At 53.7% G+C, this 135,637-nt stretch overlaps 1 protein-coding gene and 1 long non-coding RNA gene across 15 annotated transcripts; one reads left to right on the plus strand and one right to left on the minus strand.

Annotated features, from left to right (window-relative positions):
* The first annotated feature begins 33,751 nt into the window (after positions 1-33,751).
* Positions 33,752-118,238, plus strand: LOC105464059 (netrin G2). Of its 14 annotated transcripts, none has more exons than XM_024787431.2 (14): positions 34,092-34,598; positions 35,196-35,331; positions 38,353-38,441; positions 38,804-38,935; positions 39,171-39,864; positions 69,730-70,373; positions 100,622-100,794; positions 104,258-104,281; positions 105,272-105,418; positions 109,329-109,397; positions 111,089-111,190; positions 112,768-112,935; positions 114,542-114,676; positions 116,019-118,238. In XM_024787431.2, the coding sequence occupies exons 5-14, from the start codon at positions 39,652-39,654 to the stop codon at positions 116,252-116,254; spliced, it is 1,911 nt and encodes a 636-aa protein (XP_024643199.2). In that variant the 5' UTR covers positions 34,092-34,598; positions 35,196-35,331; positions 38,353-38,441; positions 38,804-38,935; positions 39,171-39,651; the 3' UTR covers positions 116,255-118,238. The 14 variants fall into 14 exon arrangements, with proteins under 14 accessions (XP_024643208.2, XP_024643199.2, XP_024643203.2 ...); XM_071078490.1 differs by lacking the exon at positions 34,092-34,598 and adding an exon at positions 34,957-35,118 and having other exon boundaries at positions 35,215-35,331; XM_024787435.2 differs by lacking the exon at positions 38,353-38,441.
* Positions 79,801-82,959, minus strand: LOC112423509 (uncharacterized). The gene is made up of 3 exons (XR_011612897.1): positions 82,021-82,959; positions 81,732-81,863; positions 79,801-81,327 (listed from the first exon to the last, which is right to left on the minus strand). It is a non-coding gene; the product is annotated as an uncharacterized lncRNA (long non-coding RNA).
* Positions 118,239-135,637: the final 17,399 nt, after the last annotated feature.

The following is a 135,637-nucleotide window of genomic DNA, read 5'->3' on the forward strand; positions in this document are numbered from 1 at the left end:
TGCTCAGGCCTGGATTTTAATCCTCCTAGAAGGATTAAATCCTCCACAGCTGGCCGCAGATGAGCTTCTTGTCCTCTCTGAGTCTCCGTTTCCTCGTCTGGAAAGTGGGGGAAATGCGGGGTTACTGTGGGGATCACACAAAAGATGAATGTGAGATGCAGTGCAGTGTCCGGCACATGCTTCAGTAAATGGCCATTCACTCTTCTCTCTCTTTTATCTGCCAGTATTTACTGAGCTCTTACGATGTGCACAGTCCCAGGCACTGGGATACAGCTGGGAAGAACACAGGCAAAAACCCCTCAGGAACATCCTAGGCGAGGGAGACAGACAATAAATACAGTAAGAGAACTGTAAGGTCTTTAGATGTTCAGTGCAATGGAAGTAAAGTTCAGCAGGCGGAGGGATGGGGAGCAGGGTGGAGGCTGGGTTTGGGCGGCTCCACTCCCTGACCCACAGAGCCATTTGGGGTTATGGTCCAGGATCGAAGGGTGCGTCCCTGCTTCCCTGAGCTGCTGAAGCAGCTGATTCGGTCAGGGATAAAGGCAGGACAAGATGAGTTGGCCGTCTCATGGTGGGCAGTGGTGGGGAGCAGTGGTGGGGGAAGGGCGGGGCTCTCCTCAGGCTCACAATAGCTTCTTTCTCCCCTGCAGACGGTGAGGTGACGGCTGAGGAAAGGAGGTCTCATTGGTGCACACCACATTCCTGTATTCTCTCCTTAGTGGTTGTTTTTGTTGGCAGTAGTAGAAACAGTAATAGGAGCAACAGCAGTGGTGGTAAATGTAAAATGAATGTTAAGGAGATTCCTCTAGGTGCCTTCTGGCTCCAAGTTCCTGAGCAGGGCTGGGCCACATGGAGCAACCAGAGCTGTCTTCCTGGACAGCTGACATCCCTTTTTTCTGTTTGCTCAGATGCCTGTTTAATTTCTGCATGGGAATATCAAATCCAGAGCTCCCGAGACCCTTCTAGAATGTTCTGTCCTGCACTTAGCAGATCTCCTTTCCCTTGACAAATGGACTCCATCTCCTCTCTTTAGACTGGATTTCGCTGATTTGTGTAAATTTGGCATTATAAAGTATTTATATGGCTCAGTGCTGGCAGTGGCCTCTCTCCAGCCTCCTGGCTCCATTCCTTCCTGGGAAGATGAGTGACTGGGCTGGACAGTGACTGGCCACGACTGTGGACACTGCCCCAAGTAGCTCCTGCCACCTCCACCCTTTTAGTCCAATTCCACGAGCGTTTACCGAACACTCCCTCTGTGCTCCGTGAGAAATTCTGACATGAACAAAAGGCAGTCCCGCCACGGAGGGGCTGGCACCTGGCAGGTGAGGCAGGGATGGAAACAGCTTCACCTGGGCTGGCGGCGGTAAGTCGTAAGAAAGGGACACGTAGAGCCCCTCAGAGTCCCAGCTTCAGGAGGGGCAGGGAGGGCTTTCTGGAGGCCGTGGCACGTGACCCCAGGTAGAATGGGGCCACGTGGAGGGGAGGGAGGGGGACGCGGAGTGAAGGGAACAGCACAGGGAACAGCAGGGGCAAGTGTGCAGGCAGCAGAATGGGCGCCACAGGGCTGTGTGCTTAAGCAAAGCCTCCGCCCGTGAGACAACGTGGAGGGGCAGATGAAGGCCCCAGGCTGCGGGGTTTTCTTTTGATTCTGAAGCCAACAGAGGGATGAGGGATGGGGATGGGTGAGCCCAGACTGGAAGTGACAAGAATCAGGGGGTGTTTCAAGTGGATCATTCCAGGAGCAAGAGATGGAAACCAGCTCCTACGAAGCGTCTATTCTGCGCCTCTGTATTCGTTTCCTGTTGCCACCGTAGTTTGCTATGGGGTAGCAAACTACACCACACACTTAGTGACTTAAAACAACACACATTGGTCAGGTGCGGTGTCTCATGCCTGTAATCCCAGCACTTTGGGAGGCTGGGGGGCAGGTGGATCACCTGAGGTCAGCAGTTCGAGACCAGCCTGGCCGACATGGTGAAACCCCATCTCTACTAAAAATACAAAACTTAGCCGAGTGTGGTGGGGCATGCTTGTAATCCCAGCTACTTGGGAAACTGAGGCACGAGAATCACTTGAACCCAGGAGGCGGAGGTTACAGTGAACCGTGATTGCACCACTGCACTTCAGCCTGGGTGATAGAGCAAGACTCCATCTCAAAACAAAATAAAACAAAACAAAAAAATCAACACACATTTATTATCTTACGGTTCTGAAGGTCACAAGTCCAAGATCAGTCTCTGTGAACTAAAATTAGGTGTCAGCGAAGCCAAATTCCTTCTGGAGGTGCCAGAGGAAAGTCAGGAGCCACCAAATCAGACTGAATCAGGTCTAAGCTCCAGGCCCTCAGTGATGGAGAATTAACAGAGCTGACAAAATAAGTGAGAAGATGAGGTTGAGGATAGAGGGAAGGCTAATGACTGCATTTGGGGCCAGATGGAAGGGCCCAGCTGGAAGCTTACACCAAGGGAGGGGTTGGGCTGGGAGCAGTTCTGAAGGTCAAGCATAGACTTGGAGGAGTCCCTGAGATGGGGTTAAGGGAGAAAAGGGTTGGGCATAGAACCAGAGCTGGGAACAGAGCCAGGATGCAGTGGAAAGGCTCCCAGGTGTCATAAGGAGGAGAGAGGGAAGGAGTGGCCAGTAAGGCTGGTAGTGTCTAGGAATGTAGTGTCAGACATCAAAGGGAGTGAACAGAAAGACGGTCAAATGCCAAGCAAAGCTCTTGGGTTCAGCAACTTGGGAGTGTCTGGCAGCAAAAATACAATGGTTGCCACCATCACCAGCTCTCAGGTGGTCTTGAGAAGGGCTGTGTTTGGTGCTATCCAGGCTAGGCTGGCTGTAAAGACTGCAAGACCTTTGTGAGATGCTTAAGCTCCTGAAAGATCCTTCTCAACCCAAAGCAAGAACCTCCTGGCTAGGCCCAGTTCGCCCCCACACTGTGAGAGATAGCAATAAGACTCTGATGCTATTTAAGGCACTAGGCCATGGGGCAGTTTGTTATGCAGCATTAATAGCATGGGTCAAGGATAACATTGGTAGTAGTTTCAGGTGGAAATTTGGCAGGAAAATCAGAGGTCTGTTGGCAGATATTTTAGTTCCAAATTGTCCACGGGTACTCTAATTGGAGATGGTATTGGGAAGAAGAGAGTTTTTATCTCCAGAGCTGCCTCTTCCTCCCACTAACACACCAGCCCCTCCTTTCCCAAAGCATTCTGCTCTTGTACCCTCATCATTCGAGTCCACTTTGGGGAAATCAGTGTGTTTTTCTTTCCAGGGCCATTGATGCCTTTAACCTGAGCTCTTCCTCTGAAAGGAAAGACTTGACTCCCCAGTTTCAGTGGTTAAGGGTTGGGTCGGCACTGTACTGAAGCTAGGTCACAGTTAAGGGTTGGGTTAGCACTGTACTGACGCTAGGTCACAGCTAAGATTTGGTTCAGCACTGTACTGATGCTAGGTCACAGCTAAGAGTTGGTTCAGCACTGTACTGATGCTAGGTCACAGCTAAGGGTTGGTTCAGCACTGTACTGATGCTAGGTCACAGCTAAGGGTTGGGTCGGCACTGTACTGAAGCTAGGTCACAGCTAAGGGTTGGGTCGGCACTGTACTGAGGCTAGGTCACAGCTAAGGGTTGGGTTGGCACTGTACTGAGGCCAGGTCATAGCGGCTTGAGAGAGCCAATTGTTACATTTTAAAGAATTTAGTGAGATGGTTATTGTGATGGTTAATTTTAAGTGTTTAGGTGTTTTGACTGGATTAAAGGATACCCAGAGAGCTGGTAAAGCACTGTTGCTGGGTATGCCTGTGAAGGTGTTTCCAGAAGAGACTGGCATTTGAAGCCATGGACTGAGTAAGGGAGACTCAGCTTCACCCAATGGGGGTGGGCACCGTCCAGTCGGCCGAAAGCCCAGGTAGAACAAAAAGGCAGAATAAAGCTGAATTCATTCTGTCTTCTGGAGCTGGGACACCCTTCTTCTCTTGTCCCTGGACATCAAACTCCAGGTTCTCTGGCCTTTGGACTCTGGGACTTGCATCAGCAACCCTGCTAGATTCTCAAGACTTTGTCCTTGAACTGAGAGTTACACCATTGGCTTCTCTGGTTCTGAGGCTTTCAGACTTGGACTGAGCCCAGCTTCCCTGGGTCTCCAGCTTGCAGACGGCGTATCATGGGACTTCTCAGCCTCCATAATCATGTGCACCAGTTCCCCTGAATAACCCCCTCTCAGATCTCTGTATATACCCTATTGGTTCTGTCTCTCTTGAGAACCTAGACTAATATAATCATTAAACACAACCATTATTAAAAATTAAATTATGGGCCGGGCGTGGTGGCTCAAGCCTGTAATCCCAGCACTTTGGGAGGCCGAGACGGGCGGATCACGAGGTCAGGAGATCGAGACCATCCTGGCTAACACAGTGAAACCCCGTCTCTACTAAAAATACAAAAAAAAAACTAGCCGGGCGAGGTGGCGGGCGCCTGTAGTCCCAGCTACTCCGGAGGCTGAGGCAGGAGAATGGCGTAAACCCGGGAGGCGGAGCTTGCAGTGAGCTGAGATCCGGCCACTGCACTCCAGCCTGGGCGACAGAGCGAGACTCCGTCTAAAAAAAAAAAAAAATTAAATTATGGCTGGGCATCATGGTCCATGCCTATAATCCCAGCACTTTAGGGGGCCGAGGTGGGGGCAGATTACTTAAGCCCAAGAGTTCAAGACCAGCCTGTGCAACATGGCAAAAACCTGTCTCTACAAAAAATTCGCTGGGTGTGGTGATACATACCTGTAATCCCAGCTACTTGAGAGGCTGAGGCACAAGAATTGCTTGAACCCGGGATGCAAAGGTTGCAGTGAGCTGAGATCATGCCCTTGCACTCCAGCCTGGGCGATGGAGCGAGACCCTGTCTCGGAAAACAAAAACAACAACAAAAAAACTTTTACCAACATGCCACTTCAACTTTGGGAGAGGTTTGAGAGAGCCAGAATGGCCACCTTAGCCAGATCCTTGTAGACTTTGGAACTTATGACGTTGTAGTGTTCTCACCAAGGCTTGCAGTATCTATTTGTCGCCAAAAAAGCTGATTTTTTTTTTTTTTTTTTTTTTTTTTTTTTAGACAGAGCCTGTCTTTGTCTGTTGCCCATGCTGGAGTCCAGTGGCACGATCTCAGCCCACTTACAATCTCCGCCTCCTGGATTCAAGAAATTCTCCTGCCTTAGCCTCCTGAGTAGCTGGGATTACAGGTATGCACCACCACACCGGGCTAATTTTTGTATTGTTAGTAGAGATGGGGTTTCACCACGTTGACCGGGGCTGGTCTCGAACTCCTGACCTCAGTGATCCGCCCGCCTCAGCCTCCCAAAGTGCTGGGATTACAGGCATGAGCCACTGCGTCTGGCCCCTTGGCCTTCTCATTTAAACCTTTAACTCTTCACTGCCCCACCCTGCCCTCAACAGTGCCGGGGTACCACGACAGCAACAAAGCCCACAGCTGCTCTTTCCAGAGGACTTTGAGAGCAGAAAATTTTATGCAATCACATGAATCTGGGTCCTGCCATTTCCAAGTGTGAAACCCTGGGCTCTTTTGTTGAACTCTTTGGGCCTCAGTCTGGTCCTCCATAAAATGGGAACGACAACGGAACGTATGCCTTAGGGTGGTAGGGAGCGTTCAGTGAGATCCTACGCAAGTTCTTCGTCCTGGGCTTGGTCCATGATGATCCCTTCACCATTGTGTTCAGACAACAGTGATGACAACTGGCCAAAACGTAGAGCTGGAAGGACTTGGAAGATGATCTTGTCCAATGGGGACACAGAGGCCTGGAGAAGGGGAGGTCATGCACCAGCTGCGGTACAGGCCTCAGTTGTGCCGCTTTCCCAGTGGCCTTGACTCTGAAGGGCCTCTGGCCAGGAAGAGCTGGTGGTGCCGGTAAGAGCACCTCCCTCCTCTGCTGGCTCCAGGAACCCTTTGAGGTGGGCGCGCCTCCCAGGCAACAGTCGCAGGAGAGGCAGCCTAGAACTGACGCCGCGAACCAGAGGCCACAGGCAGAACTGAAGAGCGGCCTTCTCCTTGCCTGGCCCTCCTGCTGGTCTCATCTCGACTGGACATTGACCCCCAAGGGCAACAACACGTACAGCATTTAGGAACCACCCTGGACTCCCTCGGCTCTGGAATCCAAGAGACAGAGTTTCACCCCAAGTAGGCGTGACCTTGGGTGGGAACCGGAACCTCTGAGTATCCATTTCCTCCTCTGCCAAATGAGCAGATAGGACCGGCTTCATGGTGCTTGCATGGCTCAGTCTTCCTCGCCTTCACGTTGACTCCCATGATTCCCACGAGACTGTGAGCACACCGCCCAGCCTCAGCACACACCCAGTTCATGCAGGTCTTCATCAACTCGTTGGAGATTTTTTTCTTTTTTTTTTTCCTGAGACCCTCTTGCTCTGTTGCCCAAGCTGGAATACAGTGGCATGATTTCGGCTGACTGCAGCCTCCACCTCCCAGGTTCAAGCAATTCCCCCACCTCAGCCTCCCGAGTAGCTGGGGTTACAGCCACCCCGCAACACATCCAGCTAGTTTTTGTATTTTTAGTACAGACTGGGTTTCACCATGTTGGCCAGGCTGGTCTTGAACTCCTGAGCTCAAGAGATCCGCCCGCCTTGGCCTCCCAAAGTGCTGGGATAACAGGTGTGAGCCACTGCACCCAGCCCATTGTAGGTTTTAAGATCACTGGTATCATCCATAGTAAAAAGAGAGAGGGATGGTCATGTTCGTAGACCTTAAAGTGGAAAGTCACCTACACCGGGAGGCAGAGACCTGGAACCTTCCAGCCATATGATCTCAGGAAAGTCCTTCCCCTTGTTACGTCTCAGTATCCCCAATTGTAAAGCAGGAAGGAGGACCCTGATGTCGAAGACCCCTCTGGTGCAGGACTGTGAAGTGCCTAGGATGGGCTCCCATGGACCGGCTGGCGTCCCCGGATCCCCAGGGCTCCACCAACCCTGCCTAAGAAGCCCACCCTGCGGGCTGCAACTCCCTCCCCTGCCCAAGGGAGTGCTTCTCAGGGAAGGGTCCAAATAGCTCTCCTGCCGCTCCTCCTGCCTTGACAGGCAGCAGGCTGTGTGGAGAGGCTTTTAAACCTGCCTGGCTGCTGTGAGTATTGATCAGCTTTGTTCCTTAATGGGATTCTTGTGTGCTCGCTGCCGGCCACCCCTCCTCCAGCCCCCATTATTCTGGGCCATCGCTGCTTCAGGCCTCCTTCCCTCAGCTGAACGACACCGAAGACTGGAAGAGCTGAGAGTGGCGCTCCTCTAAGGGGGGGAACGAGGGGACAAGCAAGCCACAGTGCTTGCTGGGGGCTGGGGGCTGAGCCACTGCCTGTCACAAAGGATGGCCGACCGCCGAGCACCTGTCCTAGGAGCTACAGGCTACTTGGTGGCTCCCACGCTGGGGTCAAGCCCTGGAGCCCTCTCCTGAGCCCAGCTGAGCCTGGGCCCTGCGGGGAGCCCTGCAGCCCTTCCTTCCTCTCTCATGGGTCCAAGCAAGTGTGGCCCTCGGGTGTGGGTGGCCGTACCCCAGCCTCCCTCTCCCTGTTGTTGCCAAAGAACCCCCAAAAATGTCACCTAGGAAAGTTCTGGATTTCCTCGACTTTGGGAAATGGCGGTTTTCAGGCTGGTCTGTTGCTATGGAATTCAAATTCATGGCAACTTTGTGCCATTGTGTTGGCCGCCTGCCTTAGTTCCTCTGACTTCCTTTACAATCAAGTCAATAAAAGTGTCACCTCGCCCTCATCTTTTTAGTATTTATATTTCAGATCAATGTGAGGCCTGAAGCCCGTCGATTACCCTCCGATGAGTTGCAAAAAAGTGCAGTATTAAAAAGGGCCGGTTCTGAGATGGAGCCAGGGAAGTTGCTGGTCATATGAGTCAAGTCTTTTTCACATACAGCGACATCTTTTATTTCTACGATTGCAATGGCTACCTCTGTTGTAGCTGTTCCTGCCTTTCCTGTGACATCGGGGGCTGCAGTTCCACGCCCCAACAAGTCGCCCGGTTGTCACAAGCCCTCCACAGTGGCTGGGAAACCAACCCTGAAGAGCAGGGATCCTGCGTCACACCTTCCGTGACAGCCCCAAGGGGCATCTTCAGAGAAGAGACACACTTGTGGCACTCAAAGGAAGCCGAATGCACCTGTTCCTGGCTGGTCTGGGAGGAGAACAGGCTTGTGCTGGGGGCATGGAACACAATTGATGGCCAATCGATACCCAAGTCACAGTATCTGCTGCCGTCGGTTTACGTTTTCCAATAGGCGCCTCCTCCGGTCGTCAATACAGTGGTAGAGACGTTATATTCAACTTCATACTGGCCCCAGGGCTGCTTCCAAGGCAGCCAGCACAGCCCCTTGCGGCCTGGAATGGAACACAACTGCTGGCGGGCTGGGTCTACGCAGCCACATAGAGGACATGGGAATAGGCCAGAAACATACACGGCAGAGACTGCGAGCCCCGTGACTGCCCCTACCCATTTCATCCCCAACTCACAGCTTGATGATGTAGCAATGAGGGTGAAAAAGAGGCTCATGCAGGCTTTTTTTGTCTTGTTTTGTTTTGTTTTGTTTTGTTTTGAGACAGAGTCGCACTCTGTCACCTAGGCTGGAGTGCAGTGGCGTGATCTTGGCTCACTGCAACCTCCGCCTTTGGGTGGAAGTGATTCTCCTGCCTAAGCCTCCCAAGTAGCTGGGGTTACAGGCAAGTGTCACCAAGCCTGACTAATTTTTGTGTTTTTTTTAGTGGAGATGGGGTTTCACCATGTTGGCCAGGCTGGTCTCAAAGTCTTGACCTCAAGTGATGCCCCCTGCCTTGGCCTCCAAAAGTGTTGGGATTACAGGCATGAGCCAGCATGCCTGGCCTCGTGCAGGCTTTTGAAGCAGAGGGAAAATGTCTCAAAGCACAGCAAGAGGGGACAGAGCTGGGTCAGGGAAGGAGTCTGTTGTTTTTAATAGTTCGTAATTTAGGAAGTAATAGAGTGGCATGAGGAGGGGCTTTGAATTTGCACACCCAGGTGCTCTGCTTCGTAGCTGTGTGATTTTTGGCAAATGACTTAACATATCTGAGCCACGATTCCTTATGCATAAATTGGGGGTGATAACAGTGCCTGACTGGTGGGGCGGCCCACTGGGAGCTTAAAAAGGGTAACGCAGGCAATGAGTCTGGTCCAGGCAACTGGCACAAAGAAAGCGCTCCCTCCTTCTTATTACTAACTTGTGTTATTGTTACTGTGCAAAATGCCTGACCCTCAATCAGACATTGCACCCTGTGGCACTCTGACCATCCCCAAGCAAGGCCTCTACACATGCTTGTGCATGCCTTCTCTGACAAGGAGGGGCTGTGTCTGCTCCGGCCACCCCTGTATCCTCAGAGCCCAGTACTGTTTCACTCATCATCAGGCTCCATTTTAAGTACTTTTCTGTGCCTAGCTCATTAGATCCTCAATAACATGATGGCTAGCCATTCATCACAACAGTTTCTAGAAAATTCCTTGCAGATGTGAGAATGTGGCTGGTGTCATTGTGGAGTTTGAAGGCGTTTCTCTTGGTGGGTGATGTTGGGAGTCTAATTAGAAATGGTGGGGCAGGCCAGTCGCGGCGGCTCACACCCGTAATCCCAGCACTTTGGGAGGCCGAGGCAAGCAGATTGCTTTGAGGCCAGGAATTTGAGACCAGCATGGGCAACATGGGTGAAACCGTATCTGCACACAAAAAAAGAATGAGCCAGGTGTGGTGGTATGCACCTGTAGTCCTAGCTACTTGGGAGGCTGAGGTGAGAGAATCACCTGAGCCCAAGGAGATAAAGGCTGCAGTGAGCCGTGATTGCACCATTGCCCTCCAGCCTGGGCGACAGAGTGAGATCCTGTATCAAAGAAGAAGGGAAGGGGAGGGGAGGGAAGAAGAGAAGGAAGAGAAGGGGAGGGGAGGAAAGAAGGAAAGGGCTGGGTGCAGTGGCTCACGCCTGTAATCACAGCACTTCGGGAGGCCGAGGCGGGCAGATCACCTGAGGTCGGGAGTTCAAGACCAGCCTGACCAACATGGAGAAACCCCGTCTCTACTAAAAATACAAAATTAGCCGGGCATAGTGGCACATGCCTGTAATCCCAGCTACTCAGGAGGCTGAGGCAGGAGAATCACTTGAACTCGGGAGGTGGAGGTTGCAGTGAGCCGAGATCACACCACTGCACTCCAGCCTGGGAAACAAGAGCAGAGCGAAACTCTGTCTTTAAAAAAAAAAAAAGGAAGGAAGGGGAGGGGAGGGGAGGGAAGCTGGGGAAGGGAAAAGCAAAGCTAGGGCAAGTGACCAGACCATGAGTGTCAAAGGACTCCTTGCTGGTGGTGCCTAAAGACCATGTGCAGCTCACGTCTTCTCGCCTGGCCTCTGGCTCACTCTTTTTTGTATTTTTTTTTCTTTAAGGTGAAATTTACATAGCATAGAATCAGCCACTTGACAGTGACCATGGCATTTAGTACATTCACGAAGTCGTGCCACCACAACCTCTAACTAGCTCCAAAATACCTTCATCACCTCAAGGTAAAACTCTATCCATTCATTAGCAGTTACTTCCTACTTCCCTTCTCCCTCCTGCAACCACCCATCTGCTTTTCTGTCTATGGATTTACCTATTCTGGATGTTTCATATAAATGGGATCATATAATACGTGACCTTTAGTGACTGGCTGCTTTTACTCAGCATAATGTTTTCAAGGTTCATCCTGGTTGCAGTATGGATCAATACTTCATCCCTCTTTAAGGCAGAATAATATTCCGTTGCCTGGATAGACCACATTTTGTCTATCACCTGTCAGAGGGCACTTGGGGGTGCTTCTACCTTTTGTCTCTTGAGAATAGAGCTGCTGAGGGCACAAGTGTGCAACTCAAATACTCTTGATTTGCATCACAGCTGGACTTGCAGCTCTCAAAACCATCCCCTCTCCGGGTTCTGCCCTGGTGCCCCCATCCCCGTGGTTGACTCCTACTCACTCCTTAGGGCTCAGCTTCATGCCACTTCCTCCAGGAAGCCACCTTGCTGTGCCTGAACAAGGCTGGTGCTCCTCTTCCTGAGGGGCTCCGTGACACTCCGGACATCCCCAAGCAAGCTCTCTGCACGTGCCAATCACTGCTTGTGAATGTCTTCCCTGATGAGGATGCAGCTGGGCCTGCGCCAGCCACAGCTGTATCCTCAGCGCTCAGCACAATCCTGGGTGCATAGGAGGCACTTTAAAATGCTTGTTGATTACCTAGATGGCCATCACCTCTGCAATTACCGGGACTTTGTGGCAGCTTCATAGGTTTTCTGACCCGGGAGCGATCATCATATTGCAGGTTGGAGTGAGCTTCCTTTAATAGACCGGAGAAGCCACCTCCAGTGATTATTGCCAGTGGTGAAAGGCCCTTGGGAGACTTACTGATAAAACAAAAATGCAGTATGAAAATGGGAGCAGGCCGGGGAGCGGTGGCTCACGCCTGTAATCCCAGCACTTTGGGAGGCCAAGGTGGGTGGATCACCTGAGGTCAGGAGTTTGAGACCAGCCTGATCAACATGGCGAAATCCCGTCTCTACTAAATCTACAAAAATTAGCCAGGTGTGGTGGTGCACGCCTGTAATCCCAGCTACTTGTTAGGCTGAGGCAGGAGAATCACTTGAACCCGAGAGGCGGAGGTTGCAGTGAGCAGAGATCGCACCATTGCACTCCAGCCTGGGTGACAAGAGCGAAACTCTGTCTCAAAAAAAAAGAAATAAATAAATAAATAAAATAAAATAAAATAAAATAAAATAAAAGAGAGCAAAGCTGCCATTAAAAATGATTAATTAGAGCCCTGCTCAATGGTCTATGAGGAACAACTCTGTTAATATTCATGACCCTTGAACATTCTCCATGCACAGCCACTTACTCTTTATTTCTGTACTTGCTACTGCATGGGGTCACCCCTTACTCTGAAGCTCTCCGAAGCTTGAATTCTTCCCCAGAATGATTCCCTCTGGAGGGCACTGGGCCAGAGTTTCTGCCACTCACTTGCCTAAGGACTGTTACCATTGTTTACCCGCTCCCCAGACACCTGCGCCAGGCAGCTGAGGAAGTGCTTCCCCTCCCACCCCAGCCAGGTAGCAGGCAGAATGAGCCTTTTTTACGGTTTTATTTTGTAGCCGAACGCCACGGTGGTTTCTGGGAAGAGGGGGACAATGCCTGACCCCACGGGAAAAGGTTTAGCTTTCCCTAATAAGATGGCAGCAGAGAGATGACACAGAGAGAATGAAGGGACGGCTTCAATAGGGCAGCTGAAAGGAAACCATTCACGAGGGAAGGCAGAGCGAGAAGCCCGCAGGGGCAGGCGCCCCAGGAGCCCGTCAGCTCCACGGCAGCTCCAGCTGGGGAACATGCCAACTGCAACCTGGGAAAGCGCCAATTAAAAATATTAACCCCTGTGCAGGGCTCCGGACGCGGGTGCTGGTCATGGCGGAGCTGCAGCTCTGTGCTTTGAGGAAAATGTGTAGGAGAAAGAAGTGCAGAGAACCCAGTCGGGCTCATTGTTTTGCCTGTCCTGGTGGGAGCAAAAATCACTCCCTCGCACTTTTTGCCTGTTTCTTGCCCCTGTGGCATCTTTGCTCTCCATCGGCCTCTTAGGAAGGGTCTCCTGTCTGCAGTGCCATTCACCCTTGTGAGGGCTCCGTGAGGAGAAAGACCGCGTCCACGTTGCTTGCTGGAGCCCAGCACACAGCAGGCGCTTAATAAATGCTCGATGAAGGGTAATTCGGTTATTTAGCCCTATTTAATTATAAACAACTCTCAATTGTCTTCAAAAATGATCAGGAGGGGAAGAGAACATTCAAACATGTCTATTTGTCTTGGGAGTGGGTTCTTGGACTGATATTTCGTAATGCATGTGATTACGTCAGGTGTTTTGCAGGAACCTTCTTCTCCAGGTCTGAGATGTGTTCAGTAACTTTTCCTCTTTAAAGGTAACTGGCATTCACTGGGTACTGCATATGCACTGGGCCGCGTCTGAGGGCTTCGTGCTCACATGCTCCGGATGGAAGCGCGATAGTAACTGCACTTCCCAGCACTAGGAGCATCAGATATGTCCCAAACAATAGCCAGCCACACACACCACACACACCAAACACACACACACTACACACATCACACACACCACACTCACCACACACACCACACTCACCACACACACATACACACACACCACGCACACACACCACATACACCACACACACACCACACACCCCACAAACACACACACACACACCACACACATCACACACACACCACACACACACACCACACACACCACACACACCACATACACACACACCACACACACACCACACACACCACACACACACCACACACCCCACACACACACCACACACTCCACACACACACACACACCCCCACAACACACCACACACACCACACACACACCACACACACATCATACACACACACCACACACACACCACACACCCCACAAACACCCCCCCACACACACACCACACACACCCCACACACACCACACACACATCATACACACACCACACACACACTACACACATCACACACACCACACTCACCACACACACACACACCACACACACCACACACACACCACACACACACCACACATACCACACACACCACACATACCACACACACCACACACACCCCGCACACACCACACACACCACACACATACACACCACACACACCACACACACACACACCACACACACGCCACACATGCCACACACACACCACACACACCACACACACCACGCACACACACATACACCACACACAACACACACAAGACACATACCACACACACCACACACACCACACCCACGCCACATGCGCCACACACACACCACACATGACACACACACCACACACCACACACACCATACACACAGACCACACACACACCACACACACACCACCACACACCACACACGCCACACGCACCACACACACACCACACACGACACACACACCACACACCACACACACCATACACACACACCACACACACACCACACACACCACACACACACCACACACACCACACACACACCACACACACACCACACATACCACACATACCACACACACCACACACCACACACACTACACACACCACACACACACCACACATACCACACACCACACACACACACACCACACACACCACATACACACCAACATACCACACACACCACACACACACACCACACATGCCACACACACACCAAACACACACCACACACTACACACACACACCACACACACACCCCCCACACCCCCCACATCCCCACACACACACACACCACACACACACCACACACATCACACACACCCACACCACACAGCACACACACGCCACACACACACCACACACGCACACCACACACGCACACCACACACGCACACCACACACACACCACACACACCACACACACACACCCCACACACCCCACACACACACCACACACACACACACCACACACACACCACACACCACACACACCACACACACCACACACACCACACACGCACACCACACACGCACACCACACACACACCACACACACACCACACATACACCACACACACCACATACACACCCCCCACACACCCCACACACCCCACACACACACCACACACACACACCACACACACACCACACACACACCACACACACTGCACACACACATCGCACACCACACACCACGCACACACCACACACACGCCACACACACACGCCACAACACATGCCACAAACACGCCACACACACACACCACACACACACCACACACCATGCACACCACGCACACCACACACACACATATCACACACACACACCACACAGCACACACTCACACACTACACACACCACACACACACACGCCACATACACACCACACACACACATCACACACACATCATATACCACACCACACACACACCACACACGCCACACACACGCACCACACACACACCAGACACACACACCACACACACCACACACATACACACACACACCAAATACACACCACACACACACCACACACACACACCATACACCACACAACACACACACACCACACACGCCACACACACACACCACACACACACACCACACACACCACACACACACCACACACACACCACACACACCACACACACACCACACACACCACACACACACACCACACACACCACACACACCACACGTACACCACACGCACACCACACGCACACACCACGCACACACCACGCACACACACACCACACACACATCACACACCACACACCACACACACACACCACCACACACACACCACACACACACCCCGCACACACAGACCACACACACACCCCGCACACACACACCACACACACACACACACACACAGAGCTTCATAGCCATATTTAGTGATTAGATAATATAAAAAAGTTTGCACAAAGCTGACTTTCCCCAGCAGGTACATTCCTTGCCTTGTGATCTTGATGGGGAAACTGAGGCTCAGAGAAGTGAAGCTACTTCCTAGGTTCACACAGCTAGAGACTGGCAGACTATAGGATGTGGTGTTTGTGTAAATGCAAATGTATTTGAAACCTTTTGATTCTGAGGCTAGAAGTTCATTCCATAGGATCCCACTATCTTCTGCTGCACATAAACACGATCTCCTGCTTTGCTCTTACGTGACTGTGACTGGCTTCGACCCCTGTTGTGGAAGCGAGCTGGTGCTCCCTGCACCGCCCTTGCCTGGGGCAGCTACAGCTCAGCCTGGCTCGGCACTCCCCATCTTGCCAGATTGCCCCAGTCCCTCTAGACAATCAGGCTGGTCTTCCCCAGCCTCCCAGCTCTGTCTTCAGTGCCCTTTAATTAAACAGCAACTCTCCACGGAAAGCAATTGAATTATCTAATTATGCCCTCCTAACCCGATTGCCGTCGTTAGCACCAGTGACTTGGCGAAGCAGGTGTCTCTGGAGCTCGATGGGAGCCAGTAGTGACCCCCAAGCCACTCCTCTCTCTCACCCCACCCAACCCCAGACCTTGTCCTAAATAATGAACAGCCCAGAACCTGATGGCTGTGCTGGCTGGGACCTCAGCTGCTGGCAGGAGCCTCAGCTGCGCTTAAATGCTCCTGAGTGGTTGCAAAGGACAGGGAGGGTAGCACGTTCATCCAAGAGACCGCCTCCTCCCCTGGCTGGGCCCCTGGACCGCTCTGTGGCACTCACAGCATCTGGTTCCATATCCACTGGTTTGTTTTGTGTAATCATCCTGCGGCTCCCGAGCGGGCATCTCCTGTGTGAGGGCACACTGCCAGGGGCTGGGCATCAGAGATGAGGTCTTACTGTCACCTGGCTATAGTCCTAGGACAGGACCTTCACCCTGACTGAAGCTGGGGCTGGCTGACTCACCCCTGCCTTTTCTGGGGCCCCCAGCTTAGAGCCCCTGTTGGAGAAGGGTTCAAGGCATATTTGAATAATAACTATTAAGATCAAATTCTAATATCGTGTGCATAGTATTGAATGTGCTTCCTATGTAGCTTGCACCAGGTTCTTTTAAATTAAATGTAATTCTTACTTTTTTTTTTTTGAGATAGAGTTTGGCCCTTGTTGCCCAGGCTGGAGTGCAATGACATGATCTTGGCACATTGCAACCTCTGCCCTCCGGGTTCCAGTGATTCTTCTGCCTCAGCCTCCTGAGTAGTTGGGATTACAGGCATATGCCACCATGCCAGGCTAATTTTGTATTATTAGTAGACATGGGGTTTCACCATGTTGGCCAGGCTGGTCTCTAACTCACGACCTCAGGTGATCTGCCCGCCTCAGCCTCCCAAAGTGCTGGGATTACCAGCATGAGCCACCAAGCCCAGCCTTACTTTTTAATTTGAAACAACTTCAAACCTATACTAGTATAGCAAAACTAATTCCTGTGTATCTTTCCCTCGAGTTCCAGTTTGTGAGCATCTTGCCACATTGCTATCTCTCTCCACACATAATCTATCCTGTCTTTGTTTTCGTTTTATTGACTCCTTCTAGAGTTAGTTGCAGACATCACGCCCCTTCACCATGAATTACTTGCAGCTTGTGTCATCTAAGCACGGGACACTCACAGCCTCAGGACAATGATCAGATTCAGGAAATGTAATACTGATAACATAATACTACCCTATATGGGAGATTGTCCCTGTGCACGTTTTGCTAATTTTCCCAATACTCCTCTTTTCAGTAATTTTATGTTTTCCCTTGATCCAGGGTCCAGTCCAAGACCCCACATTACATTGAGTTGTGCCTCTTCAGGCTCCTTTAGTCTAGACCAACTCCTCAGCCCATATATACACACACACACACACACACACACACACATATATATACGTATATGTGCATGTATATATGTAAGTACATGTATATATGTGTATATATGTATACATGTATATACATATATGTGTACCTTATATGTACATTTATGTGTGTATATATACCTTTTTAATTTTGGAAAAATTTTAGATTTACAGAAAATTTCCAAAGTTAGAACAGAGAGTTCTCCATAACCCTTCATCCAGTTCCCCCTAAAGTTATCATCTGACGTAAGCAGAGTACACCTGTCAAAACTGAGAAATGAGCATTGTTACTGCACTACAAACCGAACTCCAGACTTTGGATTTTATCCTTTTTTCCACGAATGTCCTTTTTCTGTTCCAGGATCTCACTTTGCACTCAGCAGCAGCTGTTGATCTTTCAAGAGACTGATGGACGTTAGGTTCTTTCCAAACTTGTGTCATTTTAATTTCCTCAACAACCCGGCAAAGATGGTGTGTTATCGAGGAGACTGAGATGAGAGGAGGTGAAATGACTCGCCCAAGGTCACACGGCTAGTAAGTGGAAAACGCAGACTCAGTCCCCTCAGCCTGGCTCCAAAGCTAGCTCTAACTTCATCTGCATCATGACTCTCTCTCTCTCTCTCTCTCTCTCTCTCTCTCTGTCTTTCTGTGTCTGTCTGTCTCTCCCTCTCATGCACACATCACACTCACACAGAGGTGCACACACAGAGCATTTTACCCATATTTAGCAATTGGCTAACATAAACAATTTTAACAATGCGTCAAATATTAAAAGAATCCCTCACTTTATCCAACAGGTACATTCCCAAAAAGTTGACTGTAGTTCTCTAGAAGGGCTCACTAGAAAGTAGCCATGTATCAGCCGGGCGAGGTGGCTCACGCCTATAATCCCAGCACTTTGGGAGGCCGAGGCAGGCGGATCACCTGAGGTCAGGAATTCAAGACCAGCCTGGCCAACATGTTGAAACTCCATCTCTACTAAAAATGCAAAAATTAGCCGGGCGTGGTGGCGCGTGCCTGTAATCCCAGCTACTCCAGAGGCTGAGGCAGGAGAATCGCTTGAACCCTGTAGGCAGAGGTTGCAGTGAGCCAAGATCACGCCACTGCACTCCAGCCTGGACAATAGAGGGAGACTCCATCAAAAAAAAAAAAAAAAAAAAAAGGAAAGAAAAGAAAAAAGAAACCATGTATCCTTTGCCTGCTATGGGCTCAATACTTTGCATATATTTCATTTGATCAGTGCACAACTGTTGATGGGACATGCTGTCACGCCCATTTTAGAGATATGAAAATGGAGTCACAGACATGAGAACTGACTCATTCTAGGTGGAATGGCCAGTTACTAGCTGAGCGGGGATTGGAACTCAGTTCCCTTTGTCCCCAGTGCCTCATCCTTAACCACCAGGTTCAACTCACTCCCAGATGACAGGGCTCCCACTGTCCTTATGCGTCCTAGTGCAGTGGCAGTGGAGAATGCTGGACAGAATGGCTGCAGAGGCTCTGGGGTGGGCCCGAGGCCGCTCATGATTCCCAGGGACTCCTGTGCCTCGAGCAGCCGGTGCCACCCTGTCACTCACAGGGACGAGGCTGATCCAAGGGCTCCACTTTAATAACGGGTCCAGCTGGTGCCAGCTTTTATTTTAGCGACGTGTGAATGCTGTTGCCATGGAATGCAGCCTTATACCCAGGGTGCAGGAATTACCGAGAGGAGAAGCTGCTCTGGGCTATGTTTTTCCCTCTATCCAAATTTCATTTCCCTCGGCTTGTTCCACCACTGATTATCTTTTTAGTGTTCGTGGAAAACTGGCACGCGGAGGACAATTTGAGTCAAGGCGCTCTGTGCTTTATAGTCCCCAGTCCCCATGTGTTTACAAGCCACCACTTCTGAGAAGGAGGGATATGAAATTGTTATTTTCCCACCGTGTGTGAAAATAGCATCGGAGTAGAGCGTGGGGCAGGATTGGTCCAACATGCCAAACAGCAGCTCTTCCTTCTCAGTAGGACAGCGGTCCCCAAACTGCTCCTCAGACACCCTTCGCTCCTGTTAAAACTTGACTTAAAACGTCTCCTTTTGAAAAGAGGGGCTTGGGATTCCCAGAAGTCTTTGGCTGGGCATGTACAAAAACCAGTGGCCCTCTCGGCCGTGCGGTGCGTGAGCCCTGGCTTATGTATCAGCAGAAATGGACTTAGCTTCCAACGAGCTGGGTGACCTTGGGCCAGTGACTTTGCCACCCTCCTCAATTGCCTCATTCATTTTTTGTTTTTTTCTTCAAGACGAAGTTTTGCTCTTGTCACCCAGGCTGGAGTGCGATGGCGTGATCTCAGCTCACTGCAGCCTCCGCCTCCTGGGTTCAAGTGATTCGCCTGCCTCAGCCTCCCAAGTAGCTGGGATTACAGGCACCCGCACCACATCCGGCTAATTTTTTGTATTTTTAGTAGAGACAGGATTTCACCATGTTGGCCAGGCTGGTCTTGAACTCCTGACCTCAGGTGATCCACCTGCCTCAGCCTCCCAAAGTGCTGGGATTACAGGCGTGAGCACTGTGCCCAGCCAATTTCCTCATTTGTAAACCAGGGAAACAACTGGTTACAGCTCAGAGCTGGGGGATAAAGAAAAAGGCTGTAAAGCTCAGTGCCCGGCACAAACTAACCACATAGGGATGGGAGTTGGCAGCAGTATCGCCTTTTCTTCCCATGACCACTCCCTACTTCCTTCCTTCCTTCCCCTCTTCCTCCTTCCTGGAAAAAGGGACAGGGCATGAGGTTGGGGAAGTGGTGAAGGAGTGGATAAAAGGCTAAATGGATGCTTTTAGCCTAGTAGAGGGCACAATACATATCTCCAAATAGCTGCAATGCCCGTGAGACTGTACTCATGGCCCGTGGTCACCGAGCGCAACCTCCGCCTCCCAAGTTCAAGACCAAGCACTTCTGGTACGTACGGTTTTAACTGCAACCTCCGCCTCCCAGATTCAAGACCAGGCGCCAGTACATGTGGTTTTAAGTGCACTCTGTGCATTTTTTTCTTTTCTTTTCTGTTTTTTGTTTGTTTGTTTGTTTTTTGAGGCAGAGTCTCACTCTATTACCCAGGCTGGAGTTAAATGGCACAATCACGGTTCACCGTGGCCTCTATCTCCCCAGACTCAGGTGATCCTTCCACCTCAGCCTCCTGACTAACTGGGACCACAGGTGTGCACCACCACGCCCCACTAACTTTTGTATTTTTTTATAGAGACGGGGTTTCACCATGTTGCCCAGGCTCGTCTCAAACTCCTGGGCTCAAGTGATTCTCCCACCTCGGCCTCCCAAAGTGTTGGAATTACAGGCGTGAGCCACAGCACCCGGCCTATGAGATCTCTTCTAATCCTCAAAACAATCCCATGGGGAAGGGGCTATTCTTATTCCCATTTTGCAAATGGGAAGACTGAGATTCAGAGAGATTCACTAATACATCAAAGTCACACGTCTGTGGGAGGGTGGGGGCTGGGGTTTCAAGCTGGTCGTCTGCAGAGCCCTAAGCTTTGTCACTACCACGCCCTTCCCACAAGAGCAGCCTAGGGCCTCGGGGTCGGGGGCTGGTATTAGCTCTTCCAGGTGGGAGAGCCAGAGGAGGGAGCAGCAGGGTCGCCCCTGAAGCCCTGTAGGATTTCCTGGAGACTTATGGCGAGAGCAGGCCTGGGTTGGGGGCCAGAATCCACCATTTTCAGTGCCTACTATTTTGTTCCCAAGGAAGAAACATCCAGGCCAGGGGCATTGCGGGTGTGTATGGGAAACAGCCTGGGGTGCCGGATTGCAGCGTGGAGGGCAGGAGGGAGCAACATGAAGGGGATGATGGGGGAAGCTGGGCTAGTGTCACTTTAGGGCCATTTGCAAACCTTATTCTCTAGGCAGTGAGAAACGGAGGGTGGTCAGTGGAACGAATGGGGGAGAAAGGGTGTGGGGCCCAGATGATGGCATTGAAGGTACAAGTCAGAAACTGAACTGTCTGCTGAGGGGCGTTCATGGTCATCCATTTACTCATCTGTTGTGTCCTTGAACTGTTACGTTCTTCCCAACTAACATACAAGCTCGTTGAGGTCAAGTGGAAGAGCGAATGTCGTGGGTGCTCAGGGGGCCGTGGGGAGTTTCAGCAATTAGGGGCGGCTCACTGCTGTCAGCACCATCTACCTTCTTCCCCCTGACCTGGCTCCTTGTCTCCAGTTGCCATGTTTTTTCTTCTTCTTCCTCCTCTAGGGCAGGTAAAACCCCAAGGAATGCCTGGAAGTGGGAGGAGTGGAAAGCGGGTGGTGAGGGGAGCACCCCGTGGGCTGTCCAGGCAGGCAGGGGGTTCTCGGTGCCCTCCATCTGCTGTGGGAATTCCAGGCAGCTGGGGAGAACTTGGACGGACTGTTTTCACTAGGAGTCATACCCACTAACCCACACCCACACACAGACCTCCACATTTCTCATCTGAACACGGAGAACATATTTCAGAGCTGTGATTGTTTCACTATGTGTGTGAGGGGGAAAAGCTGACAGGTAAGACAATCTTATTCAGGAGAGAGAAAGTGTATGAGACATAGAGAGAGAGAGAGAGGAGAGTGTGCAATAGCAAGAACTAGAAAGAAATGCACTTTTATTATTATTATTTTTTTAAGACAGAGTCTTGTCCTGTCACCCAGGCTGGAGTGCAGTGGTGCAATTATGGCTCATTGTAGCCTCGACCCCCTGGACTCAAGTGATCCTCCAACCTCAGCCTCTTGAGTAGCTGGAACCACAGGCGCATGCCACCATGCCCAGTTAATTTTTTTATTTTTATATTTTGTGGAGATGAGGTTTGGCTATATTGCCCAGACTGGTTGCAAACTCCTGGCCTCAAGCCATCCTCCCACCTCGGTCTCCCAAAGTGCTGGGATTACGGGTGCAAATCGCTTTGTCTGGCCAAATTTGATTTTAAACATGCAATTAGCATCTATGCTGATCTTATTAATCCACTAATTACTTAGCTTTACCTGAGCACACAGGAGTCATTTAATATAAACTGCACATACCCCTCTTCTTACTCATTGCTTGTCAGTTCATTCAGCTAGCACACATGTATTGAGTGTCTACTGTGGGCAAGGTACAGGAGGTCTTCACTGAGCCAGCCAGGCAAAGCCTTCCCACATGCAGCTTGCAGTCTGGTGGAGGTGTGAGGAGGGGGCCCCAGTAACCAGGAAAGTCACAGCATGGTGTGGGCAGGGCTCTGTATCAGGGGAAACATCGGATCAGGTAGGAGCTGCGGAGTCCTGGGCACCTCCAGCATAGGCTACATCTGACCCTCTGACTGTCTGCCTCCCGACCCCTCTGGGTTTCAGAAGGGTAGAACTATATCAGTCTTGCTCTCTGTCATTCTTCTGGATAAGGCACATGGAATGACCCTGGTAGGTACTTATTAGATGAATAGATATCACTTTTTAACACCTACTCAGGCACAGTCCTTGGCATGACCGGCCTGTTTCATGCTGCATAATTGTTGTCTCTATTTCCTTTATGTAGATAAGCGGACTTGGAGAGGTGAGATTGCTCGCATCGAGTTTTATGGTGAGAGAGTGGTAGAGTGGGGATTGGAACTACTTCTTTCCCAAGATCTCATTCCTCCCATTCCCCCTTCTCCCAAAGCCAGACCTGCTTCTATCAGCACCTGCCACCTTCTCAACAGCCTGCACCAGGTAGAGGTGAGGGAAGGAAGGGCAGGTGGGAAGGAGGGTGGAAGGAGAGGGCAGCCTGGAGTCAGGAATATCTGCGGCGCCCAGTCTCAGCGTCTTGTGATGCTGAAACTCAAGAGCCCCCTGACTCAGCAGGATATTAATAACCCTGGCTGGTCCTGGGAGGGCACTTCTGCCAGGGAGGAGAACAGCACGGCTGTGCACCCTCCCTGCCACCGTGGCAGCTCACACTCCACTGTGCTCACCTTGTCTGGCTCCACACACAGGGAGCTCCCTGGAAGCTCTTTGGAGCAGATGCTGGTCTGTATCTCCAGACCCTAACACAGAGCGTGGTGCACTGAAGGCACTCAATAAATAACTGTGAAGGCAATGAATGAATGGATGGATGGACGGATATATAAATGAACCTTCAAATTTCCCAGAAACATCCCTCCAAGTTCCTCTCTCTACTTTATCATCTAGTTGCACATAACATGTGCTCAATGAACACGGGTTGGCCGGGCACAGTGGCCCACACCTGTAATTCCAGCACTTTGGGAGGCTGAGGTGGGAGGATTGTTTGAGCCCAGGAGTTCGAGACCAGCCTGGACAATATAGTAAGACCCTTGTCTCTACAAAAAATTTAAAAAATTAGCCAGGCATGGGGGCACACACTTGTAGTCACAGCTACATGGAAGGCTGAGGTGGGAGAATTGCCTGAACCTGGGAGGTAGAGGCATGTCCTCACCACTGCAGCAGTCCTCGTGGATAGCAGCAAACCCACATGCAGATGCCTCATGCCAAGAGGTTCTTTCTGGAAACTGCCTGGTCATACCCGGTTAAGAGGTTCCAGCCTCACTCTGGCCTGGGCAACAGAGTGAGATCCTGTCTCAAATAGTAGCAGTAGTAGTAATAATAATAATAAATACACACATATTCATGTTTAACATTGCCCTCAACTGAATGCATTTTTCAAGCATTGTGTGTGTCTGATGTGGCCCTGGGCTGACTATAGGGTGGGCAGAGACTCATCCTCATCCTCTAGAACAGGGAGAACATGGAGTCCAATGCGCCTCTCCCCCATCCCAGACAGACATGACAAATCCATCGCCAGGCAGCCATGACTAGTCAATCACGGCACTCTGTCCTGATAACCTGGGGTCCAGCTCAACACAGTCCCCTCGTCAACAATAATACTTGGAATTATCCCCCTCTATGCCTGCTGCACTTCTCCATCTGAGTCTAAGAGACCACAGACAAGGGCAGCCGGAGAAGAGCCCCCTCTTCCATAGGCAGAAACTACTCTCCTCTCTGGTTATAAAATGCAGAGTCGTGGGTGGGCTTAGCTGGGGGAAGGTTTCTGGGGACAGTAAAGCATAGGCTCTATAGGACCAGAAGTTGCCTTCCTGCTCTGCTGTGGGGAGACCCCAAGGTGGCCCAACCCCAGTGACCTGGGCTCTGAGGGGGATGCTTGGGGGTCGGGTCTTCCTGAAAACACCCTAGGAAATCCCAATGGACAGCAGAGAACCACATCACCCCAAACTCTGGGGTGCAGGCATGTGCACATGTGTGTTTGAGGTCAGCAGTGATTATCAGGATACTGAACAACCAGCAGGCCATGGGTGCTGCTCAAGGGGACAGGCAGGTGCCAGGTGAGTGCAGGAGTGAGACCTAGAGGTCCTGCTGCTGTGCCAGGCACTAGTCCAGGTAGCTGCTGGGTTTGGGGTAGGTCCAGCTATCTAGAGGTTTCCAGGGAAAGGTGCTGAATGGCCTGGGAAGTGGCATGGGGAGACCCTCCAGGGGCCCAGAATCGTGGCTCTTTGCCAACAGTAAATGCATGAAGTATTTCAATGTTTCAACAAATGGCAGTGGTGGCCCTCGTGCATTTCAGCCGGATAGCAGCAGCCCCACGGGCGGATGCCTCATGCCAAGAGGTTCTTTCTGGAAACTGCCTGGTCATACCTGGTTAAGAGGTTCCAGCGTCACCCTTGGGCTCCCAAGGCCCTGCAGACACAGAGCAGTTGCTAGGTACATGTTTGGCCATTTAGCTAAAAAGGAGAGTTTTTCCCAGTGTACTGTAAGGCATTTCTGGAGCTCACATTGGCAAAAATTAAAAATCAAAGCGCAGACCGGAAGCTCAGGCCTGTCTACCGGGTCTGCCGCCTCCGTGTTCCCCAGTGGCCGCGCCGCTGGCTGCCCAGGGCATCACCTGAGCCGTGTGCGTGGCATGTTAATGTCAGGCTTCTAACAATCCTGTTCTTAACGTGTGTCTCTCCTCTCCTTAGGGAGTTGTCATTCTGTTGATCGTTCAAGGAAACATTTGTACTGGGTGAGCTGAGACTCCTGTGTCAGGAGAGGACCTAGGAGGTTAGCAGCTTATCTGAAAATGTTAGCACTGGAAGGACCCTCAGGGCCACCAGCTCAAACTCCTCCCCTGACGGATGAAGATCCTGAAGCCCAGAAATGGAGTCAGGGACTCAGCTACAGTCCCAAAGCTTTCAGGGGACAGAATTGGGGCAAGAAATTCTGAGAAGTGTGGGAGGGGAAGGGTCAAGGCACTGGCCGTGGGGTCACAGGCGTGTGTTTGGATGCTGGTGTAGGACTTGGATAAAGTTGTTTCACCTTTCAGAGCCTCAGTTTCCCTATCTGTAAGGTGGGGACAAGGAAGAGGCCCCTCCTTCCAGGTCTGGCACATGTTCTGTTTTGTGGGGTGCGAGTCGGGGTTTGGAAGAGAGAGGCGGTGCTTTTGGCTTCACGGTGGATGGGTGATGTAAGCTGACCTCAGAGAATGAGTTCATTTGAATAGCAGTTCAGGGATATGTCCCTCTATTTGACAGGAAAGTATATTTTCTTTGCCTTCCAATGTCACCCCACTTCACTGTCTTATGAATTCAAAGCCAAAGGTGGCCTTTCCCCCTTTGAGGCGGGATGAGCACTCCCTGTTTCTAGAGGCCCAAAGGCTATTCTAGGTAAGGAGAGGTCCTTCTGCTCAGGCTGGGGACACTTTCCAGGATCAAGGGTTCACCTGCTCCTGGCAGGGTGATCACCTGCAGGGCTCCTACACCCTTCTGAGCACTCTGCAGTCATGATTACATTGTTATCTTCTCACGACTACCCTGAGAAGTGGTGCTGTTGTGCCCATTGTACAGATGGAAAAATTGAGGTGAGAAGGCGTGTCCAAGGATATAAGTGGCAGCACAGGGACTCTCAACCTCGGCTGTCAGGTTCTGAGGCCAGGCTCATAAATGTCAGGCTTACCGCGAATGTAGCCAAAGACTATCAGATAGGCCACTGGAGGACCATCCTGGGACCATCTCAGCGTCCCCAGGTGACCACGCCACACATGCTTGGCTCAGGGCCCCATAGGCCTCAAGGTGATCTCCAAAAGCAGTAAAAGGAGCTGGGGTCATCAGAGCTACAGAGAGGGGTCCTGGAGGACCCTCTGGGCAGGGCCGGGAGTGGGCCAGATAACCACAGAACTGCATCGTGCAGCCAAGTTGGACTCCAGAACCAGCAGGACCAAGAAGAGAGGAAGTCGGGCCCAGAACTTTTCTTTTCCTGTATTCAAAAGAAAATCTCCTGGGAGTCCTTTTGAATGTGAAAAGCCATGTCCCTCCAACTCCCAGGTGACGCAAAAAGCAAAGCATGTGGCTAAGTGGCCCTGGCCACTTCTCCCTCCCAGCCTGCATGTCTGTGTTTACTCCACCAGTAAAAAAAAAAATGAACCCAGTGAAAAAGGAGTGAAGGGTAGGGATGGAAGGCAGAAGAGCCTGTGAGGAATCCCCAGGGGGGACAACTCACCAGGACCCCCAGAAAGAGGAGGAGTCCCACCCACAGAAATGGGGGCAGCTTGGGTTAAGTGTGGACATCCTAGAGGTCATGGGCAGCGGCCAGCCAAGTCCACGGAGCGAGAGACCAGTAGCAGCTGGAGCTGTCTCCATCCATTAGGTCGAGCGTCATGAAACGAGAAATCCATGCCAGTTCCCAAGATCAAGAGTTGACTATGTGAGCAATGGTACCTGCTACCTTCTAGGGAGCCCTGATCCCAAGGCCTTCCTTTGAATAGAAAAGATTGACCAAGAGTATGGTAGGAGGAGGAAGAGAGACGGACTCTGTCTCACCGTGTCTTACAGCCTGGACTGCCGGAAAGCACGGACGTGGGGATGTTTGGGGAAATATCACTGTTTCCTTTTGGCAGGATTCAGAGCAAGGGTCAGGGTCAAGGTCATAGGACTCAGAATTCAATGCTTTGATGGACCAAGAGTTTGTATGCCAATGGTGACAACTTAATGAGGAAATGGTTGCCCACAACACAGCGTGTGTGAATGTGCACGTGAGATCAGGACAGAAGCAGCCAGGGAATACCTTTCTGTAGATCAGTTTGTCTCGTCGTGGGTCGTCGTTCAGATTTTTCAGCTGCCTTTCGTTACAAAGATTGCTGCGCCCGGCTTGCCTACAGCTGTCGTTCATCTGTGCAGGACTTTGCATGGTTGCAAGTGGGTGCTTTTGGGGTGGGGCCTACATGGGCCTCTTTCTGAATGAAGACAATGATGAGGGGAGCGGGGGTGGGGGTGCGGTGCTCTGAAGGCCGCTGCCATGAGCTCCCCAGGGCAGTGGGAGGCAGAGGGCTGAGGCGCAGAGCAGGTGGTTCTATAACTGGGTCAATTACTTAGTGACCAGCACATATCTGAGAGGAAGGCCACATCTGCTTTGCTGTCCTGGAGGCCCAGATCACCTGCCCAGTAAGGAAGAAAGATGTTTTCCTCTAGGTGAGGAGTCACTGGTGGGAGGGGGAAGCAGCTTCCTCCCGCTGGTAATGCGTTTTCCCTTCTGATTGCAGCCTTTCCTCAGCTCCTGCTCTCCTTGCTGATGCAAACCTCTTCCCAATCACCTCCACACACCCCTGCTGCCCCGAACGGGAGCCTGTGAGAAGCTTGCACACCTGGCGAGAGGATCAGGTGGACCCAGGAGAAAGATTCCGTGGCTCAGCCAGCTGCGGCTCCTTCCACAACTTCTCCAGCTTCCCACATTGGGAGTTGGGAGAAACTGTCCCAAAAGCAGGAGGGGAATGGGCGGGGTGAGGATGGAAATTCAGATTCAGATCCAAGAGCCGATTCTGAATTGCTTATGTGTGAAAAGAGACACTGTGGCTGGGAGGAGAGCTGCGGCTGGTGTTCCCATTTATTTCCCAGGCTTGATGGCCAGGTGACACTGGATAGTCTAACCCCATTGCTCTTCTGACACGGAGTGGTGTTCCCCTGGACTCCCCATCACCGTGGAACAGAGAGCCTTGGCCAGAGGAGAGATTTGGCCAATGATGACTAATCAGAACCGACATTTCTTGAGCACCTACTTACTACCTGTAGCAATTCCTACACATTTTCTAGTGAATCCGTCCAACAATCCCAGGAGGTAGGTGCCATGACTATCCCCACTTGACAGATGAGGTAACTGAGGCCCAGAGAGGTGGGAGTGGAGGTCTGGGTTCCCACCAAGCCTGGGGATTGCTCTTGGCACTCCTAGTTTGAGCTTTCCTTGTCTCCTATCCTGAGAGGTAGGACTTGCCTCCACCATCGACTTTGTGTTGTCTAGTGTTTTTGGCAACACCGCCAGGCCAGCACGCTCACACTCTGCCTGCATGCATGTGTATGTGCATATGCATCCTTATACGCACTCACACTTCTTCAGACTGCACCGCCTCCCTGATTTGGCCCGTGTCTGGCACATAGTAGGTGCTTAGACAACCTAGGTGAGGTGCACAGGCAGCCTGGTCGATGTGATATGAATAATCCCACTAGACTTGCTGCACCCCAGAGGCAGGACCCAGTGGATCTCTCACCATGGGCATCCCCAGGGCTGGGGGATGCTGGCACACAGTAGGTACTCAGTGGGTAGCCCACAATTGCCCAGAAGATGCCCAGAAGTCCTGAGCTCGAAGCTGGCAGGACTGGGCAGTTACCCACTCTCACTGAGAAAGGGGTGCCAAGGCTCCTTTGCATCCTGTCTCCTGAGCCTGAGGAGTCCTCAGAGACTCCGGAATTCATGGCAGTGAGCAGCAGTGGGTCCTGCCTCTGGGGCTTCCAGATGACAGACCGGCTGCCTGCGATCCCTGGCTCTCTGCTGCTCCGTGGAGGGTGGAGGGGGCGGGCTTCCTTCTCACAGCAGAGACCCCTCCCCGGGGAGCTGAGCAGCTTTGCCTGGAGGAGCCTGGACTCTTCTGGGCTGAGCTTTGCTGCTTTCCTCTCCCTGTCATGCTGCTGGAACTCGGGAAAGAGACATTTCCATGGGAACTCACGGATTGGAGGGATCCCAGCCAGGCTCCCGGTGGAAGAAACTTTGCAGAGAAAGGCACGGTGGCTCAGTAGTATTTCCACCCAGTCCACAGGGGCTGTTCTCACTGCCCAGGGCTCACATGCCACGAGCCCTGGAGAAGGCACCAAGTCACTCCCAGCTCCCAGTCCCTGTATCTCTTTTTTTTTTTTTTTTTTTTGGCTCTGTCACCCAGGCTAGAGTGCAGTAGTGCAATTTGATCTCAGCTCACTGCAACCTCCACCTCCCAGGTTCAAGTGATTTTCATGCCTCAGCCTCCCAAGTAGCTGGGACTACAGGCACGCACCACCACGCCTGGCTAATTTTTGTATTTTTAGTAGAGATAGGGTTTCACCATGTTAGCCAGGCTGGTCTCAAGCTCCTGACATCAAGCGATCCGCCCACATCAGGCTCCCAAAGTGCTGGGATTACAGGTGTGAGCCACCGCGCCCAGCTAGTCCCTGTATCTTTTGCTGGCAAGTGGAGACTGCAATGCTGGTTCCCTCCCAGGTCTGTTGGGAAGAAACAATCTTGGAATGATAAGCTTGGGACCGAGACCATGTATCAGTGAGCCCAACCATGAGGCCTGGATTCAAATAGGAGCCCTGCCCTCCCAGGATAACCCAGGACACATCCTTCAACCTCGGGATTCTCGTCTGAAGAATGGCCAGGATAAGAGTCTCTTTCACAGAGTGGTGGTTAAAGCAGAAATTGGAGATCGTCAGTAAACTGCTGTGCTTCGTGCCTGAGTGTGTAATACCAGAGCCACCTTGTGTTAAGCGCTTTCTAGGAGTCAAATTGATTTCAAGCATTAGTTCACTAAATCGTTAGACCAAGCCGAGGTATTGGAGAACATTCTAACCTCCATTTTCCAGATGAAACAACTGAGGCTTGGCAAGGTGAGTCACAGAGCCAGGAATGGGACCCCAGGGCTGCTTGACCCTGAAGCCCCAGATTTCAACTGTGACTGTATTAGGTGCTCATTTAAGATCTGGAAGGACCAACAAGGTTCAGCCACCATCCCATTTCACAGCTGAGAAAACTGAGACCCAGAGCAGGGAAGAGACCAGTTGAGTCACAGAACTGCTGGTGCTGGAACCAGGCCTAAGGTTCCACAATTGCTGCTCACATTTATCGAGCACTTACTGTGTGCTAGGTTCGAAATTGCTTTCTGTCTATCGTTGTATTTGATCTTGACCATAACTCTAGGAAGATGGAGACTATTATAATCCCATTTTGCATTTGGGTAAAGTGAGGCAGAGAAGGAAGTAGCTTACTCAAGGTCGCACAGCTAATTAGCGGGAGAGGCACAACTCATACCCAGAGAGTCAGGCTCTAGGGCCCTCATCCAAGCCCTCTATAGCACTGCCTCCCAGCCAGGGCAGGCTGGCCTTGCCCGGCAGCCTGGGGCCTAGGCCGACTTGCCTGCCAAGGGGGTGGGATCTGCATGACTCCTGTGGTACGGCTGCCACCGGGCAAGGCAGGATACTACTGAGCTGCAGTACTCAGGGAGACGGGCACGGAGCTGGGACTGGCAAGCTCCATGTGCTCGAAGGCCATTAGCCCCCTGCCTCTCCGAAGAGAAGTTTATCCAACAAAATGCAGGCAAGCAAAGAACACGTTCCGCTTTATGTGTCTCTTGTTGTAGGCAGTGCACATCTTGGGAGATGTGTGGATGAAAGGCGCCATATAAAATGCAATCAATTATGAATCACCATTACTGAATTAATCACATGTATGATTAATACAGTAATAATAATTAATGGGAGTATGGTCTAGAGATTAGAGCTGAGGACTGACAGGGAGGGGTCAGATTGCTTCTAGCAGCCTCTGCCACTGCCTGGAGGTGTCAACTTGGGGAAGGCTGCAGGTTCCCCCTTCCCCTACCTTGGCAGTAGAAGGGGCCCCAGGACGTCTTGAATACCCCTAGATGGTCCCGGGCACAGGATCTTACCACTTCCTTAACAGCTGCATCTCAACTGCTCAAGGTCAAGGGGACAAAGAGTTTCTCAAAGAATCAAAATCTTGGCCTGGCATAAGTGAACAGAGTGAGCGAGGAGAGGGGTGAGAACTTGGTAGGGGTGTCCTTTGAGCTTGCACTTGACTTAAATCAGCAATGTGAGCTCATTTTTTCTGTCTGTCTGTCTGCATCAGGACGTGTCTTCTCTTGGAAGTCCCCAGAGGGCCTGGACCTCATCTGTTACCTCTCATTACAAAGCTAGTAGATTATTTTTGCTTGTGACTTTATAATTTCCTGTTACTCATCTATACCATGCATATTTCCTCATTGTAAAGGAGTCAAGCAACCCAGAGAGGATATCTATAATAAAGCCCATTGGTCCCCCCTCATCTCCCCTGTTCATACTTTGGTGTATATCTTCATTGTCCACATATATAATGGATGTGTCCGTATATATAGTGGACTTGTATACAATCATATGGATATAATCATATATATGTATGGTTATATACAAATCCTTTTAAAAAATATAGATGGAATAAAATTAAATGCATTGTTCTGCAGATGCTTTTTGATAGCAAATTCCGCATACACAATTCAAATTAAAACTGTGCATTGGAGCCAAAATCCCACCAGTGAAGAGGATGATTAGGCTGCTGGTGAGAGGGGAGCCAGCGGTTATTTTCGGGGAGATTCATTAACACTTTCCTGCCCCTGGTTCTCAGCTTCTTTTCATGGCTGGAAAAAAGGTCATTTTTCAGAAGCTACCTTAATGAAGTTTAAAAATGAACGTCCCTCAACCACCTGGTCCCCGCATGGCCGAAATCCTATTTGTTCCCTATCTTGGAAAATAAGTGCTTTATGGTTCACTTGAAAGGAACATCGTCTCCTGGAGGCTGCTGTGGAGTGCAGTCAACTCAGGATCATAGCACAGGGACCACCCTCCTGGGCAAATCCCCTCATCGTCAGATGGGGAAACTGAAGCCAAGAGCAGGGAAGGGATCTCCCCCAGCCACACACAGTGTGGTAAGTGCTGAGCCAAGAAAAGCCCATTATCCCAACTCTCGGTGCAGTGCTCTTTCCATTATCCTGGGGTCTGGAAATGAGACCAGAAGACAGCTTCTGGCATAGGTCCCCGAAAAAACCCTGTTGGCATCAGCTTGTTGCAGAGGCAGGGAGTATTGGGGGGGTGGGGGCTGGCGGGGAGGCACGTTAAAAATTGTTTCTAGTGGCACATATCTTTGCATACGGGTCACTGAAACCCTCCTGGCAGTGCTAGGGAGGAGGCACCCCTGGTCCCTCTGCTGTGATTAGATGAACTACAAATAAGAAGCGGCCCCTCCATCTCTTTGGCTGTTCCCGACAGCATCCAGTCCACAGTGATGATGGAGGAGCAGGGCGGTTCCCAGGGATTGATGACCCTGCCCCCGGGGTGACAGCAGGCTGAGGGCTGACCCTGGTCATCACTCACCCTGTGCAGGAGCCCCACACCCTGCCCTTCACTGCTGCCTGCAGGCTGGGTGCTTAAAAATCACGCCACTAAGATCTGTTCTCTTCTCCCAAGGAGCTTCCTCCTGCATAGAACAGGTAACTAGGGGCTGGCCCATGTCTGCCTTCCTGAGCTGCTTGGTGGGATAGGCCCATCTCCGGTGGTAGGCATCTGAGAGCGTGTGCAGGTAGAGGCACACAATGGCCCTGTTTTGACCCCTCTTTGAAGAAAGAAGGATTTACCATTCATATCTCACATATGGGGAAACTGAGCCCCAAAGCAATCTGGGCCGTGTTCCAAGTTAATCAGCCAGCCAGGCCAGTGACAGAGCATCACTCAGGAACCCAAGAGCCCTGCCTCCCTGGCCAGAGTCCTTAGCTATGTGACCTTGGGCAAGTTACTTAACATCTCTAACTTGAGGCTTTGCTACTAGCAGTGAAGTCACTGGGCTTTGGCGAAGATTCAGTGAATAATGCACACAAGCTGGTTTGCATGGAGTCTGGCATAAAACAGGTGTTCAATAAATATATTATTATTATTACTATTATTACTACAGCAGATGACAATCTTTAATTCTGCATCCTCTGCCTGTTATGTCACAATATTCTAAATATTATTCAGCAGTATAACTCCCTCTCCAGTTTTCAGGGCAGCTGAGAGCAGGGAAGGGTTAAGGTGGAGGTGAAGGTTGGCAGCAGGGCCGGGCACTGAGGTGCCATGTCTTGCTCCATTCCCAACACCCTCTATGACCTTGGGCTGGTCTCTCTCTCTCTCTCTCTCTCTGCCTCTCTCTCTGTCTGTCCTCAGGCCCTTTGTTCTTGATGCATCCAAATGATAGTGCTGGCTGCTCAAGGCTGCAGTGAGCCCACCCCAGGAGGCCAGGAGTGCCCGAAAACCACATGTGCTTCTGGAAGATGTGAAAACTCTCTCAGAAGCCCTGGGAGGCAGCCTGGTAGGAAACCACCCGGGGGTCGGAGAGTACAGGGCTGCCCGATGTGATGTTGCCAACTGGGTGGCCTCTGCCCTGGGTTGCTGCTACGGGAGCCCTCCCACACCTGCCTCCCATGCTTGCAGGGGAGGGAGGCAGAGAACCCCTTAGCCAGGCCCCTCCTGCCCCCCTACTCTGCACTCTCTGCAGAGCTGGCTTGGCTTCGTCAAAAGCAGGGCCCATCAGGGTGGAGGCGGCGATGTGTCAGCTGGTATTCAGGCTCTGGTTGTGCGCTCAGATCGCTCCCCCTCCCCATCTCCCCAAATCCACCCACCCACCCCGGTACCCACTGCTTGGGGCCTTCTGGGTGGCAGCACTTCACAGGGAGAGACCGAGGAGCAGCCCTGAGCCCCTGGCTGTGGGGGGTGGGGGAACTGACTCACTTGGCCCCCCTCCCTCGTGCCGATGGGGCAGCCCCCACACCCATGGGTGCTGGCACCCCAGCAGGCCCCCGGGTTTTGGAAAAGGAAGCTGCAGCCCGGCTGCGCCTGACCGGAGCCGGCTGAGGATGCGCTCTGGGCGCAGGGACCCGCTGGCCCCCGGGCCGGGAGGCGATGTTTAGGCAGCGACCCCCCAGAGGCTGCCAGGGTCACCCTGGCCGCGGGCCCGCGGGGACTCCCCTGCTCGCCGCGCCCCTCCCCGGGCCGTGGCGCGTCCCCCGAGCCGCGCAGTATTTCCTTCCTGCACCTTTAAGAAGACCGTTGCTCCGTGGTGGGATGGTGTGTTAAAGCCACACAGAGGAAGTTACGCAGCCCGGATCAGACCGAGAGATAAAAGCCCCGATGGTGATCGTGAGTGATGGCAAGAGGATTTAGCCTCGGCATTAACTTGGAGCGGAGTGCAGGGGGGCAGTGAAGCGCCCGCCATCTGGCCCGCGCCGCGCCGGGGGGATGCCCCGGCTCCCCGACGAGCCGCCGCGAAGCCCACCCGGGCCGGGGGCCGCCCGGCGCCGGAGCGCGGGTCCTCCCCGGGCCGCCCAGGGGGGCCAAAAAGTTTGCACTTGTTAGCGGCGACCTCCCGCTCCTCCCGGGCGGGCGATGCGGGCAGCGCGGGCGGCCCCCTCCCCCGGCCCGCGTCTCCGGGACGGCTGCGGGCGGCCCCCCCGGCGGCCGGAGGGCTCCCCGGCCCCGATCTGACGGCGGCGGCGGCGGCGGCCACAGCGGCGGGAGCGGCGCGGGGAAGGAGCAGCGGCTTGCAGCCCTCGGCCCGCGCCCCCACCCAGCGCCAGCCCGAGGGGGGAGGCGCAGCGCCGGAGGGTGGCGGTCCTCGGCCCTCCCGGGTCTCCGCGCCGGGAAGCCGCTCCGAGCCGGGGTAAGGCGGGCGGGGAGAGCCCGGGAGGCGGGCGGGGGAGAGGCTGCAGCTTGGCCAGGCTGGTTTCATTTTTAAAGGGCTTCGGTGACCATGCAGGCTTGCCCGGGCCCGGGAGCCACTTACAGCGGCCCGGCAAAGGCTCGGATGCAAAAGTTGTTTGGTGGCGGCTGCTACGAGCTGAGGACTGGAGTCGCCCCAGAGGGGTGTGTGAGGGTGCGTTCTTAGCAGCATCTTAAAGGGGTAGCTTGTCTTTCTGGCCGGCTTCCCCCGGGTCCTTTCCTTCGTGTGTGTGTGTGTGTGTGTGTGTGTGTGTGTGTGTGTGTGTGTCTATGTGTGTCGGGGAGGGATGTTGCAAGGATGCTCGGATGTGTCTCGAAAAAGGAAATTAACCCTACTCCCGCGCCTCTCCCCCACCCCAATTTCACCGCCACAGCTTAGAACCACCCCCATCCCGTGCCCTCCCATCTCTCTGCAAACTGGGAGCCTGTGAGTTGCACAGAGAAACTCCCGCGGCCGGCCGGGGCTGGAAACTTCTCCTGGCGCCGGGAGGGGGTCGGGAGGTGAGGGGGCGCAGGCACCGGCTTGGGGCCGGCGTGGAGTCGAACCTGGAACTGAGCGGCGCGCAGGTTGGGGGAGCAGAGGCGGCGTGAAGGCGGGAAGAGAGGACCGCGGGCTCTTAGGGTCCGCCCGCTCTGGAGTAAGTTGGCCGTCTGGGCGGGGGGCGGCGGCAGCCGGGTCGCCGCAGGCTACAGCGCCGGGGCAAAGGATCCAACTAGTTCCTGGGCGCCCTGCTCGGTGTCTTTTAATTAAGTGAGGCAGTGCCGAAAAAGGGGGCACCTCAGTCCGGGCCGGGCCTTTATTACAGGCTTAATTATTAATTGCTCCCGTGGCTTGCACGCAACTTTGGGAAGACAAAAAGCAGCTGCGGGGCTGCCGGGTCGTCGGTGTCCCAGGCTCGCAGCCGGCCCGAAGCACTGACTCGACCCCGGCCCCGGCCTCGACTCCGCCCGCCGGGACCCACCCGAGGCCGGATGCTCGCGCCCCGCCTCCCGCGCCCAACTTTCCAGGGCTCCTGCGGGCGGGGACCCAGGGGCCGGATAAAGTGCCCGCTCCGGAGCAGGGGACACCGGGGCCGCCGGAATTAGGACGCCCGCCGAGGCTGCGGTGAGCGCCGGGCGCCCGCTGGACCCCGCCCGGGGCGGAGGACGGGAAGGTGACCCCGCCGGCCAAGCTTCCTTTCCCTCCCGGCAACCCCCACCCTCCCCCGAAGGCAGATTTCACCCCCATCCGCCGCCCCTGCCGAGGAGGGAGAGGGAACCCCGGGGTGGGCTGAGTCCCCTCCAGTCCCAGGAGCCCCCAGCGCCCTCCCTCCGGTGCCCCCAGGGGCCCAGCGCCCGCCGCGGCAAGTTTCCCACACGGCGAGGGCGCAGCCGGCAACTCCAAGAGGAACCTGCTGGCGAGCCCAGCCAGCTCGGGAGGCGCTAATTCAATAAGACAGAGAAATCTGAGTTCAGAAATCCTGATAAAATCTAATTTTCGGGTTTTAATACCCTGGCTATCAGCCCCCCTCGGTTCCTGAGGACTCTTAAAAGAAAATAAAGCACATTGATTCTATTTGTTTCTGGGAGCTGCAGTTTCTTAATAATATCAGGTGAAGATAAATTTTCCACGGAGAAAACGGTCCTCCGGGATGCAGCCTTTTACTCTGAAAATTTCCCTGCCGACTCCTCACTCTCTGCGCTCCTCCTCGTTATCCGGGGACTCCTGTGTCTCTTCCCCCCTTCTCTTTTTTCTTTTTGGCAGAACCCGCCTGTTAATATTCGTGTGCTGAGCTCATAATTCCCCCTGCGATGCCAGCAACGCCCAATTGATTGACTAGTTGTAAACACATTTTTCCCCTGGCAGATTTTGTTGTTGTTAGGGGGTTTTTATTTATTTATTTATTTTCCAGGGAATGCGTGGCATTTAAACCAACAGGACTGCAATTAATAGATTTGCGAGTTGCGCCGCGCGCGCCGCTCGCCCCAGCCTGCCGGCCTCCGGGCCTCGCTGCCTCCCCGCGCCCGGCAGCGTCCAGCGCCCCGCAAGCCCCGAGCAGCCGCGGGTCCTGCAGCTGAAGGAAAGCGGCAGCTGCGCCCTCCTTGCAAGCCGCAGCCTGGCGTCCTGGTTGTCCCAGCAGCCAGGAGCTCCCTACCTGTTAGTGAACAGTTGGGAGTCGACTGCTGGAAGAATTAATTAGGAACGTGCTGTGCTCTGGGCAGCGCGAGCTCGGGTAGTGGCATCCAAACCTTTGCCGGCCGCGCTATTTTATTTTTACTACATTTTCTCAGGTTGCAAAAATAGACACCGGGCACGTTCTTTCTGAGAGTTTTCTAGCAAGGAGCGCCTTCAAGGCCGGGCAGGCTCTATAACAGGTTCCTCTTTAAACAGCCAGAGGTGAGACGGGGAAAATGGTCCTGGCTGGGTTCTCATTCATCTCCATCAGCGGCCCTTCACCCAGACAGAGGGGCAGGGGTCGCCCTAACGCAGATGAATGAGTCCCATGCCTGGAGCCCTGGGGCCCTGGCTGGGGGCTGCTCCGAGCCTGAGGTGCTCAGGGCAGCAAGTGTCCGCCACTTCGGTTTGTCATTTTTGGCAGGAGCGTTTTTCTGTCTGGGTAGAGAATGGAGTTTCATGGAAGCACAGTTAACTCTTCAGGGGCCTTGCATGCACAGAAGGTGAAGAGGATGTCAGGGGAGAGCCAGGCTCAGACTGGACATTTGGGGCGGTTTGGGAAGTCAAATGCAATCATTGGAGGCATAGTAACCAGAATAATTAATCATGCAGGCACTTCTACTGTAACTTATTGCAGTAACCTTTGCCCTATTGGCCAATATTTTTGGCCAGAATCCCATGCTGGCTGGACTTGGATTCTCCGGGTGATGTATCCAGTGTCTGGAACACACCACAGTACTGCAGTCATGTTATTTCCCGATGTAACGTTCATGTAACTGGCATCTATTTTGATATAACAGTTATATCTATTTTGATTTTAAATAATTAACAGAAGCTTAAAATAGCACAGCAATAATCATAATAGTAACCTGTTTATAGACCTACCCTCTAAGAATGATTTGCAAAATGCTGGCCTTGATCAGAAAAATCTGAACTCACAAAACAGTGTCACCTCTTTGGCAGTCTTCAGTATCCCTAGTTTCTTACAGTTAAAAAAAAAAATTAAATTTGCCATTTCAGATTGTGCCTATGATTGGGGAGCTGTTTCTCAGTGCCCGGCTCTTCGTGGTTGGCCAGCACGTGGGCACTCTGTTCATCTGTACATATAGGTATGGGCTCATCTGCACCTATAGTTACATTCTCATCTTTGCCTTCAACAACTTTGACTTTCTGACTTGACAGTCACGGTATTTTAAAGCAACCATTAAATCTTGGCTCCTGGAGATGCTTTCAAAAGTCTCTGACCCCCAAACAGGGGCACTTCTGCTGAACTAACCCTCCCATAAATGAGAGAAAAATGCATCATCTTTTAAAGAACATGCCCGATCTCCAAATGTGCAACTCTGATATTAATAAAAATAACCTAGTTTTCTCGGGAGACTTTGCTAATGCAACCTCATTTTTTGCACATTTTGCCGGAGAGCTTTTGTTCTTATACGTCTCTATTCTCCCCCTCTTTAATTTGTTGCAGGTGTTGTTGCTAATGAGCTCTCTCTCTCCTCCCTCTTACAATGAAAGACAAGCCAGACCCCAGGTACCTGGATGGATTGAGAGCTGAGATCTCAGAAACTTCATAATAAGTTGCCGATGGCTACCAGCCAAGGTCAGCTGGGCCCCATTAGTGCCGGCCCCCACCAAAGCAGAGCCAAATAGCCTTCTCCCCGGTTAGCACCTCAGTAGCTTTTTATTCTAGTCCAGTCACACAGCTGTTGCCACCTTAAGCTCATATGAAAGAAATCTCTTTTATTGGTCTGAGAACCCAAGTCCAGTCCCAAAGAGGGAACATGTTTCCAGCTAACATGTCCAACTCCTGATTTTATTTTATCTTTACAATGCAGGCTGGAGGGTTGTTTTGCAGTGGTGTTGAGCACGTCACCCATTAAGAGCCCTTTAAAGACCTGGATTGATTGGAAGGACAAAAATTAAAAGCAATCTGATCCGGCCTCATGCAGGATCCCGCGGATTTTCTCCTTATCCCATTTCCATCCACTGTCACAATTTGAGAGTCTGCCTGATTTGATCAGATTCACCTCCGGGGGAGGTGTGATGACAAGGTTAGGAGGACGTGAAGTTGTGGGCAACTTTCTGATCTGTCCATCAGCGGTCTGAGAAACACTGGCTCTGAATTTTCCGTATCGGTCTTTTGGAAACAACAAGTTCCTCGCTGTTTGCAAAGCTTCAGTGCTTGGGTCCCTGGGACACCCGGCCACCCTCGCCTGGTAGATGTGGCATTTCCATGCTGAGGCCACAAGTCCCCCCTGACCCCGTCGCTGCCTCTCCAGGGCTTCTCTGGGCCACGCCCCTGCGGACTGCGCAGCCATGCTGCACCTGCTGGCGCTCTTCCTGCACTGCCTCCCTCTGGCCTCTGGGGACTATGACATCTGCAAATCCTGGGTGACCACAGATGAGGGCCCCACCTGGGAGTTCTACGCCTGCCAGCCCAAGGTGATGCGCTTGAAGGACTACGTCAAGGTGAAGGTGGAACCCTCAGGCATCACGTGCGGAGACCCCCCTGAGAGGTTCTGCTCCCATGTAAGTCCACTTACTGCTCTTTTGCTTGTCCAGGCCAAGTGGGAGGAGGTCTGGAGTAGATCCTTGGGGTGGATGAGCAGAGCCGGGGGACTGAGATGCAAGGCTGACTTTTCTGCCTCTTGACCAGGTCTGGACCAGACCTGGACCAGACCTGGACCAGGTCTTTGTCCCACCTTGGAAATGTGTCAAAACAGAGGCCACCCTGAGGACACTGGGGTCATATGCCATTGTTCTCTGGGGTAGGGGCATTCTTGGCCAGCTGGCCACTAGATTAGTTCCCTCGGGAAGCCCATAGTATTCGGCTCCCCAGCCTTGAGGGTAAGCCTCACCTCCTGTGTAGGAAGTCAGCATTCTGGGCGAGTGAGCGAGATGCTACCTGCAACGTGATACCCCTCTGTTCATCCTTTCTGCAGTGCAACCTCTTAGCCCCCTCAATCCAATCCAGCAGACTGTACCATGAAGCTAGAGCATGCCAAGCACTGAGCTGGCCCTTTGCATGGGGAGGTTTGACGGAGGCTCAGAGGGGATTCACAAAGGAGGAAGTTGGGGGTCAGGCCGGGACAGACAGTGCAGCTGGGTCCCCTTCCAGTTCCATTCCTACATGCAATGGCGATAGCCCCCAGATAAGTCCGGGGAAGGCAGACATTCAGGCGTTGTCCCTTGCCTCCCTAGTTAGAGAAGGAGTAGTCCTAGGGGCACGGAGTACTTCAGTACTCAAGTAATGTTAACAGCAACAACAACAGCAGAGATGGTTGCACGCGAGCTGCCTGAGTGTGTGGGCTGAGCCTGATGCCATTGCCAGGAGTCCTCCCTTCAGCCAGCCAGGTGGATTCTGTGTTGTATAAAGAAGGAGTGTCAGGGGAGGGCTCTGACCCAGTGACGTCTGTGGGCTTCTGTTCTGTCATCTGCAAAATGGGCACACTAAGAGCACATACTCCTAGGATCATTGTGAGGAGTTTGTGGTTTCATTAATGTAGGTAAAGCATTCGGAATAGGACCTGGCACAGAGTAAGCGCATGCAGATGTTAGCCACTGTCATTCCGGTCATACAGGTGGGGTAACTGAGGCAGTCCAGGGGTGGTGGGTGAAGGCATCTGGCCAAGGTCACGCTCCAGGAGGTGGCGAAGCTGTGATTCCAGCTTAGAGTGGCTCCAGTGTCTGAGCTAAGCTGCTTCCCGCTGGGCAGTGCTTTGGAGGCCGTCCCTGAAGGCAGGGCAGAGCCGGGTAGGGCAGCCAGGCTGCAGGAACTCACAGGAGGGGGTCGATGCCATCCCCCAGGCAGCTTGTGCCTCTGCATGTCCTTGGAGGAGCCTCCAGGTCTCCGGGCTTATGGTGGGGCTGACCCGGTGCCCCCACCTCAGAGTCCTGAGGACTCGATCTCATGGGCCGGCTTTGCTCACATCACAGGGCAGTCAGCCCAAGAAGGTAGCTTCTTACTTGGGCTTGTCAGTGGCGATGAGGCTGTCGTTGTGGGTGGTGGCTGGGCCAGGGCCAGCTGGGGAGAGAGGGAGGGAGGGAGGGAGGGAAGGAGAAGGTGGCACAAAGCCAGGAGCTGGGGCTGGATAGTCTGTGGTCATAACTGCCCCGGGAACCGCAGGGCCAAGCAAGGGGGCTGGGCTCTGGAAGCCAGGAGGAAAGCCAGGATGGGGGCTGGTGCTCCATCCACATCTCAGAGCCGGTGGGAGGGTTCTCTACACACTCCCGGGCACAGTCAACCTCTGTCTTGTATTAGAGTCTTGACTGTATTTTTTCTCTTAAATATTAATCACTGCCTCAATGTGCTTGGGGGAGCAGTTAAATCATAATTCTAGGACCAGCTTTGGGTCGAGGGCTTGAGGTGGGGAGATGACCCTCAGAGGCAAGTCTGAGGCCCTCTCCTGGCCAAAGCTGGCTAAGATGTCGTTGGCCCTGGACCTCTGCCCCGCCCCCACCCTGAGACAGAGAACCCAGCACAGTGGGCAGCTGCCCTGGGGAGGTGGTCACCCCTCCCAGTCCCAGTGCTGGCAGAGCCTCATCCCAGGCAGCCGTCCTCAAGCCCTGGGGTCTGGAAGAGTGCACTCTCCCATCCCACCCCCTGCTCCTCTCCTGGGCAGACAGGTGGGGAAGGCAGGGGAGAAAGAATAGTCCCTCCACAATCTACCACATGGGCGAGTCCTCAGTGTCTCGCCACCTGTTTGATGGACTTAAATATTTCATCATGGGCTGCCATCCGGCTCTGCTTTGATTACAAATGTGCATCCGATGAGAATGGGGAGGCTTCCGTGGCAGGCTGCCGGCTTTTGGAGGGCTGGCTTTGGAGGGCTGGCTTTTGGAGGGGTGGTTTTTGGAGGGCTGGCTTTTGGAGGGGTGGCTTTTGGAGGGGATGGTTACTTCCAGACAGATCTGGATTCAAACCCTGATGTCACAGTTTATTGTGGCTTCCCTGGGAGGGTCCGGGCAGGTCTCATTTAATCATCTCTAGGATGCTCTGAGGTGGGTCCTAGTCTAATCTCATCTTAGGGATTAGAAAATGTTGCCTAAATCCTGCCAAGGTCACTCTGTTGAGAAGGCAGGCTGGGAACTGCCCGTGGCCAAGGCCCATGCCCACCCACCAGGCGGCACAGCCTCCCCTCTCTCAACTTCTGACCTCTCTGAGTTTCACTGTCTTCCTCTGCCCAGTAGAAGCCATAATGTTAGGAGTGTCACGGTGCTGGTGGGACAGCGCAGCCCGGCCATGCTGCCATGGTACACATGCACACATAGTAGGTATTCAATGTGCAATACTAGTCACTGGCTTATTCCTGTTGTGATTATGGCCTCGGTGACTTTCCTGGCTTCTCTACTTCCCCAGAGTCCTTTGCCTCTCCCCAGCCTTGGGGACGCCACGCCTTGTATTTCTAGTCTCTGGCAGCAGGTGGAAGATGTAGGCGGGGGGTGGGGGGGGAGCTTCCATGCCTAAGCCCCAGCAGCTGTTGTTAACCAGCCACCAGGGGGCGCCCTCATGACGGCCAGATGCCCCCTGCCCACCTTAGCCTTGCCATCACCCATGGGTCCTTGCTCTCCTTCGCCCCTTCTGCAGCGGGTGCTAGGTGTGTCCTAACATCCAGCCTACGGGAGCGCAAGCCTGGCTGCACTCTGAGGGTACAAGAGGGGCCCGGGGCAGATGGCCTTTTCAGAGGCAGGATGCAGACCCTGTCTCTCTCCCAGGCTTCTTGTCCTTCAGCAAGGCCACCTGAGAACTGAATTGTAAATTCCAGCCTTGCAAGGAAGGGGAGGAGGCTGAAAGACAAGATAAATGAATAAATAAAAACCTATTGGCTCTAAATGCACAATGAGAATTAATAGGGATGAGCTCTCAACCGAGGATTCTTGGGCAAGGACAAAAATGCAATGAGGGCTGTGGGAGAAGAGAAGCTGCCCCCACCCAAATTCCCAGGGCCTGCCCCAGAGGTCAGCCCGGCAAGGCTGTGGGCCGGGGAGGAAGCAGGAAGGGCGGCGGGCAAAGGCGTCTCAGCCCCTCACAGGATAACAGCTGCTTGCAGGACCCCTTCGAGATGGGGAGGGCATGACTGGCATTGGGAGGTACCCCTTAGCGCTCTGCAAGGCAGGGCTCCCGCCGGCCACCTGGGCTCCCCATGACAGGAAGGGGGAAACCCTTCCTTTGTGCCTTGGAGACAAAAGCTAGCCACCCGAGACTCAGGGGCAAGCTGACGGGGAGGAGAGAGAGACAGAGAGAGCTACTGCCTAGGCAGCCTCACCTTGATAGAGGTGCAGAATCCTAGACTCCACCCCACACCTGCTGAGCCAGAATCTGCCTTTCAACAGGAAGTCTCTGGAGCGCTGGGGTGGGATTGGTCCACGGTGGTGGATGAAGCTTGTCATTGACAAAGGGGCAGAGGTCTGTGGGTCCCATGGGGTCTGTGCAGGTTAAGGGGAGGGCATTGCTGAGGGGAGACAGGAGCCAACAGGAGAGCAGCAGGGGTCCTGGGAATGGGGGGATGGAGCTGGGAGCCTCGCTTACCAAGGCGGGGCGGGGGATCTGTGCTTCTGAACAGGAGCCAGTGGAAGGTACCCAAGAGAGGCAGCACTAGCTCCTGACAAGAGCTACAGGCCTGGAATCTGAAGCCCTGAGCTCACATCCCAGTGTTGTCACTTGGGGGCTGGGTGGTCTGAGGTGAGTCATTCAAATTCTCCAAGCCTCGGTTTCCCTATCTGTAAAAGGGGTATGATCGTGACTGCCTTGCCCACCTCACTGACTTCCTGGGAGAGGAAATGCCTCTCACAACATACCGGAAGGTGCTTGGCGGAGACTGTAAGTTCTGTTCTAGTGTGAGGCTTGAATATTATTGTTTATCCAATCTTGATAAGCTTGATGTTTCCACATTGACATGGGTGAACATTCGAATTTCAGCCATGTTGGAGTCTCCAGCATACAGAGGCATCTCGGCTTTGGTGGACAGGAAAGCCGAGGGCAGGCTGTGAATGTGCATCTTTGAACACACATCTTACTCAGTTAGAACCTGCTTTAGCTTCTCTGTGCCTCAGTTTACCCAGCTGCAGAGCAAATGGTTCCATTCCCCCCCCACGGGGTCTGCTGGGCTGATGAATGCAGAGAGCAGGCAGGTCCTGGAGTCCTCGAGCCACTCCCCACCGTGACATTGAACACCACATGCAGAATCAAGGTCAGAGACACTCTGCCTCCTGCCGGACCTCGATGATCATGAAATGTTTCCATCCAACAATGCAGAGCTGACCAGCCCAATGGCTCTGGCCTCCTTCCCCCTCTGTGTTTCTGGCCGCGGCCTCCCTCCTCTCGCCATCACACCCATCCAGTTGGTAGGTGTTTCCAGGTCTGACCTCATGCCAGGCGCAGTTGTGATGGGAAAGTGAGATGACTAGAGAGAACTGAAGCGAAAAACAAGAGAAAACACAACAGACATTGAAGACAATGCCCAGCTAACAACAAATGGTGACATCGGCACCTGATATGACAGGAGCTGGGGAAGGAGGAGGGCGTGCCCCTGCCCATGAGCTCTCCCGGCCGCTCCAGCCTTGGCCCGTGCTGTCTCCTCCACCCGAAGGCCTGCCCCTTCCTTCCTTTGTTTTCAAGGCTTCCGCTTCTACCCAGATAACCCTGGCTCCTTTTTCAAGGTTCAGGTTGGACCCCACCTCCTCCTCCAGGAGGCCTTCTCTGACTCCCTTGCCCAGTGAGGTGAGGAGGCCCCGTTTGGTCATCACCCTGCTTACTGACTGGCCTAGCAGTGAAGAGCTCTGGCCCTAGGGATGGAGAGTTTAGAATCCCGTGCTGTGTGATCTTTGATGTGAGACCTAACCTCTCTGAACCTTAGTTTCTCCAATGGGAGCTATTAATAGAACGTGCATAGGAGACTGTCATGAGCACGATGCTCGGCACATAGTAGGTGCTCACTGCGTGCTGGCTGTTGGGACCAATTCTCTAACTTTAGATGTCTGCTTTCCCCCTGGACTGTGAGTTCCTCAAAGGTAGGGCTGTCTCGCTATCTTTGCATCCCCAGCACCTCCCTCTGGGCTTGATCAGTGCTCAGTAAGCATTTCCTGAATGATTGGATGCATGGGAGGAAACATGGTGTGATCCAGGAACGCTTCTCAGAGGAGGTAGGATCAGGGCTGAGTCTTTTTTTTTTTTTTTTGGAGTCAGAGTCTGGCTCAGTCGCCCAGGCTGGAGTGCAGTGGCACGATCTCGGCTCACTGCAAGCTCCGCCTCCCGGGTTCACGCCATTCTCCTGCCTCAGCCTCCCAAGTAGCTGGGACTACAGGCGCCTGCCACCACGCCCGGCTAATTTTTTGTATTTTTAGTAGAGATGGGGTTTCACCTTGTTAGCCAGGATGGTCTTGATCTCCTGACCTCGTGATCCACTTGCCTCGGCCTCCCAAAGTGCTGGGATTACAGGCATGAGCACCGCACCCGGCCAGGGCTGAGTCTTGAAGGAAAAACTGGGGTTTGGGTCACAACAGAGGAGACCCTGGAAGCCCCTGATTCTCACCTCTGCAGTCCCTGTTCTGTGGGATTTGCAACTGGATGAAGCCGGGAGGTTTGCACAGCTCTGTCCTTAAGTCAGTTGCAAGTGACTTTGGCGCCTGAGCTTCACCAGCCGTTAAAGCCACTCAGTCTCTTGAAATGCCCGAGGCAGGGCCCAGCCTAGGACAAGAATAGTTCCGTGAAATGACATCTTGTTGCACAGTGAAGTCTCCCTCCTGGGCAGTAGACAATGAGAAGACCGAGGTCCGGGGCCCACGGAGTGAGATCCTTGCTTCTGACTTCCCTTGAGGGAATGGGGTCGAGTCCAGACACCCGGTGGAAGGCAGGCAGCCATGCGAAAGGGCCCAGCGGGGACATCTTTCCAAAGAATATCGGAGACTTACAGACCTCAGACCTTTCTGGTTTGCACATCCCCACCTTCCTGGGCTGTCTTCCTCTATGCTCCCTAGCCCTGATGTTTACTCCATTTCCCTGTTTCTCATTTATTGTGGGTATAATCACAAGCTGCCTCCAATCCCACCTGCAACGAGGCAGGCAGTGGACAGACGGATGGATGGACAGGCAGGCAGGTCGCACCATGCTGTGGATGTGAACTTGGGCTTCCGGAGGGAGCAGACGGGACTCGGGCACATCTCGCACTTCTGGGATGTGGAACTTGGGATAAGTCCCTGGTAACACTAAGCCTTGGTTTTCTGGTCTGAAACTGGGCATGGTGCTGGACACAACCTCAAAGGAAATGTGTACGAATAAGATGAGACCAGGTGTGTGATGCCCTCAAGCTGGGTGCCAGCACAAAAGGGATGCTCAAAAAAAGGGCCAGGCGTGGTGGCTCACGCCTGTAATCCCAGCACTGTGGGAAGCCAAGGTGGGTGGATCACCTGAGGCCAGGAGTTCAAGAATAGCCTGGCCAACATGGTGAAACCCTGTCTCTGCTAAAATTACAAAAATTAGCCAGGTGTGGTGGCGCTCGCCTGTAGTCCCAGCTACTTGGGAGGCTGAGGCAAGAGAATCACTTGAACCTGGGAGATGGAGGTTGCAGTGAACCAAGATCGTGCCACTGCACTCCAGCCTGGGTGACAGAGCGAGACTCCGTCTCAAAAAAAAAAAAAAGTTGCATTTTTATTTTTTTTAATTCTAGGATTTAGCTTGAGGGACAGAAGAGGACCCCACAGGCCAAACCCACAGCCAGAGGCACAGGCTGTGCGCTCAGAGGTGGGCCTTGCAGGATGGGAAGGGTCAGGAGAGTGAGGGTGTGGGCGGAAGGAATGGTTGGTGCAGAGATGCAGGGAAGGGGGCCGGATGATTTGAGAGGAAAGTGTGTGGGTGACAGACAGGAGACAGTCCGCACCCCTTTTCCACCTCATCCAAGCCCCTGTAGGTCTATTACTGTGCATCTGACTGGTGAATAGTCTGAGACTTCTCAAAACCCACTGAGTGTAGGAGCTGGGGTTCAGCCTTTCTGTGTCTGGCTCCTGACTGCTCGCTAGGGTTAGGAGGAATTAGGCCACGGGCTCTGAAGAAGCAAGAGGGGCAGGAGGGCAACTGAGAGGCAATGGTGGGAACTCAGAGCAGGGAAGCCCTGCGCCACGGGCTGGTCCAGAGCTCACCAGGCTGGACCACGTGGGCACTGAGCCGTGGCCCCTGACCGGGGCTGACCTGGCCAGAGTCCCTGTGGCCAGTGCTGATGCAGGGCTCCTTCCTGGAGTGGCCGGGCGATGAGGAATGGGAGAAACGGCAGATGATGCAGGAACCGGTTCTGTTCGGCTTTGGTTTGCAGGTTCCGATTTGTTTTTCATCAGCAGCAGATTTGCTTAAATATATGAAAATGTGTTTCTAATTCCCCGAGCACACACCAACTGCTGGCGGGGGAGGGGGTAGTGCATAGGAGCAGAATGAATGCCACAGGGAGCCAGAGTTCTAGGCCCTGGCTGCTGAGAGACCGAGGATACGCCCCAGCCTCAGTTTCCCCAACTGAGCAACAGGGGGTTTGGCTAGATTAACCAGTTCATTCGATGTTCCCTGGTGATTGCCAGGTACATTCTGGGAGTTTAGGGAAATCCAGATTGGTCAGAGACAAAACCACAAAAAACGGTGGACTCCGGTGCAGACAGAGGGATCCCAGATGTATATACCTCGGGCTCAGCATAGCAATAAGCATTTTTAAAAAGATTTTAAAACATTTTTTAAACTCAGGTGAAATTCACATAACATAAAATTAACCAGTTAAACAATGTTTTGGCGGGTGCAGTAGCTCACACCTATAATCCCAGTGCTTTGGGAGGCCGAGGCAGGAGGATCACTTGCGGCCAAGAGTTTGAGACCAGACTGGGCAACATAGTGAGAACCCATATCTAAAAAAAAAAAAAAGAAAAGAAAAAAAAAGTCTTACTGTGTCTAACATAAAACTTGCCTTTTAAACTATTTTACAATATACAATTCAGTACATTCACAGTGTTGTGCAACTAGCATCTCTACCTAGTCCCAACACGTTTCCATCACCCCGATAGAAAACCCTGCACCCGTTAGTTACTCCCCATCCCCATCCCCTTCCCCTGCCCCTGAAAACCACGAGTCTACTTTTTATCTCCATGAATTTACTTATGCTAGACATTTCGTACAAATGGAATCAGACAGTATGAGGCTCTTTGTGACAGCCTTCTTTCACTGGCAAAATGTTTCCAAGGTTCATCCACATTGTCGCGTGAATCAGTGCTTTGTTCCTGTTTATGGCTGCATAATATGCCATCGTGTGGACACACCATATTTTGTGTATCCATTTCCTAACTGATGGACATTTGAGCTGCTTCCACTTTCTGGCTATTAGGAGTGATACTGCTGTGGACATTTGGGTCCCAGTTTTTGTATGTGTGTACGTTTTCATTTCTCTTTGGTGTCTACCTGAAAGTGGAGTTTCTGGGTCACAAGATAATTCTATGTTTAACTTTTTGGGGAACCGCCAAACTTTTCTACAGGTGCTGCACCTCTTATGTTCCCACCAGCAATGTACGAGAGTTCCAGTTTCTCCAAATCCTTGTCAACACTTCTTATTTTCTGGTTTTGTTTTGTATCATTAGGATGAGCCTAGTGGGCATGGGGCAGTATCTCATTATGGTCTTGATTTGCATTTCCCTGATGGCTAATGATGTTAGCCATCATGTGCTTATTAGTTGTTTTTTGTTTGTTTGTTTGTTTTTGTTTTGTGTTGTTTTAAGACAGAGTCTCATTCTGTCACCCAGGCTGGAGTGCGGTGTTGCGATCTTGGCTCACTGCAACCTTCACCTCCCGGGTTCAAATCATTCTCCTGCCTCAGATCCCAAGTAGCTGGGATTCCAGGTACACACCACCACACCCGCCTAATTTTTGTGTTTTTAATAGAGACAGGGTTTCACCTGTCTCGAACTCCTGGCCTCAAACGATCTGCCCACCTGGGCCTCCCAAAGTGCTGGGACCACAGGCGTGAGCCACCACCCCCAGCCTATTTTAACTTTAATAAACTCCAATGTATGTATTTTTTCCTTTTGTTGCTTGTGTTTTTGGTGTCATATCTAAGAAACCATTGCTAAATCCAAGGTCAGCAGTATTTTCTTCTAAGACTTTTATAGTTTTCTTCTAAGACTTTTATAGTTTTAGCTCTTGTATCTAGGTCTTTGATCCATTTTGAGTTAATTTTGCATCTGGTATAAGGGAAAAGGTCTATCTTTATTATTTTGCATGTGGAGATTCAGTTTCCCCAACACTATTTGTTGAAGAGCCTATTCTTCCCCCACTAAATGTTCTTGGCAACCTCACTGAAAATCAATTGAGCATAATCTATGCACTTACTTCTGGACTCTCAAATCTCTTTTTTTTTTTTTTTTTTTGGAATCAGAGTCTTGCTCTGTCACCCAGGCTGGAGTGCAGTGGCGCAATCTCAGCTCACTGCAGCCTCCACCTCCCGGGTTCAAGCGATTCTCCTGCCTCAGCCTCCCAAGCAGCTGGGATTACAGGCACCCGCCACCACGCCCAGCTAATTTTTGTATTTTTACTAGAGACGGGGTTTCACCATGTTGGCCAGGCTGGTCTCGAACTCCTGGACTCAAGGGATCCGCCTGCCTCGGCCTCCCAAACTGCTGGGATTACAGGCGTGAGCCACCGAGCCCGGCCTCAAATCTATTCCTCTGAAGCATCGAACATTCTATGTGCACTACTTCATCGAACCCTCTGGGATAATCCACACAGTAGAAACTATTACTCTCCTGTTGTGCCCATTTTATAGATGAGGAAACTGAGACTCCAAAACTGAGCGAAGTCAAGACTCAAACTCAGATCCCAGTCATTTAATGCCTATGCCACAGTGAGGCCTGAGGAGGGGAAAAACCCAAACGGTTACCCTCTCCTCCCCCTCCCCACCCTCATTTTCTTCTCCTGCTTTCAGGCTGGGATGTTGACTTGGATTCTCAGAGCAGGGGCCTTGGAAGGAGACGCTGTGACTTCTCTCTGGCCTCCAAATACCTCCTCAGCCTGCACTCCACCTCTGTCCCTCTCCCACAGAGCCAGGCACTGTTCTGTCCTCTTCTTTGTAGCACAGTCAGTGCTTGCATGCAGTAGGTACTTAATAAATGCTAAAGATAATTATCCATCATTTCAAATAGAGACACACAACTTAGAAGGCATGCTGGAGATTATCTAAGGCCAGAGAAACCCCAACATCGATAAGCATGGTACAGCAAAATTGATGGCTCCCGGGAAAGGGGACCCCAGAAGCAAGTGACTGGTGTCCCTCTGCCTTGCCTCAGGCCCCTGAGTTCCCCAGTCCACCCCCAGGAAGTCCTGGGCTCCTGTGAAGACAATATAAAACCACTAATCAGGTCAAGTGCAGTGGCTCACGCCTGTAAATCCTAGCACTCTGGGAGGCCGAGGCGGGTGGATTGTCTGAGCTCAGGAGTTCGAAACCAGGCTGGGCGACACGGTGAAACCCTGTCTCTACTAAAAATACAAAAAAAAAAAAAAAAAAAAAAAAAAAAAATTAGCTGGGCATGGTGGTGATGTGCACCTGTAGTCCCAACTACTCAGGAGGCTGAGGCAGAAGAATTGCTTGAACCCAGGAGGCAGAGGTTGTGGTGAGCCAGGATTGTGCCACTGCACTCCATCCAGCCTGGGCAACAGGCGAGACTCCATCTCAAAAAAAAAAAAGAAAAAGAAAAAACCACTGATGAGACCCATCCCTCTCCCTTCTCATTTCCTATGGGGAAACTGAGGCCCAGAGGGTTGGAGTGACTTCCTTGAGCCCCCATGAGGAGCTTCAGACCCTGGAGGCTCCACCCCAGGCCAAGGGCTCCCAAAGAGGTAGACTGGAGCCATGAGGACCCTCCCCAACCAGGTCTCTGTCCATCTACACACGCCCTGGATCTGACTTCATGTGATAGCATCTGGTAAGGGACACGGGATGCCTGCCCAGATGCCACTGCAGCCAGTGGGGGCTGTAGCTGCCTCTTCAGGGTCAGTGAGGGTGATGCGTCCACTTCCCAGCCGGCTTAGGTGAGCTCCCGCCTATGTGTCACTACTGGTGACTCTGGCACGGCTCAGTGCTGGATCTTGGGGGCCCTGAGGGGATCAAGAGCGCGCCCTAAGCCCAACTGCCAGCCGTGGTCCTCTCTGTGGTGGCAGCATCACGGAAGGTGGACAGAAAGAATGCTCTGTGCCAGGAGGGCGAGGCTGGATAGGATGGTGGTGGGAACGCTGGCAGTTGCAGCAATGCCGACGATCATGGCGTGGGTCTCAGTGGTGTGCTGGACGCCTGGGAGCCTCATGAGTGAGAGGCTGGGGCACACGTGCTTCCATCGTGCCACACACCAGTGGCGATTCAGAGAAAGGCACTGTGCAAAGCACCCCATGTGCGCAGCTTTTTGCCTGCTTGTAACAGGACGGAGCCAGGTCAGAGTGCAGATGAGGAGAGGGAGGTGCAGGGAGGGGGAGACGCTGACCCAAGTTTGCACGACCAAAACTAGGATCACTCTCCAGGGCCTCCGTCACCGTCCTGTCCTGCCTTCTGTCACACAGGAGTCCGAATGGTCGTTCTGAAATTGAGAGCTAGCAGGGCTGGGATCTCACTGGGTGGCCACAGAGGGATCCCCTGACCTCTTGGGGTCTCATTGGCAGGAGGGAATTGTATTGGAATATCCAGGGGTGTGGATCCCTGTGAATCTAGCCCTGGAGTGTTCCAGAACTGCCCACCCTGTGGAAAGGGACTCGGGCCTGTCTTCAAGGACCTGGCATCCTTCTCTCCCAGTGCAGTTTATCTTGGGGACCGTTTGGGCCTCCTCAGCCCCTCATTCCACCTCCCTCCTGCTGCCCAAGTCATTCGTCCACTTGACTCCAAGAGTCGGCTGGGGAAATAAAAGGATATGAAACATGACCAGGCATTTTCCCTTGGCCGGAGCAGAAGTCTGCTGTCGGGCAAAAGGTGAAGAAGAGACCAGTGAGAGATGAGCCCACTGTGCTCCTGCCCTCTGCCAAGGCAGGCTGTCCTCTGCTGCCAGCCTGCGGTGGGGGCGGTGTCCTTCTGGGAGGCGTCCCTCCCTCTCGGGGATCAAGAGATGGCCAAAAGCAGGTGGAGAAGCCTGTTATCCAGAGCGCACCTTGTCTCTGCCCCTGTCCCCACTCAGGCACAATCCACAACCTTTGCCCACAGTTCTGGGACTGGCACTGTCCTGGGGCCCAGCTCCTAGGGACGGGGGCTTCCCCGGGCACTGGCTGCCAGGAGCTGGGTGGCCCCGGGGAAGTCTATTCCCATTTCAGGGTATAGATTTCCTGCCTGTAAAATGAGGGAGTCTGCAGGTCAACCTCAAAGTCCCACTGTACCCCCAGATTCTGCTTCAGGGAAACAGAGAGAGAGAGAGAGAGAGAGAAGGGAGAGGTGCAATAACCTCCCAGCATCCAGGAAGACCCGGAGGGGAGAAAGGCAGGGAACCAACCCAGAAAAGCCTGGAGCAGGAGCTTCTCACTTTTAATGGCCATGGCCCCACTTGAGAATCCACGGTGCTCTTCTCAGAACCATGCATGTGCACATGTGTGTGCAAACGCTGGGCTCAGGCAGAGGCACACACACACAGATAAGGTAGCAAACACTTTCAGGGACTTCCGAGATTACCCTGAGTCCACCTGTGGTCACTTTCGGTCAACCATCTGGCCTGAGCAGGTTCTGCCCCCTCGGGTCTCTTTACCCTCAGGGAAATCAGTCTTTGGTTTCCTGTAATTGACAGGTCCAACTGTCTCAGGACTTTCTTTTTTTTTTTTTTTTTTTGGAGACAGGGTTTCACACGGTCACCCAGGCTGGAGTGCAGTGGTGCAATCTTGGCTCACTGCAGCCTCGACCTCCTGGGCTCCAGTGATCCTCCCACCTCAGCCTCCTGAGCACCTGGGATCACAGGCATGCACCACCATGCCTGGCTAATTTTTGTATTTTTGTAGAGATGGGGTTTTGCCATGTTGCCCAGGCTGGTCTTAAACTCCTGGACTCACTTTCTTTTCTTTTTTTTTTTTTTTTGAGACAGAGTCTTGCCCTGTCACCCAGGCTGGAGTGCAAGCGGCATGATCTTGGCTCACTACAACCTCCACCTCCCAAGTTCAAGCGATCCTCCTTCCTCAGCCTCTCAAGTAGCTGGGATTACAGGCACCACCACCATGCCTGGCTAGTTTTTGTATTTTTAGTAGAGATGAAGTTTCACCATGTTGGCCAGGCTGATCTCCTGACCTTAAGTGATCCGTCCACCTCGGCCTCCCAAAGTGTTGGGATTACAGGCGTGAGCCACTGCACCCAGCCATAGCCAAACTGTCTTGATTCTATATCTTTCTCCTCAGAGCAGCAACATCAAACATTCGTTGAGTGCCTCATGTATACCAAGCCCTTAACCTAAGCTATAGCTCATTGAACCCTCACAGAAGACTTAAGGTAGAGCTTGTATTTAGACCCGTTTTGAATATGAGGAATCTCAGGTTCAGAGAAGTTAAGCCACTTGCCCAAGGCCACACAGCTTCAAAGTAGAAGAGCCTGGCACCTCCAGCCTGGGCCACCTGGCCCGGCGTCCAGGTTCCTAAACAGGCTGCTCAGCTGACACGGGTCTCTCTGGATCTCAGAAAGCGCCTGATAGACGGAGGCGGCTGTCATCTGTGTGTGTGTGCGTGCATGCGGCCATGTGTGCTGGTGAGCATACTGTCCCTGTCAGCCTCTCCTCCCCCAGCACACCCCGGCGGTCTGGAGGAGGGAGGGCCCGGAGGAGTGACGGTGGCGTTCCCCACCCCCTGCCCTTTGAGACACGATGGAGTCTGCTAATCCAGTTACTTGATAATTCACTTATTTCATGTCTATTTGGCAGCAAGCGTGCTCCCACGCACCAGCTCCGGGGAAGGCGAGATGGTTTTGCCTGGAGGAACCCGATCTGTTTTTCTGGGGAAGGAGTGGGGAAAAAAACTGCACCTAACAATGGACAATAATGGGCCTAAAAATAGAGGGTGGAGGGTGCAGGGGGCGGAGGAGTGCGGTGTCTGCCAAGGGAGGGCTCCAGGCCTGTCTGCTTGGCACGAGGCAGCCCTACCCTCCTGCCTAGTTACCTGCCCCTGCACTGGGTTGGCCGCCTCTCAGCCTAGAGGAGGGGCACAGGAAAGAGGAGGCCCAAGCGGGTGGGGGCTGGGTGGCCTTCCTTGCTGCCTCTGCCCGCTCCAAAATGGAAAACTGTCCCACCCAGGGGGTCCTCGAGGCAGCAGCCACGACCTCGGGTGGACACTGCACCCCATCTGCCCTGACTAGCCGTGATGCCCGGGACCTTCCCCCAAGGGGCTCAGGCATCAGCTGAGAACTGCAGCTTTGGGTATGAGCTGTCTCCCAGCAAGAAAGGGAGGTGTCAGGGTTTTGTGGCTCTTTTCCATCTCCCGACACTTGGGGTAGTCTTCTCGAAGGCCTCAAGTCCGGCGGGCAGCTATGACCCCACCAGGGGCGGAGCAGGCAGGGACCAGGCTGCCCTCCGAGCCACTTGGATGGCTCTCAGTCGGGGTGCACACTGGACTTGCCTGGGAGCTTTCCATTCCCCCCCGCTGCCTCAGCTGCCCCCCAGACCAGCTTCAGCAGCCTCTCTGGGCAGCCCAGCAGGAGGAGGCATTAAACCTCCCCAGGTGGTCCCAGTGCACAGCCAAGTTTGAGAAGCACCAATTGAAACCTCTCCCAGGCCTGCCCTGGAGCCCTTCCAGCCCGAAGCAGCTTGTTGTCTTAAAACTGAAAGACCAGCCGGGCGCGGTGGCTCACGCCTGTAATCCCAGCACTTTGGGAGGCCGAGGCGGGCGGATCATAAGGTCAGGAGATCGAGACCACAGTGAAACCCCGTCTCTATTAAAAATACAAAAAATTAGCCGGGCACGGTGGCGGGTGCCTGTAGTCCCAGCTACTCAGGAGGCTGAGGCCGGAGAATGGCATGAACCCGAGAAGCGGAGCTTGCAGTGAGCCGAGATCGTGCCACTGCACTCCAGCCTGGGCGACAGAGCGAGACTCTGTCTCAAAAACAAAAAACAAAAAACAAAAAAAAAACTGAAAGACCAGGAGGAAGAGAATTCCATGGCCTGCCTCGGCCCTCTCGGAGCCTCTCTCACATCTGAGCTGCAGGTTCTCCGTCCTCCTTCTGGCTTCCTGGGTGCCGAGGGGTGCCGGCTCTCCAGTCTTGGGAGAGGGCCACCTGAGCCCTCACACTTTGTTCCCAGGCTCTTCACCTGTCTTCCTGGAAGGAGAAGGAGGGGGGCTGGCCAGCATCAGGGCTCTCCCTGGCGCTGCTTAATGTCAAGCTGCCCATCTGGCTCCTGGCCTCCCTTTGGCCTTCTCTCCTGTGCTCCCCACCAAGCTCCTGGCTCAGCGGTGTGCATGTGTTAACCCATCGCTCCCTGCAGCATTTTGTGCGTCTGGCCTGGCCCTTTGCTCAGTCCACCTAGAGCACCATCCTCCCAGACTAGTCGAGTCTCCCTCCACCTGTCCTGAGCCCAGATGAAATCCCACCTCCCCCAGGAAGTCTTCTGACTGCCCCAGCCTGTCACCTCCAGGGCGTGTCATCTGTGCCGCTCATGGGGACCAGGACACAGGTGACTTCTCTGGTGGACACAGCAGAACGGTCGACATTCCCGTAAGCGAGCAAAGTGCCCGAGTCACCCCAAGTGTGACCTTGAGCAAGCGCCTGGCTCGGGGGGCCTTGGCTCCCCCACCTGTAGGTAAAATAACAGGAACAGTGCCATCGTGTGGGTGCCCTTCCCTGAGCCACCTGGACCAGCCTCTCAAACCTGGCCGCACATCTGAGTCACCTGCCGAGGGTTTTGGTTAGTTGGTTGGTTAATTACTTGATTGTTTAGTTTGTTGGTTTGTTTGTTAGCTTTCAAGTTGGAGTAGAATTTCTGACCTCAGGGCCCAGGAATGTTGCCACACCCCTCCCGTCCCCAAGTATTGTCATTGTTTTCATGGGTGGCCAAATCTAAGCGCTGCTTCTCTGGGGCTACTTGGTGCAGGAAGGATGTTCACAAATAGTTGATGAATAAGTGAATGAATAAATAAATGAAACTTACCAGCCCAGCCTCACTACTCACACCCGCCCCCCACCGCCAGCCAGGGTTTCATCCACAAAGGGGTATACCTGTCCACGTGTCCCCAGGTGTGGGCAGACCCAGTGGCTTTACTCCTTCCTTGGCCCCGCCGCCTCTTAACTCCTCAGAGACCAGCAGGAAGAAACCCTCGGAGGTTGCAGCTTCTGGCTGTTCTCATGGGCAGACCCCATCCGTCGCGTGCTGTGTCTGCTCCTGAACCCTCGTTCTGAGTATGGAACACCCGGCGAGGGAAGGGGCTGAGGAGGAGGAGTCACTCCACTGTGTCAGGCTCTGCCCCTGCCTTCCTGGAGTTCACAGTGGGGAGGGGACACATCCGTCATTAACCGAAGAAGCCACCGGGGAAAACTGTGACCCAGTGCTCCCCTGGGACTGGGGGACAGCGGCCAGGTGTGTTTTCCCTGAGGAAGATAAATTTAAGCAGACACCTGTAAAAGGCTGGAGGGAGAGCTGCAGACATAAGGTGACTCAACCTGAAAGCTCAGTGGGGTGGAGGGGGCGTCCAAAAGGCGGGAGAGACTGGCCGGTAGAAAACGAGGCCAGAAGCCGGACATGGTGGCTCACACCTGTAATCCCAGCACTTTGGGAAGCCGAGGCGGGTGGATCACCTGAGGTCAGGAGTTTGAGACCAGCCTGGCCAACATGGTGAAACCCAGTCTCTACTAAAAATATGAAATTAGCCAGGCGTGGAGGCACATCTGGTAAATCCCAGCTACTTGGGAGGCTGAGGCAGGAGAATCGCTTGAACCCGGGAGGCGGAGGTCGCAGTCAGCCAAGATCGTACCAGCGCACTCCAGCCTGGACATCAAGAGCAAAACTCTGTCTCAAAGAAAACAAGGCTGGAAAGACGCGAGAGAGAGGCAGGGCTGGTGGCACAGCCAGGCCCAGGGTTTGGACTTAAGAAGGGGAAGGCGCTGGGGCTCTGAGGAGGAGCTGGAGACACGTGGATGTTTAGGAAGGGAAGGGCGGCTGGCTGCAGGTTGAGAATGGGCTGGGGGTGGGGAGGCTGGAGGGGTTGGTGCAGGCCCCAACCAAGGCAGCGCAGGGGAGAGCAGAGTGAGCCTTTAGGAGAAACCACTGCTGGGGACCAGGCTTCACTCTCAGCCCATCTGGAAACCTCTTTCAGTTGATGCTTCCCCGCAACCCCCTTCCCTGGCCTGGGCCTCTGTTGGAACCTGGCTGAGGCCCTGTTGACCAGCAAGAAAGCCCAGCGCAGCTCTCAGAGAAGAGGAGAAGGGCCCCCTAAAAGGCCCCCAGGATCCGGGGAGGGGATCCGAGGAGAGGCAGCTACCAAGCGCCCCAGCCAGGGGGACCTGCCCCTCACCCCACCCCGGCACTGAAATCCTCATAGCCACTTTTTTCCTCCCTCCGTGATGAAATATTCATGGTGGCAGAGTAGGCCCTCTTTGGGAAGGCTGCCTGGGTCTAGCTTATGCTTTGCACAAGCTTTTAAAGAGCAGGGCGCTGTTCCTACTCTCTAAGCATTTTCTAAGTCCTGAATCAATAATGCACTTTCCTGGGCTTCTCCGGATGTAGCCCTCTTCCTCTCGGTGCCCTTCCCCCACCCACCCCCTTCTCTTTCTTTCCCTTTTCTTCTCTCCCTTTCTTTCATCCTTCCATCTCTCCTTTTCTTTTATTTACTTTTTTAAAAAGTATGAAAGTGTTGAGCTGTTTGGGTGGCCAGTGAAGCCTTGAGTAGGGAGTGGGCAGGAAGGGAGGCACCAGATTGAGCCGCCCCTGTGTGTGCAGGGAGGAGGAGGAGGAGGGGGAGGAGGAGGAATGGGAGGAGGAAGAGGAGGGAAAGGAGGAGGAGCAGCAGCAGCTGAGCACTCCCGCTGGCCCTGGTAGGGAAGTGTTTGAGGATCACTGAGTTCCTGGTGTGGGGGAGGAGGAGGGCTTAGCCTCACCCAGCCTCCCTCTCTCCTTTTTCTAATCAATTAGAAAATGTTTGCAGCATAGCCAGAGGAAAATAGGGAACCTGGGACAAAGAAAAGATGCAAAGCACCCGCCATATTATAGCCCCACACTCAAAGGAGGGAGCAGTGGGGTTTGACCTATCTGCCTTCTGTGGTAATGAAACCCCTGTCGCTGGAGGTATGCAAAAGAAGGGGAGCCTTGCCCTGTCTGAGACAGGTGCCCATGTGTCTGGTCCGTCTTGTCAGTCGCCTGTGGGGGGCCCCAGGGATGCACGGGCACTCTTCAGCTGGGATAGCATTTCCCACCCCAAACATTCCTGGAAATCTGGCTGTGGGAAGAATCCACATATGCCCAGGGCAAAGCAGAATGTGTCCTTTAAAAACACAATAATACAGTTTTAAGTTCCTGGAGAGATTAACCCTTGTCTAGCCAGAGCCATGGCAATGCCTCTCCGCCCACCACACTTTGGCGGTTCAGCTGACGGAGATCAGTCATTCAGGGGTCTGCGGTCCTGGTGAGCAGTGGGTGCCCTCGCCAGGCCTGGCATTTCATCCTTGCTCTCTGACCCTGGCTTCCCCGTGGACCCTCTCCCGGGCAGCTCGTCCGTCAGGGCAGCCCAATGCCCTCAGGTCCTCCGAAAGGATTTCAGGGTGTTCTGTGGGGACAACCCGAATTGGGATAAGAATACTAAGCAGTCATTCTGCTAGAACAGCATCTCCGAAGCAGCATGAGGCCCACGGGTGCCCACCGCCTCTCCCCCAGGCAGCGTCCTACCTGGGTGGAACTGCCTGGAGCCACTGCAGAGGGTCCTTGCTCAGTTAGAAAATGTTTGTCAAACACCGCTGTGTGCAAACAGCTGTCGGGAGTGTGGCGCAAAGGCGGGCAAGGCCCCTGCTCTCCCAGAGTTCACACTCACAGAAGGTTCTAGAAGGAGGAACACTGTGGGCAGGGTTGAAAGGCCTAAAGTGCTCCCTTTCCTCCCAAATAATGCAGGGTGAGGGGTGGCGGGGAGAGCTGCTCTGGGCAACCAAAGAACTGAGATGCATTTTCTGGCGTTCTGCTGGGGCCAAGGGAGTTCGAGAGGTGGCCAGAGACTCTGGGTTCAAGGTGGACCTGTGCCCAGGCGACGCCCACTGTGGCCCGCCTGGGGGAGGGGCAGGGGCGGTCGTCGCCGTGGCTTCTGGAGGCTCATTGCTGGGATAAGCGAGTCCCTGGGGAAGCAGCGCGCAGAGGCTTGGAGGCGGAGGCTCGCTTGCCTGCCCCTGCCTTAGTAATTGCTTGGAGCTGGGAGGAAAATTGCTCCAACCAGAAAACAAAACAGAAAAGCCACCTTGGCCAGCTGCAGCTCCAGCCCTGAAATGCCAGGTCGGTTTACGCTGATTCACGAGCAGGGAGGGTGACCTTGCTGTCTGTCGTCCAGGGCCTGTGCATGAAGAGAATCCGGAAAGGGAAGGAGAGAGAAGCCTGCACGCTGGGGAAGGAGTTAGCAGCACAGAGAGCAAGAGGGACAGCGATCAATGAAACCATAGAAGGAGAATAAGACACACACACACACACACACACACACACACACACACACAGCGAGAGAGACAGAGAGAGACAGAGAGACAGAAAGAGAGAGGGAGGCAGGGAGGGAGAGCTCAGAGAGTTAGAGACCATCAGGGCCGCTAGAATTAGAATCAGCTCTGAACAGAATCTCCGTTTCCGCTTTGTTAATAATTTATCCCCTCTGCAACTTTTCTTACCAATAAATAGGAAGTAATCTGTTAAGGAGAATTCCCCCAGCACCCCGGCTTTCTCCCTAGAGTCAGGGGAGGAGGATGTGTCTCTGTGCCCTTCCTCCTCAGCAGCACGAGGGGCCTGAGGAACTTGCAGAACTTGAGACTTTAGGATGTTAGGGTCAGAGGCGGACAGCGCACTCCTGCCCGGTCGTTTCGTGAATGGGGAAACCAAGGCACAGATAGGGCAAGGCCCCGACCAAGGTCACACATGGTGTTAGGGGCAGTCCCCTGAGTCCTCATTCCATGGCCCCACGGGTCAGGGCACTTATTGATTTATGCACCTGCCCAAGCCATAGGGTTTCCCCTGAAATGGCAGAGGCCACGTCCAAGGAGGAGGGTGGGGCTAGCTCGGCTGCCTTTCCTCGCCTTCTCCCACCGTTGCTTCCCCCGTGCTCGAGTCCTGGCCCTCTACCTGGGCACCCACACCCAGGGCCTCTCCTGGGCAGCCTCCGGCCTCCCACCTTGGATGCAGCAGCAGCCTCCTGTCCTGGTGAGGCTGAAGGGCTGAGGATGAGAAGGGTTCCGCTGGCAAATCAGCAGACAGGTTCAAAAACAATCTGTCAGCTGCTAAACGGTTCCCCAGGCCTGCCCATGCACCTTGGTGTCAAGAGCTGTGCCGCCTGCCTCTCCATGGAACCCGAGTCAGCGGGAACACAGTGCGGCCCAGGCAGCGGCATCCTTTTCCTTTGGGTGAAGGGCACTATTTCCCAATTTGTCGCAGAGCCCAGCTCAGCGGGCCGTCCCCTGGCTTCTTGTCTCACCTTGGCTCCTGCCGAGCCGCATGACCCTGGGACATTGCTCAGCCTCTCCGAGTCTCGGTTTCCTAAGGATCGCACTCTCCAGGATCCCTGGGAGAATGGGAGGTGGGGTTGACACACATGGGACACCCAGCATAGGGCCGAGGTGGAAGACATGCTCCCTAACGGCAGAGCCTGCTGTGTGCTGAAGCACCAGGCCAGACAGTGGCCATGAATGTTCTCCCAGTGTCTGTCACCCGTGAGCCAGCGCCACCGAGGCACTTGCCATGGTTCACCTGGCGTTATTCCTACAACAACCCTGTGAAGCCAGTGCTAGCAACCTCATTGGGCGTTCATTCTTTCTACGAAGATTTCCCGAGTCCCTGAGGGGGGCTGGGGGCTGGGGCTGGAGTGGGGACAGGATCCGATGTGGTCACCGCCTGCATGAAGCTTCCCCTCCAACTGAGAAGCCAAGGTTCTCGGGAGAAAGATCTCTTCCTCATCCATCCTATGTTAGTGGCTGAGGCCCCCTCGTAAAAGACAGATTAACACGACCAAAGCATATGAGTGGATTTAATATAAGTTTTATGTGAAAAAGGCTTTCTTTTTTTCTTTCTTTCTTTCTTTCTTTCTTTCTTTCTTTCTTTCTTTCTTTCTTTCTTTCTTTCTTTCTTTCTTTCTTTCTTTCTCTTTCTTTCTTTTTCTGGCACAGTTATGGCTCACTACAGCCTTGACCTCCTGGGCCTAAGGGATCCTCCTATCTCAGTCACCCAAGTAGCTGGGACCACGGGTGTGTGCCACCATGGCCGGCTAGTTTTATTTTTTGTTCTTTGAGGTTTTTTTTTCTGTAGAGATGGCATCTCCCTGTGTCGCCTGGCCTCATGGGAGCTTTCATAAGGAATGAAGACCCAAAAACATTGCTGAACATCTATTTTTTATGCTAGGTTTAAGGGAGAAATAGTCATGGAGAACTATGATTGGCTTTTAAAAAGTATCATCTCCTGGTGATAAACTGATGGGAACTTTGCAAGGCCTGTGTGTCCAGGTCCCTCTCTGTGACCTGGCATCTTTGGAGATGAGAATGTTCTGTCCTCCGGGCATTGGGAGGGCACCTCTCAAATGAGCCTCATGTCCTGCTTCAGGGAAGAAGGGCAGGGAAGGTCAAAGAGTGATCTTCCGCTTCTGTGGTTTTCTTCAATCCCTTCGGCTTAAAAAAAAAATAAAAATTTTTTTTGAGCTGGAGTCTCACTCTGTCACCCAGGCTGGAGTGCAGTGGCGCGAGCTCAGCTCACTGCAACCTCTGCCTCCCAGGTTCAAGCAATTCTCATGCCTCAACCTCCTGAGTAGCTGGGACTACAGGCACGAAACACTATGCCCAACTAAGTTTTTATTTATTTTTTTAATTTTTAGTAGAGACAGGGTTTCACCATATTGGCCAGGCTATTCTCAAACTCCTGACCTCAGGTAGTCAGCCCGCCTCGGCCTCCCAAAGTGCTGGGATTACAGGCATGAGCCACTGCGCCCAGCCTAAAATATTTTAAGAAGGTTTTAGGGTAGCGTGTCCCAGGCCTCATTGGGCTTAAGGAAACTGGGGGACTCATCCAAGCCTGTGGAACTCGTGCACGGTTAAGGGAGTGAGCCAGTGCATCCCACCACAAACCGCAGAGCCCTGCCTGAGACACCCTGGCGATTTCGTCCCAGCTGTGAGATTTCATCCCAGCTCAGGCTTGGGTGCAAGGCCAGCTGCATGACGTTGTCTGTTCTTCTTCGTGAGACTTGGTGACCATTCCAGTGACCGCCCCTCCATGGGCTCCTTAGTCAGGGGCCCGGAGGTTCAAATGGCTGGGCTTCCCACGGCCACATTTACCTCCGTTCTTGCTAACGGTTCACTTTCCCATTCAATTATGTTTTTTGCCTGCAGCTTGCCTATGATGTTTACAACCTGGCCTCTGACTTTGACTGTACCCTTTGCACAGAAAATAACATAAAAAGAAAAGCACTTAAGCTCCCATCACGAGGCTTGAAAAGCATGGCATGAAATGGTTTCTCCATAGAATATTTCATGCCAGGAGCTCAGGCTTGGTGTCTGCGTAGGAGGCTCCCCGTCACCCAGTTCTCTGGTGCTGTGGGCCTGGCTGACTGCCTTCCCTTCGCTCTGCCCACCCTCCTTTGACTTCTAGCCACACTGCCTGACTTTTCCGGTGACTTGCCTGTGTGTGTCCAGAGAGATAGGAGAGCTGTACACATGACGGGTTTGGTTTCCCCAAGATTCCTCGAGGTTGGGTCCCATGGAATCCAGGGGATGGGTAAGTGATATGCGGCCATGGGTACTTAGTGTCTTATTTGAGACATGGAGCTGACTGTAGCACCTGCCTCCCTGGGGGTTGCTGAGAGGGTGCAGGGAGGAGCGGCTGTGAAGTGCCCAACCCAGCCCGGGCACAGGGCTGGCACTCAGCGAATGTTATGATCATCACACTCTTCTGAGTCAGCAGTTCCTGGGACGGTCCATGCCATGAAGTTCCCGGGTTTCTGGTGCACAAGCCTGGTGGTCTCAGCCTCACCTCTTCCTCCTGTGGAAGGTTGCTGGGAGTGCAGCGTCCCTGAGTGAATACAAAGCTGCTGTTTCAAACTAATCGCTCCCGTGTGGAGACATTTCCTAGGGATTCTAGACAGTGTGAGACACAGACCATCTCACAGGACATTCAGTGAGAAAACAGAGACTCAGAGAAGTCAAGTGACTTCGTCAAGGTCACACAGCCTCAAAGGAGAGAGCTGAGAGGGAACTCGGGGCTTTCAGACCCCAGGGCCCAAAACTGTATGGAAAAGGGGTATGTTACCGCATCTTTCTAGAGAAAATCCCAAGGCTGTTTTTAAAAATCAGGGGTATGGTTTTTGTTGTTGTTTTAATTTTCATGAAATATTTAAAGAAGTAGCTACTACTTTGATACTATCAAAAGGTGGCTTTGGAGCCATCCTGAAAGGCTAGAGGTGTGCCTAACAGTCTTTCCCTGTATTAGGCCACTTTGTTCTGACTGCTGTTTTTGTGATTAGTTGATCTGCTGTCCTGGAGATGAGTGGAAACGCACAGACCCGGAGGAGGCTGGCAAACCTTCACCCCTGCTCAGAGGAGACACTCCCAGTCTCAGCCCTACCCCCACGACATTATCAGCTCTCAGATGCTAACTGGGGACTGGGGTAGGGGGGACTGGGGTAAACTGGGCTTCTAATACCCCGGTGGGTCCTCAGAATTCCCCCAGTGAAGAATAGAAGGTCCAAGCGCAGTGGCTCACACCCGTAATCCCAGCACTTTGGGAGGCCGAGGCAGGCGGATCACCTGAGGTCAGGAGTTCGAGACCAGCCTGGCCAACATAGTGAAACCCCTGTCTCTACTGAAAATACAAAAATTAGCGGGGCGTGGTGGTGCACACCTGTAGTCCCAGCACCTGGGAGGCTGAAACAGGAGTATCGCTTGAACCCAGGAAGCGGAGGTTGCAGTGAGCTGAGATTGCACCACTGCATTCCAGCCTGGGCCACAGAGCAAGATTCTGTCTCAAAAAACAAAACAAAACAAAAAGAATAGAAGGAAAGTAAGAGGAAGCAATACTGTGTTTGCAGAGGAAAAGGAAGGTCAGGTCAGGGCCAACAGTGCCTTTGCTGGGATGCTGCACACTCCTGACCAGCTCAGTGGAATTCTGAGATCTTGGGGAGAGAAATCAGAGAGGGAAAAGGGGAGAGACAGAAAGAGAAAGAGGGAGAGAGAGAATTGTGCTGGCCGCGGCTCGGGATTTATTTATTGTACTTGCTGTTGACTAAGCCCGCTCCGCAGCAGGCGAGGGGCCTGTAAACACACAGGCTGATTCATTAGTTTCTGACCATCTGCTTCCCGGGCCGGGGTGGGGGCCAGAGGGCCCTGTAGGTTGGAACAGCCAGCTTGGAGCCCCCATCTCCAGCCAGAACCAGCTGTGTCAGTCTTCCCAGTGACAGGCCAGGCGCAACTGGGGGCTTTGAGGGATACCCTGTCCCCACCTCAACACCTCCACCCCATAGAACCCATCAGGGGCCTGGGCAGGGTAGGGCTAAGTAAGGCAGGAAGACAAAGAGAGACCAGTGAAAAGGTGGAAGTGTGGGTGGCTCAGCAGTTGGGGTTGACAGGAATACTATCAAGACTCAATAGGAGATATGTCAATATCACTGTCATTTGATTAATAGCTAATTAATATGATAATAATAATAAGTATAATTGAGTGAGTGGTTACTGAGGTCCAGGCCCAATATGGAGGCCTCACTACACCGTCCCCAGTAAGCACACTAACAACTCTACGATGGATGATGAGAGAACTGGGTTAAAAGATTGATTCAAGGCCAAGCGCGGTGGCTCACGCCTGTAATCCCAGCACTTTGGGAGGCCGAGGCGGGCGGATCACAAGGTCAGGAGATCGAGACCACAGTGAAACCCCATCTCTACTAAAAATACAAAAAATTAGCCGGGCACAGTAGTGGGCGCCTGTAGTCCCAGCTACTCAGGAGGCTGAGGCAGGAGAATGGCATGAACCCAGGAGGCGAAGCTTGCAGTGAGCCAAGATCGCGCCACTGCACTCCAGACTAGGGGACACAGCGAGACTCTGTCTCAAAAAAAAAAAAAAAAAAAAAAAAAAGAAAGAAAGATTGATTCAAGTCAGGAGGGCCTCCTGGAGGAGGCACATGTGGGAGGGCTCTGAAAACCAGGAGGACGGAGAGTGGCCAAAGGAGCACAAGCTCCAAGGTGGGAGAGGACGATGTGGCCTGGGAAATGGCACAGCTTCAGTGCTGGGTTGATAAGAGCTTTCTGGGGAGGTGAGGCAGTGTGACGCCACTTGGTGCCAGCGTACTAAGAAACCAGGCTGGCAGGGGAGACCCCAGAGAGAGCCTCTGGGGAAATCATCAAAAACTCCCGATTCATCTCTACCCCTCTGAGCCATTCCTCCCATTCCTCCCTGTTCCCTCTTTGCTCACACCTGGGATGAGGCTTGTCTTAGCTCCAGCCACCATAACAAAGTACCACACGAGACCCAGGTGGCTTAAACAACAAAAATGTCTTCCCTTGTTCTGGAGGCTGAAAGTCCAAGATGAAGTTGTTGGCAGGTTTGGTTTCTGCAGAGGCCTCTCTCCCTGGCTTGGAACCAGCCGCTGTCTCACTGTGCCTTCCAACAGCCTTTTCTCTGTGCACATGGGCCCTAGCGTCTCATCAGGCAGCCAAACTTCTTCTGAGGCCACCAGTCAGATTAGACTAGGGCCACCCTGAGGGTCCCATTTAACCTCAATCACCTCTTGAAAGATAATCTATCTCCAAATATAGTCCCATTCTCAGATACTAGGGTTAGGGCTTCAACATAGAAACCTTGGGCGAACACCATTCAGCCCCTAGGAAGTCTCCAGGGGCAACAGAAGAAGCTCTGGGACTTCGGGAAGGGGGTGATGGCTGGGCTGGGGTAAGAGGGGCATGTACCTCAGTGCCAGAGCCCAGGTGCAAGCTCTTGGAGCGCCTGCCCACCACTCCTCCTCCCGAGTGGCACAGACAGAGCCCATTCTGCGTCCAGGCTCAGAGCGCCCTTCCCGGCTGCCAGCTCCCTCACAGGTCAAGCCTACCTCCTCCAGCCCAGCACCTGCTACCCACTCAGGCCATTGGGCCATCCCCACGGCCTCTCAGCCCCACACCATTCCAGGCAACAGCACAGGACAGGGCAGCGTCTTGCCCAGAGTCACCCGGCCAGTGAGTGAGGAAGCTGGGAACCACCCCACCTGCCCCCGCTATGTCCCTCTACTGTCCTGGCTCGGTGGGCTTGCCAGTGGTGTGGATATCTCTGATGGTAACAGCAGACTCCTCCTCAGAGGTGCCATCCGCTCTCCAGAAGGCTGGGGCCAGTCCTGCCCTGGCCCTGGCCTCAGTCTCCCCATCTGCTTAAGGAGGTACTGGACTTTATGGTGAGCTCCTGCCACTCTGAGGTTGCATGGGGGCCTGAGGACAGAGCTATTTTGGTCAAAGAGGGATTTGTGGAACCTGCCTCAATGAGCCGAGGGTCAGCCCTGCCACCGAGGAGCCCCAGGCAGCCAGGGTACCTGTCCTCCACCCTAGAGGATCGAAGCCCACAGGCTGAGGCTGCTGCAGTGGCGCCTGGTGGGGGCCGCAGGGGTGTGGCTCAGTCCCTCAGAGGGTGATGGGCCCCACTTCCCCCAAGAAGGCCAAACAGTTCATTTCAGAGTGAGAAGTTTTAACTTAGATCCAAGCCATTTTGTCTTTGAGCAAACCAGATGCCTGAAATATTCATCAAAAAGGGCCACAATGGTCTGGAGCATTGTGTGGCTGTTAGTGACAGTGTTCGATTATTTGTTTGTTTAATTAATTAATAGACTTAATATTTTAAAGCAGTTTTAGATGTACAGAAAATTGAGCAGAGTGTAGAGAAAGTACCTAAAACCCCATGCCGCACCCCCCCACCCACCATCTTTCCCCGCCTATTATCAACATCTTGCATTATTGGGGGATATTTGGGGTTTTGGGGGGTTTCTTTTGAGACAGGGTTTCTCTCTGTCATCCAGGCTACAGTGCAGTGGTGCTGCATAGCTCACTGCAGCCTCAAACTCCTGGGCTCAAGCAAGCCTCCAGCCCCAGCCTCCCAAGTAGCTAGGACCACAGGTGTGCACCACTATGCCCAGCTAATTTTTACATTGTTTTTGTAGCTACAGGGTCTTGCTGTGTTGTCCAGGTTGATCTTGAACTCCTGGCCTCCAGTGATCCTCCCAGTTCTGCCCCCTGAGTTGCTGGGGCTAGAGGCATGTGCCACCACTCCACACCCAGTTTATTTGTTATTGTTTGTAGAGACAGGGTCTTTCTGCGTTGTCTGGGCTGGTCTCAAACTCCTGGGCTCAAGTGACCCTCCGGCCTCGGCCTCCCAGAGTGTTGGGATTCCAGGCATGAGCCAACATATTAGTCATGTCTGATGAGCCATTGTTGATACATTATTATTAACTAAAGTCCATAGTTTACTTGAGAGTTCACTCACTGTGTTGTACAGGTCTATGGGGTTTTTTTGTTTGTTTGTTTGTTTGTTTGTTTGTTTTTGATACGGAGTCTTGCTCTTGTTGCCCAGGCTGGAGTGCAATGGCACGATCTTGGCTCACTGCAACCTCCGCCTCCCGGGTGCAAGTGATTCTCCTGCCTCGGCCTCGCGAGTAACTGGGATTACAGGCATGTGCCACCATGCCCGGGTAATATTTTTGTATTTTTGGTAGAGACGGGGTTTCTCCATGTTGGTCAGGCTGGTCTCGAACTCCTGACCTCGGGTGATCTGCTCGCCTCGGCCTCCCAAAGTGCTGGGATTCCAGGTGTGAGCCACCGCGTCCGGCCCGGGTCTACGGGTTTTGACTCATGCATAATGGCATGCATCCACCACTACAGTATTATACGGCATAGCCTCACTGTCCTAAAAATGCCCTGTGTTCGGCCTAGTCATCCCTCTGACCCTGGGAACCACTACGTTAGTGACATTTTCAGGTCTCTTTGGCCTGTTTCCATCAATGACACTTCTCACACCAAATGCGTGGGTTTTCCACACCAACAACCTATTCTCTAGCTCTCTGGACAGCAACTGGGTGTCCGATGATTCTGTTCAATTCTGACACTGCCCAGAGCTGGCGTCAGAACGCTTAGGTGAAGGGCTCAGTCGCACCACACTGCCCCCACCTCTGAGGCATTTGCAAGTTCCTGCCTCCCATACCTGCCCAATTGGCTGCAAATTGGGGGTTCCCACGACCCCTCCCTCAGGTTTGATCGTTTGCTAGAATAGCTCACGGAACTCAGAAAGGCATTTTCCCTACGTTCACCTGTTTATCAAATTCAGGAACAGCCAGATAGAAGAGACTCACAGAGTAAGGGATCGGGGAGGGACCCAGACCTTCCAGTCCCTCTTTGAGCACCTCAATGTGTTCACCAATCCTAAGGGTACAGATAAAAAGGCTCAGGGGCCGGGCGCAGCGGCTCACATCTGTAATCCCAGCACTTTGGGAGGGCAAGCCGGGTGGATCACCTGAGGTCAGAGTTCGAAACCAGCCTGGCCAACATGGCGAAACCCTGTCTCTACTAAAAATGCAAAAATTAGCTGGCCAGGGTGGTGCATGCCTATAATCCCAGCTGCTTGGGAGGTTGAGGCAGGAGAATTGCTGGAACCTGCCAAGATCGCCCCACTGCACTCCATCCTGGGCAACAAAGCAAGACTCCATCTCAATTTAAAAAAATAATAAATAAATTAAAAAATAAAAGGCTCATGAAGGTGACTCAGCTAACGCGATGTTTAGAGAGTCGAGAACGTGAATGGGAACTTTTGAGGCAGACAGAGAGTGGAAGGGCATGTGAAGGAGAGAGAATGCCATCTGCAAAGACTCAGAGGTACAACCAGGCAGGGGCAGGAGGACAGATGTCCTGCAGAGGCCCAGGCACAGTGTCACCAGGTGTGGGAGGGCAGGTTGGGGTCAGTATATTACAGAGTCAGGACTGTGTATTCCAGGCAATGGGGAGCCATGGAAGGCTTCAGAGCAGGGGACTAACACCCAGCCTCCTTGGTTGTCTGTATTTAGAGCAGGAACAAGTGTGCATTTCTTGGGAAGCCATGGGATGGCACACCTCTGCATGCATTGAGGAAATGGGCACAAATCCCCCAGCTATGTCTGGGCACCGGAACACAGTTCCTGTAGCCACAGAGCAGGTGTCTGGGGCCAGGCTGGGCAGAGGCTTCCCAGGCCGTCCGGAGCAGCCAGCACCCACCCTTCCCTTCTCCTCTCCCCGCTGCAGGAGAATCCCTACCTGTGCAGCAACGAGTGTGACGCCTCCAACCCGGACCTGGCCCACCCGCCTAGGCTCATGTTCGACAAGGAGGAGGAGGGCCTGGCCACCTACTGGCAGAGCATCACGTGGAGCCGCTACCCCAGCCCGCTGGAAGCCAACATCACCCTTTCGTGGAACAAGACCGTGGAGCTGACCGATGACGTGGTGATGACCTTCGAGTACGGCCGGCCCACGGTCATGGTCCTGGAGAAGTCCCTGGACAACGGGCGCACGTGGCAGCCCTACCAGTTCTACGCCGAGGACTGCATGGAGGCCTTCGGCATGTCTGCCCGCCGGGCCCGGGACATGTCGTCCTCCAGCGCCCACCGCGTGCTCTGCACCGAGGAGTACTCGCGCTGGGCGGGCTCCAAGAAGGAGAAGCACGTGCGCTTCGAGGTGCGGGACCGCTTCGCCATCTTTGCCGGCCCCGACCTGCGCAACATGGACAACCTCTACACGCGTCTGGAGAGCGCCAAGGGCCTCAAGGAGTTCTTCACCCTCACTGACCTGCGCATGCGGTTGCTGCGCCCGGCGCTGGGCGGCACCTACGTGCAGCGGGAGAACCTCTACAAGTATTTCTACGCCATCTCCAACATCGAGGTCATTGGCAGGTAAGGCCGGGGGAAGCCCTGGATGTCACCTGCAACCTGGGATGCTATCCCTTACCTGGGATGTGTTTGGATACCTGGGATGTTACCTGGTATGTGAAACATGACCGGGTTCTTGGGATGTTACCTGGTTCCCTTGAGGTTACCTGGTATGTGATACCTCCCCTGGTTCTTGGGATGTTACCTGGTACCTCGGACATAACCTGGTTCTTGAGATGTTACTTGGTTTCCAGGAGGTTACCTAGCACCTGGGACATTACCTGGTTCCCAGGACATTAACCTGATATTACATCATAGGGACTGTCTAGGATGGCCGGGACTGTACAGACCCAATGCCTGAGCTTTTCCACCGAAGGAGGTGCATGTGTTGGAGGAAGGAAGTACATGTGTTGGAGGTGTGGAGGGCAGGAGTGGAGTCTGTCTGGGCAGGGCTGGGCTAACTCCTGGTGCTGACTGTGAGAAGTGCTCTGAGGCTGTCCACTGACTCAGTGAATGTCCACTGACTCACATTCAAGGGTTTCCGAGACCACCTTTAGGCTCCACGATTCACTAAAAAATCTCACAGAACTCAGCAAAGCTGCTATATTCACAGTTATGATTTATTACAATGAAGGATACAGATTAAAATCAGCAACAGGAAAAGGTGCCCAGGTCTGGGTCCAGGAGATAGCAGGTGCAAGCTTCTCATTGTGCCCTCCCAGTGGGGTTGTGCAGGCAGCACTTGATTCTCCCAGCAGTGACATGGGACAACGCTTGTGAGCTATCGCCAGGCAGGGATGCGTACCAAAGCCTCAGTGTGGAGTTTTTATTGGAAGCTGATGGTAGAGGCATTGCTGATGATGTGGCTGGTCTTTGGTGTTAATCCCTGCAGAGGTCGAGCTGATACTACATGGCCCAAGGCCCCCAAGTAAATCTCATCAGCGTAGGCTTTCTGATGTGTGCCAAGACCCGCAGGCAAACACGGACACTCTTTCTAGACAGGACACTCCAAGGGCTTATGGATTAGGGGTCACCTCGCAGTAAGCCAGAGTCAGACCTTTCTTTGGAATGTGCAGGGTGTGGACACCCCAGACCTGCTGAGTCAGCTCTTTCTCGGCCAGCTCTGGAGAGGAATGTGTTTTGAGGCAACTTTGAGGAAGGCAAAAGACTGTCATAGGAGAAGAAAGCAGCCTTTACCTCCCAAAAACTGTTTAGATTGTGGAGGAATACATGGTTCTGTGCTGTCCTAAGTCATTGATTCTTTTGGCAGATAATATGCCAATCTGTGGGGGCAATGCCATCTTCCCTAGGCCATCTGTAGAATGGGGATGGTAACAAACATACTTCTCTTGCTGGATTATGGTGAGGGTTAAATGAGTTAAAGTTGAAGTACTCAGAACAGTGCCTGGCACATAATATGTGCTAAAAAAAAAAAAAAGTGTTTAATAAAAAAAATTGGACAAAATAATGGAGTGAGAGGGCTGGGGTGGGCTGAGGGAGGAGAGAGTTGAGACCCAAGGGTGCTGGGGCAGTCCGGGCCAGGAGCCTGGCTTAGGCAGGTGCAGGCAGGGGCTGCACCTGGGGAGCCCAGCTGGGATGATCACTCACTGTGGGCATCTCTCCACTGCAGGCTCTCAATGCCCACCCAAATCTGTAATTCCTGACAAGTGGAAAAAGTGATTTGCCATATGGCATGTAGAGCATAATCCTGTTTTTGTAAAATATATGATACGCCTTGTGTATCATTTCTGCGTCTTGAACACACACTGGCTGTAAGTGTATACAAGCCCGGGACAAACATCATGGGTTGGGGAGAAAGGCTGGAAGCCCGTTTGCCAGCCATGTGCTGTGGTGACGCCTGCATGGTGAGGCTGGACAGGCCACTGTGGTGCTGCTGTTTCCAGCTTGTGTTTGCATTTTGTTTCACTTTGACGGCGTGTGTGGATTCCAGGTGGCCAAAGGCAAAGGCAGGTCGTGCATGAAGCCGGAGTCAGCTTCAAGTCTGGCAGATGGGAGTGAAGCAGGTGCAGACAGGGGTCCGTGGTTCTGATACCCGTGATCTCTAACCCACCTCAATTGGGACAGGATACTCAAAATCAGGAATGTTCTGGAAACACCCCATATACAGGCACTGTGGTGGAAGCTGGTGTCCAGACTTTCAGCCCCTGGGCATCTCTGTGACCTCTGCCCTTGGAATGCCATTGTCTGGTTGTTACTAGACACCCGCCAATCCCCGGGCTTAGCAGCTCAGGGCTGGGAACCAGCTCCCCAGGCCCTGCAGGCTCCTGGCTTGTCTTCTGACCTTGGGCTGCTCAGGGAAACCCTCATCTTCAGGCAACTGTTCAAGGACCCTGCCTTACATTTCCTAAGGCGGCTCATGTGGGGCCCTCATGTCTGGGCCAGCTGTAGGGTCCAGAATGGGCCTGTGATGGTCAGGGTCTGGTGGTGCCACTTCAACCCCAGCAGGGTGACCTGGGATTCAAACCCTGCCCCTCTGCACCCTGTCTCGATTTCCCATCTGTGACAAGACAACTGAGGCTGCCTGGAGCTCATATCTCCCTGGAGGTGGTTCCCCTTGGCACCCAGCCTCTGCAGGCGGCAGGGAGGAGCCGAGGTGGTGGCGAGAGTGTGCAATCAATTCAGAGAGAGAGTAAACACTCTTCAGGCAGCAGCTTGGCTTGTCGTTGAATTGGGTCGGGTTAGATGGTTCAAGGAAGAGCTGAGGCTACCTCCCCTTTTCCCTCTTCATTTCCCCTGGGAAAGTCCAGCCGTGCTGAGAAGCCAGAGATGAAGGACCCGTGACAAAGGGGGATGTGGCACCCGAAGTTCCTGAGTGGGCACCAGGGACCCCCTGGGGGTTCCCGGGCTCTGGGATTTCACACTGAACCTGTTCTGGGGATTCCCTCAGAATTTCATGACCGCCATGTTGCCCAGTGGCTCCGCTGCGGTCCACTAACAAGAACAGCAAATGTTTATCCAGCATTTGCTGTGGGCTCATTTGCTATTGAGTGCTGTTATTAACGGCTTCATGTGTATTTTCTTGTTTAATCAATAGTTGTTTAATTTCCCGATGGTTATTGAATGGTTCAGATCCTGCAAGCCAAGGACACAGCACTGAGCAAGCCGGACCTGATCCCCACCCGCTGGAGCTCTCCCTGCGGGGGCAGTGCTCCCCCAGCCTCATGTTTTCAGATGAGGAGACTGAGGCCTGTGAGGTCAGGGAATAGAAGGAGATTGCACAGCGCCACTACATGGCAGACAGCTAACATCCAGACACAAGCATGTCCGGGCTCAAGATGGACTCAGCCACCGAGCGGTCCCTAGCCCTGGCCTGGTGGCTGCCTCATTTCTGGTCCCAGCTCTGACTTGAGCCCACCTGGAACTCAGATAGCCTGTATGATGGGGCCATCCCACGGGACTCCCCTCTGAATTGAAGGTTCTTTAATGGGTGGTGGCTCCCTGCTCTGCCACTCAAGTCAGCGATTTCCAGCTCCAAGGGGGACCCCAATGGCAGGCAACAGTGTAGGCAGGAGGGGGAGGACAGAAGCACCTGGCTGCGGAGGAGGAGCTGGAGCAGCTGCAGCCAGCCCAGGGTCCTGGGAAGGAGGGACTGGTACAAATGGTGAGGGGGACAAGAGATGGGGACAGACTGAGCTCCAGCCCCACCACAGGGGGCAGGTGGGGTGCCAGTGGCTCTGAGAGAAGCGCAGGCACCCGCAAGTCCCAGCCACACCCCCTCCCTGCCTCCCGCGGAGCCTGCTCCACGTGCCCATTCCTGGAAGGCAGGCAGGGGGCGGGAGCTATTTTCTCCTTCCACACATGGGGAAACTCAGGTGCGGAGCTTGGAGAGTGGTTGGCTTCAGACTGTGCAGCAAATCTGGGGCAGAATCTGGATTTGAGAAGGAATGAGATCATTCCTTTATGGTGCTTGGAGCGGGAGGGGCCTCTGCTCCCACCCTCCACACGACCATTAAGAGAAGCGGGGCCCAAACCTGACCCAGCATCTCACAGGAGAGCCGTTTAAGACAGGGTTCCCCAGCCCCACCACTGAGAGCTTTGGGACTGGGAGGCTTCGGGTGAGGTCCAGAAGGCTGTGTCTTTGCAAAGCTCCTCAAGTGAGCTGGAGAGGTGGAAGCTGCTGCATCCATGGAGATGGATGACCATAACCTGTTGGAACCTCAGTTTTCTCATCTGTAAAATGGAGAAATAGTAATGATGTCAGCTGCCTGTTGTGAAGAGTCAATGAAATGCTATATTCAAAGAGCTTATCCCAGTGTCTCATTCCTCTGGTTAGACGGTGGGAGAGGGAAGGCGAGGAGGCTTAGGATCAGGACTGCCTAGATATGAGGCCATTCCTGCACCCAACCCAGGTACTAGAAGGAGTGTGGAAGCATGCCTCTGGGTTCACAGGGGTTGCCATCCCAAATGTCTGCAGAGGCTAGGAACATAGCTTATGTGGAAGCCAGGCATGGTGGTGTGCGCCTGTAGTCCTAGCTACTTGGGAGGCTGAGGCAGAAGGATTACTTGAGCCTGGGAGATTGAGGCTGCAGTGATCTATGATGGTGCCACAGCACTGCAGCCTGGGTGACAGAAAGAGATCCTGTCTCTAAAAAAATAAAAATAATAAATAAATTCAAATGAATAATAAAAATAATGAGAAGAAGACAATGTGTATGGGTACCTATGGTACCATCAGAAGTGATAGGGAAGGGTGTGGCCTGGGGAGAAATGGAGACAGCAGGACCCTCACAAGACAGCTGACCGAACATTCCAGATCTTCTGCAGTAACAAAGGAAGGTGCACAGCAGTATCTGTGTAAAGTCTCTTGCTTTCAAAAATATTGGCACTGACTTCAAAAAGTTGTTTAAACTCTGTGCAGGGAAAACAAAATACACCTGCAGCCCAGGACAGCTCACTAGCTGCCGGGGGCACCCCTGCTCTGAAATGCTCAGTGTCCTCCTGCAGCTGGGGTAGCAGCCGCATTCGATGAGCCCGAGGCAGGGCCAACACACTGGAGCCAGGGCAGGGGCAAAACAGCCCAGCCAGCCCTGCCCACTCCAGACCTGGGAGTCAGAGGGAAGGGGGCATCATCCCATGCAAGTTCCTCTGCCCAGAAAATCCTTGGAAGCTCCAGGGAGGCAGCCCAGCAGGTCCTTTGCCAGCAGGAACAGGAAAGGAGGAATGAGTTCCCCATTCCTGGAGGTGTTCAAGCCCAGTGGGTGGTGTTTGTGGGAGATGATGAAGGGAGGTCCTTTGCACCAAATTAAGGTCTTGTGTGCCCATTCTGTTCAACAGGAATAAATGTGGATTAAGGGAACAGGAGAGGCAGGTACCATTTACTGGTTATGTGCCAGGCATTGCATCCTCACCCCCTTTCTGCCCAGGAGGAGATTGAAGTCCTTGAGCGAGAGGAAACCCGTGAGATCCCAGAGGCTGAGCTGGGCCTGGATGGGCAGATCTGAGCTCTGGAGTGGCCAAGCCCAGCTCCTGCAGACCCAGCTTCCCCAGACCCTACGGGGGTCTAGCTGCTCTGTGTCCCTGGGCCTCCCCCAACCTGGTTTCCCCCCGCCATTGACTCCCTCCCCTCTTTCTTGCCTTCTTGATTTCTTTCATAAACGTCCTGTCCCTATTGATCGCCCCGCAACCGGAGATGGACGGACACTGGACGAGAATAGAAACAGCAGAGGGAAGAAAACCGTGGAGGGTGAGCAGGTGGGTGCGGGGAGGGGAGTGCAGAGACAGGCGATTTCAGTCACCCTATTCCTGTACCCACCCTCCCTGCATCTCTTTCTCAGCTGCTCTACAGGAAAAACAGGGGCAAGAAGGGAATTCTGTGATGTTATTCTGCCTGCGCTGACTCCTTGAAACTCTGGGAAGGCAGAGCCTCCTCCCTCAGCAATATTAACTGTCATTCACCAAGAATTCCCGTAGCCCAGGTAGCATCCCGAGTCCTTTATGTGCATTTCCTCATTAAGTCCTATTCTGTGAGGATCATTGTCCCCATGACATAGATGAGGAAACTGAGGCCAGAAGATTGAGATATAGATGGAAAGGCTGGGGTGTGGTGGCTGGTGCCTGTAATCCTAGCACTTTCGGAGGCTGAGGCAGGAGGATCACTTGAGTCCAGGAGTTCAAGACCAGCCTGGGCAATATAGTGAGACCCCCATCTCAATGAAAACAAAATAGATGGAGGTACCCATGAGGATGGCTGTTATTGGACAAGCAAAAAATGACAGGTGTTGGCAAGGATGTGGAAAAATCAAAACCTTCATGCATTGCTGGTGGGAGCAAAAACGGTGCAGCCACAGTGGAGAACAGTATGGTGGCTCCTGAACAAGTTAAATATAGATTTAGCAATTCTGCTCCTAGGTATAGACCCAACAGAATTGAAAGAAGGGACTTGAACAGATACTTGTACACCCATGTTTATAGCAGCTTTATTCTGAGTAGCCAAAAGGTAGAAACAACACAACTGTTCATCAACAAATGGAGACACGAAATGTGGCCCATCCATACAATGGAATATGATTCAGCCTTAAAAAGGAGGGAGAACCTGACACACACTGCAACACAGATGAACACTGAGGACATGATGCTAAGTGAAATAAGCCAGACACAAAAGGACAAATACCATATGATTCTGCTTACCCGATGTCCCTAGAGTCATCAAATTCATAGAGACAGAAAGTAGAATGATGGCTGCCAGGGGCTGGGGGAAGGTGGGATGGGGGTTAGTATTTAATGGAGACAGCTTCAGTTTGGGACGATGTAAAGTTCTGGAGAGGGATGGTGACAGAGCTTGCACAGCACTGTGGATGTACTAATGCCACCAGACCGTACACTTAACAATGGTAAGGTGACTGGGTGCGGTGGCTCATGCCTGTAATCTCAGCACTTTGGGAGGCTGAGGTAGGCGGATCACTTGAGGTCAGGAGTTCGAGACCAGCCTGGCCAACATGGAGAAACCCTGTCTCTACTAAAAATACAAAAATTCGCCAGGTGTGGTAGTGGGTGCCTGTAATCACAGACACTCGGGACACTGAAGCAGGAGAATCACTTGAACCAGGGAAGTGGAGGTTGCAGTGAGCTGAGATCGCACCACTGCACTCCAGCCTGGGCGACAGAGAGAGACTCCATCTCAAAAGAAAAAAAATGGTAAGGTGATAAATATATACCTATATTTTAGCACACTAAAAAATAAAGGAAATAGATGGGTGGGTGGTCTCCATGTCACACTGTCCAGGTGCAAATTCTGGATTAGGTATGACCGTGGGCAAGTTGCCTAACCTGTCTGCCTCCTTCCCACCTCCACAAAATGGAGACAATCACCCTGGGGTTTAAGTGAGACCATTCAGGGAGAGGAGCCATGGCTGTTGGGGTTGCATAGAAAGAACAGCAGATCACAGAGGGCCTGGAGATTCCTCTACTGGGGCCTATGGGCTCTTAGGAGGGCAAAGGGTGGGCCTCAATGATCCATGGACTCCCTGAAATATATGCTAAGTGTCATGTGTGTGCAGTCAGTTGGTGAGAGCCCCTAGTCTTTGTTCCATTCTCAAAGGGAGCCCATGATCCCAGAATATTTGGAGAGTCCCTGGAAAGGCAGCTTTGTGTTGTGCTTTTCATTTTTTTAAACCCAACTCTTGGCTGGGCACTGTGGCTCACGCCTATAATCCCAACACTTTGGGAGGCCGAGGTGAGTGGATCACCTGAGGTCAGGAGTTCAAGACCAGCCTGACCAACATGGTGAAACCCTGTCTCTACTAAAAATACAAAAATTAGCTGGGCGTGGTGGCGGGTGCCTGTAATCCCAGCTACTTGTTAGGCTGAGGCAGGAGAATCACTTGAACCCGGAAGGTGGAGGCTTCAGTGAGCCGAGATCGCGCCACTGTACTCCAGCCTGGGCGACAGAGCGAGACACCATCTCAAAAAATAAATAAATAAATAAAAATTAAAAAAATAAAATAAACCCAACTCTTTGGGGACACCCAGTTCTTTGGGGACAGACATTTTGTTAGGTGCAGTTCACACACCTGCAACTGTACCTCCCAGGCCCCCTGAACTACTGCTTCCCACCAAAAAGCCGGCATGCACAATTCAAGACCACGTCGGCCTCCACTGAGAAATGCCGGTGTTGGGAAGGGGCCAGACTGTGCTAAAGAGTTGGGGAGGTCCACTGCCAAGGCCGGTGGTTGGCCCCTGGGCCTGGGGTCTCCTCTGGTCTTTGGCTCTGCTCCACTGCTGGGTGGGGCAGAGAGGGCAGGAGGGGCATCTCAGGCTTGGCCAGGGTCACAGGAGGCTCGGGGAGCCCTGCAGGTGCTTGGGAGAGAGTCACGCACAGCAATGCCTTCCCAGCAGCACTGGACACAATCGGGGTTCCCTCTTCTCTTGCCTGAGAAGGCATTTCCTCTGCGAGCTTTCTTGCCATCATATTAATTCACTCAACAGATGTTTTTTCTCAGACCTTGCGGGGATGAATTAACACATATTTCTAATGGACACTGCCTTGGTTTCTTGGAGCCTCCATAACAAAGTACCACAAACTGGGGGGAGGTCAGGAGTCTGAAATCAGGGTGCAGCTGGGCTCGCTGTGGACCCTGCAGGAGGGAACCTGTCCCACACCCTCCGCCCTCCACTCGCTCCTGGCGGGGCCGGCAGCCTCTGGCGTTCCTGGGCTTGCAGCTGCGTCATTCCAGTCTCTGCCTTGTCTTGCAGCTGTCCGCTGCCTGAGCGTCTGTCTTACACGCTGTCTCCCTGTGTCTCTTCCCACTGGGACATCAATCACATCGGATAAGGGCCCGCCCTCCTCCAGCATGACCTCAGCTTAGCTCATATCCTCATCACATCCACGAAACCCCATTTCCATGTAAGGTCACATTCACAGGCAATGGGGGTCAGGATGTCAACATATCTTTTTGGGAGACGTGATCTGGCCCACAGCAGGCACCTGTGATGTGCTCAACACAGCAGGGTGCCAGGGTCCAAGAGCATGGAGGGGCTGACGCTTCCATAGTGGGAGAGCAGGAATCCACAAACCCAGTACTCCCAAGAGCCCACAGGTGAGAAAGAAACCCAGGGCAAGGCCAGGCATGGTGGCTCACACCTGCAACCCCAGCACTTTGGGAGGCTGAGGCTGGTGGATTGCTTGAGCACAGGAGTTCAAGACCAGCCTGGGCCACATGGTGAAACCCCGTCACTACAAAAAATACAAAAATTAGCCAGGCACGGTGGTGTGCGCCTGTGGTCCCAGCTACTTGGGAGGCTGAGGTGGAGGATTGCTTGAGCCCAGGAGGTCAAGCCTGCACTGAGTTATGACTGTGCTACTGCACTGCAGCCTGGGTGACAGAGCAAGACCCTATCTCAAAACCCAGGGCAATGTGGGCGTGGAGCTGGGAACCAGCCTGAGACCTGGACCCGGGGGTCAGGGAAGGCAAAGAGAAACCTGAAGGGGGAAACGGGGGCACAGCATTTGTGGCAGGGGACAGCAGGTGGGACAGGCGCGGTGCCTTCTAAGGACTCAATGTGATGCGGCTGTGGTGGGTGGGTAAGATTCCAAAGAAGAGCAGGCAGGGCCCGATCATGCCAGCCCTGCAGCCGCGGGAGGAAGTTGGTTTTGGTTGAAGTTTGGTGGGAGGGCTACAGGCAGGGGAGAGGTGTGATCTGATTTCTGGTGTTTGGAAATCTGAGTTGGGGGTGGTGCTGCTGGAGGCCAGCAGGAGACCGGGCGGGTCCTTCCAAGACCGGCAGCAGCCTGGCGGGGTCCTGGCGGGGACAGGGGCTGTGATGTGGGCCGCCTGGAGGTGGCCTTTGGTGGCAGTGTTGTTGCTGAGTGGCTGGTGGGAGCAGGGGGTGGGAGGCATCGTGGGGGACTCCCAGGCATCCGGCTTTGAGACACCAGGTGGATGGAGATGTTGCCTCGTCAAATGGGGACAGAGGTGAGGGAATTTTCTGGAGGGGAATTTTTTTAATTTCTTAATTTTTTTATTTTTATATTTCATATAGCAAAATGGACCTTTGGGGGGTACAGTTCTAGGGATTTTAGCACGTGGATAGCTTCATGTAACTGCCACCACAGCCTGGGTCCACCACAGCCTGTGTCTCCAAAAACTCCCTATGCTACCCTTTGAGCCACCCACGGTCCCCGTCCTGAAATCCCTGGAAGTCCTCAATCTGCTCCCCATCTTTTCTGAAAATCTCCTGTAAGTGGAGTCGTGCGGCAGGTGGTTTTTTCAAGGGGTCTCCTTTGTCCTCGACATGCCTCTGAGGCTCATGGCGCGGCCACCCGCGTGGCTTAGGTTCGTCACTCCTGAGTAGGACTGTGCTGTGTGCGCGGCACATCGTGGTCTGTTTACCCAGTCTCCGTGGAAGGACGTCTCGGTGGCTCCCAGTCTGGGGTGATTATGAATAGAGCTGCTATAAACATTGGTGGCAAGGTTTTTGGGTGAACATAAGTTTTCGCTTCTCTTGGGTAAGCACCCAGGTGTGGACGGCTGGGTCGTCTGGTGAGCGTGTTTAACTCTATAAGAAACTGCCAGGCCGTCTTCCAGCGCGGCTGTGCACTGGAGGAAGCCTGACTTCTATTTTGGACCTGTTGGTTGTGAGCGTTTCGGAGGCATCCGGAGCATTTGGGCCTTTTGAGTGTGAAGCGCAGGCGAGACTGGGCGCAGGGAGTCCTGAGCTCCGCCGTGCCGATGACGCCCGCCGTGGGGGCGTGCGAGACTTCCGAGAGGAGAGCCGGGGAGCCGGGCGGTCTGCAGCCCTGAGATCAGAGAGAGGGGGATCTGGCAGGGCGGTGCCCCAAAACCACGCGAGAGCCGTGCCTCCAGGGCAGCGGCCACCTGTGTCCGTGCCGCCGAGGGGCCAAGTGGAGGAGCCAGCATGGGCCCATGGACCTGGGAAGATGGGGGTCACAGCAGAGGTACCCAGAGCAGAGCCCGGGATGAAGGCCGTCGTGGGGTGGTTTCAGGGGCGAATGCCAACACTTTTAAAAGAGTGAATAAGAGGTGAAAAAGAGGGGGTGTAGGCAAGCTTTGAAAACATTTGGCTCGGAAGGGGAGCAGGGAGATGGGGTGTGAGCTGCTGGGGGAATGGGGAGGGGAGAGGGTTCTTTCTGAAAGGCGGGAGGCGCGGCAGCGTTGGCGTTGGGATGGGAAGAATCCACCAGGACTGAAGATAGCTGCGGGGAGGGCGGGAGGGACACTGGGGACAGGAGCCGAGGAAGTGATTGGGGTGGGCGGAGAGCTGACAGGACAGAGGGCCCACCAGCATGCGTAAGGAGGAAAGGCTGACTGATTTCATATTTAGGTCAGAAACCCTGCTTCTAACACCTTCTAGAGACTCCATGTCCATCCTGCCAACCCAGGGTGGCCCACCCTGGTGACTCACAGGAGTCCCTTTGTCCTGAGTAAAGAGTGGCACATCACGGGGCCAGTGAGCAGCCTGCCTGAGATTCCAGCTCTTTCCATTAGCTCTTTTCTGGCAAGTCTCTTCCATTTCTCCAGGCCTCAGTTTCCCCACCTGTAAAATGGGATCCTGCTGTTGTAAAGATTGTCTGAAACTTGCCGGCTCAAGTCCCAACACTCAGGAGGTGCCTGAGGAAGGGGAGCCATTGATCCCTCGAAGGAGTCGGTATTTTGTCACCTGAACACACAGCCCATGTTCCTCCGTCACTCACCTGGGGGCCGAGTGGAACTCCTCAGCTTCATCTCCAGCTCTGTCCTCTGTCCCTTCATCAGTCAACAGTCATGCAGGAATGAGAAGCTCAGCTCATAGTAGGTGTAGCCAAAGGGACTTCGGAGAGAGAGTACTGCCACCAACAGCGGACACGGGGACTGAGCCCCACCCAGTTCTGCGTGAGCCACGCCCGCTGGGTCTGTAGCCACGACACCTGGCAGGCTCCTGTCCCCCCACACCAGTTCTGTGGCTTGCTGGACCTCACCAGCCGCAATTGGGCAGGACAGACGGGGCTGGAGAGGGGAAGTTGGGTTGGGAGAGGACAGGCCACATCCAGGCTCATCCGTCAGGCCTTGTTCTGCCTCTGGACTGGGCTACCTCCCTCCACATCTCAGCAGAGGGAGCGTTTGGGGGGGTCATTGCAGAGGATCCCTGGCCCTTCATCCCATATGAAGCCTGTTTTAGACGCACAGATGCTCCCTTAGATGTACCCCGCCAAGTCACACACACACGCAGGCATTCACTCATCTGTAACGTGCCCCTGACTCACACATAAACACACACCTGCCCCACCCACACTCGCGAATCCGCTTCCAGAAGCACCCAGTCATAGACACATCACACTCCACACGGCCGCCTTGCACCCCTGCTCACAGACGCGGACCCACAGGATGGGCGGAGGCCTCCGCGGGGCCCCGGGGTTCACCGGAGGCCTTGGCTTGACTGCCCTGGGCTCGGGGCTTCTCTGTGCTTCTCCCCCCATGTTGAGGCACCCACTTCATGCTTCGGTTCCTGGAGGCCTCTTACCATTCCGTGGGGCAAAGCTTCTAACCATCCCTCCATCCCACTCTCAGCCTGAACTAGGTCCCAGGTGGACCCCCCCATCAGCAGCCCTGCCCCCTAGAAGAAGGTGCAGGCTGGCATCAGGTTTTGGTTTGGGGACATGACTGGCCTCCCTCCCTCCCTTCAGTCTTGCCCTTTCTGTAGTTTTTTGTCCCTAAACACAAACCCAGTCACTTGTCTGCACAATATCTCTCGTGGTCTTCTACTGACCTTGGACTCAAGTCCACGCTCTGTGATCACAGACTCACCCTCTCACCCTCCTTCTGCAGCCTGGGCTCTGAGACTCCCAAGACCAGCCACCCCAAAGGTTGGGTCCCTCTGGCTGGCCTAGGGCCTAGTCCTTCTGCCTGGAACATGACCTGGCCTTCCCCGGCCTTCTGTCTGGCAAACTCTTCATCCCTCAAGGCTTGGCTCAGAGAGCACCTCTCTGGAGCTCCTGAAGGCTGGAGACCTGTGCAACCAGCCCCTCGGTCCCCTTCTCCAGCCTTGGTGGCTGGCGGCAATCCCACAGCCTTGCCATAGGCTACCATAGCTATGCACGTACACGTCTGACACCCGCCCCCACAGGCTCTGAGCTCCAAGGGAGCAGGGATGGGGTCTGGCTTGTTCTCACCATAGCACCAGCACCCAGAACCAGGTAGGCGTGCTGTGTATGTGTGGAATTCATTCATTAATTCAGTCAGTCATTCATTTGTTTATTCATGAACAAATGAACTTACATGAACAAAGAAACTCTCTGGAACTTACTATCTGGAACTATCTTACTATCTTACTATCTGGAACTCTTTCCAGATAAGAAAGAGACTGGAATATAGGCGCTAGGAGGCAGAGAAGCAGGACCAGCTGGGCTTGCTAGCACCCACCCCTGTCGCCTCCCACCCTTCCACCATCACACCCTGCTCCTTCTCCTGTTTTCCTCGTGTGAGAAACGGGTCTCTGGGCTACCACCTGGACCTGGTCCTTCCCTCAGGGGTGTTGGGCCTTCCTACAGGGGAAGATGCAACGTTGCTGAAGTCAGCCAGGCTGCTCAGGCTGGGGGTGCCTTCGCAGGCCCTGGCCATACCCACCGTGTTACCCCTAAGCCTCACAGCCAAGCCCACCAGCACCCGCCCGTCAGCCTCTGTCTTGTATGCAAGGAAGCTGCTGCCTCTGGCTTTGTAATGGGTAATAGGATTTATCAATAGACTGAGGAGGTGAGGTATGTTAAAGCACTTAATAGAAAAGGGCTTCGCACAGAAGCCCAAATTTGATTTAGCCAATGAACTCAATTGCCGGCCTGATTGCGTTCCAGGAGGCGCAGCAGCCAGCGTTTGTCCACATTACCCTGGAAAAGCCAGGCTGCACCAGGCGACCGACCCAGACCGCCCAGACCTCCCCTCTGTCCCCACAGCTCTGCCGTTGGTTCCCTGCTTTCTCAGGGTCTCAGGTTTGAATGGCAGTCCTTTGACCCAAATGATCTCAAGTTCTCTCGCATCCAACAGCCTCCTTCCCTCTCATGCCCGAGGCTCCCCCATCTCGTGAATTAGCTAGAAGTCCAGTTTGCTACCACGTTCCTTTCACCATGATCCTCAAATCTGTGTGTCCTCTGGTCACTTGTTACTTCTTAATCAAGCTGGCCTCTGCAGGCTTCCCTCGTGACCATTTGTTGCTTCTCCGGCTACTGTTCATCTCTCCACACTGCTTGCCCGAGCCAAGGACACATCTCTGCCAACCCCGCAAAGAAGACCAAAACCCCCAGGTCACAGTGTTTCATGACACCTTGACTCAGGCCTGGGCATAGCAGATGAGAATTACCATGTAGAAAAGAAGGACTTGAGGCTGGGCGCGGTGGCTCATGCCTGTAACCCCAGCACTTTGGGAGGGCGGATCACCTGAGGTCGGGAGTTCGAGACCAGCCTGGCCAACAAGGTGAAACCCTCATCTTGACTAAAAATACAAAAATAAAAAAAAATTTTTTTAAATTAGCTGAGCATAGTGGTGCATGCCTGTAATCCCAGAAACTCAGGAGGCTGAGGCAGGAGAGTCACTTGAACTTGGGAGGCGGAGGTTGCAATAAGCCGAGATCACGCCACTGCACTCCAGCCTGGGTGATGACAGAGCAAGACTCTGTCTCAAAAAAAACATTTTAAAAAAAGGACTTGAGAGGATTTCCATTGGTCATCACCAACCTCGAGGCTGTCCATCCATTGGCCACGGCCACCCACTGGCTGGGGAGGGGAAGCCCCTTGGCCATGTGAGCCCCCAGCCCCCTCCCAGGGCGGCATCCTTCCTCACTGCGGTCCAGGCCCCCAACCCCAGCTCTGTGAGTCCTCAGGAATGTAGCGCCCTTGTTGCTTCAGCCTCCTGCTTCATCCTGCGGAACACGCCAGCCTCCCGTGCGAGCATCTCCAGGCCAACGTAAGATCTGAGATTTGCTTTAGGTTATTTTGTCCATAACCCAGAGGCTCATGAAAAATATTTTTCCAAAAACAAAAGAACACTCTTCACCCAAAGATAAATGCAGTGTCTTGCAAGAGAAATTGGAAAACATTGCTGGCTGCTTTAAAATAGTACTTTAACTTTAGCCCCCAAGGTACCAGAGCTCTGCGAGGCTGGTCTCAGTATACCCGACGTGTAATAATGTGGGGATGGGTGGTAACATACCAGGAAAGAAGGACCAGGCAATGTGATTAGTGACCAGCAACCCCCATGGTCCTACAAGGAGGTGCTTTGAGAGAAGCTGGGGACTAGCTCTCCCCGCCCAGCACCCGCCCACCCCAGTTCAGAGCCATCACCATGAGCCCTCTGAAATCCCCGTGGGGCTTTGCCTTTGCAGGGAGCCAGCCCTGGGGCCTCCTCCTCCCTGCCCAGCTCCGGCACCATCCCTGGCTCGCTCACCCAAACTCACCGCTTCCTCCATCGTTCCCCCCAAGGAGTGGATGACATCACTCTTTCCGGCAGCCAGGAGTTGACCTACATTCCACCCGCCCTCCTGTCTGGGAGACTCTCCAAACCCCCCGCTCCTCTCTCCCTGGGAGGAGGGAAGGGCCCCGCTCACGATTTTTGTGGAGTGACGGTGCCAGGCCCGGGTCCAGATGGTGCCCCCGCAGCAGCTCCTAGGCACTGCCTGCCCCTCCCCGCAGGGCAGGGCACGCTCCCGCCTGGCACGGGCCAGGGTCCCTGTCATCCTTCATGTGGCTGTCGGGCCCCCAGCTGAGCCTGCCACGTTTCCCGGAGAACTGTTGTCTGGGCTGGGCTCTCCCCTGGAAGTGAGGCCCGGTGCTGCCTCCTAACAATTGTGGTCTCCGGGGGCTTACTAGGGATTCGTCAATTCAAGAAAAAGGGAAACTTAGCTGAGAAGCTGGCTGTGACTCTGTCTTTGCTGGCAGCAGGGCTAGTATCCAGCAAGCGAGAGAGTGCGCCCCATGTCAGGCCATGAGAGAAGTCAGGGTCCGAGCAGAGGGGCCAGACAGCCACACGGGTGAGCAAGGTAGCAGGAGCAGGTGGGCCTGCCAGATGAAAGATGGGATGCCCAGTTAAACCTGAATTTCAGATAAACAAGGGAATCATTGTTTTTTTAGGATAAGTATGTCCCAAATATCTCATGGAATATACTTGTACTAACAAAATCAGTAGTTATTTATCTAAATTTTTTTTTTTTCAGAGACAGGGTCTTGCTCTGTCACCCGGGGTGAAGGGCAGTGCAGTGGCACAGTCACGGCTCACTGCAGCCTCAACCTCCTGGACTCAAGCAATCTTCCTGCCTCCGTCTCCTAAGTAGCTAGGACGATAGATGCTCACCACCATGCCCTGATAAATTTAGAGTTTTAAAAAATTTTTTGTAGAGATGGGGGTCTCACTATGTTGCCCAGGCTGGTCTCGAACTCCTGTTGTCAGGTAATCCTCCTGCCTGGGCCTCCCAGAGTGCTCGGATTACAAGCATGAGCCGCTGTACCAGGCCTAAAATTCAAACGTAACTCTGTGTCCTGTATTTTTATTTTGGAGATCTGGCAATCATTGTGGCATGGGGCTCTGTGGGGCAATGACCCCGAGAGGCCAGTGAGGGCTGGGCATGGTGGCTTATACCTGTAATTCCAGCACTTTGGGAGGCTGAGGTGGGCAGATCATTTGAGGTCAAGAGTTCGAGACCAGCCTGGCCAACGTGGTGAAACCCCATCTCTACTAAAAATACTAAAAGTAGCCGGGTGTGGTGGTGGGAACCTGTAATCCCAGCTATTTGGGAGGCTGAGGCAGGATAATTGCTTGAACCCAGGAGGCGGAGGTCGAAGGGAGCTAAGATCAAACCACTGCACTCCAGTCTAGATGACAAAGCGAGATTCCATCTCAAAATAAGTAAATAAATAAAGGATAAATATTTGGCAATATATTACTGAATCCTCCAAGAGGCCAGTGGGTGTGTCACCCCTTGTGGGTGGCCCCAGGGGCCTGGAGAATAGGTTGATTATCTCTATTTTGGGGAGCTGCAGGCCGCGGAGAGAGGCTCTGGGGTGGGTGTTGGAGGGGACGGCATGAATAAAGGGCCCTGCCCTTGGGGCCAGGCACCTCGGGGCTGCCAGGTAAGGCCGATCTTTGCACCTGGGAGCCCCTGTACTCTCATCTCCATCCCTCCCTCTATCACCTGTTGGCTGTTGACAATAGCAGCAATAATAATAGCTGACATTTCTGGAGGGCTTGCTCTGTGCCAGACCCAGTGCTGAGCACTCGAGGGTATCAGCTCAGCTCGACCCCTGACAGCCCTGCCACGTGGAAACAGCCACTTCCTAGGGTTACAGGACGCTGACTGATTCCCCAAGGCTGGTCACCTTCCTGCCTTTGCCCAGCTTGAGGGGTCAGAGGGTTTTTTTGTTTTTGTTTTTGTTTTTTGAGACGGAGTCTCGCTCTGTCGCCCAGGCTGGAGTGCAGTGGCCAGATCTCAGCTCACTGCAAGCTCCGCCTCCCGGGTTTACGCCATTCTCCTGCCTCAGCCTCCCGAGTAGCTGGGACTACAGGTGCCCGCCACCACGCCTGGCTAGTTTTTGTATCTTTTTTAGTAGAGACGGGGTTTCACCATGTTAGCCAGGATGGTCTCGATCTCCTGACCTCGTGATCCGCCCGTCTCGGCCTCCCAAAGTGCTGGGATTACAGGCTTGAGCCACCGCGCCCGGCCGAGAGGTCAGAGGTTTGAACCCGACTGTCTGGCCACCATGCAACCTGATGCTGCAGCCCAGCTGAGACACTCACTTGCCTTTAACCCAGCAGGTGCTCCGTGCCAGATGCTGCACAGAGGGCTCCCTTGCATTATCCCCTTCCTCCCTTGCTTCTTTCTGCAAACATTGAACGCCTTCTCTGTGCCAGGCAATGTGTTAGACATTGACCAAAAATTAAACCCAGAGAAGTGACTTGCTCAAGGTCACCTAGCAAATCAGTAGCAAACCCTGGGTGAGAATCTGGCTGCTGACTCAGCCTCTCTCTCTCTCTCTCTCTCTCTCTCGCTCTCTCTCTCTCTCTCGCTCTGTCTCTGTGTGTGTGTGTGTGTGTGTGTGTGTGTGTGTGTGTGTGTGTGTCAGTCCCATGGAGCCTTCCTGCTGCTGTCTGAAGAGCTAAAGCCGTGGGATTCTGCAATGGAGCAGGGGTGGAGAGGGAACAGCCCTGGTGGCCTGGGAGGGGTCTGCTGGCCTCATGGGCTGGCCAGCTTGCCCTGTCTTTATGTTCATTATTAAATCATCTTTTCTGATGGATGAGCTGAAAAGCGCTGTGTCGGGGGATCAGGTGGCCCAGGTGATGGTTTTCTGTGAGATTGATGGTTCCTGAGGGTCAAATTCAGAGAGCAATCCCTTGGGAAAATTGATCCCACAGAAGAAGGGGAAATATCTGGGCTGGAGTGCAGCCAGGAGCCCAGACTGCCCACCCAGGTCCAGATCCAGACTGCCCACCCGGGTCCAGACCCAGACTGCCCACCCAGGTCCAAATCCAGCCTGCTCACCCAAGTCCAGACCCAGCCTGCCCACCCAGGTCCAGATCCAGACTGTCTACCCAGGTCCAGATCCAGACTGCCCATCCAGATCCAGACCCAGACTGTCCACCCAGGTCCAGACCCAGACTGCCCACCCAGGTCCAGATCCAGACTGCCCACCCAGGTCCAGATCCAGACTGCCCACCCAGGTCCAGATCCAGACTGCCCACCCAGGTCCAGATCCAGACTGCCCACCCAGGTCCAGATCCAGACTGCCCACCCAGGTCCAGACTGCCCACCCAGGTCCAGATCCAGACTGCCCATCCAGGTCCAGATCCAGACTGCCCACCCAGGTCCAGACCCAGACTGCCCACCCAGGTCCAGATCCAGACTGCCCACCCAGGTCCAGATCCAGACTGCCCACCCAGGTCCAGATCCAGACTGCCCACCCAGGTCCAGATCCAGACTGCCCACCCAGGTCCAGATCCAGCCGGTCCACCCAGGTCCAGACCCAGACTGCCCACCCAGGTCCAGATCCAGACTGCCCACCCAGGTCCAGATCCAGACTGCCCACCCAGGTCCAGATCCAGACTGCCCACCCAGGTCCAGATCCAGCCGGTCCACCCAGGTCCAGACCCAGACTGCCCACCCAGGTCCAGACCCAGACTGCCCACCCAGGTCCAGATCCAGACTGCCCACCCAGGTCCAGATCCAGACTGCCCACCCAGGTCCAGATCCAGACTGCCCACCCAGGTCCAGATCCAGCCGGTCCACCCAGGTCCAGATCCAGACTGCCCACCCAGGTCCAGATCCAGCCGGTCCACCCAGGTCCAGATCCAGACTGCCCACCCAGGTCCAGATCCAGCCGGTCCACCCAGGTCCAGACCCAGACTGCCCACCCAGGTCCAGATCCAGACTGCCCACCCAGGTCCAGATCCAGCCGGTCCACCCAGGTCCAGATCCAGACTGCCCACCCAGGTCCAGATCCAGCCGGTCCACCCAGGTCCAGATCCAGGCAGAGGCTGGTGCCGGGAGGGCATGTGGCAAAGGGGGCTTGTTTCTTCTTCTGTGGCTGCATTTCCTTGGCCGTGGCTTGGCCACAGAATTGGTAAGCAGGGCCATGGGTGGCAGGCATGGGGGCATCTGGCTTAGTGGCCCCTTTCCTGGCCTTCTTTGTCCCCATGGTATGGACGCAAAGCCAGCACTGAGAGAGACGCAGGGGGCAGGTGGCTGTGAGATCCAGCTTTAGTACCATGCAGCCCCGGGTGCCAAGCCTGCTTCTTCCACCCAGAGCCCTGGCCCTTGACCCATCTGAGCCTCACATTCTCACCTGTAAAGTGGGAAGGACAGCGCGTTCTGGGTTTTCATGAGGATTTGATTAAGAATGCATAGCGTCCGTCCACGTATGAGCGCTCAGCAAATTATTTCTATGTGCTTGCTTATTTATTTCATTTACTTCATCTCCCAAGGGCCTTCCAGAATAGGGCAGAGAAATCACAGAAGGCTGGCAGCCTGAGGCAAGGAGGGGAAGGGTGTGCCTCTGTCTGGGGGAGCTGTGGGGTGGCTGCAGTTCCAGGAGCCTGTGTCTGTCCAAGAGCCAGCAAACTGAGACTTTTCAGGCTCTGCCCACTGCCTGCTTGAGACCCTTCCTAAAGTGGGGTTCACCGGCTGTGTGACCTTGGGCAAGTTGCTTAACTTCTCTTGCCTCGTTTCCTTGTCTGTGAAATAGAGATAGTAGTAGTATACTCTGCGTAAGGTTCCTATGAAGAGGTGATAACTTCACTCATTGAAAGCTCTGAGGATCCCTGGCCCTAGGAGCTCTTAAGTATAAGAAATGGAAAACTAGGCCGGGCGCGGTGGCTCAAGCCTGTAATCCCAGCACTTTGGGAGGCCGAGACGGGCGGATCACGAGGTCAGGAGATCGAGACCATCCTGGCTAACACGGTGAAACCCCGTCTCTACTAAAAAATACAAAAAACTAGCCGGGCGAGGTGGCGGGCGCCTGTAGTCCCAGCTACTCGGGAGGCTGAGGCAGGAGAATGGCGTGAACCCGGGAGGCGGAGCTTGCAGTGAGCTGAGATCCGGCCACTGCACTCCAGCCTGGGCGGCAGAGCGAGACTCCGTCTCAAAAAAAAAAAAAAAAAAAAAAAAAAAAAAAAAAAAGAAATGGAAAACTGGCATGTCCTGGGCACCTGTTTGTCTTATGCAAGAGCTTTGTAGACTGTCTTGCAGCTGATCCTTCCAACAACTCCATGAGGCAGGTGTTACTGCCATCCTTATTTTACAGATTAGGAAACTGAGGCCGAGTGAAATTCAGCAACTTTCCTGAGGTCACACAGTCGTTAGCAGAAGATCCCAGGCCAGTGGGGCCCGGGGGATGGGGCTACCATCTCACAGTCACCCAGAAAGACAAAAGGAAGGCACACAAACCCCAGTGGGCACTGCTCTGTGCCAGGGCTTTTGTTTCGACCCAGCCGCGATGAGCGTGGGTGATATGGCCGGTGTGGTCCACATCTCTCCTCAGGGCCAGGGTCAGTGGTGTTTGTAGCAGCCTGTGGCATGCGCAAGATATTGTTTCCCGCTCTTCAGGTGAGAAAAGCGAGATTCGGTTGGTTAAGAATTTGTGCAGGCCACACAGCTGTGTGCAACATGAGCCGGGCAAAAGCCCCGCCCAACAGCACCACGAGGGCTCCCGGCTTCTGCCACATGGGCCACCCAGGAACACAGACGCTAAGTTTGGCTCTGAATCGAGCTGCCTGGATTCAAGTCCTGCCTCTGCCCCTTATCAGCTGTGGAACCTCAGGCAGCTCACTTCGCCACCCCAGGTCTCAGTTTCCCCATCTGCACAATGGAGATAATAATGACATGTCGTTTGGAGGACTGCTGTGAAGGGCTGATGTGCTAATTCGGGTGGCACTCTCAGAACAGTTCTTCATGCAGAGTGAACACTCTCGCATCAGCTCTCTACCCAGGAGCCTTCCTTTGAGGCACAATGTGATAGGGTTTTTTGTTTGTTTGTTTGTTTGTTGAGACCAAGTGTTGCTCTTGTCCCCCAGGCTGGAGTGCAATGGTGTGATCTCGGCTCACTGCAACCTCCACCTCTTGGGTTCAAGCGATTCTCCTGCCTCAGCCTTCTGAGTAGCTGGGATTACAGGCGCCTGCCACCACACCTGGCTAATTTTTATAGTTTTAGTAGACGGGATTTCACCGTGTTGGTCAGGCTGGTCTTGAACTCCTGACCTCAGGTGATCTGCCCACCTGGGCCTCCCAAAGTGCTGAGATTACAGGCATGAGCCATCATGCCTGGTCACAATGTGATAGGTTTATACAAATAGGAAAACAAATCTCTGAAGATTTTTAGGAGAGATACTGCAAGAAAAGCCTGTAAGCTCTCAGCATGCAGGTAAGCCCTTCACTGTTTCCACACACCCCATTCATTCATTCACTCACAGCTTTGATTCACACGTACAGTCCACACATTTAAAGCGTACAATTCAGTCGCTTTTAGGTTATTCACAGAGTTGTGCAACCATCACCACAGGAGATTTTAGAACATTTCCATCACCCTAAAAAGACACTGTGGCCGGGCGTGGTGGCATATGCCTGTAATCCCAGCTACTTGGGAGGCTGAGCCAGGAGAATCACTTGAACCTGGGAGGCAGAGGTTACAGTGAGCTGTGATCGTGACACTGCACTCAGCCTGGGGGACAGAGCAAGACGCTGTCTCAAAAAAAAAAAAAAAAAACACACACACACACAAAAAAGCCATCTATCTATCCTAGACATTTTGTGTAAATGAAATTATACAATATGGCTGGGCACAATGCTTCACGCCTATAATCCCAGCACTTTGGGAGGCCCTACCTGGAGGATCACTTGAGGTCAGGAGTTCAAGACTAGCCTGGCCAACATGGCAAAACCCCGTCTCTACTAAAAACACAAAAATTAGCCAGGTGTGGTGGTGGACGCCTGTAATCCCAGCTGCTCAGGAGGCTGAGGGAAGAGAATCACTTGAACCCAGGAGGCGGAGGTTGCAGTGAGCCAAGATCATGCCACTGCCCTCCAGCCTGGGTGACAGAGCAAGACTGCATCTAAAAAAAAAAAAGAAAGAAAAGAAAAAGAAAGAAAGAAAGAGAGAAAGAAAGAAAGGAAAAAATGAAGGAAGGAAGGAAGGAAGGAAGAAGGAAAGAGAAAGAAAAAGAAAGAAAGAAAGAAAGAAAGAAAGAAAGAAAGAAAGAAAGAAAGAAAGAAAGAAAGAAAGAAAGAAAGAAAGAAGGAAAGAAAAAAAGATTATACAATACGTAGTCTTTCATCACTGACTGCTTTCATTTGGCGTAATGTTTTCAAGGTTCATCCGTGTCATAGTGTGGATCAGTATTTCATTTCTTTTTATGGCTGTATAGTATTCCATTGCCTGTTTACACCACATTTTTTTTTCTATTGATGGACATTGGGTTGTTCCCCCCTTTTGACTGTTATTAGCAATGCTGCTACCAACATTCGTGTACACATTTTGTGTCCCTTTCTCTTGGTTTATACCTCGGTAGAATTGCTGGGTAACTCTCAGTTCACCTTTTGCAGAACTTCCAGACCACTTTCCAAAGCAGCTGCAGAATTTTACATTTCCACCAGCAGCGTATGAGGGTTCTGATTTCTCTGCATCGTCACCAGCAGGTGATTATCTGTCTCTTTGACTCTGCCTATCCTGGCGAGTGTGAAGTGGTATCTCATTATGGCTTTGATGTGCATTTCCCTGATGGCTGTGATGTTGAGCATCTTTTCGTCTGCTTCTTGGACATTTGTATGCCTTCTTTGGAGAAATGTCTGTGCAGATCCTTTCCTCATTTTAAAAACTGGATTATTTGTCATTTTATTATTGAGTTTTAAGTGTTCATTAGATGTTCTAGATATAAATTCCTTTTTAGCTATGTCATGACTTGCAAATATTTCTCCCATTCTGGGGGTTGTCTTTTCACTTTCCTGACAGTGTCCTCTGAAGTACAACAATATTTAGTTTGGATGAAGTCTAATTTATCTGTTTTTTTCTTCTGTTGCTTTTGCTTTTGGCATCCTGTCTAAGAAACCATTGCTTAATTCAAGGTCATGAACATTTGCCGCTATGTTTCCTTTTTTTTTTGAGACACAGAGTCTCGCTCTGTGCTCAGGCCAGAGGCCAGGTCACCCTGGCCTGACCTCATGCTTCTAAATAACATTTCTAAAACATGAACTTTAAGCCAGGCGCGGTGGCTCGCACCTGCCATCTCAGCTCACTGCAACCTCTGCCTCCTGGGTTCAAGTGATTCTCATGCCTCAAGACCTCCCAAGTAGCTGGGATTACAGGCACCCACCACCACACCTGGCGAACTTTTGTGTTTTTAGTAGAGACGGGGTTTCGCTATGTTGACCAACTTCAACTCCTGACCTCAGGTGATCTGCCTGCCTCAGCCTCCCAAAGTGCTGAGATTACAGGCGTGAGCCACCATGCCTGGCTCCTACATTTCCATCTAAGAGTTTTCTAGTTTGCAGGTCTTTGATCCATTTTGAGTTAATTTTTGTATGTGGTGTGAAGGATCCAACTTCGTTCTTTTTATGTGGGTTTCCCATATTATTTATTTATTTATTTATCTAATAATTTCTTTAAATTAATATACTTTAAAAATTTGGCCTCACTTAGGTAGTATTTTTGAGATCCCAGGTCCTATGAGTTTGACATTTAAAAAAACGTACTGCGTATTCAAAAACAGATACTAGCCTGTGAAGCTGTTTTACAGTCTGTGCGCCCATCTCCCCCAGTCTTCTGGTACACCCCACTTGGGGAGCCAATGCTGATCGTGAGTTTTATGGAGAGGGAGAGTGTAGCAGGGGGTGATTGGAGGTAGGGATCGTGAAAGGCCTCCCCAAAGAAGCGGCATTTGGCCTAGAATCTCTCACCACCTCTAAGTATTAGCTCTAGGAGAAGGGGCGGAGCCTGTAGTACATTCCAGGCAGAGGGAACAGCATGTGCAAAGGCCCAGAGGAAAGCAAGATGAGAACATCTGCTGGACAGAGACGTGGAGAGAGAGGCAAAGAGACAGGAGAAGACAGAGACGTGGAGAAAGGTGCACTGAGAGAGTCAGAGAGGCCAAGAGGTCATATACAAACACCATGTCCACACACAGACACAGAGGCAGTACCACCCACAATGACCTGCAAAAGTCAGGGAGACCAGAAGCACCCGCATTGACCAGGTACCATGTCTGTGCCAGCCTTGCCAGCCTTTCCCCACACTGTGCCAGCTCCTCCCTGCAGCCCTGCCGGGCAGGGCAGTTCTCTCCTTTGGAAGAAGCAGCACTGTGCTTGTTCTGGGGCTCAGCCATGGAGTTGAAGAAGCCAGGACATCTTCTCCTGTTCCCGAGGAAGACAGGACTGATAGGAGGGGCTGGCCAGGATGGAGCCTGGGCAGAGCCAGCTGGGGAGGGACGTCTGGATTTGGGTCAGGAGAAACCAACTGTGTGACCTTGGGCGACTCCCGACCTGCACCACCCAGCCTGTCCAACTCCGACATCCAGTGGCTACCTATTATCACCGTTACAATATGCTTCTTGGAATCAGCCGGTCTTCCATGCATCTTTACTAAGCCAAGGTCAATGTGATCGCCCAAAGTTGATGGCAATCTTTTCTTTCTGTAGCTGGTATCTAAAAATATCCCTTCTTCAGGCCAGCAGTGCCGAGCACATCCCCAGTTCCATACAGCTGCAGTGCTCCTCTCCGGCCAGCTCAGGGGGGTGTTAGACAGGAATTCAGAAGAAGGAAATTAAAACCTCCCCAGGTCAGATTTTGCAGACAAACTCTTGTTAGACAAAGTCAGACAGATTTCTTCCCTGCAGGTCTTGTCAGAGCCTTTAATCTGCTGAGACGTACTATGACCCTCAGTGGAGTGAGGTGGGATCAAGGAGCAGATGTCAGGGGATTTGGAGGGCATCATATGCTTGACCAAAAAGGTTTAAGCATGGGAACTTTCTGTGCCATCTCTGGGATCTGGCGTCTCCAGAAAGAAGGGCTGCCCGTACCAATAGGTGCCTGCTGTCCTCCTCTGTGCCTTTACCAGAGCTAAGCATATAGCAGTCCTGCAGCACGCGTGTGGCAATGGAGAGACGGGAATGCCAGGCAAAGAGTGAAGAGGCTTTTTAATGCTCTATTTATTTCAGCTTGGTGTTGCAGCAAAACCTCGGCAGGGTTAGTGTCCAGGCTCTCAGGGAAAGATGGAGTTAAAATAACACAGACTTCAGTGGTGGCTAGCACTGCTGGCCAGGGCTCTTGCTCTGCCTTGGAATTCTGTTCCACAGAATTCCAGAGACGTCCTTCGTCCTAGGAACTGAGCATCACAGCACAGTGGACACATGTAACCTAAAGCGGTGGGTTCCCGAGTACCCCCCTCTCCCACGGCCCGTCCAGGGGCTGCGGATTCTCTCCTTCTCCTGGGAGGAAAGGCGTGAGCTCAGAAACCCACCACCTTCTCCACCCTCGCCTGACCTCATGCTTCTAAATAACATTTCTAAGACATGGACTTTAGGCCAGGCACGGTGGCTCACACCTGTAATCCCAGCACTTTGGGAGGCTGAGGTGGGCAGATTGCTTGAACCCAGGAGTTTGAGACCAGCCTGGGCAACACAGGGAGCCCCATCTCCACAAAAAGTAAAAATAAAATTAGCCGGGCATGGTGGCACGAGACTGTGGTCCCAGGTACTCGGGAGGCTGAGGAGGGAGGATCGCTTGAGCCCGAGAGGCAGAAGTTGCAGTGAGCCCAGGTTGTGCCACGGCACTCCAACCTGGGTGACAGAGTGAGACCCTGTCTCAAAAAACAAAAGGATTCCATCGCCTGGATGTACCATAATTTCCCTAACCATTCTGCAGGATAATTCGAGGACAGAGAGAAGCCCCTGAGGAAGAAGGCAGCCCTGGTGACCAAAACTGGCAGATGGGGGTTACCTGGGAGCCCCAGGGCTGGTGGATGCAGGGGCCACTGTTTCCCCACCCAGATCCTTGCTCTGGAAGGTGCTCCCCAGAGGACCCTTCATTCCCAGTCAGATGGGGACAGAGGCGGGGCAGAGCCGAGGGAGGAGGGCTCAGATGAAGCGCCTGGCAGGACTGATATATGAGGGAGGCCGGACGCGAGGAGGGAGATTCACAGCCTGTGGTGTCCAGGAGGATTTGGGGACTGTGAGGTGAGAAAACAAAAAACCTCACCCAGCGCAGTGGAAGGGGAGCATGAAGAGAGAAGAAAATGCCAGTTACACATCCTCAAGACAATCTCTGAATGGACGAGCGCCAGTCAGGGGGAAACGGAAGTTGCACTGAGCCAAGATTGTGCCATGGCACTCCAGCCTGGGTGACAGAGTGAGACTCTGTCTCAAAAAACAAAAAGATGCCCCGCACCCCAGGCACGACGGGTGGGACCAGGTGCCCTGCCCTGGTCCAGGCCTCTATTCACAGGGTCTCACTGGTCTCTCCCTGCCCAGGCTTTTGTCTCCCAGACAAACCAGTCTCCATGAAGCGGCCACAGCAATATAAAATACGGCCCAGAGCAGGACACACTTAACCTGTCAAAGGCTTGCAGAGTAAAATCCCACCTCTGTCTCCTGGTCTGGCCTCCTCCACCCCCCAGCCTCATTGCAGACCTCCCGGGTGGAACTCCTTTCAACCCCAGGGCTTTCCTCATGCTCTTGCCTCTTTCTAGAAGGTTCTCCCCTTCTGGCCCAGCAACTCTTGATCCTCTTTCAGGTCTTAGTTTAAAACTGTTCTTCCTGAAAATCCTGGACTCCCTTAGTGCCTTCTTTTCACAACACATGGGCTCTTTTAACGGTTGAAATGAACACTTGAAGAGGTGTGTGATTCTTACTTTTATAATTAATAGACTTTATTTTTAGAGCAGTTTTAAGTTTACAGAAAATTGAGCAGATAGTACAGAAAGTTCCCATTTCCCCACCACCCCTGCACAGTTTCCCCTATTGTGGAGTATATGTGTTACAATGATGAGCTAACACGGATACAGTAGCATTCACTAGAGCCTGTTGTTTACATCAGGACTCACTCTGTGTTGGACACTTCTGTGGGTTTTGCCATATGCATAATGCCAGGTATCTACCATTGTGGCATCATAAACAATGGTTTCACCACCCAAAAAATCCCTGTCTGCCACCTATTTATCCTCCCTCCCTGTCCCCTCCAATCACTGATTTTGTTCATGGTCTCCCAGCTAGACCCAAAGCACCATTAGGGCAGGGAGCCATCTGCTTTGTTGACATTATACTCACTGTTCCCAGTTCAGAGCCCCTGCCACATAACAGGGGCCTGATAAATATTTTTCTTTGCATCTTTTAATAAAAATAGGATTCTACTAAACCCATTGTTCTGCAGTTTGCTTTTTCCAAATATTGACAATATATCTTGGAAATCTTCCCATCTCAGAATATAGAGCACACACTCTCTCTCTTTCACTTTCTGTTATGGAGAATTTCCAACACAAAAGAAGACAGAATCTGCTATGACAAACCTCTGTGTACCTCTCAACTGCAGTTATCAACTAGTGAACCTTCCTGTTTCATCTGTACCTCTGCCCATCAGATAGTTTCATCTGTAAATATTTCTTTTTTTTTTTTTTTTGAGACGGAGTCTCGCTGTGTCGCCCAGGCTGGAGTGCAGTGGCCGGATCTCAGCTCACTGCAAGCTCTGCCTCCCGGGTTTTTACGCCATTCTCCTGCCTCAGCCTCCCGAGTAGCCGGGACTACAGGCGCCCGCCACCTCGCCCGGCTAGTTTTTTGTATTTTTTAGCAGAGACGGGGTTTCACCGTGTTGGCCAGGATGGTCTCGAACTCCTGACCTCGTGATCCGCCCGTCTCGGCCTCCCAAAGTGCTGGGATTACAGGCTTGAGCCACCGCGCCCAGCCTCATCTGTAAATATTTCTATGTGTAGCTCTCTCTTTTTTTTTTTTTTTTTTTTTTGAGATGGAGTCTCACTCTGTCTCCCAGGCTGGAGTGCAGTGGTGCAATGGCTCACTGCAACCTCTGTCTCCTGGGTTCAAGTGATTCTCCTGCCTCAGCCTCCCAAGTAGCTGGGATTACTGGATGCACAACTACACTTGGTTAATTTTGTATTTTTAGTGAGATGGGGTTTCACCATGTTGGACAGACTGGTCTCGAACTCCTGACCTCAGGTGATCTGCCTGCCTTGGCCTCCCAAAGTGCTGGGATTACAGGTGTAAGCCACCACGCCCAGCCCTTTTTTTTTTCTTTTTTTTTTTCTGGAGTCAGAGTCTTGCTCTGTCTCCCAGGCTGGAGTGCAGTGATGCAAACATGGCTCACTGAAGCCTCGAACTCATGGGCTCAAGGGATACTCCCGCCCTAGCTTCTTGAGTAGCTAGGACTGCAGGCATGCGCCACCACACTGGCTAATTTTTTTATTTTTTGTAGAAACAGGATCTCACTATGTTACACAGGCTGGCCTCAAATTCCTGGGCTCAATCTATCCTCCTGCCTCAGCCTCCTAAAGTGCTGGGATTATAGGTACGCACCACCATGCCTGGCCTGTGTGGTTCTCTAAAAGATAAGGACTTTAAAAAACATAACCACGATATTATCATCACACCTAGTAAACATCAATTTAATATCATCTAATATAGGCAATGTCCAAATTTCTAGTTATCTCATATATATACGTTCCATTTGTTTGCGTGTTTGATTTTACAGGATGTTTGAACCAAGGGCCAGAGGAGCTTCACGTCTGCCATTAATTGGTATACTTTTGAGGTTTCTCCCGCTCTAGGTCCATCCTTTTTCCATATCAATTTTTTCTCCAGTCAACTCGTCCCTTGGAAAAAGTGGATGATTACTGCCGGAGATTCCTCCAGTCCAGATCTTGCAGATGGCGTCCCCTGGTGTCGTTCAGGGTGATGCTCTGTCCTCTGTCTTTCTTATGTGCTCACAGCTCGGTCTAGAGGCTTGATCTGATTCAGGTTCAATTGCTTTGGCTTCGGGTGAGGGTGAGTTCTTCTAGAGACGCTCACTGTCTGCTGGCCTCTCAGTGGGAAATTCTGGGCTGGTGCGGCTCAGTGCCTGGAGCCATTCATTCATCAGGGACTGCAAATTCTCCTGTGAAATGCTTCTACAAAAAAGAAGCTTCCCCTCATCAACTTTTGGTTACCCTGAGGTACAGTTTATATAGGACAGGCAGGATAAATGCTTGATTCTTTCCCTTTATTTACCAGTTTTCAGAATAATGAGTCGCCTATAAATATTTGAATGAATGGATGAATAATACATGTGTGAATGACCTGATGGGGGTGTGGGAGTTGGGGGTTCTGTCACCCTCAAGGGTGTGGCCGTGGACCACAAGCTGACAGCAGAGGTCCAGCCCGAAGCCAGGTGCCTTTCTACACAGTGAGGTGCAGCCCGTGGCCAGGTCCCTGTCTCCACCAGGGGCTGGCAGCTGCCTCTGCCACCCATCAACCCACCTCAGTCAAAAGCTAGGTGATCAGAAGCTGCATTACTAAGAATCTAGCATCAGGGACAAGGGAGTACCATCACTCTCCCCGACTGAGATGTGAGGAATCCTTGAAACCAGCATCGGAGCGGAGAGGAGAGCCGCGCAGTGAGTGCAGCGGTGGCCTTCGGAACGCAGCGTTGATCTCTCCGCAGGAAGGGGAATCAAGGAGTTTCTGGCCTAAAGGTTAGGCTGGTGGCCTCCAGGGTTTCTTCCTGGGCCCCTCCTGGGAGGCTCTCCTTTCCCCAGAGGCCAGGCCAGGCTGCCCACAAGCTCTCTGACATCTCTGCCCTCTCGGTGTGTCCCCAGGTGCAAGTGCAACCTGCATGCCAACCTGTGCTCCATGCGAGAGGGCAGCCTGCAGTGCGAGTGCGAGCACAACACCACCGGCCCCGACTGCGGCAAGTGCAAGAAGAATTTCCGCACCCGGTCCTGGCGGGCCGGCTCCTACCTGCCGCTGCCCCACGGCTCTCCCAATGCCTGTACGTGCCACTCCCCGGGGCCACAAGCCTGCATGACTGTAGTCTTCCCCGCCCATCAATCCCAGGAGCTGTGGATCATACACACGCACACATACCTGCACACAGGCACATACGTGTGCACCTGCATGCATATGTGCACGCAGAAACATACGAGCATGCATGCACAGGCATGGGCATACATATAAATGCACAAACACGTGCATGCACAGACACACACATGCATGCATGCCCCCCACACACACACTTTGTTCTACAGCTCCCAAGCACCAGGTCTTGTAACAGGTCCCTCTAGCATACCTGCATCCCGCCGAACGCTAAGCTGCCCTTCCAGCCCTGGTCTGCAGGGAAACCCGAGATGAGCAGCATTTCTGTAGCCCTTCCCCTTCTTAACCCTGACACCTGGCAGGAGGCCCCCGTGGGATGGCAGGGAGTGATGAGGTGGGACCCCCACTTCAGGTGAGGGGATCAGTAGCATCATCCCTGATCATGAGCATCTCTGGGGTGTTTGGAGCAAGCCACAAAAGCCAAGTGCTGCGTGTTCAGCACTTCCTCCATCCTCAGAGCAACCCCTGGGAGCTGAACTCCTGTCATCCCATTTTACAGATGTGTCCTCTATGGCCTGCACCAGAGTCCCCCGCACGTGCTCTCTGCCCACCCCTCTCCTGTCCTCGCCCAGCCATGCCAGGGAGCCATCCTCAGGGTCTGCCCACTCGCATCTGCATCATAGTCCCCCTTCGGAGGACCCCCACTCAGGAAGCCCCTGGGCTGCAAGTGGAGAAGGCCACAGACTGCCCCTGGGGTGGGCTCTCCCTGACCCCCACCGTTGCCACTTTACAGATGCTGGCCGTTCTCAAGTGCGTGGTTGGTGCCCAAGGCCCTCCTGGGCACTTTGTGTATCTCGCTTCCACCGCACACAGCCCCATAGGGCGCAGTCCTTATTATGCTCCATTGTCCAGATGAGCAGACTGAGGCCCAGCGAACCTCGGGGTCCTCCCAGGTTTCACAGTGAGTTGCGTGCCAATGCCAGGGCTTAGGGCAGCTACTGGATCTGATGCCCACACCAGGCCTGGGCAGTGGGCTCCTGCACCCCATCTGGACGTCCTCCCTCGACGGGTGGAAGATTTATGTGACTTTAGGCTGATCAAAGCTGAGAGCCATGTGCAGAGGCCATGACAGGCATGTCACGCGTGTGCTGCAGCAGGCGGTGAGACAGGCCTTTGAAGGGGTGACTTGGCAGGCACCAAACAGCACTCTCAGGTCTTCAAAGGCACAAAGAGCGCTCCAGGGGCTGACAGCCCACTCCAGCCACTGCCTCCTCCCAGCTTGCCATCCCCATCTCTTTGTGGTCCAAACCCTTTCCTGAGGTCTCTCTTGAGTGGCCGTCACTCTCTCCCTGACTCACAAATTGGCTTCCCCTTTGTCTATCCTGAGGGCCTCTCTCCCTTCCCTCCTCTCTGCCTCCGTTCTCTCCATCATCATGCCCTCCTTTTTTTTTTTTTTTTTTTTTTTTTTTTTTTTTTATCTTAGAGATAGGTTTCTCACTCTGCTGCCCAGGCTGGAGTGCAGTGGCACAATCATGGCTCACTGTAACCTCAACCTCCTGGGCTTAAGCGATCCTCCACTTCAGCCTCCCAAGTAGCTGGGACCACAGGTGCATGCCACCAGGCCCGGGTAATTTTTGTGTTTTTTGTAGGGAAAAGGTTTTGCCATGTTGCCCAGGCTGGTCTCGAGATCCTGAGCTCTAGTAACCCTCCTGTCTTAGTCTCCCAAAGTGCTGGGATTACAGGCATGAGCCACCATGTCTGGCCATTTCTGACTTTTTTCTTCTTCCACTTGCCTCCTGCATCTGGAGGTTCTGCAAGGCCTCCCTCTGCCCGTCTCTGGCCACCTGAGACACTTAGCTGCAGGTCACACCTAGGAGGACCCACTGTCCCCACCCTCACCACCACCGGTCTAGCCAGCGATGGACAGACAGGCCTGTAGGGACTGTGCAGCTGGGGCTTCCTTATTTAGGGGAGACTCCTGGAGCTGGCCCCACCTCCTGCTTCCCTGGGAGTCCCTGGGAATTGCCTTTGAGGCCCCCAAGCCCCAGGAAGGAGGGGTTTCTTCTGATATTTGCAGGCGCTGCTGTCCTCAGCACCCGGGTCTCCTGCCTTCTCTGGGGCACCAACAGGAAACAGCCCAAGGAGACACAGAGGCTAATTTTGCCCTCACCCTGCCCCTGCTGTGACCCCTTCTCAGTAAGTGGCACCGACATACACAGGGCCAAGCTGCAAGTCTGGGGGTCACCTTGACTGGAGACCCTCCTCCCCCCACGTTCTTCCAACTTCCCTCCATCCCCCCAGGTCTCTCCCAATGCCACCCTCAGCCCTGCAGCAGCCCTCAAGCCCAATGTCTTCCCACCTCCTTACCCCTCTGCCCCCACCTGGCCAGCCCATCATCACCCCCCAGGGCCCAACTTAGAGGCCCCAGGACCTCCCTGTGCCCTGCCTGATGTCCCGCCTGTCCCCACAGAGCCTCACTTAGTCACCACCCAGTCCTGGTGGTGCTTACTGTGGCTGCACCCTGAGGTGTCCTCAGGGTCTAGCAGGTGCCTGCCCAGACACGGAGGTGGAGGAAGGAATGGGTGGGGATAGGCTCGTCCTCCCAGGCCCAGGAGAAGTCCATGAGCCACACGTCCCACTGCTGATCCCACAGCGTCCTTTCTTGGGAACACCGTGGAGAAAGCTGTGGCACCAGCTCCTTCCTTTTGCAACTGGGATGAATCTCACTCCAGGATTTCGAGGCCCCTGGTCACACCAGGATCATAGGCCTCCCCCATCCCCTGGACACACAAAGACACCCAGATTCAAGTCAGGCCTCGCCCACTCCCAGCTATATTTCTCCCCCAGCCACGTGTCCTCAGCTGTAGAATCAGGACCGTAAGGAAACTCCCTCATGGGGTTCTTATGAGGACGGCACAGTTCATGTAGGGGATGCTGACACCGTGCCTGGCACGTGGGACACACACCACCTGCGACGGCCGTTCCCGTGGGTTCTCAGCGAGTTTTCCAGCCACACTGCACTTCTTAGACAGGAACACTCCATACAATGTCCTTGTCCTGCACTGGAGGGCCCAAAAATCTAAAATAGGAGTGTGTATGAAGCTCCCAGTGGAGCGTTTGGCACCTGTCAGCATGTCCCCAAGGGCAAGTCACCGCTCTGAGATTCAGTGTCTCCATCTGCAAAATGGGCCAATAGTGGTTCCTCCCTCCCAGGGCTGCCGTGAGGATGGAACTGGATAATCCACCCCGGTCCCCACACCCTGCAGGTCATCATTGCTAGCAGCTGTGTGGTGCAGCAGGTGCTCTTGAGGGAGGAGCACCTCCAGGCCCTCCCCTGGCCTGCTGGCCCCTCTGCAGGAAGGCGACAGCCAGGCCTCTTCCCCTGGGGCAGCCAGCTTACGCCCCTCTCTCTCCCGCAGGTGCTGCTGCAGGTTCCTTTGGCAGTAAGTACACGCCCAGGGAGGGCGGCCAGGGCCCCTCTTTGCATGTCCTGGAAAAAGCAGGAGAGAAAAAAGGGGCTTCGGTGTCCCCTCTGGGACTTGGGCCTATTCACTCCGTCCTCTAATTACACCCCATCTGCTTCTCCACCTCTCCCCACTCCACCTCTCCCCTCCACATCATATGCCATGTGTCATGTGTCATTTTGCTGTGGCCTGCTGTCCAGCAAGTCTCAGGCTCTCCCAGGAGCTCCATCAGTGCTGCTTTGGAAAACGGGACAGGACCTTTTGCAGGTCCCTTGGCCCCGGGTGGGCTCCCTGCTCCTCCCGCCCGGGCCTCTTCTCTCACCTGGATCTGGGAGAGGAGTCTCTCCTGCCAGGCAAGAGTGGGGTGACCTTCCACCAGGGGTAGAATCCACCCCCCAGCCTGACCGTGTGGGCAGCCTCCCTCTGAGCAGCCTCTGTAGCCAGCTTGGCCCAGGGCTCTGCTCGTCCAGGTCAGCTCAGGTCCCAGGGGAGTTGGACCAAGGAGGGGCATCCGCAGGAGGTGGGGGTCCTGAGAGTTCCCCAGGAGGATGAGGGCGACATGGTGCCCGCAGATTATCAGTGAATGTCATCGAGACTGTCCCCAAACACTCACAGGGCGCCAGGCACAGTCTCTCATTTCAGCCTTGCAAACCCCTCCCCCGGGAGGTCGCCATCTGCTCCGAGAGGCAGCAGGAAAGGGCTGGCCAATGTCAAAGAGCCAGCCGGGAGCAGACCCCAAATCTCAGAAATGCTTCTGGGATGCACTGTCAGCCTCCACCAGGGCTCCGTGGGGCCCCACATCCCACCCACATTGTCCCTCCCGGACCCAGAGGGCCCCTGGCTGGGAAGCCAATGGGCCGAGAGGGCGCCAGGGACGCGGGCCTGCACAGCCGTCGTAAGTTACTTCTCTGTGGTGTCCCCACCCCAGCAACCCCCCCACCCTCTCTTGCTTTTCCCATCTCTCACCAGGCATCAGCAGGTCCCAGAAAGACCCCGACCCCAAAGGCCCTGTGGCCACTGCGGCCACCACAGCCATGACAGGGGCTCCCACTACTCCTGTCCCCTCCACGTCCACTGCCTGGGCCCCCACGGCTCCCAGCACCCCACAGCCCACAGGTGGGTGCCAGGGTACAGTGACCCCTGCCATCCCACCCTCTCCTGCTTCTAGCCTGTGTCCCCGCCTCTCTTGGGGTGGGAGGGTCGGCAGCCCTGTGCGGGAGAGCAGGGGCTTGGCTCTTAGAATAGAGACGCTGCCCGAGAGCTGGGAGGCCACAGGCCAAAGGGGCTTCCAGGTCACCTGGGTCAACCTGTTCCTGAGCCCAACCAGGGGATTCAGTGGTCAGTTCAGCTTCCGAAATCGTCTTCCTCCTGCCCTTCAAGCCATTGCTTAGAAGGTCTCCCAGACCAGTGTGGCCAGACAGCTGCAGGAACTGGGAGGAAAGGTGCTGGGGGCAGCAAGGCCATCCTGACATGCAGCCAAAGACCGGCCTTGTCTCCCAGTGGTGCTTCTGCCTCCACGGTTGCTGGAGCCCCGCCCACACCCTGCCCCCACCTGGCCCCCAGGGCCTCTCTGTCCTTAACCCCTCAGCAGCGCACCGGTGCGATGGATGGAGCAGGGTTAGCCCAGAAAGCAAACGTCTCTGATTAGCAGGCCAGAGGGAGCCTCTGGAGTTGGGTTTGGCTGCTGGGAATGTGGGGGCTGCGTGTGTAGCGCAAGGCCAGGCCAGGGCCAGACGTCCTGCCCCCTCAGGGGTCTGCCACAGACAAGCATGGAAACCTGATTCTCACTCCCCTCCGAAGGAGGGATTCGCATACATTCAAGGCTGGGGGTGCTGGGGTGGGCCTCTGCTCTCACCTGGACTCACCTTGGGAGTGTCCCTGGACTCTGCGCACTGCAGGTGCCAGGGGTCTGAAAGGATTTTTCCTTCCCAGAGGGCTCCAGGAAGACAATGACCAAGGGGAATTCTTCCTGGTCCCAGCCGGGGAGGGGTGCTTCAATAACCTGCCATATCCTGTCCCCCACCTCCCTGCAGGGAGGACCTGGTGGGGACTCCTGACCCCTTGGGTAGTGCCCTGGCCCTCCCTCTCTCTGATCCAAGAGGACCTGCCCCACTGCTCCTTCCCCCTGGAGGGGTGGCATTTCTGAAGGGCAGAGTCCCCTCCGTCAGCTCCTGCCTTGGCCTGTTGCTGCATGGGCACTTAGGCTCCCCGGGGGGGGCAAATGCTGAGAGAAAGACCTCCTCCTTCCTAGGCCATCCGGAGCGGCTCCCCTGGGGGCAGCACATCCCACTTCTCTCTGCACGAGGCATTTACAGGAGGCAGGGGTAGCCAAAAGATTGGAGGATTTCAGGGAAGCCTCCTGGCCCAGGAATCCTCCTTGGGGTGGAGGACGTGGGTCACTCTGAGAATTCTGGACTTCAGACATAGGTTGGCCCAGCCACAGGGGAGCTGTGCTTGGCTACTGAGCCTGTGGTGGGCAGACAGAAGCAAAAACAGTGGTGGTGGGTGCTGTGCCTGCCTCCAAACAGTGGTCTGGCTGGGAGGCCAGATACTCTCCATATCACATGTGCAAGTGTACACACGCACACACGCATGCATGCACACACACGTACACACACACACATGCATGCACACACACGTACACACACACATGCATGCACACACACGTACACAAACACACACGCACACACAGAGGAACCTTGAATCCATTTGCGGAGCTGCTTCTGACTTGGTGCCAGGGCAGCCGTGGGAGGCTGGGCAGATTGTGCAAAGTTGGGAATTAAAGAGGAAAAGTCAGAGGCCGGAGTGGTACATGTGGGGGAGGCAAGGATCCCCAGGATCCCCTCGGGGAGCAGAAGGCATACCCTCCCTCTCGGCAAGACAGTGTTGCTCTACACCCTCAGCCCCGTGTCAAGAAGCAGGACATTATGGGAGGAGGTGGCTTCAATGTGACAGTCAGTGGCCCCCACAGCCCACATCTAGGGGCTCCTCCCTCCTCTTCAGCAACCGAAGCCCCTGTCCAGAGCCCCCATTAATAAAAACGATCATTGCAGTTGCTGAGGGTGAGTTCTCCCGGGCTAAAGGCTGTGCTCCTATCATCGTATCATTATATTCTGGGGTCACAGCTCTGTGAGATGGAGGCTGTTATTTTCCTAGTCCCACAGGTGAAGGGAATCGAGGCTTAGGAAGACGCAGCTGGATTTTATGATCTGTAAATTATACCTGAATCAAACTGTTTCAGAAGAAAAAAAAAAAGAGGCAGCTGCCCGATGTCCCGGGATTATGGAGAGGCACAGGCAGGATTTGAACTCAGGGTGCGCCAACTCAGCCACCCAAAGCTGTTACCCTGAGGCCTCCAGGGGCTATGCTATCTTTATTTATTTATTTATTTATTTATTTATTTATTTATTTTGAGATGGAGCTTCGCTCTTGTCGCCGAGGCTGGAGTGCAATGGTGCGACCTCAGCTCACCACAACCTCCGCCTCCCGGGTTCAAGCAATTCTCCTGCCTCAGCCTCCCAAGTAACTGGGATTATAGGCACCCGTCACCGGGTTCAGCTAATTGTTGTCTTTTTAGTAGAGACGGGGTTTCACCATGCTGGTCAGGCTGTTATCGAACTCCTGACCTCAACTGATCCACCCGCCTCAGCCTCCCAAAGTGCTGGGATTCCAGGCGTAAGCCACTGCGCCCGGCCAGGTAGTGCTATCTTTAAGGCCTGGCTTGCAGGGCTTCCCAGTTCCAAAGGAGCAGACCAGGCTTCCATGGGGACTTGCCACAGCACACAGGCCTTGGCGAGAACTTGCTTCCTGCACACCTGAGTTGTGCCCCTGGGCAGCCCAGCTAGGACTCTCTCCCTCCCGAAAACCCTGGTCCCTGAAAGATCCTGAATATCCCCGGACGCCTCTCAACAGGTGCTTTGGGCTCTTTGACCAGAGTCCAGCTGGGCCTCTGAACTCCTGGGCCAGATGTTTCTCCCGCCTGCCAATGTCAAGCTGTCTGGAGGACAGCGCTGGGGGCGGAAAACGCCGCTGGAGACACTAATCCTCTCCTGGGCTGGGCCACGGAGGGTGGAGGGAGACAGGCTCCGAAGCAAATGCCTTCAGGGCTGGCTTTCTCGTGGCTCTAATTAAGCCCTTGCCAATTTGGGCCTGGCGGCCTCATCTTCCCACTGAACATCGTATTAAAGTCAATTGATGTCCAAAGCTCTCCGCTCCCAGCTGGGAAGTCTTCCGCCCTTGTTAGCTGGTAGCTTTTCCTTTTCTTTCCCCACAGCCACCCTTGTGTATAATCCCTTCAAGAAGGAGAAAACAGCAGCCCTCCCCTGTCCCCCTGGGTTTGTCCTTGGAAATTTGGGCACAGGACAGTTCTTTGCCAGCCCTGCCTGCCTTCCTGGCTGGGGGTCCTGTTAGTCTAGGGGCTGAGCACTGTGGCATTTGGGGGCTGATTCATGCTGGGGTCCCTGGTGAAAATGGGCCCAGGCCAGGGGTCAGGGGTCAGGAAGGTAGAAGGGCGGTGATCAGGGAAGCAAGTCAGATGCTGGGGGAGGCTCCGGTCCCTGGATGGGGGCTGGACAGGAAGGAGGCCTTCCAGAATACTTCCGGACACATCTAAGATCTTGGCCGGAACACGTGCCCCACTTTGCAGCCATTAGAGACGTCAGCTCAGAGAGGTCTGGGCCCAGAGACGGGACCTGGCCTAGCTCTGTCCTTCAGTCAGAACGGGGATCACACAGGGAATGTAGAAGGGTCTCGCTGAAGCATATGCAGATTCTCAGGCATGAGGCCACCTCCCATCTATCTGGCTTTAAGTCTGTATGTGCCGTCCACAGACTGCAATAGTGTAGATGCTGCCTCTGTAGTAGATTTGGACCCAGTTCCTTTGGCCATTGTAGACAGAGCCTCTCCTGATAGTGCTGCTGCTTTAAGGGGCCTGTCGGGTGCGGGGCTGTGGTGCCTCAGTAAGTGCCCAGCTTCCCTCAGCACCACCCCCTCACATAACTTGGTTTCTTCTCTTCTTCCCCACAAGAGTGGACCAGGCCATCTACGGCTGCCCCGCTCTCAAGCAGGTGGTCCCAGGTGGCCGCCCGTGCAGAAGGTATGGGGGCAAGGCCTGTGATGGGCCTGAGACCCTGGGGAAGCGCCCTCTTAGACTCATAGGCCCCTCCCCCTGTAGTGGAAGTAGCAGGGGTGCATGGTGGGGACCTGGGGTCGGCGGGGGGTTGGTGGCGCAGCAACCGAGGGCACGGGTGTAGAATGTCGGTGCCTGGGAAGCTCTAGGGCATGGTGGTGAGGGAGTGGCCTGGTAGAGCAGGTCTACCAGCTCTGCCCCCAAACTTCACCTGCTTAGAGAAGTTCCATGTGGCACCGCCACGCCAAGCTCTTCCACCAGCACTCCCTCCGAGGGTTTCGGAGTCGAGTGGAGGTCCTGCCTCCCATGACAGGAACCCCCCTTTCCAGCTCCCCCTTGCTCACAGGACACCAGGGCAGTTGCTGGATCACAGAGCAAGTCAGAGGGAGCTTCCTGCAGGAGCGGGGGCCGTGAGACCTCAGAGGGTGGACTGTGGCGGGTGAAGGAAGAAGGTGGCATATTCCAGGCCGCAGGACCAGCCAGGGCAAAGGCTTGGCAGTGGGATGGTAGGGAGCCTGACAAAGTGGAAAATGTGTGGGTTAAAGGCGGGAGGGCGGGATCCTGGAAGACACTGACATCCTCCTGTTACATGGGAGGAGACGCACGGGCTCATCTGTAGCCGTAGACAGACACGCCAAGGAAACGTGCAGGCCTGCCTGACTCTCCAGAAGGGAAATGGTCCCTGGCCCCAGTTCACCAAGCCTGGGCTGGGAATTAGGGCCTGAGGTCTAGGGAACCGGTGAGCTGTTCTTCCAGCTCACCTGTTCAAATTCCCTCCAGCCCCAGCTCTGAGCAGCGAGCCGGGCTTTGAGCGCCCTCTACTGGCAGGAAGCTCTGGCGCTGGAAGCATATTTAGAGAGGGTCGGATGGTTGGTTCCTAGAAACCCGGAGGACCTGGGTCTGGTGTCCTCTCTGGTGATCGAGACAAAGCTGACGGGAGCCATCACTTCCCTGCCCTGGGCCCACCAGGCCGCCACAGACCCCCATGGGGAAGCCAAGGCAGTGACGCTTCCGGGACAGTGGCCTGCTCACGCACAGATAGGGCGCTGCGGCCCCGGTGGGATGCTGGGCAGGGCGTCGCTGTTCCTGGCTTGACAGCACTTGCGAGTGGGACTCCAGGGAGAGCGAAGGATTCACTTTGGCTGGAGCAGGAAGATTGTTTCAGAAAGGAAGGGAGATGCCAAAGTCCTTAAATGCCAGGTTTAGTCTCTGGGTTTGATGCTCCCGGAAGTTTGAAGAGGAGGTGGGGAGAGCAAGAGACAGGTGTGCAACACGCTATCAATCCGTCTAAAAGCCGTTCGGCTTCCAAGAAGGCCTTAGCAGGGCGCGGGGGGTGTCAGGGGTTACAGAAGTCATTTGGGGGAGTAATCCAGCCAGATGTGTCCATGGTCTCAGAGAGGGGACCAAGGGCAGGGCTGATTTGCGAGCTCGGGATGTGCTGTGTTTCCTTCAGGAAGGGGCCCCATCTCCCTGGGCTCTTCGAGGAGAGGGGCTGTGTGATTTGAGGCCAGAGGGGCCTCTCCCTCCCTCACTTCTGAGCAGGCGACAAGGCTGCCTGCCCTAGAGCTGGCCCAGGGCCGCTTGGAAGCCTTTGCTGGGCTCTTCCCTGGGCAGCGGGACCACGGCAGACGAAAGAACCTGTTTCTCATCTCTCCAAGCTGTGGGCACCCCTGCTGCTGCCCCTGCCCCTGCCAAGGGCTACAAACTTTTCCAGCTCAAGCCCAAATCTCCTCAAGTGATGCCTATTGAAGAATTCCAAGGTAAGAGGATGGGCCTGGGGCCCCATCAGCCCTCCCTGCCACCTGTTCCCCAACCGTCACTGGAAAAAGATGGTGCAGGACAAGACGGTGCAGGACAGCGGACAAATGCCTGGCTCAGAAAACCCTCCCGGAGTAGCTGGGCCAAGGTTAAACTGAGTCTCTCTTCCCTACAGGCCTCCCTCCCCAAGGGAGCTGGGAGCAGGTGTGAGTCAGAAGCCAACTTGGGCACAGTGGGCAGGCCACACAGCGGGCAGAGCAGATGCCAGAAATAGCCTGTCCTGGCTCCCCTGGGAGGTGTGGTCCAGGGGCTCGTCTTGGCTGAAGCAGAATCTGGGACACACGGGTCACCGATGCTGCTCTTTGGGACACTTAGAGGATGCCTCACCTCATTGTCTCTGGAGGGACAAAGTGAAGGGGGCAAATCCAGGTGGCCCACAGGTGGGAATGCCCACCATCTCTCATGGGCACAGGCTGCTTCTCCAGGGTCTCCCATGCCCTTGACCACTGGGTCAGTCCCTCCTTATCCCATCACAAAAGGGAAGCTGGGTCCTCTAGAGATACACAGATGGTGTTTCAAGAGGGTGGCCGGTGTCCTTCCTGGTTGAGGGGCAGCCACATTGGCTTTCTTGCTGGAGGGTGTGTGGGCGGGTGAATACTGTGTCCTTTCGTAGGAACATCAAGGGATGCCCCCCCATTCTTAGGGATGGTGACCTTCCTTACCAAATCCTCCACTGACATTGTGGGGTTCACCTCCAGTCCCTGAGAGCCTTGCCCCATGCTTGTCTGGTCCTCGGAGCGGAGCCGATTAGGCAGGGGTCAACCTGAGAACCACATAGGAGTGGGGTGCAGGAGGTGGCAGGACATGGTGGTGGTGGTCCTTGGTATGAAACCATGTGTTTCCAGGAGCAGCGAGTCACAAGCCGGGCCAGGGCCAGGGGGAGGCAAACAGGTTCCTGGGGCACCTGCTTTAAAGTGGCACTCACTCTTAGCATCCTGCAAAACAACCAAACTTGCAGAAAGCTCAGGCTAATAAGAAAGGGTCCAGCAGGTGGGCATTTTCCTCCCAACCATCTTCCAAAGCAGCATGGGCAGGAGCTCCTGGCCCATTGCATCTTGTCCAGCGTCCATCCATGCATTCATCCACCCGAGGACACCACAGGGAGCGCCGTGAACCCAGGCGCCGCCCTCCCCCAGTGCACAGCCAGGTGGCATGACCCCGCCCTCCTTGCATGAATCACTTTCTAATCACTCCAGCACGCGGGCATCCTTCAGTGAGCACTTGGCCCTGGTGCCCAGCCAGGCGTTAGCAGGTGCTGCCCACTGGCCCTCCCTGGTTCCCTGCCCACAGGGCCAGGTGGGAATCCCTGGGCTCAGCCTACTCAGGTTCTCCTCCGGGCTCAAAGCAGGGAGGCCTGTCTCTTCCTGAATCCGACAGAAGGGTTGGAGGCCTAGGGCACCATCTTTTCCAAAGGTGCCTTCCTCCCTGCATGACCTGGGGTGAGTCCTTCCTTGCCCTGTGCCTCAGTTTCCCTGAATTATCACTGATCATTGATATTTTTCCTACTTGGCCGCCCCAGACTGCGAATGCTACGGTCACTCCAACCGCTGCAGCTACATTGACTTCCTGAATGTGGTGACCTGCGTCAGCTGCAAACACAACACGCGAGGTCAGCACTGCCAGCACTGCCGGCTGGGCTACTACCGAAACGGCTCGGCAGAGCTGGATGATGAGAACGTCTGCATTGGTGAGAGGGCACGGACACGGCACAGGGAACTTGCTGGAATGCGTGCCCCCTCTGGGGCCCCCCGCATCAGAATCACCTGGGGAGGCTGTGGGAATTCTAACTCCAGGGCCCACTCCATCTCTAAGGACAGAAAGCTCCAGAAGCTACTCTATTAGTAACCTCCCCTTGCGGTTCTCTGGCAGGCACTGGAGTTGCAAAACTTACCAGTGGCCTTTCCCTCTCTGGGCAACTGGAGGGGACACTGACCCTTCCTGGTTCCAAAGAGCTGTGACTCTAGCAGGTGGCAGGCACTCAGTGGCAGAGGCCACTGAGCATCTGTCTGGGGCTGGTGTCGGTGGGGGAGACAGTCCCCCTCCATAGCTCCTTTCCAGAAGGGTGGAGGAACAGCCTATCCCTCCTCCTTGGGGGCCAGTTGGGGGCCAAAAGATGGCCTTGCTGCATACATTTGGGCAGGTGCCTTCCCCTCCCTGGGCCTCGGCTTCCTCATTCATCAAATCGGGAGGCAGATCAGATTAGTTTTCAGCTCTTTTTTTGTGGCTGAAGCTTTTCTTCAAACGCTTTACCAGCCGAGGTCCAGATATAAAGCTGCTCTTCACCCCCGGTGGGCACCCGGTCTGCTTTCTTCCAAGTTCTACTCAAGGACTGGCTTTGGGGTAGAGAAGGAAGTTCATCAGGGCCTTGGGCCTGGGCAAAGACCAAAGCCATGACTGCCAACCAAAACGCACCAGCCTGGAATAGTTGCCCCTGTCGTCAGTAGAGGCCAGGTCTCAGCCCCAGGGGCTGTCCCCCAACCCTGCCCAGCCAGGCCCCTTGGGACACCATCACCCATCCCCCACCCAGCAGGCGGCTCTGGCTGCGCAGAGGAGGGGCTCCTGCAAAGCTGGAGCTGTCGGTTTGAATTATGGCGGCAGCCTTCAGATAATTCCATCAACTCTAAGTGATCAAAGCCGCTGACGTCACAGGGGGCCAGCTGCAGGGACAGGGCAGGGCCTTTGGATCCAATTAGAGGCGCCCCCACCCTGGCACCGTCCTCCTCTCCCTGGCTCTCCCTGCCTCCACCCCCAGAGCCATCACTGAGCTGCAAGGTTTCTCAGGGTGGAGGATATTCGCCCCCTCCCACAAAGCAGAGCCCCAAGGAAACCAACTGGGCTCCCCCCCGGGAGCAGGAATAGGCTGTTCCTCCACTCCCCTGGAAAGGAGCTGTGGAGGAGGGCCACCCCCACAGCACAGCAGCCCCAGACATGCTCAGTGGCCTCCGCTGAGCTTCTGCCATCTGTCGGAGTCATAGCTCTTTGGAGATGGGAAGGGTCAGCGACCCCTCTAGTTGCCCAGAAAGGGGAAGGGGCTGACCTGGGTCACGCCAGAGCCAGGGCGGGGAAGGCGGGGCTGGGAGATTTTTGATCCCAGGGAAGGAAGCCGGAGTCTTCCCTCCAGGTCTGGACACCCCGGGCAGTCCCCACCCGCCGTCCAGCCGCGGGCTCACGTGGACCCAGTGTGGGGAGCATCCCCTAGGGAGTGCGGAGACCCGGCTGCGAGGCCGGGAGAGTGGGGGTCCGAGCAGACGGCGCCCACAGGTAGCCCTGACCACGTGCCCGTGTCCGTCCAGAGTGTAACTGCAACCAGATAGGCTCCGTGCACGACCGGTGCAACGAGACCGGCTTCTGCGAGTGCCGCGAGGGCGCGGCGGGCCCCAAGTGCGACGACTGCCTCCCCACGCACTACTGGCGCCAGGGCTGCTACCGTGAGTGCGCGCCGTTCCCCCGTGGGCGGAGCCTGCGGAAAGGTGGAGGGGCAGGACCGAGGCAGTGGGCGGGGCCTAGTAAGACCGGGCCGGGACGGTGGACGGGACCTAGCAAGACAGGACAGGGCCGGGGAAGTGGGCGGGGCCTCGTGGGACGGGGCAGGGGAGGTGGGCGGGCCTCACGAGACGGGGCAGGGGAGGTGGGCGGGCCTCACGAGACGGGGCAGGGGAGGTGGGCGGGCCTCACGAGACGGGGCTGGGGAGGTGGGCGGGCCTCACGAGACGGGGCTGGGGAGGTGGGCGGGCCTCACGAGACGGGGCAGGGGAGGTGGGCGGGCCTCACGAGACGGGGCTGGGGAGGTGGGCGGGCCTCACGAGACGGGGCTGGGGAGGTGGGCGGGCCTCACGAGACGGGGCTGGGGAGGTGGGCGGGCCTCACGAGACGGGGCTGGGGAGGTGGGCGGGCCTCACGAGACGGGGCTGGGGAGGTGGGCGGGCCTCACGAGACGGGGCGGGGGAGGTGGGCGGGCCTCACGAGACGGGGCGGGGGAGGTGGGCGGGCCTCACGAGACGGGGCGGGGGAGGTGGGCGGGCCTCACGAGACGGGGCGGGGGAGGTGGGCGGGCCTCACGAGACGGGGCGGGGGAGGTGGGCGGGGCCTCACGAGACGGGGCGGGGGAGGTGGGCGGGCCTCACGAGACGGGGCGGGGGAGGTGGGCGGGGCCTCACGAGACGAGGCAGGGTCCTGGAAGTTGGCGGCGGCCTGATGAGATGGGGCAGAGCTGGGGGCGGTGGGCGGGGCCTAGCGATACTGAGCGGGCAGGTGGGCGTGGACAGAATGCTGCTGGGGTCGGGGTCCGGGCCGAGGGGCGGGTCCAAGAAGAGCTCGGGGCGGGGCCTGATGCGATCTTGGGCATGGTGGTGCGTGGTGGGAACTACGAGAAAGACGCAGCTGGGGTTGGTTGAAAAGGGTTTTGCGGGGACAGAGGGAGGGAGGCTGTCCGAGTCGGCGTTAGCTGCAGGCAGAGGGTGGCAGGGTGCTCCAGGCGCATGGAACAGCACGTGCACAGCTCTAGAGACTGCAGGCGCGTCTGAAGAACCGCACCGAGGCCAGTGGGGCGGGGAGAGAAGGGCAGCGGTGGGAGGCAGCCGGGGGCCCGATCTCGCCCGGGCGCCGTTACCCTCCCAGCGGGACGTTTCACACCCAGCGCGCCCGGAGCCTCCTACACCCCCGGCCCAGACGGCGCCCCCAGAAGCTCGCACACCCCGCTTCGCAGGAGCTCGGAGGTGGGGCGGGAGGGACCGGGCCACGCCCCGTGCTGACCGCCCCCTCCGCCCTCAGCCAACGTGTGCGATGACGACCAGCTGCTGTGCCAGAACGGAGGCACCTGCCTGCAGAACCAGCGCTGCGCCTGCCCGCGCGGCTACACCGGCGTGCGCTGCGAGCAGCCCCGCTGCGACCCCGCCGACGATGACGGCGGCCTGGACTGCGACCACGCGCCCGGGGCCGCCCCGCGCCCCGCCACCCTGCTCGGCTGCCTGCTGCTGCTGGGGCTGGCCGCCCGCCTGAGCCGCTGAGCCCCGCCCGGGGGACGCTCCCTGCACCCGGGGGCCGGGGGTCCCGGGGCGGAGCCGGCGTCCGAGGCCGGGCGGCGAGAAGGGTGCGGCCCAAGCTGCTCCCAGGTGCTACTCAGCAGGGCCCCCCGCCCGGCCCACGCTCCCGCCCGCACTGCCCTCCCCCCCGCAGCAGGGGCGCCTAGGAACTCCGGTACCCGCACCTGCGATTTGGTTTCGTTTTTCTTTTGTATTATCTGCTGCCCAGTTCCTTTTTTGTCTTTCTCTTTTTTTTTTTTTTTTCGCTGGTGGTGAGCCAGAGGGTCGGGAGAAACGCTGCTCGCCCCACACCCCGTCCTGCCTCCCACCACACGTGCACACACGGGACTGTGGCCGACGACCCCTGGCCTGTGCCGGGTTCACGGGCGGCGGCGGACCCCGACCTCCAGTTGCCTACAATTCCAGACGCTAACTCGGTCCTGTTTTCTATTCTTTATTTTTCCTGCAACCCATCAGACCCCAGGCCTCACCGGAGGCCCGGTGACCAAGGAACTCACCGTCTGGGGGAGGAGGAGAGAAGGAAGGGGTGGGGGGCCTGGACATTTCGTTCTGTAGAGAACTATTTTTGTTCGTATTTACTGTCCCCTGTAGGGGGGACTGGGCGGGAGTGCCGGTCACCGCGGGGGCCGAGGGGCGAGAATCCGAGGAGTAAAGAGTTTGCTCACTGCTGCCTCCACGGCCTGTTTTCTTTCTGTGTTGGGGACGCTGGGCAGGTTTGCGGCTTAGTGAGGAACCCACAACAAAGCCTTAAAGAAACGGTTTCCCTATTGGGGCCACCATTTCCGTGTCCTCCTTACCTTCTCAAGATTAAGGAGGAGTGCTGGAGGGGACGGGCAGCTTGGGAGTGGTGAGAGGAAGCTTCTTGATTCAGGGTTCATCCCCTGGGACCTCTGCTTCAGAGGATCCAGCAGCTCTCCCAGCTCTGCTTGGTGTCTCCAGCCCTGGGGCCACACTTCCCCCTCGGTCCAGCCTCCTGTCCACCTAAGTTTATTTCAGAGCAGTGCCGGGGATCCGGTCCCGGTTGCTAACTGCTCCCACTGCTCCACCTGCAGGTGCTCCCAGCACTGACTTCTGCCACCACACCTGTTCTTTCCGGCTGCGAGGTTTAGACCTGGGTCCTTCCTTTGAGTCCCCAAAGCTAAGCTAAGACCAAGTGGAACAAACTTGGCCTTGGGGACAGCAGGAGAGTACAACGCAGAAAAAGAGGGGGAGGTATGACAGGACACTGCATAGGACTCACAGCGTCCCCAGCCCACATGCCAGCCCCTCCTGGCCTCCTCTGTTAGCTCCCACCCCCAGCACCCCGCTGACCCGGAAGTGCCTTCTGCCAGCCCCGGATCCTCCCACAGCTGACCCATCTCTACGCTCACCTTCTTCCTTATGCACAGAACCCCACTGCCTGGGACCCAAAGCACCCAGATAAAATAAAACACCTCTCTGGGGCTTCTTGTGGATAGGAGTGGCCAGGGGACACAGCTCTGAGCAGTGAGATGTAAGCAGGAGTGATGGGTGGGGCTTCCAGAAAGTTCCTTAAAAGTCATGCCTTCCTCCACACCCCACAAAGCCTCAGTTGTCCAAGTTTGTGGCTCTGTTTTTTCTCTCTCATCCCTCCCTCTGTTCTTCAGTCAGCAGGATGGGGAAGGAGCCTTCTTGAGATACTGAGCGTAAAAGTGTCACCCTCAGGACAGTGAAGGGTGGAGCTGGGGGTGGAAGTTGCAGCACCTGGGACACCTGCCCTGGCTGCAACCTCTGCACTGCTTTTATTTATCTACTTATTTTTTATAGAGTTGGGGTCTCACTATGTTGCCCAGGCTGGTCTCGAACTCCTAGGCTCAAGTGATCCTCCGGCCTTGGCCTTCCAAAGTGCTGGGATTACAGGTGTGAGCCACCGCACCACCTGCGTGTCTTACTGTATGAGAAAAAAAAATAAACGTTGATGTGATTAAAACACTAGAATTTGGGTTTTCTGTTCCATGCACACTTTCCAAGTTCTTGTGACCCTCCCTGATTGGCATATGGGCCCCCTGAGTCCTCTAAGGCCAGAGAGGCTGAAACCCACCCTTCCTTGGACGCAGTCCCCTGTGGTGACCCTCAAGTCACCAGGAAGAGGACTGTCCATGACTCAGGCTGAGGAGTCCACCTCTGTCCAGAACAGGACTGCCCCTCCCTTCCAGTGAGCACAGGGCAGCCGAGCAGAACTCACCCCAGAGAAAAGCAGCACTGGCCGCAGTCAGTAAACAGCAGGTGCTTCCTCCTAGTCATCAAGATGATAAAGTATCACCTAGAAGCAGAACTAGAGGCAGAACTTGAGACAGGGACAGCAGGGCCCAATCCCAGTGGCCAGCCCTGGTCCGATCCACTGGCCGCAGTCAGTAAACAGCAGGTGCTTCCTCCTAGTCATCAAGATGATAAAGTATCACCTAGAAGCAGAACTAGAGGCAGAACTTGAGACAGGGACAGCAGGGCCCAACCCCAGTGGCCAGCCCTGGTCCGATCCACCAGGCTGGGGACCCTGGAGCGTCAATGACATCCCAGCACTGTTCTTGTCTGGAGGCAAGTGGGTCACCCTCTGTCAGGCACCAGTGCCAGGCTGGCATGAGGGCTGCAGTAGAAGCCCCTGGTGCAGAAGGTGGGCAGCTGGGGGCTGTGAAGAGGCCCACACGGTGGTGCAGAGGGCATACCTCTTTATGTCACCCTGGATGTGTCCCCGAATACCCTTGAGGGGTCTGGGAGGCAGGGGCCTCTGTGGGCACCCACTCTGTCCTCCTTGACCTCTGTCAGCTGGGCCCGTTCTGTGTCAGCTCTTCTGGCACCGGCCTGTGCATCCAGGACCAGGGATGTGGAGCTCATTGTAAATCAGAGTGGCAGTCCCAGTCCCCAGGGACACACTCAGGCCCTGACCTCCCCAGAGGGTGGACGGAATGTTGCCAGTGGCCATTTGGAAAAACTCTGACATATTCCAGGCAGCAGGAGAAGGAGAAAACAAGGTCGGCGGAGCCAAAAGTCCTAGACCATTCTCTCTTAAAATGGCACACCCTTGTCCCCAGAGCTCATATTTTGACATCTGGTTCTGGGAGGTAAGGAGGAAAAGGCTCCCATTGTGCGGCTTGGATCATCATCACCGCACCCCCAGGCGCTGTGTTTGCATTACTGCATTAACCCTCACCTGCACCCGAGGGCAAGGTTTTCAACCTTGGCACCATTGACCTTGGGGGCTGGGTCATTCTCCATGGCAGGGGGTGGGGGGCTGCCCTGTGCACGTGGGATGTGCAGCCGCATCACTGGCTTCCATGTGGCACTTCGATGTGCCCTGTCCCCAGTTGTTGCAAGTGAAAGTGCCTCCAGTAATTGCCAAATTCCCTGTCCCCAGTTGTTGCAACTCAAAGTGCCTCCAGTAATTGCCAAATTGGGGGCAAAATCGTCCTAGATTGAGACTCACTGCCTCCGGAGGAAGGGATTGTCATGCCCATTTTACAGAGGGGTAAGTGGAGGCTGGGAGAGGCAAAGTCACTTGCCTGGGGTCACAGTTTCTAAGAAGCAGAGGCGAGAGTTGAACCCAGGGCTGCCTGATGCTGGAGTCCAGTGTTTCACCCCCAAGCCAGGCAGCCCTGCGCAGGCATCAGGCATCCACTCCCCTCCTGGGCGGCCGCAGCTGCCCCCCACCTCCATGCCTCCAGCTGCCTCCTTCCTTTGGCACCCAGAGCCAGGTCAGGCTGAGCAAGGAACCCTGGGGAGCCCAGCTTCATCTGAACGGCTCTGCTGTCAGGGGAAACACCTCCCCTCCCCCCGCCCTCTGCAGCAGTGTGGCCTGTCCCCTGCCCCCACCTACTCCCCTAAATAAGCAGAATTGCTTCGTCGGCGTTTCCTGCCCAGCCCATGCCTTACTGTTACGAGGCATTTATGGGAGCCTGGGGAGCATCCAGCAGCATCTCCCGGCAGACCTGGGCCCGCCTCCTTGTCCTCCTTGTCTCCCCAGAAGCCTGGTCCATCCTGGCGCATCCCAGCCAAAAGAGTTAAGGGAAAGGCACCAGGAAGAAAAACATTACTTATTTATTTTTCAGTTTAAATCACATGTCACAACTTGTAGGAAAGTTCGAAAATACAGAAAAGCAAAATCATAAAAATTTGTAAATTAAACTCACCCACAATTCTTTATCCAGAGCTAATAACTATTAATATTTTCTTTCTTTCTTTTTTTTTTTTTTTTTTTTTAGACAGAGTCTCGCTTTGTCGTCCTGGCTAGAGTGCAGTGGCACGATCTCAGTTCACTGCAACCTGCACCTCCTGGGCTCAAACCATCATCCCACCTCAGCCTCCGGAGCAGCTGGAACTACAGCCGCGCACCACCACACCCAGCTAATTTTTTGTATTTTTGGTAGAGATGGAGTTTCACTATGTTTTCCAGGCTGGTCTCGAATCCCTGGGCTCAAGCCATCCTCACTCCTCAGGCTTCCAAAGTGCTAGGATTACAGGTGTGAGCCACCACGCCCAGCATAACTGTTAATATTTTCTGACAGGTATTTCCAGTGTTTTTCTGTAAAATGAAACCCACACTCAGACATCGCCCCTCACCCCTGCATTTGCTAAGCCCTAGCACTGAGGCTGGACATGCCTTATTTCAAGGGTCTCTGCAGAGATGCTGAGAGTGGGATCAATTAATATAATATGGCCATCTTACAGCTCCACACACCAGGGCTCTGAAAGCATCCTGGCCAGCAACCTTAGCCACAAGCACCAAAACAAAACACCAGGTGATTTAAGAGGCAAAGGAGGTTATTTGAAGGATCACAGACCCCTCAGACACTTCAGGAGAGCAAGGTAAGAGTAGGGAAAGTGGGCTGCACGGTGGCTCACACCTGTAACCCCAGCACTTTGGGAGGCCAAGGCAGGCGGATCACTCCTGAGGTCAGGAGTTCAAGACCAGCCTGGCCAGCATGGCGAAACCTTGTCTCTACTAAAAATACAAAAATTAGCCAGGCATGGTGGTGGGCGCCTATAATCCCAGATACTTGGGAGGCTGAGGCAGGAGAATCCCTTGAACCTAGGAAGCGGAGGTTATAGTTAGCCAATATTGTACCACTGCACTCCAACCTGGGCGACAGAGCAAGATTCCGTCTCAAAAAAAAAAAAAAAGTAAAAATAAAAACCAGCTGGGTGTGGTAGCAGACGCCTATAGTCCCAACTACTCAGGAGTCTCAGGCAGGAGAATCCCTTGAACCCAGGAGATGGAGGTTGCAGTGAGGTGAGATCACGCCGCTGTACTCCAGCCCGGGCAACAGAGCAAGACTTCGTCTCAAAAAAAGCAAACAGCTGGGCACGGTGGCTAATGCCTATAATCCCAGCACTTTGGGAGGCTGAGGTGGGCGGATCACCTGAGATCGGGAGTTTGAGACCAGCCTGACCAACATAGAGAAACCCTGTCTCTACTACAAGTACAAAACTGGCCGGGTGTGGTGGCACATGCCTGTAATCCCAGTTACTCAGGAAACCGAAGCAGGAGAATCACTTGAACCTGGGAGGCGGAAGTTGCAGTGAGCTGAGATTGTGCCACTGCACTCCAGCCTAGGCAACAAGAGCAAAACTCTGTCTCAAAAACAAACCAACAAACAAAAAAAACAAAAAAGAGGAGGGTGAGTGGAGCCAGGAAGGGCACCCAGTATCCTGCACAGGGTGGCTGGAGAGCCAGCGCCCCAGATGCTGCCCTAGGCACAGCCCTCACCCCCAGGGATACCCCCTTGCTGGCCTCCCCACCACAGCTCCCACCACGCACCTGCACCCTCCAGTCCAGCATTTCCCACTCCAGCAAGGCGGATGGGTTCTCTTTCCTCAACCGGAGGAAGAAAATACAGAAAGAATGTCCACCGCAGAGCAGGTGTGTAAGTTGCCCGGGGTCACACAGCCAGGACGAGCCTGAGGCCAGGATTTAAATGCACTGTCTTGGGCAGGCTGCATAGCCCTGCACGTTTTCTTAATTTTATTTTTTCCGTTTATTTATTTATTTATTTTTAACAACAATGGCCTCATCGTGTACACATCCTTCTTTAGCCTGCTATATAAAACTTAGCACTGTATCTAGACGATCAAAGGAGGCCTTTTAAAATAATAGAGAGGCCGGGCGTGGTGGCTCACACCTACAATCCCACCACTTTGGGAGGCCGAGGTGGATGGATCACCTGAGGTCAGGAGTTTGAGACCAGCCTGGCCAACATGGTGAAACCCCGTCTCTACTAAAAATATAAAACATAGCTGGGCGTGGCTGCAGGCCCCTGTAATCCCAGCTACTCAGGAGGCTGAGGCAGGAGAATAACTTGAACCCGGGAGGCAAAGTTTGCAGTAAGCTGAGGTCGCACCATTGCACTCCAGCCTAGGTGACAAGCGTGAGACTCCATCTCAAAATAAATAAATAAAAAATAAAAAATAAGAAATGCAAGGCCGGGTGTGGTGGCTCATGCCTGTAATCCCAACACTTTGGGAGTTCAAGGCAGGTGGATCACTTGAGGTTAGGAGTTCCAGACTAGCCTGGCCAACATGGCAAAACCCCGTCTCTACTAAAAATACAAAAATTAGCTGGGGCATGGTGGCAGGTGCCTGTAATGCCAAATACTCGGGAGAATAAGGCAGGAGAATCACTTGAACCCAGGAGGTGGAGGTCGCAGTGAGCCGAGATCATGCCACTGCACTCCTCTGGGTGACAGAGGGAGACTCCGTCTCAAAAAAATGAAAAAGAAAAAGAAATGCAAGGCCCCACCTTTCATTTTTTGCCCAGCCTCTCACCCTCTTCCCCTCCCAGCCTGGGCCCACTGGCAGTGGGACTCCGGCTCCCAGGGCAGGGGGTTGCCAAGCGCCCTTCTGACACCTCAGGGTCTGGCCCCGTACCTGTGCTCCTGGTGGCACAGGAGACCTTGCTGTTCCGCAGGGGCGGCCAGATGGAGGCACCTGCAGCCGAATTGCTCCAGATGGCTTCCAGCCAGAGGCTCTCTCCCTGGCTGATGGAGCAGGTGGCCCTTGGGACCCAGCCAGGAGTAGCTGGAGTGAGGCCAAGAGTCCTGGGAGCTCGTGCCTTTCCAGCTGACCCAGTGCTCACATTTCTGCCCGTGAAGGGGAGGGCAGCTTCCCAGGCAGAAGAATGGTGAGCTCTGGAATCTGACCTGGGCTCGAAGCCGTCCCCCACCACCTACCAACTATACGACCTTGGGCAAGTTCCTCGGTCTCTCTGTGCCTTGGCCATCTCATCTGTGAAATGGGGATGTTAAAAATAGTGCCTACGGGAGGCTGAGGCAGGAGAATGGTGTAAACCTGGGAGGCGGAGCTTGCAACGAGCTGAGATCCGGCCACCGCACTCCAGCCTGGGTGACAGAGCGAGACTCCATCTCAAAAAAAAAAAAAAAAAAAAGTGCCTACGTGGCAGGACCGTTGTGAGGAGTGAATGAGTTGAGCCGCCCAGTGTTTAGAACAGGGCCTGGCACAAAGTCAGCCACCCCTAAGTGTCAGCTGCTGTGATTGCTTTGTTTCCTCTGTGCCGCCCTCTCCAAAACCTGCCAGGAGGGTGCAGGCTCACTCACACCTCCTTTCTCACTCGTCATATTCCTGAGCACCTCGACGTGCCCAGCCTGGCCCAGTGAACCAGACAGACACAGGCTCTGCCCTCCCGGAGCTCCCAGTGGGCCCCTCTTCTACCACCTACCTTACACACCAGGCAGGATTGAGATTCTTCGTAATCTGCAGAGGGGCCCAAGCTTTTGTGCCAACAGGAAGAACCAAGAAGATTCCCAAAGCCCCTGCCTGCCCCACCACCCTCACCTGGCCAAGCCCGGCTCCACCCAGCAGGCCCCAGAAACCTCAGTGCCTGTTCCTCAAACACCCCGATACCTCCTTTCCCTTTCCCCTCCTGCCCACAGGAGGTTTCGGATTGGGGATGGGGTTGGTGGAGCGGTAGGTGATGAGGGCAGAGGGAGGCTCACAGGACTGGGGAGGTGGAGTGTGAATGGAACAGGTGGGGACCAGGAAATGGAGGTTCCAGCACCCTTTCTAGCAGGCACAACTGACTGTGCCACCTGCCTTCAGAGAATTCTGCACGCCCAAGAAAGGACGCATGGGTCCCTTGGCTTGGCCCAGCAGGAACATGAGGGCCAGGCAGGGCCAGTTCCCAAGAAGCTGAGCCTGTGAGGGACCCGTGGAGAAGGTGGGCCTGTAAGTCAGGGATGGGGCTCCTGGAGGCCCCCACATCCCAGGCCAGGCTTGCAGCACTGGGGAGTGCGGGCCTGGACGATGCCTTTGGTGGGGTGGCTTTGAGACCTGTGGCCCGAGTTTGGCACAGCCAGGCAGCACTAAGCCCAGAGACCAGGATCCTGACCTCTGGGTGTCGACACCGCACCCCCTGAATTTCCAGGGCTGGGACGAGAGCGCAGATAGAGGCCCCTGTGCCATGTGTCTAAATATTTAAAGTCGCCCATCAAGCTGTTGAATAAAATGCAGCCAGTCCTAGACAAGCAATCTCTTCACAATGACCTGAAAGACCAGGCTCAAATCTGCACCCTTGGACTCCTCCAGCTGCGGCCAGTATGTGGTGGGTGGCTGGGCCTGGCTTCCCCAGCCAGTCACCCTGCCCAGGCCCTGATCCCGGGTGGTCTAGAAGGAGGGTGCAGGTTCTGGGGGGCATGCCCCTTTGGCCCATGGCGGGGTTGATCCACCTCAGATCATCAGGCATTAGATTTTCATCAGCAGCATGCAACCTAGATCCCTTGAATGCACGGTTCACAACAGGGTTCACGCCCTATGAGAATCTGGCAGGAGGTGGAGCTAGGCGGTGATACTTGCTTGCTGCTTGCCTCCTGCTGTGTGGCCCCAATCCTAGCAGGCCATGGACCGGTACTGGTCTGTGGCCTGGGGGTTGGGAACCTCTGCTCTAGATGTTTCAAGAAAAACCAGAAATCTCAAGTTTAATGTCAACCTTTGGATTTTCAAACATTGGCAACTACCTTGTCTGTCTTTAAAACCGTGCAGACCAGTTCTTCAAAAAGCCAGACAGAATTCACATATGATCCAGCAGTTCTGCTCCTAGTACTGGTCCCCAAAGAATGGAAAGAAGGTATTCAAACAAAAGCTTGTACTCAAATGCTCATAGTGGCACGATTCTCAATAACCAAAGGCTACTGGGAAAACAGCACAAAAGCCACATTTGGGAAACAAATTGTCCATCAACTAATGAATGGATAAACAGAATGCTGTCCAGCCACACAGTGCACTGTGATTCAGTCAGAAAAAGGCATGAAGCACTGATATACCTACGATGTGGGTGAACTTAAAAACATTATGCCGGCCAGCCGCGGTGGCTCACGCCTGTAATCCCAACACTTTGGGAGGCCGAGGCGGGAGGATTACCTGAGGTCACGAGTTCAAGACCTGTAGGGACCAGCCCTACAGGGTCTGTGGGGTTTTCTCCCCATGTGCAGAGATGGGAGATCATAGAAATAAAGGCACAAGACAAAGAGATAGAAGAAAAGACAGCTGGGCCCAGGGCACCACTACCACCAAGATGCGGAGACCAATAGTGGCCCCGCATGCCTGGCTGCGCTGATATTTATTGGATACAGAGCAAAAGGGGCAAGGTAAAGAGTGTGAGTCACCTCCAATGATTGATAAGGTCACGTGAGTCACGTGTCCACTGGACAGGGGGCCCTTCCCTCTTAGGTAGCAGAGGCGGAGAAAGGACAGCTTATGTCATTGTTTCTTCTATGCTCTTTTCGGAAAGATCAAAGACTTTAATACTTTCACTAATTTTACTACTGCTATCTAGAGGGCGGAGCCAGGAGTACAGAGTAGAACATGAACGTGAAATAGGAGCGTGACCACTGAAGCACAGCATCACAGGGAGACGGTTAGGCCTCTGGATAACTGTGGGCGGGTCTGACTGATGTCGGGCCTTCCACAAGAGGTGGAGGAGCACAGTGTTCTCTAAACTCCCCCAGGGAAAGGGAGACTCCCTTTCCTGGTCTGTTAAGTAGCAGGTGCTTTTCCTTGGCACTGACGCTACCGCTAGACCATGGTCCACTTGGCAACGGGCATCTTCCCAGACAATGGTGTTACTGCTAGACCAAGGCGCCCTCTGGTGGCCCTGCCTGGGCATAACAGATGGCTCACACTCTTGTCTTCTGGTCAGTTCTCACCATGTCCCTTCAGCTCCTATCTCTGTATGGCCTGGTTTTTCCTAGGTTATGATCGTAGAGCGAGGATTATTATAATATTGGAATAAAGAGTAATTACTACAAACTAATGATTATTGATACTTATATATAATCATATCTATGATCTATATCTAGTACAACTCTTGTTATTTTATATATTTTATTACACTGGAACAGCCCGTGCCCTCGGGCTCTTGCCTCGGCACCTGGGTGCCTTGACACCCACAAAGACAAGCCTGGCCAACATGGTGAAACCCCGTCTCTACTAAAAATACAAAAAATTAGCCAGGGGTGGTGGCCAAGGTGTCTGTAATCCCAGCTACTTGGGAGGCTGAGGCAGGAGAATCAGTTGAATCTGGGAGGCAAATGTTGCAATGAACTGAGATGGCACCATTGCACTCCAGCCTCAGCAACAAGAGTGAAACTCTGCCTCAAAAAAAAAAAGAAAAGAAAAAAGAAAATTTGCAGTTTTTAACCTCCAGTGTGGCTGCGGATTCAGGCAGGCTCATAGACAGGTGCTCAAGGCACTGGCCAAGGACCTGTGGGCCACAGGGCACTCCCATGGCCACAGAGTTTTACCCCACAGACGGCTGATTAATTACACAGACTGGAAGCTGGTGGACACTCCCTGGAGAAAGTGACCAACTCAACGCCACCAACAACGGGACAAACATATTTTGTGCCTCCTGATACAACAGCACAGGAAGGACACACCACCACTGACACAATATTCTTCCCCCAGATATGTAACCTGACTCTACGCACGAGGACACAATCGCACAAATTCAGATAGTGAGGCGTTCTCTGAGATAACCGGCCTGTACTCCTCAACAATGCCCATGCGTGTGCAGGAAGGCTTATGTTGGAAAAAATAACAATAAAAACAAGAAAAAAAAATGCCAGTATTGTGAACGACCAACAAAAAATAAAATAAAAAGGGAGTGGAGTCATTCTGAACGAGGAAAACTAGAGATAACAGGACAACCATGTACAGTGCATGATTCTATGTTGGATCCAAATTAAATCCTTTTTTAAAAAAAAAATACAGAAATAGGCCAGGCACAGTGGCTCACGCCTGTAATCCCAGCACTTTGGGAGGCCGAGGTGGATGGATCACGAGTTCAGGAGCTCGAGACCGGCCTAGCCAATATGGTGAAACCCGTTCTCTACCAAAAATACAAAAATTAGCTGGGTGTGGTGGCGCGTCCCTGTAATCCCAGATACTCAGGAGGCTGAGGCAGAAGAATCGCTTGAACCTGGGAGGTGGAGGTTGCAGTGAGCCAAGATTGTGCCACCGCACTCCAGCCTGGGCGACAGAGTGACACTCTGTCTCAAAAAAAAAAAAAAAAAACACAGCAATAAAGGACATCTTAGGACCACTGCAAAATTGTGAATGTGGATAATATATTAACTAGTGTTATTATATCAAGTTTAGATGCGATAATAGTGTTGTGGTCATGTAGAAAAATGTCCTTATTCCATAGAGATATGTGGTGAAGTGTTTAGGAGTGGAATAGCATGACACCACAGCATAGTTTCAGATTGCACAGTGAAAAACTGAACACAGACAGAGTATCTCATGACAGCCTGGGTAACATCAGGAGACCCCGTCTCTAAAACAGAAAGAAAAAAGGGAGTGCAATGTGGTGAGACTGGTGAATCCGGGCAATGGCTATTTAGATATTCCTTGTACTATTTCAACTTTTCTTTAAACTTAAAATTTTCAAAATAAAAATTTGGATAAGATACAGGCCGGGCGCAGTGGCTTACACCTAAAATCCCAGTCCTTTGGGAGGCCGAGGTGGGTGGACCCTCTGAGGTCAGGAGTTCGAGATCAGCCTGGCCAACATGGCGAAAACCTATCTCTAGCAAAAGTACAAAAATTAGCTGCATGTGGTGGCGCGTGCCTGTAATCCCAGCTCCCCAGGAGGTCGAGGCAGGAGAATCTCTGGAACCAAGGAGGCGGAGGCTGCAGTGAGCAGAGATCATGCCACTGCAGTCCAACCTGGGCGACAGAGTGAGACTCCATCTCAAAAGAAAACATAAACAAAAATTAGCCAGGCCTGCTGGCAGGCGCCTGTAATCCCAGCTACTCAGGAGGCTGAGGCAGGAGAATCACTGGAACCCTGGAGGTGGAGGTTGCAGTGAGCAGAGATTGTGCCACTGCACTCCAGCCTGGGTAGAGCGAGACTCCATATCAAAAAAAAAAAAAAAAAAAAAAAGTTGAATGACTATTAATAGAGCTAGACTGACGTGGTTGCATTTATGAGAAGTCAGGAGAAAAATTCTATCCCTTCCGCATACCATGCCCCAAAATAAATTCAAGTGGTTGAAGACATAAATGAGAAAAGTGAGGCTTTAAAACGCTTAGGAGATTGATTAATTCAACTACATTAAAATAAAAACCAGCAGGGCATGGTGGCTCGTGCCTGTAATCCCAGCATTTTGGGAGGCTGAGGCGGGTGGATTACTTGAGGTTAGGAGTTCAAGGCCAGCCTGGCCAACATGATGAAACTCCGTCTCTACTAAAAACGCACAAAACTTAGCTGGGCATGGTGGCTGGCACCTGTAATCCCACCTACTCGGGAGGCTGAGGCATGACAATCTCTTTTTTTTTTTTTTTTTTTGAGATGGAGTCTCGCTCTGTCACCCAGGTTGGAGTGCAGTGGCGCGATCTTGGCTCACTGCAAGCTCCGCCTCCCAGATTTACGCCATTCTCCTGCCTCACCTTCCCAAGTAGCTGGGACTACAGGCGCCCGCCACCATGCCCAGCTACTTTTTTTTTTTTTTTTGTATTTTTAGCAGAGATGGGATTTCACCATGTTAGCCAGGATGGTCTTGATCTCCTGACTTTGTAATCCACCCGCCTCGGCCTCCCAAAGTGCTGGGATTACAGGCATGAGCCACCGCTCCTGGCCGAGGCATGACGATCTCTTGAACCCGGGAGACAGAGGTTGGTTGCAGTAAGCTGAGATTACACCACTGCATTCCAGCCTGGGCAACAGAGTGAGACTTTATCTCAAAAATAAAATAAATAAAAACCTACTGTACAACAAAAGACATCAGCAAAAAAGCACAAGCCGTGGAGCGAGATGAAATATTGGAAATATATGTGATACATAAAATTAAGATGAATATGGAAAAAATTTCTTTCCATGGAGTGCAGCCGCACGATCTTGGCTTACTGCAACCTCCACCTCCTGGGTTAAAAAAATAACAAGAGGCGGGGGCGGTGGCTCACGCCTGTAATCCTAGCACTTTGGGAGGCCGAGGTGGGCAGATCATGAGGTCACGAGCTCAAGACCAGCCTGATCAATATGGTGAAACCCCGCCTCTACTAAAAATACAAAAATTAGCCAGGCGGCATGCACCTGTAATCCCAGCTACTTGGGAGGCTGGGGCAGGAGAATCGCTTGAACCCAGGAGCCGGAGGTTGCAGTGAACCGAGACTGTGCCATTGTACTCCAGCCTGGGTGACAGAGCGAGACTTCATCCAAAGAAAGAAAGGAAGAAAGGAAGGAAAGGAAGGAAAGGAAGGAAAGGAAGGAAGGAAGGAAGGAAAGAAGGAAGGAAGGAAGGAAGGAAGGAAGGAAGGAAGGAAGGAAGGAAGGAAGGAAGGAAGGAAGGAAGGAAGGAAGGAAGAAAAGAAAGAAAGAAAAGAAAAAGAAAGAAAGAAAGAAAGAAAGAAAGAAAGAAAGAAAGAAAGAAAGAAAGAAAGAAAGAAAGAAAGAAAGAAAGAAAGAAAGAAAGAAAGACTTCATAAACTAGAAGGAACCACTTTGATGTGGTTCCTGAGAGCCCTGCCTGTGTCTACCCCGCCAGCCAGGGTGCCTGGCGCCGGCGTGTGTCTACCCCGCCAGCCAGGGTGCCCGGCACCGGCTCCCTCCTGCTGTGCATGAGCAGGAGTTTGCTTCTTTGTGATCTGTCACTGCCACGTTAGTGTCATCCATACCATTGACGCCGTTGTGGGATGTTTGGACACAATTTATACTGCAGCCCAGGAGCTTGAGCTACTCTTGGCCCCTAAGTTTATATCTCGTGTATTTCGTGTGCATGAGCTCCTCTCCACTTATAAGCAATGCGTCGGCTGCCAGCAAAGAGATGCCTTGATTTTGTCATTCTCCCCTGAAAAGCAGGGACACTGGCAGAGGCCCTTGTACCCTAAGGGGTCCTGAGTCAAAAGACTGTGAAAGCCATAGAGCAGCGGATTTTACATCTCTCCACCAAGATGCACACTCCAAGCACCTGCTTTATCACAGCCCACGATTGCCCGGCTGGGTGCTAGAGAGAAAACTCACTCTTCACGCCTGCTCTGCTCTACGTGGCCCGGCTCGGCTCCATTCTTTGTCCGACTCTTTGTAGGCTGAGCTGCTCCCTCGGTGCGCTGCAGCCCCAGGGTGGCAGCACCAGCTCTCTGTCCCCGGTCCCAGGCAAATGTGACTCCAGGGTCCCAGATCCCCAAAGCAAGGGTGAGTGGGGGGGCAGGGTGAGGCAAAGGGCACTGGCACTGCAGGGACCACAGACCCCTTGGCCTGGGCTCCATCCACACTCCACCTGGGCTCTGCACAGCTGCTCTTCTGGCCATTCATTCAATAAAGCCTTTCTGAGTCCTCACTTTGTGCCCTGGCACTGGGAGTCCAGGGCACAGGAAGGGAGGAGGGGGAGAACAGAGGGACTCATGGGGGCAGGTGTACCAGGGGTCTTTTGGATGTAGGCCCCCACCCATGAGGTTACACTGAGCCCCAGAGATAGGTCAGCTTCTGTCCAGCGCCCCACAAGGACTTCACGCTCCTGGACATGGTCCCCAGGGCTTTGCCATGATCCGGCTCTGGAGAAAGCCTTTTTTTTTTAAAGAGAGATTGGCTAATGATATAGTGTAGATATTTGTCCCTGCCTGAATACCATGTTGAAATGTAATCTCCAAGGTTGGGGATGGGGCCTGGTGGGAGGTGTTTGGATCGTGAAGGCAGATCCCTCATGTCTTGGTGCTGTCCTCACCATAGTGAGTTCTCATGAGATCTGGTTGTTTAAAAGTGTGTGGCACCTCCCCCTACTCTCTCCCTTGCTCTCACTCTGCCGTGTGAGATGCCTCCTCCTCCTTCGTCTTCTGTCGTGATTGTAAGCTTCCTGAGGACTCCCCAGAAGCAGATGCCAGTGCTATTTCCTGTACAGCCTGCAGAACCGTAAGCCAATTAATTTTTTTCTTATAAATGAGCCAGTCTCAGTATTTCTTTATGGCAATGCAACAATGACCTAATACAGAAAATTGGTCCCAAGGGCCAGGGCATTTCTATAACAATACCTGAAAATGAAGCAGCAGCTTTGGAACTGGGTAACAGGCAGAGGTTGGAAGAGTTTGGAGGGCTCAGAAGAAGACAGGAAGATGAGGGAACGTTTGGAACTTCTTAGAGACTGGTTACATGGTTGTATAACCGAAGTGTTGAAAGTGATATAGACAGTGAAGTCCAGGCTCAGAAGACAGGAAGATAAGGAAAGGTTGGGAACTTCTTAGAGATTGGTTAAATGGTTGCAACACCAAATACTGATAGCGATCTAGACAGTGGTGTTCAGGCTGCCAAGATCTCAGATGGAAATGAGAAACTTGCTAAGAACTGAAGCAAAGTCCACCCTTGTTATGCCTTAGCAAAGAACTTGGCTGAACTGTGTCCATGCTCTAGAGATCTGTAGGAATTTGAACTGGAGCCTAATGATCTGGGGTATCTGGTGAAAGAAATGTCTAAGCAGCAAAGTGTTTAAGAGTGGTATGGCTGCTTCCAGCAACCTATGCTCAGATGTAGGAGCACAGAAATGACTCAAAGTTGGAATCTATATTTAAAAGGGAAGCAGAGCATACAAGTTTGGAAAATTTGCAGCCTAGCCATCTGGCAAAGAAAGAAAACTTATTCAAGAGAGGAATTCAAGCAGGCTCTGGAGCAACCACTTGCTAGAGGTATTTGCATAACTAAAATGGATCCAAGTGCTAATAGCCAAGGCAATGGGGAAAAGGCCTCAAAGACATTTCAGAGGCCTTCTCGGCAGCCCCTCCCATTACAGGCCCAGAAGCCTAGGAGAGAAGAATGGTGTCATGGGTCTGGCCCCGGGCCCTGCTGCCTTAGTAGCCTTGAGACACTGCTCCCCACAGCCCAGGCCACTCCTACGCCAGCCTTGGCTCAGAGGATCCCAGATATAGCTCAGGACGCTGCTTCAGATGTTGCAAGCTGTAACCTTGGCATCTTCCAAGTGGTGTTAAGCCTGTGGATGCACAGAGTGCAAGAGTTAAGGAGGCTTGGCACACTCTGCCTAGATTTCAGAGGATATATGGAAAAGCCTGAGTGTCCAGGCAGAAGCCAGCTTCAGGGGCAGAGCCCTCACAAAGAACCTCTGCTAGGGCAGGGTGGAGCAGAAATGTGGGGTGGGGTTTCCATTGGGACACTGCCTAATGGAGCTGTGAGAAGGGGGCCACCACTCTCCAGACCCCAGAATGGTAAATACACGGGCAGCTTGCACCTTCTCCTGGAAAAGCCACAGGCACTCAACAACCTGTGACAGCAACAACAGGGGATGAACCCTGCATGGCTACAGGGGTGGAGCTGTCCAATGCCTTGGAAGCCCATCCCTCATACCTGTGTGCCCTGGATGTGGCACATAGAGTCAGGGAGATTATTTTGGAGCTCTGCAATTTAGTGAACGCCCTGCTAGATTTCAAACTCACATGGGGCCTGTAGCCCTTTTCTTATGGCTGATTTCTCCCTTTTGGAATGGCAATATTTACCCAATGCCTATACCCCCATTGTATCTTGGAAGTAAATAATTTGTTTTTTTATTTTACACACTATAGGTGGAAGGGATTTGTCTTGGATGAGACTTTAGACTTTAGAGTTAGTGCTGGAATGAATTAAGACTTTGGGGGACTACTAGGAAGGCACTGTATTTTGCAATGTGAGAAGGACATGAGATTTGGGGAGGCAAGGGTGGAATTATATAGTTTGGATATTTGTCCCCATTTGATATAGTCTGGACATCTGTCCCTACCCAAATCTCATGGTGAATCATAATCTCCAATGCTGGAGGTGGGGCCTGGTGGGAGGTGTTTGGATCATGGGAACGGATCCCTCATGGTTTGGTGCTGTCTTTATGAGCTCTCACAAGATCTGGTCATTTAAAAGTGTGTAGCACCTCTCCCCCACCTCTGTCTCCCTCTCTTCCCCTCTCACTCACGCCTTCTTTTGCCATGTGACATGCAAGCTCCTGTTTCACCTACTACCGTGAGTAAAAGCTCCCTGAGGCCTCCCAGAAGCCAAGTGATGTTAGTGCTATGCTTCCTTTACAGCCTGCAGAACTGGGAGATGATTAAACTCTTTTCCTTATAAATTACCCCATCTCAGGTATTTCTTTATGGCAGCAAGAATGGTCTAATACAGAAAATTGGTACCAGCAGTGGGGTATTACTATAAAGATACCTGAAAATGTGGAAGTGACTTTGGAACTGGGTAACAAGCAGGGATGGAAAAGTTCGGAGCAGAAGACAGGAAAATGAGGGAAAGTTTGGAACTTGTTGGAGACCAGTTAAATGGTTGTAACCAAAGTGCTGAGAGTGATATAGACAATGAAGTCCAGGCTGCCAAGGTCTCAGGTGGAAATAAGGAACTTACTGGGAACTGGAGCAAAGGTCATGCATGTTATGCCTTAGCAAGGAGCTTGTCTGCATTCTCTCCATGCCCTAGGTCTCTGGGGAAGTTTGACCTTGAGAATGATGACCTAGGGTATCTGGCAGAGAAAATTTCTAAGGAGCGAAGTGTTTGAGATGTGGCTTGGCTGCTTCTAACAGCCCATGCTTTATGCAGGGGCAAAGAAATGACTTAAAGTTGAAATTTATATTCAAACAGGAAGCTCGATGTAAAAATGTGGAAAATTTCTGGCTGGCCACGTGGCAGAGAAAGAGAAAGCTCTTTTGGGAAAGGAACTGAAGCACGCTGTGGAGCAACCGCTTTCTGGAGAAATTGGCATAACTGAAAGGGAGCCAAGTGCCAATAGCCAAGCCAGTGCGAAAAAGGCCTTGAAGGCATTTCAGAGACGTTCCTGGCAGCCCTTCTCATCACAGGACCAGAGGCCTAGGAAGGAAGAATGGTTTCGTGGATGAGGGCCAGGGCCCTACTGCTCTGCACAGCCTCAGGATACTACTTCCCTGTATCCTGGCTGCTCTGGCTCCAGCCTCAGCTCAAAGGGCCCCAGATACTGCTCATGCCACCACTTTTTTTTTCTTTTTAGACAGAGTCTTGCTCTGTCACCTGGGCTGGAGTGCAGTGGTGTTATCTTGGCTCACTGCAACCTCCACCTCCCGGGTGCAAGTGATTCGCATTCCTCAGCCTCCCAAGCAGCTGGAATTATAGGCATGTGCCATCATGCCTGGCTAATTTTTGTATTATTTGTAGAGATGGGGTTTTGCCATGTTGGTCAGGCTGTTCTCAAGTGATCCACCTGCCTCAGTCTCCCCAAGTGCTGGGATTACAGGTGTGAGTCACTATGCCCAGCCTCATGCCACCACCCTGAAAAACACAAGCCAGAGCACAAGTCACAGTAAGCCTAGATGCCTTCCACGTGATGTTAATTAAGCCTGTAGGAATACAGAGTGCAAGAGTTAAGGAGGCTTGGCACCCTCCACCTAGATTTCAGAGCTTGTATGGAAAAGCCTGGGTGTCCAGGCAGAAGCCTGCTACAGGGGCAGAGCCCCCACAGAGAATCTCTACTAGGGTAGTGTGGAGGGGAAATGTGGGATTGGAGCCCCCCTACAGAGTCCCCACTGGGGACACAGCAGTTGTAGGAGCTGGTTTAAAACAGACAGAATATGCTGAGTCCCACCTTCACTACTACTGCATATTGGGGATTAATTTTGAACAGGAATTTTGGACAAATGCAAACAGTCCACAGCAGAAGGGAATAATTATTTGACTAGATTTCTCATCAGGAATGGTGGGGACAGAAGACAGGGGACATCACCTTTAAAGGAAAGCACTGTCAACCCAGAAATCTATATCCAGCAAAATATTCCTTGAGGAATATTTTGGACAAGGGGGCATAAAGAACATTCTCAGATGAAGGAAAACTAAGAGGATCATTGCCAGCAGACTTCCTCTAACATAAATAATTCCAGCTGATGGGAAAT

The sequence above is a fragment of the Macaca nemestrina genome, chromosome 14, assembly GCF_043159975.1.
Source record: "Macaca nemestrina isolate mMacNem1 chromosome 14, mMacNem.hap1, whole genome shotgun sequence".
Classification (NCBI taxonomy): domain Eukaryota; kingdom Metazoa; phylum Chordata; class Mammalia; order Primates; family Cercopithecidae; genus Macaca; species Macaca nemestrina.

Coding starts and splice junctions, on each gene's coding strand:
- LOC105464059 (XM_024787440.2), top strand. CDS start 39,652: ATGCTGCACCTGCTGGCGCTCTTCCTGCACTGCCTCCCTCTGGCCTCT. Junction 109,398..111,088: donor GGTGGCCGCCCGTGCAGAAG/GTATGGGGGCAA, acceptor CATCTCTCCAAG/CTGTGGGCACCCCTGCTGCT. Junction 111,191..112,767: donor GCCTATTGAAGAATTCCAAG/GTAAGAGGATGG, acceptor TGGCCGCCCCAG/ACTGCGAATGCTACGGTCAC.